Raw genomic sequence first — 144179 nt, 5'->3', positions numbered from 1 at the left:
ATGTATCTACATGAGAGTCATCAACCTATAGGTAGAATACAGACAAAAGAATAATACGCAGCAGTTTAAAGTCAATAAGCATTTTTCTGTTACAAAAATAACATGCCATTGGCATAATCATACTTCACAATGGGAAGTGTGAATGGGCCCGTTATTGCCGAAATTACACTGTGAAAATGCATCGCAAAATCACTAAGCTCCTGTATGCTTTTTTAAATGTTTACATCTATCAAAAGCATATAGCCCTACAAGGTAAAAATTAAATACATGAAATAAAAAGTTCTGAATGTGCTGTATTTGTGTTGTTTCCTTGTACAAAACCCATGTTACGGTGTTAATGAAACCTGTCTCTCATAGCTTCAGTTGTTGAGCTTGTCATTACATCACATGGTTAATTTCTGGCCCACAATTCAGTGCAGTTGGCGAATATGCTCCTCAGACGTAGTTGGCATCCGTCCTTGAAAAGGAACAGAAGAAAAATTACGTCACATGATCACGTCAATATGGTGTACGACGGCCAGATCGCATTCATACTACGAACTTTACCATCCCATGATATCCAGATGATTTCAAGAGCATTGTAATCGAAAAAATGTGATTCTTTCAAAGAGCTACATTAAAAAAATTAAGAACCATGTATATTTCCTTTCCGGTACCTCCCAAAGCCAAGGAAGTACACTATAACATTTTTAATTATATTTAACCTTCCTTAGAATTTCTTAGGAATAGGCTTAATATTGATCATAATCTATGTTTTGTGATTCAGAAATATAAACAACAGCACATTTATTTTTTGGTCTGATTTATATGAGTGGCTAAACAATTTCAATTGATTTGAAAATTATATATTTTTCGAAATAATTACGAAAAGACACATTGGATTTTTGTTAAAAAATAATTTTATTTTGGTGCCTTAAAACAAAACCAGTACGAAATTCCTGCGTGTGTTCATTATTCCACGGTGTCGGGCTGTCATTTTAAATCTTCTTTAAGTTCAGAGGAGCAACTATAGCATTTCCGAGAAGGTGGTGTTTAAAATTTCAATGGTAAAGTCAAGATCTTCCACGTTATTACTCATGCTAGAGATTTGAGACAATTCAGGCAAATTATCACGAAACGCACCTTTTGTAGTCCAAGTTATTGTTCTATGGAAGCAAATAAGAGACATAATGTTTTGAAATTTAACAGCCAATGAATACTTGAGTTTGAATTATTTTACTTTGGAAACCTTGTATCTGAATTTATTTGTTTCGAATTTACCTCTATGAAATTTAAATATGAAAATTCTTGATTTCCATTTTAAAAACTTGAATTTAATGCTCACAAATTCAGATACAAAACAAAATCAACTTACAGAATTTCAGATAAAATACATTCAGGTTGATCAAATTCGATTGCTCTTATTCAGATCTAAAATTTCAAGTTAATATTTTTCAAAGAAAACATATGTCTAATTCGACTGCTCAAATTCAGATCGAAAAATTCAAGTTAAATATTCACATGGTAACATCCGGGCTACCCAGGATAGGAAAAACAGTTGAGCCCAGAGCCCGTCTGCAATTGAACCGAACCATTGAACCGAACCAATGAACCGACGTCGGGCGGCCTATCAGAGCACGTCAACCTGACTGTCTGTCATGATCCAAGAAGAGGCAAAGTCACGTATATTAAACCTGTAAAGAAGATGACTTCTTATGGCAAGCCGTTTTGACATAAAAACCTTGGGTTTGACTATCCATAAAATATATTTTAGATAGTTTTAATTGTATTTCGACGAGTCATAATTGTAATTTCACTAGTCAAATTGATAATTAGAGATATCTGCAATTATAATTGCGCTACTAAGAAATATGATTCGAGATATCTGTAAATATGTTTTGACTAGTCAAAACTCTATTTTAGATATCTGTAATGACCTCATAGATATCTAAAATTATCGCGTCACAAATACGCAAAGTATTTAAAGTTATCTCTAATTCAGTTTCGACTAGTCTCAATTATATTTTAAGATATCTGAATCGTGCCTGCTCCTAGTCGAATCTGCTGTTGTGTGACGTGCTACTTAATCTCCTCAGCTCCCCCCCCCCCACGCCAAAACCAAAAGCGCAACGGCTAATGCTATCACCTTGGCTTCATCGGAACACAGCAAAGGAGACAACAGGCTAGTTTTTTAAACGGATGTCAATGGGTTTTGTTCGCTTTTACGCTTTCTCCAGTTGGATGTCTTAAAGACCCTTCGATCTAACTAAAATAAGGGTTTCTTATCTATGCCAGAGCCCCTCCTTATACCTAGTGCTAACGGCTAACAACAGTAGACAGCGTTTGTAACTTGTCAAGGAGAGAAAAGAACTGAATGAAGTACTTTAGGGATTATTAAATAATATATGGAGGCAGTCATGTATGCATAGCGCTGAGATTTTAATTGCAGTCATGTTACAAAGCAGACCAAACAATGTGTAATGTTCAATAAAGACAAAGATCAGCAAACTGCTCGTTTTGTTGTAATTTATTTTTTATATATTTTTTGAATAGACATGAGTGAAAAACATTTGAATTATATACCAAAACGTGAAAAAGTACAAATAAGCACGTGATGGACAAGAATGTTGCATATATGGCACTTCAATCATGACCTGCTGGCACTGAGATCCGAATCGGCAAATTTCTGATCACAAGTCCAACGCTCTAACCACTAGGCCACAGACACCTATACAGATGTCTCGTTCTCGCTTCTCAGGGAACCGAGGTTACGAAAGTAACCGGAGAAGTTTTCCTGCTGGCTATAACGTGTTGCCTAGCTGACTTACCTACATAGAGAGACGAGTCACACAACAAACCATAGCTAACAGTTATGTGTTCCAAAAAATAATCAGCAACAACATACTTTTGTTCTGTCGAGTCTGATTGTACATAAACAGCAAACTACCGGAGCGCCTTCGTTTTCCCTAGAAGTCATCTTCTTTACAGGTTTAATATACGTGACTTTGCCTCTTCTTGGATCATGACAGACAGTCAGGTTGACGTGCTCTGATAGGCCGCCCGACGTCGGTTCATTGGTTCGGTTCAATGGTTCGGTTCAATTGCAGACGGGCTCTGGGCTCAACTGTTTTTCCTATCCTGGGTAGCCCGGATGTTACCATGTGAATATTTAACTTGAATTTTTCGATCTGAATTTGAGCAGTCGAATTAGACATATGTTTTCTTTGAAAAATATTAACTTGAAATTTTAGATCTGAATAAGAGCAATCGAATTTGATCAACCTGAATGTATTTTATCTGAAATTCTGTAAGTTGATTTTGTTTTGTATCTGAATTTGTGAGCATTAAATTCAAGTTTTTAAAATGGAAATCAAGAATTTTCATATTTAAATTTCATAGAGGTAAATTCGAAACAAATAAATTCAGATACAAGGTTTCCAAAGTAAAATAATTCAAACTCAAGTATTCATTGGCTATTAAATTTCAAAACATTATGTCTCTTTTTTGCTTCCATATTGTTCTACCACATTTATAACTTGGAGTTTGATTTGCCACCATTGGGTAGTGAAGCAAGCATGATACCAGATAATGATCCGAAATGTCTTCCCTCAGCTGAAGGATTTTTACGTCGTCCACATTTATACCGTAAAACAATATTAATGTTAATTAATTAATATTATTAGACATGTTGTCTTACGCCCATGGAGTTAAGAGTGTCTTTAAAAGCCATTCCTAAAGCATCTGTGTCATTATTTACATGGATGTTAAAGTCACCAACAACAACGACTCTGTCTGCAGCCAGTACTAGTTCTGATAAGACCCCACCAAATTCTTTAATAAAATCTGTGTGGTGCCCTGGAGGCCTATATACAATAGCCAGAATAATTTTTTTTATCCTTAGTATCAGGTGTTGATACATGAAGTACCATGACTTCAAAAGAATTGTATTTAGGATTAGGCTTCTGGGAAATGCTAAAAGAGTTACGGTAAAGTGCAGCAACACCTCCCCCTCTGCCTTTTAGGCGAGGCTCGTGTTTATAATAATAATCTTGGGGGACAGACTCATTTAAAGTAATATTATCATCTTGTTTTAGCCATGTTTCTGTCAGAGAGAGCATGTCTATTTTATGATCTGTTATCATATCCATAACAAAAAGTGCTTTATTAGAGAGAGATCTAATATTTCGCGATCCGAGTCGTACCAGTTGATTATCTGTATTATGTTCATGTTTAGTTAGTTTAACGTTAATTAAATTACCTTTGAGAGGTTTACGCATTATTTTATGTTTGCTAATCCGGGGGACAGACACAGTCTCTATTTTATGATGTTTGGGAGAAAGTATTATCGCATGTTGTGTATTTAGTGTGTTCTGCAACGTGAGATGGCAAGCAGACCGTTGGTTATGCCATTCTGTCTGCTCCCTGACCTGGGCCCCAGTGAGTCAAGTTTTAGCATTAAGACTATGTGCCATATTTCTAGACAGAGGTCAGTAAGCATAGCAAGGTGATACTTTAAAAAGAATGTGTTTCTGCAATGTTTTGTGAAAATTTTTATATGTGTAAGATTATTACTTTGTCTAGGTATAAAGCTTTATAGTTGATGAGTCTAGTCGATGGAGCAATCAGAAGAACCGAGCAAGGGACCAAGAATGAAACAGACACAGAAGTATAGTTCACTCAAAGTCAAAGTTTATTACAAATGGTTTCAGTTTATATAAAGGCAAAAGGGAAAGTGAGATTTGGGCTCAAATCCCTCACATTGGTGCACAGCACATATATCACACATTTGTTAGTATTCCTGTCTAAGACAATTTATTAGTTCTTGGTTACACGTCGGTGCCATCTCTTAACACACAATAAGATATATCCTTATAAGGAAACATACATCGTCCTCGTAGGGCGCTTATAGGGAGAGGATACATGGGAACCAGGGGATGCATGGGAACCAGGGGTCTTATCAGCAGCCTAGATTCTAGAATCTCACAATGGCCACTTTTAGACCAACAGTCTTACAACTAACCATGTGTCCCTTTCATAAACAAAACATATATTCAAATGTGTTAGTGATATATCATTTGCAATTAGCGTTTTTTTATTTTGTTTTCCGTGCAAGCTGTTTTACATAGCATCACTTTAAATCACTTCTAATAAAACAAAATAAATTGAAATAGGAAATTAGAAAAGAAATTGAAATAGGAAATCAAAATAAATCATCAAAATAAGAAATCATCCCTTTCTTCCCCTCTTAAAAAGGAATTACTCATCATCCTCATCGCTGTGCGTCCCTATCTCAACTACTGATTTGTCCACTATCATTATTTTGGCGTCTGCTCTATTGTTCTCATCTACTTGAACCTCTCTCTCCCCACCTTCCATCACCTGGTAACGGTCTTCATCTACTTGAACCTCCAGTTCCTCTCCTTCCAGCACCTGGGCTTCCCTTCTTATAATTGGTGCAAGTGCCTCTTCATATAGATGCACATAATCATCATCGTCGTCGTCAGTATCACTATAAAAATCTGTTCCCCATACCCTATGGTTAGTTTTAACAGCAAGACCTTCAGGTGTGGCTCTAGCCATCCTAATTCGGTTAATTTCTGTCAACTCAGCATTACCTGGTAAGCTCCTTGCCTTGTCAAGGGAGCCAAAGATTGCATCACACATTTATGTAGGCCTTGTAAGATACAGGGTCCAAACAGTATGAAAACTACTAAACAAACAATTATTGGTATTACGGTGCTGAAAATCCTGCCACCCCATCCCCCTGCCAACCCGTTCAGCCATTCAAACCACGATGAATCAGCCGTTTCAGGTACTGGGATGGATTGCCTCATATGTGTAACAATGTAGGTGATGTTGTTTGAATAGTCTGGAATTGAAAAACAACAAGAGACTCTAACATTTTGCACACGCCTCCTTTTTCAGCTGTCAATATGTCCAGAGCAAGTCTATTCTGAACAACTGCTTCTCTCATTGTTCTTAACTGAGTGCTAATCAAATTCAATGCTTGTGCTGTGTCATTCTCCAAAGACAGAACCTGCCATGCCAGAACATTTATTTTGTTTAAAGCAATGGCTGTCCCTATGCCTGTAAAGTAACCTGCCACAGACCATCCTACAGTTTCCCACGGGCTGGTCCATGGATTACAAGTTCTATGACCGGCATAATAGAATGGCGGGGGTTTGATATCCCGCTTTGATCGGCTTAATGGTTGTCTTTCCATATCTTTTATTTTCTTCCTTAAAATAGTCGTTTCTGTAGACATACAGGATAACAACAACCTCTCCACTGTCCTTCATCCAAATTATAATACGCAGTTTCACCGCATACCCACACCATCCCAGGTGCACTGTCTAAGTGTGAAAAGTGTGAACTTCTTTCTTCTCCTGAATCAGAGTAATCGTATTTTTACAGTCAGACATTCCTACTATATGTTTTCCTACCTCAGAACATACACACAATACTGGATGAGCATGTACATGGAATGTGGGTCCCTGAAATGGTGTACCTGTATACGAACACACATAATCTCTAATTCCTAAATTTGGAGAATTTCCCTGTCGCACATTGTCTGTCATTTGTACGATCAAGGACATCTGTTTAGACATTTCACATATGCCTTTGCTATTCCAAACCATATCAGTGGTTACCTCCTGCGTTTTCCACATAGACTGAAGTTGCAAACATACCCAACAATCTCCTTCTCCTTCCTCATGCACTACCCTTTTCTGTAATATTGCTAAGGCACATGCATAATTTCCATTCACTCTTATCTCTTTGGTGTCTGGAGTGAGGTCGGAGCCCATAAAGAAATCTATGTCCTGCGATGCATCCTCGGGTGCGTCTGAGCCTTGTTTGACTGTTCCTGTACGTAAATCATTAATTACCTCCTTCACCGCTGAATCATGTTTCGGAGCTTCTACAGTAATCTGGATTTCCTGGTATGCATCTTTATCAGATAGGGTCCATGCACAGTAATAGGTCCCTTCGTCTTCTTGTGTTATGTCTAATATGGTGACATTCATTAACCATGCATTTCTCCCATTCGCCTCTATTCCAAAAGTAGCAGGTACGGTTTTGTCCCTATTACAGTATTTAGCTTTTCCCTTCTCCAGTTACTCTATGTTGTGCTTTGTCAATCGTTATACTAAATCTGGATTCTGGAGTTCCTTTTTCTGGGCCATAGTAGGCCTTTACCTCTGCCCAACTACAAGATCCTTTGCAGATATAAAGACTGTGGCCATATCTGCTTCTTGCTTCTTCTACATTGTTATACGTTCTAATACTCGCAGAAATAGGGTCACAGAGGAAGTTTGCATGTCCTCCTGCCCTTACCATGAACTTCAGGGGGTTTTCATTTGGGTAACTTCTATGTAGTTCTCGTTTTATCAGAGTTTGATTTCCTCCTTTGTTATATTGTATCTCCCAATATAAGCATATGCATATGCTTAGCATTACCATTCAGTGCTAGACTACAAGTTATTACTCTTACCCCCCACATACCTAGGTTTAAATGTGATTCCAGGATATATGTAAATATTCTCAATTTGGTGGAAACTCCTGAGTCTTCTTTTTTACTCTTTGTTCCCCTTTAACCTTTCAAATGAGTATAAGACTAGTTGGTCTGCCAGTTCATATTCCAGTATTATCCGTAAGGGATCTTGAGCTTCGTCTAATGCGTCTACCACTGTCCAAATAATTACTGGACCAAACACAAAAAGAGCATCTATAACGATACACTCGATGAAAGAGTAATTTTCTAAGATATCCATAAGATATGAGAATTAATTTATCAATATGGCCCTTAGTGCACTTCAGGGGAATTATGGGGTCAGCACTGTTGACTCAATGGGCCATCTATCTTCTTGCTTTGGGTGGCCCCCACCTCACGAAAGGTAGTTCTTTCCTTAGCATGGTCAGTGCTTCACCCACCCTAAAATGCAGTAAGGTGAATCCCCTTTTGAGATTCTATTTTGAATTGGAGCTTGCCTGCTCTCCTGAAGAACACGACTTCAATCTAGAAGCGTGTATCCACTGCGGCTGGTAATCTGTCAAAACTCCTGTCCTGGTTACGGCAATCACAGTCGCTGGTCCGTGGTATTTTGGTTCTCTAGCCTTGATAGGCTTCAGACTTTTCACGAACACTCTTTGTCCGGGAACAAAACTATTAGTAGGGTTTTCTGAGGGAAGGGGAAGACAAAGAGAAACATCAGCACATATAGAATTTAGCTTTTCGACAAGGGAAGTCACGTAGTCCTCCTGGATCGACTGCATGTCACCTAAGGAAGAAATGCCTGTGCGGCCTTTTACCCACGGGGTCGGGAAAGGCCTACCCATTAGCACCTCGAAAGGTGATAACTTAGTAGTGGAAGATGGGGTCATCCGTATTTCGGTTAACACGGCGGGTAACAAATCTACCCATTTTTTCCCTGTCTCGAGTGCGGCATTCGTTAGGCGGGTCTTTAGCGTGCGGTTGCATCGTTCTACTACTGCTGAAATCTGCGAATGATACGCAATGTTGAAGTGCCAATCAACAGACAAAGCTTTTGCTAGGAGCTGAGTCACCTTTGACGTGAATGGCATCCCGTTATCGCTTTCGATAGTCGAAATGATTCCATAGCGGGGTATTATCTCTTTCGTTAAGATCTTTACTACCGTCTTAGCATCCTCTTTTGCACACGGAAATGCTTCTGGCCACTTTGAGAATCGATCAATAATGACCAATAGATTTAAATAGATTTAAATGCGCACATGTTCGACATGCGTCCAAAACAAGTTTTACGGTCTTTAGCACATCAGCAATGCAGTACAATTGATTCATTGCCTGAACAGCTTGTGCACAGCTGGCATTGTAGTGCTTTATTAGAATAATTAATCCTAATTTTGGTATTGCGATTCTACCCTTTTCGTCTCTTATCATCCCCCCTTTATCCGGAGCACAACCACTTTTGCTCCAATGCTCCAAATCTGCCTGGGTCGGCTGACTTTGTACAATTTTGATGCCGATATATGGTATATTTGTTATGTGCACGTCATTGTTATCGTTGTTTCGTCTTTTTGCTGAAACAGCGATTTAATCTGACTTTTGGCTGATGCCTTTGCGGCTTCATCAGCCCATTGATTCCCTAACGTTTGTTCATCCTCCCCTGAAGCATGACCTTTGACCTTCACTAGGGCCACTTCAAGCGGGAGCTGAACTGCTTCCGTTAGCTGCCCTATCAGATTTGCATGTGCTATGGGTTTACCATCTGCTGTTTTGAAACTTTTTGCTTCCCACATTTTAGCATAATGGTGAAGAACACTCCACGCGTACTTGGAGTCTGTGTAAATTGTTGCTCGCTTCTCTGTCATCAGCTCACAGGCCCTTATTAATGCTACCAATTCTGCCGCTTGAGCCGAGTTGTAGTCTAAAGCTTCAATTACTTCGGCTGAGTCTGAAACCACAGCATAGCCACAAAGGTAGACACCATCACAGGGCTTTGAACAAGACTCACCAACATAGATGTGTTGTCCCCCATCCAGGGGCGTATCCAACAGATCGACCCTGGAAAAACAAGAGGTTGTCAGTTCAAAGATGCAATCATGATCAACAGTCAAATCTGTCATGTCCATGATACCCAAAAAGTCCCAGCAAAGCAGGATTAATGCTTGCTGTCGTTTGTACACTAGGATTTTTTGTAGCCAGCAGAATAGCCTCATACCCTGATCGTCTTTGCGCTGTCATGTGTTGTGTCTGCATGTTGTGTAAAATTGCGTCGACCTTGTCAATGTCATTGGGTGTGATAGAACAGTTTTCTCCACCATCTTCACAATCAGAGCAGCTGCAGCCACAGCACGAAGACATGCTGGCATACCTGTGACTATGTTATCTAACTTTTTAGACAGATATGCTACTAGTCTATATGTGGAACCATGCAGTTGCAACAGCACACCTACGGCTTCACCTTCTGCCTCCCTAGCATGCAAGTGAAAAGGCTTGGTATAGTCTTGTAAACCCATTGCTGGTGCTTTAATGATGGCTGCTTTTAATGCATCAAAATGTTCATCTGCCTCGGCAGTCCAGTCCAGACGTGTGTTGGGCGGAGTTTTGTGATCAATCAGACCTCTCAGGTGCCTATCATGGATCGCACAGTCAGGAATCCACGATCTGCAATAGTTCATTAGTCCCAGAAAACTTTGGAGCTGCTGTACTGTTCGTGGGGACTTAATGCTTCTTATCAGTTTGATCCTGTCTGTGGATATTGCTCTGAGGCCCTGCATCAGTACATGACCTAAGTAGTTCACCTTAGTCTTGACCCATTGCAGTTTTCCTTTCGAGGCCTTGAAACCTGCATCCGCAGGTACATTGCAAACAATCAAAGATGCTTTTTCACAGTCCTCCGTCTCCCCCGACACCAGTATATTATCTGCAAACTGAAGCATTCTGAAGTCATTCTGGCCAAAGTTTTGTGCACTGCTGCCAAAAAGACATCGGGTGAGTCCGCGTAGCCCTGTGCAAGGTGCTTCCATGAATTTTGTATCCCTCTATATGTAAAAGCTAACAATGGCTGAGTCTCTGGGTGAACTGGCACAGAGAAAAAAGCTGCACACAAATCAATGCCAGTGAAATACTTGTGTGAGTAAGGTACATAATTCATAACAGTCGGAACATCAGGCACAATTGGTGCTAGCGGTATGATTAATTGATTGATAGCTCTCAAATCCTGAGTTAATCGCTAAGTTTTTCCATCGGCTTTCACAACAGGGTTAATTGGTGTGTTGTATGGCGAATGTGTTGGTTGGAGGACACCCTGCTGGACAAAATTTTCAATCAAAGGCTTAATACCTTCCTCTTTATCTTTTGACAAAGGGTATTGTTTAATGTAAACAGGCATTTTTGTTTTAAGCTTTGATTATATGGTTCCATATCAATGAAACCAGCGTCATCCTTGAACTGAGACTATAACAAAGGGTTAATCATGGAGTCCACCCGTGCAGGCATGCTGGCACAGGAAACCGGCGTGTGTGAGCTGCTTGACTGCTCACATGTCGGTAATGGATCAATGGATGCCTGTAAACTGGACAGAAAAGAGAAGACAACTTGTTTTTTAGTGAATTTAATATCCATGCCCAATATATGCATCATATCACAACCTAAAAGATTTAGCGGAGCCCCAGGTATAATGGTAAACTTGTGAAAAAATTGTATAACACCTGAAGCTTTAACCTCCAAGGGAGGTGTCACAAGACATGCAATGTCAGTTCCTGTTATTCCCACAGAGTGAATTATCTGGTTAGTTAGAGGACCCTCATATTCTTTAGATGTCATCGACGAAGCATCTGCTCCTGTATTAAGCAGAAATGTTTGAGGCTGCCCATTCACCATAAGGGTAAAGTAAGGCAAATCCTGTCCACTATTCGAGAATGTTAAGGTCATCATACACAACTCTGAACTTCATTCTGTGGGCACCCCTATGCTTGGTTTGGGTGCTATTGGGTTTGGTATGTGGCCAGGGCCGGCCCTAGGCATAAGCGAACTAAGCAGCTGCTTCATTTATTTATTTTTACAATTAAATAACTTAAACAAGTGATATAAATGAATGTATGAATGCATATGAATATGAATATGAATATGAATGAATAAATGAATAACTCAAGACAAGAAAATTCTGATTTGCCGACAACTGCTGTTGTGTCTGTTAGCGTTTAAGTCATGCACAATAGACATCTCGCATGCATTGACAATTAGTACCGGTGTGCAAGTGCGCGTCACTGTAATAAATGATAAGCCATGTCACAGAAAAGGATGTATCCCTCTGGTGCCGAAAAGAGAAAGAAGAAAAGGACGGAGAAGGAGAAAAAAAGAGCAAGATAAGCGGCAACACACATTTTGCTCACGTCACTTAAGGTAGCACTCAGCCATCACCAGAGCTAACGTTAACGTTCCTGCCATCAACAGTGAAATGTCTTGCATTATTAATATACATTTATCTGGGTGTATTTCATGTATTGATTATAGATATCAGTTTAAGTTGGAGAAAACAGCCGAAGGGGAACTAAGGGGTAGGGATGCCAGCTAGCATTGCTGTATGTGTTGAAGTGAAAGTTAGAAAATATACCAATACCATGTTGAGTGGGGAGACTTCTGTGATGAAAATTCAATTTTATTAATGTGGTGGCGAGTGTTGTAGCAGGGCTATCCTCATATTTATAGGCTGCAGTTATGCGATTTTGAGGTCATTGTTGTACAATTGTCATTGTTGAACACTTGCTGTTCTTATGTTTGCATTCATTATTTAAATCTATTTTTTGTAACATTCTATTTTTTATTATATATCTGTTTGTCTATTTTTGTTTTATTTAAAAGATTGCACATTTAATGCACATTTGCATTTGCAAATTATTTATTTCATGTTTTGTGACAGTTTGTATTCAGAAGTATAAGAGTAAAGTATTTTATTTAAGTATAGATTTTTATTATTTATTTTTTATTAATACATAACCTCACTGTATTCATTTATAATGTAACATTATAGCATGACATTTGTGACAATAATCTTCAAGCACACGGTGACTCCCCGTGGTAGGTGGGGGGCCCCTCAAATCAAATTCTGCTTAGGGCCGCCAAGAGGCGTTGCCTCGCTGTGGTGGGCGTCTCATATCAGCAAGACGTGCTGGGGGCCGGGTATCACCCGAGTTCCACTGAGGTGAGATCTGCCTCTGCAACTGTCTGCAATCACGTTTGAAATGGCCCTTCCTTCCACAGTGAAAACATACCATATCTGACTTCCCCCTTTGGTGAGCCCGCGGTGGATGGGGCTTGGGGTCAGAAGTTTGATTGCGGTTATACTTCCATTTTTTCTGGTGCCCTGTAAACACAGCATTCTCTATTTTCACAGCGAAACCACCCGATGCATCCAGTTCCCTTATACGTTTTGCTAGAGCTTCCACGGTCATTTCGTACAAATTCGATGTGGTGATTCGGATTAGTTGCGCTTGTTTCGCATTCATGTTATTCAACATTGTGTTAATAAACAGAGGCTTTAACTCATTTGTTAATGGCAATTTAGAATCGTCGGTCCACGCTCTCTGAAAACGCACAAAGAATTCAGACACAGATTCTTTCGGTCTTTGCTTAGTGCTGGCAGCAAACGATAAATCTTGTCTGCTACGTAGACGTTCATCAAGAAAAACTTTCAATTCTTTGAAAAATGTGTCAACATTAACAGCTTTTTCCCAAAATAATTCATGTGGGTTTTGAGACGTGCCACCGCCGATAATCTTATCAGTGTCGGATGATAACGTGGGGCACTTTTGAACTATCATTTGTTCAGTAACATCTCCTTCGAGCTTTCTAAATAAAACTGCCATGAAATCACTCCCTGTAAAATGTGCATATTTTGTATGCGTCTTTAAAACAGTCACAAATTTTCCCACTTCTTGTGGGGATGGTAAACTTTTGCAAATCGATTCCATATCAGACATTGTTAGCGGTTTTATATTTACGTTATTACCAACCCGAATCCAAACCGATATCTGAGGTGCGTCACCCGCAGCAATTTCGCCATCTGGCTTCTTTACCGTCTTTTTACCAGATTTTGAGCTTTCAATCCCGTTGGGTCCCATAGGTTGAATGGTCTCGGAACGGATTTTCAGACCATTTTTCAGACAATTTTTCTGCGACACAGGGGGTGACGGCAAAGTTTCGGGCTGGCAAAAAGTGGAGTATGATGGTGGCATTTCAGATACACCCTGCTTTGCAACATAAGCAAGCATTTGTTTTTTCTCAGGACCTTTATCCCACACCTTTTTAAAACATTTCCATACAGCGTAAGCTTTAAGCATGTATGTATTATCCCATTTCGGGTCACCCCACCCTTCTTTCACCATACTTTTTGCCAGCTCGATTCCGCCGTCTGCAAATGACCCATCTCGAGGGTACGGAGGATCAATTTGCGGTCTCATTTTCTCAGACCACCCTGCGAGGTTACTGACATATGGTTCGACATAAAAACCTTGATCATTTCTATACATAAAGGCGTTTGGCATTTCGCCAGGCAACGGTCTCGAGGGCTTATTCCCCATCTTTGACTTCAAAAGCAGTAATAAAACCAACAAGGCAGCTTCAAATAGAAATAGCAGCAATGGAAACTAGAATGAGCTTCCGCTTGTTAGTAGTGTTTAGATTAGTGTTTAGAACTCTGAATGCCCAATCGACCAACTGTTTCAACTATATTGTATGTATCGTATTGTGACCGTGGGTGATTTTGAGTCCCCTTCTTTTGTTTGCTTAGTGTGAGATCTTGCGTAACTCGCGGATCAGAGGACCCTTGAATCTCTATTTTTTCAGTCACGATCTGTCAACATTCGATAATCGTGTTAACAATTTCGTTTCCAGTTTGATTAACTGGATCAAATATGAATTTGTTTCCTCTGATTATTATTTTTGAATAACAACAAAAACTTTTTTTGAATGGCCAAGCTTTGCACTGCGATCAACATCAACAGTTTGATCAGAACTGTATTCCCACTCGTGCGTTAGCTGTCACGGAGCAACAATGGAATTTAGACCATTCCACAAGTATTAAAAACCTATTTCGTCTTTTTCCGAAATATCATCACAAGAATCCTACAGGGTAAGCGTCATATTTACTTCAACCAAACTTTGTCAAAGAAATATCAAAGCATTTCTTCCAATCAAAATTTGTCAAAGAAATATTTTAAAACACTTACCCTTTTAGTTGTAGGTCTGTGCCCGATCGTCGGTGCGCCTGTAGCCTCAGCTCAGCTTTGGTCTCTTGGTTCGAAGAGGTTTTCCCCCTTTCATGGCACGAGCCCCCTAATTGTAAGATTATTACTTTGTCTAGGTATAAAGCTTTATAGTTGAGGAGTCTAGTTGATGGAGCAATCAGAAGAACCGAGCTCGGGGACCAAGAATGAAACAGACACCGAAGTATAGGCATATATATATATATATGTGTAAAAGAGGAAGTAAGATTTGAGCTCAAATCCCTCACATTGGTTCACAGCACATATATCACACATTTGTTAGTATTTCTGTCTAAGACAATTTATTAGTTCTTGGTTACACGTCGGTGCCATCTCTTAACACACGATAAGATATATCCTTATAAGGAAACATACTTCGTCCTCGTAGGTCGCTTATAGCTAGAGGATGCATGGGAACCAGGGGATGCATGGGAACCAGGGGTCTTATCAGCAACCTAGATTCTAGAATCTCACAATATGCTAAATAAATGAAAGGTGATTTGACACAAGTGTTTGAATGTGTTCAATTTATTTCAGTATCAAGTTTTATTTTGAATGTTTGTTTACATTACATCTGAGTTAGTGCTAACATTAGATCCAATGGGTATGTTTTTGTCCCATGAGAAAAACATCTTGTGAATGAAATAAAATTGTTTATTTGAAGGTTTGTAAAAATGCAAAATATTTTTTTAAAGTAAAGAGTGATGGTTAGGTTTAGGGGAAGGGTCAGTATATGGAAAATGCAGTTTTAACAGTATAAAAATCATCATATGTTGGGCATGTCTAAAAGACACAGGCCCAAGTCCGTTGTGCAGATTTCTCCCAAAACCTACGGTGGATCTGGGCCAGATGATTTTTGCTATCTGGGGACCGCAAAAACAATGAAAAGTCTAAAAGTGTACATTTGTAGCATAAGCTGTATTTGTTACTATTAGTATATCATAGTGATGGTATAGTATGAGTACAACATTATACCACGTACACTAGTATTCTAGGATAAGTCTAGATGTCATGAGACTGACAGGAACAAAGCCGAAGTGCAGACAGCTCTTCAAAGACATTTATTTAACGTGGACAAAACCTAACTCAAAATATCTTGAGGGGGAAAAGAACAAAAACTTTAACAAAACAAAACTTGACTTAACAACTTAGAGACCAGTGGCAACAGAACAAGACCGGGATGAAGATAAATAAACCATCACAAGACAGCAAACATTAGGGCATTAAATAGGAGATGAACAAAAGAGGCATAACGAGGGCAAGAGGTGAAGGGTGTAAACTGATAACGGGATAATAAATAAGGAAACAAGGGGCAGGGCTAAGACACAAGACATGGGGCTGATGACAGAACTAGAAAAACAACTACAAAGAAAACAAAATCATGACAGTACCCCTTCTCCAAGGGACACAACCTGGTTGCCCCAAGGAGGAACACGACATGAACAAAAATCAAAACACTGCAAAATGGTAACTAAAACTTCCAAAACATGAGAACACAACGGAGGATGGAACCAGAAACACAATCTGGTGGGCCACAAACTGGAACATACTAGCGGCCCACAGACAGGAACACCCAACGGTGGGCCGCAGACAGGAACATTAGCTAGTAGGGCCGCACCCAGGAACATCTCCTGGGAAGCCTGCAGACAGGAACATTAGCAAGTAATCCTGCACCCACGAACATCTCCTGGGGGCCCGCAGACGAAACACACTTTAGGCCAGTGGCAGGAATACAGGTAGCCGCAGACAGGAAGATACTAGCAGCCCAAAGACAGGAACAACGACAGGTGGCCCACAGACAGGAACATTAGGCGGTAGGCCCGCACCCAGGAACATCTCCTGAGGAGCCCGCAGACATGAAAACAAGAGGGAGGGCCACGGACAGGGGCAGATCCTGGTGTGGATAACGGCAGCATCGACCCTGGAGGGAATACAGCCTCGACCCATGAAGGGGACCCCGATGACCTCGAACACAGGAGGGACCCCCGAGGAGTTGGGTTCTTCGTGGTTGGTTCGTTCTGTCATGAAACTGACAGGAACAGAACCCAAGTGCAGAAAACATAACTCAAAATCCCTCGAGGGGGGAAACACGTGACGTGACGGAAACAAGGGGCGGGGCTAAGACAGAAAACATGGGTCTGTCATGATCCTGTCCGCCTGAATTAGAAAAACAACTACAAAGAGGACATGATCATGGCAGAAGAATTTAAATAGAAAAAAATGGCATTTAAAGAAAAATGCACAATTCATTCTGTGGGGCTTTATTATTGATACATTTGTTGCCTTTATTTAAAGGGGTCAAATGACACGGCTAAAACGAATCTTATCCATTGTTTTAGATGTAATGCAATGTGTACACACGATTTAAGGTTTAAAAAAAGCTGTATTTTCCACACACGTTGCTTGTTTGTATCAGTGCATAGTGATAGGTCGAATACTGCAATACTGATAGAAATATTACGCCTCTTACCATATTTGGAACATCAGGTTCCAAAGCAATTGTACTGACAGGTACACCCACCTTACTTGCGTTTACATTTCGGCAGTCTTAGTCCTATTATACCACAAACTGACATAGATTTGTGGGGGTGTGGTTTCACGCGTTTAAGGCATTAGATAGAATGCTTACATTTTTGCAATTTTACGTGTCTAATACATGCATTGGAAACTTATAACAGACCAAAGACATAAAAACACAGTTTCCGCTTTAATATGACCGCTTTAATTATATATTATGCAATATTTCCTGGACAGGGATTTACACTAGTCCTAGACTAAAATAAAGTGTTCAAAACTGAAAACAACTTTTTTTTGTAAGACATGTTTGTAAAAACCACATACATTTGACAAAGGCCTAGTCCAGGATTAAGAAATCACCCCTAAGATTTAAGAAACATTTAAGAGATCTATTTATTTATTTACATGACTGCATACTTTAAATAGAGAGCGAGAGAGAGCGCAAGCAATAGGTAAAACAACTGAATAGAAAATGCAGTGTGTAATTGTCTTTTCACAATTGAAATGTAGTGGAGTAAACAGTAGTTGAGTAATCAGCGCATACTTTTTCAAAATGTATTAGATTGTAGACGTTGATACCATTGAAAATGTAAACAAGGAGCCAAAAATATACTAATTGTATTTACTCAAATATTTTACAATACTCCATAATAAAACATTCATGTAAAAGAGTTTCTATTTTAGTGCTAACAATAATGACAAGGTTTTTGACTTAGCACCACATGTGTTTGTTTGCTCAACATGTTTTTATACATCACCTGGATCTATTCTACTGTATATATGTACTGTTTCGTATGTAAACAAAACACTTAATTTGTGAATGTATCTTAACAAAATGTAAAATAGTAATAAGCTGACTTATGGCAATTTGATTGTTGTTTGTTTCATCCGTTTATGTTCGTCTCCTTTCATACGCTTACACTGAGTTTACAATAATTTTTATGTTTTTGTAGACTAAAATTTTTTATTTATAGCCATGTTCTCTCTGTTATACTGCAGTAACGTAATATGTAAGTGGCTCATACAGATATTCTAAAAAGTAGACATCTAGCTTGGAATTATTATCTGTGTATCAATCCATAGTAACAGATGATGTGGATACATTGGGAAAATCAAACATTATTTTTGCATAACAGTTCATGTATAGAAACAATCCAACAAACCAAACTTACAGAAAGTCATTTTACATTCCATCCAACTTTAATCCTTTTAAACTTTCAGACAATTTGGAAAGTCTACCTCAGTTTAGAGGTCCATAGTTTTTTTATGAAAAAAATTACATGGGTCTAGTTGAATTGACTGCAAAATCATATTGATGGCATTTATCCCAACTTGTGCTGTGAATTGATTTAAAAAAGAACTTATCACACATTTCTTTGTAAGATTAATCACATGCAACATTACTGTTTTAAAATGTGCTTTTAAATTCAATTATTTCTCGGTTATTCTCCAAATTAATATAGAAACAACACACGGTTTCATTTTATATTTCTTTAATGCCATCTTTTTAAAAAGAAAAACCTGCATTGCTGGTCTCAGTACTACTACTACTAATGATGTATCTATAAAAGTATTTTTTCCTTCATGCCATGTCATGCATTCTGACGTCTTCACACTGTTAAACGTGCTGGCTTCTTATGCTTAACATGGTCAACTTGTTAAAAAACGAGTTTGACGTATAACATAGTATTTCTGTACTTGATACACTCCCCCGGCACTCTTTTATCATTCAGGATACCTGTGTTGTCAAAGGGATCCTATTCCTTTTATTAATCTTAACATTCTTGGTGAATTGCTATAATTAAAGTGTTATTAAGAGCGAACAATTGTAACATTTCTCAGGCTTAAATTGATTTTTTTTTTAAAGTGAACTTTAAATGATGCGCAGAATCCCATCATATCTGGCTAATCATTTATGTGCACTTCAAAAATATATAGAAATGGAAAGTTCACAAACACTTTATAGTCTTTACCGCTAAACTCTACATTGAATACAGAAGAATTCTCATTAAAGCTACAAAGCACATTGATTTCTTATTTTATATTATTTGATTATTAATTAGTGGCAGGAGTCACAGCAGCAAGTCCCTTTAAGAGCTAGTCTATTCATTCATTTAAGACTTTATTGAACTCGTAGAACTCTATGCTTAAGAAGATATTCGACAAATGTGGTTTATGGTAAAATCTTGACACTGGTGCGCTGCCTGACAGAGATTCTGACAGATTCAGCGACAGCTCTCCGTACAACGGAGTGTGCCACACACTGAAACTTTCTATATCGTGCTTAAATGGCTTTATGTATAAATACATAAAGCTAACCAAAGGGTGACAAAATATTTTTAAAGGATTCATCTGAAACAATTAATAGCATGCTTTACCGTGTTTTTTGACAGCCGTATTACGAACGCATTGTTTAACAAATTAGACCTTAATATTCTGAAGTGCTGCTACCGCAGCATGCATTACTAATGTTTGTTATTTAAAGAACAAACTGATTTATAATGACATTTTCTGCAACGATGCAAAATCAGAAGCAGATACAGTTTACATGGAGCATTCAGGTTATTTTAATTGAATATTAGATGGAAGACAAGTACATTAACACAACCATTAAGTTAAAAATAAATACTTTCCCAGAACAACAGTAATTGATACAAATCCCACAGGGATATATCATTCATCTTTTTATCCTACATAAAACTGGAAATGTTAAAAATGTTTCACTTTTTATCTAGGAATATTAGAAATACAAACACAATCATAAATACATCAAAATGTATAGTACAAAACGATTTTAAACACTACTTTTTTGCTATTAACAAGGCATTAAAACTACCGTAATTGTGTGAAAAGTGTAACTTGATGTACCTGTCAGCAGCATGTGATATACAGTATGTGGTCCTGAGTGCATGGCTTCGTAAAAGCAAACATCAGTCTCTAACCAAACCATCAACTGTGTAGCCATTTGTTCAGGATGACTATGGGCTGCATGTCTTGAAGTTGTTTTAGCAGATCAGAACTAGTGGACATATTTTCATATATAACAATTTTAACATTGTTTACAGTTTCAAGTCTTAGGGGATTTCTAAAATTAACAAAACATTGGACTTCATCTCTTTCTTGGGTAACTGGCTTATGTGTATGCCGTGATGTCCAATGACTTGTTTTTTTCTGTTTAGCAGGTCTTCTGGAGTCTTCATTGAACTTAAGGTTGGACGGCTCATATTCGGAAGGTCCATACAGTTTTAGTGCAACTTCATTCCCAACATAGTTGTCTTGGTGATTTGACGGGTTCAGTATGGACCCTGAGACTTTCAGCATACATTTAACACCTTCACCAGAGCAGTTACGAAGGCTTAGCTTTCTGTCAACACAGATTTTCTTTTTACATTCGGATTTTCGTGGACGACCTCTTTTCCGTTTGATTCCGGCTGTGGCTGTTACACAACTTTTACCGACTGTAGCAGAGTTTGTTGAAGTTTGAACTTCTGGTCCTGTTATTTGAGAACTGCCCCTAGAATTGTTCTTTTGATCTTCAGGTACTGTTTCCTCCATCTTAATTTCTTTGCTTATTTTGCAAAATATGAACTGGCTCCTCTGATCGTCAATGTACCGCTCTGTAAGACCATGAACGGTATAATGTTTCAATATATTCTGCTCTGCACTCAACACTGAATCACAACCTTTGAGCATACACGGGTACTGTACAGGAAAGCTTTTATTGCACATTGCAAATGCTTCCTCAGTGGATTTAAGAACAGGCTTTGCAGAGGTCATCAAATGATTTTGGCCCATGTCCTCTTGTTTTTTTAAATTCTTTTTCTTCTTCACCTTAGTGTTATTTGCAATATTCTCTTTTCCGTGGTTAGGATCGGTACTTGCACTTATTTTTTTCGTTTGAACATCACCTGCATTCCCATTATCCAGTTTCTCTTTCATAGTTTCAAAAGTTGCATGATGTTTCTTCATAACATGTCGTAAAAGGTTGGATTTGGTTGTATAAACCCTGTCACAACCTTGAAATTGACATTTGAATGTGAGGTCCACACTCTCAAAGTCCCCATCAGCTGAAACTTTTATTGCCTTGTGATCATTTTTTATGTGATCTATGTATTTCAGATGACATGTAAAGTGAGCTGGACATTTTGACTGGTCACACTGAAATGTACCTACTTCAACACCAGATAACAATGCACTTGTCTTTTCCAATGTGCATTTGTGAAGCAAAAGATAATGCTTCAATAAACTAGTAACTTTCGAGACTACTTTTGAGCATTGTTTGACTTGACATTTGTATTCCTGCACTCGGACGGACTCATCAGCATCATTAGTACTGGCACCTGTTTTTGGTCCATGTTCTGACTGATGCATAGCCCTGTAATGAAGAATCAGATTTTGTTGGATTGAAAAGGCAGCCACACATCCTTCATGCACACAACGGTATGGTCTATACAAAGTGTGTGTTTCAGCAGAATCAATGTTGACCATCAGCATATTACTTTTGTCTTGAAGTTCAAGCACTTCAGTTGTTTCAGTCTTAACTGTACTATTGGACTGTGGAGTAATACCTTCAGTGCCTTTCGATAGAGCATTTGTTGTGCCAAAGGCTAAGGGACTTTCTACACTCAACTTGTGCACTGCAAAAACACCTGGCTCATATGGTTCATGACTTTCTGGAGTCAGCAATGTGCCTTGCAGCTTGTTTACATTTGGAGGTGAGAGCCCATCAAGATTTTCAATATTTGTCTGTGACCATTTCACACTTTTGGAGCTAAAACCTGCAAGGGAGTCTTGCGTAGGGCATTTAGTTTTTTTTTCTCTGGCTACACTGACTGCTTTTGTCTTTACAGTTGAATCTAAAGATTTCGTGGTTAGTTTTGGATTGACGTGGTCTTGAGGTTGCCCTGATAAGTCATTGTCTGCTTTGGTTATGGGGTTGAAATGCACATCTTTGCATTCTTTTTTCTTTTTTGATTGTTTGATCTTCCTCCAATCAAAGCCGATTTTCAATTGTGACATTTCTTCTTTTGAAAAATGATGGACGTTCTTGTAGTGGATTTTAAGGCCTGTTGTTCTGGTAAATGTCTTTGAACATAGATCACAGTTGTAAGGTGCAAATTTGTCTGGGGTTTTCTTCATTTCATTAATTCTTTCCTCACTATAATCATGTACCTTGCAAAGGTGTTTAAATAGGGCTTCCTTTGTCATTGCTCCATACATACAGTCTTCCCTACATCTGAATGGCTTCAATTTGAAGTTCTGCTCATTATCCATCTCCTTTTTAATTGGGTGTTTTAATTCACTTTCTGTGTCTGATTTAGAACTTTGAATATGCGGGTTTGTGCTCTCAGGCACAAATGTGTCAACATTAAGCATATCTACTAAATCAAGACGTTCTAATGCCCTTTCAATTTCTACAATAATGCTATCCTCATCTGCAGTATTTGCAAGAGTGATTTCAGATTCAGGTCTTGTTTCTATCAGTCTTTCCTGTACAGGTTGGGGGCAGAAGTTGGAATTGCCACTTATTTCAGAGGGTTCTTGAGAGGGTGCATTTCTGTTCTGAATGTTGTAATTTTCACCCTCCATGCTTGTTAAACTGTTATCAATAAAGTCATCTGATTCTAACGGTGGATAGACGAAAGATTCATGGCTTTGGGTATGCGTGTTATTTGTAGAAAGTGCCATCTGTACTGTTGAAATATCAGGATCATTGAGAAAATCAAGAAATGATGTTGGCAGATCAGCAGTAAGATCAATTTCATCTACAGGTTTGCACTGGGACCGTTTTGATAAATGACCTCCAAGTGACTTTGTACTTGAGAACTCTCTGTAGCACCTGCAGCAAATGACTTTCCCATCCTGTATTATTGCAGGCCATTTTGTTCTTTTAGAAGATTTGATTTTCTTGGCTTGTTTGGCTTCAACAGAACGTAAATCAATCTGTTCATCTGACTGGGGTCCCTCTGTTCCTTTCTGTGACAATTCATGATTATCCTCTGGATGTTGCTTATCAGCTTGGGACACAGCACTGCCAACTGACAAGGATACATTTTCAGATTGTTCCTTAAAATTAGGGGTAAGTTTTGACAAACATTTGATGTCTGATAATCCATCAGTGCAGATTTCTTTGTCTGAATTACCAAGTGACTGCTCTGAAACGGGTGCAGCAGAAGAAAAGGCTAAACAATTTGGACTGATATTCTGCTCAGGCAAAGATGCAGTTTGCAACAAACTGGCACTGACAGAAATCTCACTAGGATGGTTTTGTCCATTCTGACTGTACCCGAGATCAACACTTGCTGACTCAACCTGTGACAAGTGATCACCATTAAGGGCGTGCAGTACTCTAAGCGAGTTTGACACATATTTCGAGGCTTCGTTCATGACACTTGAGGGTGCTATGACATTCACAGAATGGGGGATTACGCCATCATAAACAGAGGGAGAAGCATAATCTAAAATGGCCTCAGAATGGTATAATGGGTTGGTATGTTGATTATCAGATGAAGTCATAGGAGAGAAGTCATTCTGTACATAAAAACCTGAATCCATGTTATCTATTGCAGGTGTTGCCCAGGTCTCTAATAATGGTAACAGAGTCAGTTCTGATTTTTCTGATGGATTTGTTGATGCAGTATCATGAGTGCCTTTCAGCTTAGAGGACAACTTTAAATTTACGTGAGGCATACTGTCATGAAAAGAGCGAGTAGAGGAAGAATCTGGATGTGTTGAGTCCAAACATGTCTGTTTAATTCCTTCACCATGTTGACAAATTTGTCTGGAATGGCTTTTCCAGACAGTGGTTGTACGCTCAGACAATGCTTTTCTTGCAGCAAGATCAGCAATCCTCTTGTACTTCTTTGACAGCTTCCACTCCTCAAATGCCTCTGAATGAACCTTTTTTACATGTCTTGATAAACTTTTTGAAGTGATGTATTTACGTGTGCAAGTTTCAAATGGACAGATATGAGAAAGACTTTTCTCTGTTTTGGCTTCTTTCACAGCGGAATGTTCAAGCTGACTTGATGGACAACAAAACAACTTCTTATCTTTTAAGAGAGCTTGAGTTAAACCGTCAGAATTGCTTAGAGAATCTCCAAGTATAGGATCATCAACTTTGATAGTAATAGGCTCCAGTTTAACGTAGCAAGATTCAAGACGCAACTGCTCTGTATTCTCAATAACAGACTGCAAACTTCTACATGTATCAGAACCATCAGGCTGAATGGCAGATGCCTGGAAAACAGTTTCACTTTCCGACAGAGCTGGACAAGTTACAAGATGCTCAGTATGTCCTGTAGAATCCTGAGTGGTGTTTACAATTCTGCTAACTGAGAATTCAATTTTTACCAGGCTGGGCTCTTGTGAAACCTCTTTAATGTTCCTTGGAGATGGTAATTTATATTCAGAATCTTGGTCCTCATCAATAGGCAAGTGGTCCTGCTTTGCATGTTCTTGCTGATGCACATCTACCTGCTTTTGATGTTCTTGCTGATGCATATCTAGCTCAGAAAGAGTGTGAAACATCTTGCCACAGCTATGTCTTTTGCAAGAGAAAGTTGTGTAGTGCTGTGCTTCATGATCATACAACAAGTACGTCTCATTGAATTTTCTCTCACAATTTGGATAGGTACATTGGGCCTGAAATCCTGCATGCACTTTTCTGTGAATGAGGAGCTCGGCATGAGAGGAAAAGCTGCAATTACATCCCAACTGAATGCAATAATAAGGCTTCTCTCCACAATGCATCTGTAAGTGATCATTAAGGTGAGTCAAATTGACAAACTGACGGTGACAATATTGGCACATAGCTTTCTGGCTCTTCATTTCAAGGAAACATGTTGCTTCCTGCTCATTTCTGTGGCCCTTAACATGTGCATCCAAATTCTTGAAGTACTTCAAACCTTTTGGACAGCTTGCAACAGGGCTAGAATAATCATTAGTGTTGTTAATATCACCAATAGGGCTGCATTGTCTTGGAGATAATGACCTAATGTTAGCTTGACCGTTTGCACTGGGATTGCTCTCTGAAGCATATAAATTGTTACTGCAAATTGGTGTTTCTTGGCTAACTTGCGCAGCAGTTTTGCTGTAGTCCTTTTGTTTATTCAAGGTACTGCTCACTGGTCCAACCTTGGTGTCTAAACTGGGACATTTCTTTGTTGCATTCATAGCAGCAAGACGTTCCTTGCATGACTGTCTTACATGCAATGATACATGAGGCTCTAGTACTTCCCTAGTTTGAAATGTTTCAGCACATATTGGGCAACGGAAAATCCCATCTTGGACATGCTTCAATGCATGTTTTACAATCCTGTGTCCAAGAAACTCTTTATCACACAACACACAATACTGCATATAGGCTTGCCAGTTGCGGAATCGAGCAGACACAAATCCCCTCTCTTTCAACTTCTTCATTTCCCTTTTCTTCTTTCTTTCGGCTTCTACTTCACTAGGCTCATGAGTTAGACTTTGGCTTAAATCCTTAAAATATTTCTCATCAGGATTTTGGGCTTCATTGTCTTCACTATCAGAAAGTTTGTCAGCGGACAATATTGCTGCTACCTCCTGATCCATCAAAGAAATGCAATGCCGCTTTAGAGTTTTCCAGTCCCAGAACTCCGGATCAAAAGGCCACTTCGTCTTTAAGGCCAACAACAGGTCGCATCGTAGTGAGTTTATAATTGATGGATCCTCCTCTTCGAGCTTTTGGTCTGGTTCATTAAAGACAGTCTCAACCGAATAATAAGAGTCCACCGAAGGCTTGATCAGGAACTCAGTAAGTTGACAAGCGCGTTTGACTTCTATGTCTAAAGGCAGTAAACAAGATATTGTTTTGCAGATTGTAACATTGCAGTCCTCATTGTCATGAACTCCCATTTTTAGAGCTTGAATGCACATTTCAATACACACAGAAAGGCCATCTTTGTCAGCCTAAAGAAAACAAAAAAATTATTAAATGCCAATATCTTATTTTTCACACTGAAAGAAAAACAAAAACATTTCTTACCTCAGCCTGTACCACTTTAATAAGGAGCAGAATATGGTACACACTCCCAGACAGTTGTGCTAGTAGTCTGCATTGCTCCAAGAAGGCCTGTTTTGATTCAAGTCTTATAAGAAGCTTGCTCCAAAACAACGTCAACTCCCTGAAAATACATCAAACAGACACCTAAATTTAACTGTAATTTTATGGTTAGTCTGTGGTGTTATACTGTAGTCATATCAAGTATAAAAACAATAACCTCACTAAACCCTTAGTTTTTAACAATTCAACAGTGATAATTGAAATGTTAACCAGGCATCTTTTAAGGGGTGATCGCATGCTTTTTCTTTGAGATGCACTAATAATGCAAGTTAATTTTTAAGTTAATGCACACTTGACTGAGCTGTGAAAAAATATACAGAGGGGAAAAAACACCTTTAATATTACAAATAATACTCATCAATGCATCTTGCATAAATGTGGAACCTTTAAAACCCTGCATATGCCACATTGTGATAAAGGCTTAGGCACGTAAATATTTTCACCCCCTCCAAAAAAAAAACCAGTTACAGAAATGTCAGTTTACATTTTATTTTGCCTATAATCCAGTAAAATGTTTACATGCATAAAGAGTCTGACAACAGCCGGTGCGCCACACAGAGATCTGGTCTTACCATCATCAAGTCTGACTGAGACACCGTCTGTGGCTGTTATCAGGCTCCTTGTGCATATAAAAATCTCACTAGATTATTATGAATAATGGCAAAAGGGATGTTTTGAAATGTAAACTAAATGTAATTTATGCGTTCATAATTATGTGTTTTATTACACTTAGGCATAAAGAAGTTTTGAACGGTTTTACTAATTCGCTCCCTTTTTGATATATTGTGAGCATTTTAACTTTTACTAATGCTGTTATTTGTTAAAGGTCAATCATGGGCACGTTTTACTAATCCCTGCTCAAAATTGTATACATCCATCATACTGTGTAATAAAAAAAAGACACTGATGGCTCCAGTGTAACTGTACAGACTTTAAAAGCTGCGATCAAGTTTAGTGGGATTTCCCTATTTGCTAGCTGCACAAGATGGTGCAGGTGAGCTTTTGGGACACCAGTGGCGGCAGAAAAGTAAAAGTATTATATCAGCGAAGTGACAGAAAGTCCTATTTACATTGCAGAGTAATTTGGCGGATGTTGTTTTCCACCAGTCAACGCAACTCCTAGTGTTTCTACCCATATCACCATCTTCTTTAAACAAAATAACAACAAACTCCTATTTACTTCGAATCGTGGAGTCAGGTGACTCCGACTGGGATAGCTCCCATGGAGTGAGTGTAGCCGTTTCATGCTTTTCTTAGTCCCCCAACTGTCATCTCTGAACAAAATCATCTCTAGTTTATGTATGAATGAATTGTATATGTGGATTTGTTAACCACATGAGTATGGACTATAGAATCAATGATGAGAGAATTCAAATCTTTTTTTGCCATTATACAGAGTTGTTTTGGCTTAACTAAGAATTTAGCAATGTTAAGAGTTTTTTCTGTCATATTGCTGATATATTACTTTCTTTTTTCTCTAAAATCACCCATATTTGCCAAAAATCTTCCCTTTCCCACATGTTATATAACCGAAAATTTTTCTGCCGACACTGGCATCCCAAAAGCTCACTGGCGCCGTCTTGTGCAACTTGCCTATTATCTGAAGTAAATATAAATTTTAAGAAATAGTCAAACACATACAGGACAGACTCTTAACAGTCTTTAAAGGGGTCATGACATGACAGACCAAATTTCCCTTGATCATGTATTGGTATCATTTAGAACAGCGGTTGCCAACTAGCGGAGTTTAATGCAATCAAATTGATACCATGCCCATTAAGGGCCGCTCAGTAGTAGTTTGGGTCCAACGGCGCCACGCACAGTTATGCGCAATGTTTTTAGGTTCAGACGTCGTGCAGTTAAGAGAGCGGAGAGCGGCGGCAGACTGGTGAAACTGTCAGTGATTAGTCCAAGTAGATGCTGAAAACCATGTTTTCCAAGATGGAATGGGTCGACACATACGCATTTATTCTTCCTGCATCGACATGTAAGAGGCCGGTTTGTCTCATTTGCCCTGAGTCAGAAGTGGAAGCCTCAAACAGCATTATGAAACTAGACATAGATACTTTGAAGAAATTTACCCGGAGCAGTCCGAAGTAAGGGGACGGAAAAATAATTCGCTCAGTATGAGCGATCTACACAGGTCCTCCCTCACTCACTTACCGCCTAACAACGAGCATATGAATGTTAACTAAGAATGGTGAACAGTGGAACTTAGGAAAACATAAGCCCTTTACTGATGGGGAAATAGTAAAAGATTGCATTTTTTGATGGAATAGACAGACATGAACATGAAAATTAAACAAACCCCCCTTTGCAACAGCCACAAGAAGAGCTGAAATGTTATCAGAGCTTGATGCTACTATTTGTAAATCTTGGATCAGCAGAAGAAAACATTTTCGTTTTCTTTAAGGCATTTAATTCCATCATTATATCGTTGTCAGACATTGTTATAAATTATTAAAGATCAACCAGTGACAAAGCAACTTAAAGGAAATTACAGAAGGATTACTAACAGTATGTCATATTATAGATATAAAGAGACATGTTCACCCTTATGAGAACATGATATATTTTGTTCAATAAAAATGTTCTTTATGCTAATTTCTTTGGTCTGCCCAAACCATCAATTCATGTCTTAGGTATTTAATAGTCCAGACCTCGGCTGGAAAGGAGGGTTCATTTACTGGACGTCAAGCAGGTTAAGTTGAAGACCCCTGGTTTAGAACATCCAAGCATCTTCCATATCTTAAAACACCCTTGTCATCGATAAAGAAAGCATATATACGCTTTTCTGGAGAAACATGAAGTAGAAACGGCTGGATAAGTGATGTCACTGAGGAGAATCGTATTTATAAGAAATGCCTATAGCCACAACAACACCTACTACTTTAACATAATCGCATCATTGGCTCTGCCCGCTGGCGTTCAGTCCGACTCTGAGGAGCAAGAGGATATAATGCAGGACTTGTTAATATTCATCAAAAGCGTGTAATACAAGATTGCGATGCCACACAGACGTTGTGCTGTTCCTGGCTGGGAAAAACAAGTATCTGTTTCTTTTAAGCCCACGTCCAAGTCATGTCAGCACTGACTTGAGAATTGTTATGGACTTGTTATAGAGCAGTGGTTCTTAACCTGGGTTCGATCGAACCCCAGGGGTTCGGTGAGTCAGTCTCAGGGGTTCGGTGGAGGTCAAGACACACACCCGACTCATATGATTCGTGATGACACACCCCGATTGGCCCTCATTGGCTGCAGGTGATCACGCAACATCGCTTGGCCTATCTGTGCTGCAGGGAATTTGGTGCGCCCAGTAGTCGACTTGTGACTGTCGTGATGGTATGTCGTGTGATTTCTTTCTTATTATATTTTAATCCTTTCATACTAAATATGTCGAGCAAAAAAAGAATTTGGTCGTACGAATATGTACAATATGCAATACGTATATAATGGAACGTGATGGGAGACAGCCTCCTAACTGCATGATTTGCAATGCCAAATTGAGCAATTCTAGTCTAGCACCGGCAAAACTAAGAGAACACTTCATTAAGCTGCATGAAGATGGAAAAATGTTTTCATGGTTTTGTTCTTTAAAACACAGTGATGTTGATGCACGGTTCATTTTGTGCACCAGTAAAATATATACCTATGTTTTGAATTAGAAAAAAATCATATTTTATTTTTCCAATTAAGAAGGGTTCGGTGAATGCGCATATGAAACTTGTGGGGTTCAGTACCTCCAACAAGGTTAAGAACCACTGTTATAGACTAAACAAGAATCCTGCAAACTGTAAGTAATGTCTTTCATTTTAATACTACTTTGCAACCGGTAATGACCCGTTCATATTTGAGTTTTAATTATATTGCATGAGACGGAAGCGGAACAGCGTGCTGACAGTTCAAATCAGCTAACACTTTATGTACACCACTTTACCACATAACATGACCGGCTGTTTCTGTGCACACAATAGGGGAAAGTGTTTTCTTTAACAGAAATAACTCTAGGATTGTAAACATGTGATTGTTTAAGTGTCTGTGACATGAATACACGCATAAGGTTTGTAAAGCTGAGTGTGAAAGAGAAACTGCAGTTATCCAGCTGCACATCTTTCAGCAGCAGCTGTCAATCATAGGAGTGGGCAGCTACACCGAAGGCAACGGAAGGCTCTTAAACGGGAAACTTTTTCTAAAAGGATTAAAATCCGGCTGGCAAAAAAAAATTCATACGTAACTTACATTTGTATGTTTTTTTGGGGTCAAAACATTTTAGCAATATTATAATTACACTTCAGGATATTCAATAAAATTTAAAGTCATGTCCTCACCCCTTTAAAAAGCATTTTTTTAATTTTAAGCATGTCTAACTTGTCATGTAATGTGTTGCTATGGAAGTGGAGGTCTTGTAGGCCTACTCAAGTACATGTGATGTTACAATGTGGTGTCACTTTTTAAGTTATGTATAAGATTAGGAATTGTGCTATTACATTAACATCTTTAAAATACTCAAAAGTGAAAATTCAGGGTGTAAATAAGAACCTTACCAGGCACAATACACATCTCCACTGAGAAGCTGACGCTTAAAAAATGCTGTACAAAGACTGAGAGCTCCTTTCTCATCTTCCTCAGATTCCAAATTGCAAATCATGTCCAAAGCATCTTTGCAGTCTACATCCTTTATCTGCCCAAAAAAATGAAAAACAAGTCAAATCAAATTAAAAACATGATTAGTATTAATGCAAGTGATAAAACACACATTTAATTATTAACCAAGGCTGGAGAGAAATGCACACAGAAAACTGTGCTATTTTATAGATATAAAGATGTATTTTTGTAGACCATCCTGGAAGTTGGCGTCCCCATAAAAAAAAATATTTTATAATTTTTCCATAGGCTTTTGTATTCTCAAAAAACAGGTACGTTTATTATACTTTCACCTTTTGATCATCAGAACAATGTTCATAAATAAACACAAGTTGTTTTAATGTTGAAGCCTAAATATAAAAATCACCAAAAAAAGTTATTAATAGGCTATAAATAAACTACACTCCACTTTGACTTACCTAACGTACCTAACACTACCCTTCAGCCGTGATTTATTCACCATAAAGCACGGCCTCTCATACCTTATTGCCTACATAACATTATCACATAGAACGGGCTTTTCCTGTTTGAAAACGCAACGCACTGACTTTTTAAAAAGACCAGGGAACAGAAAGGCACTCAGAGTGCGCTGCGAAAAACTTCAGACGCATCAAGAGACCAAAATGTGAAGTGCCCAGCGCGCCCTGCCAACTAGAAACAATTCGTGTCAAACAGCTAAAAACAAGTTGTCTGATCGGCCCCTAAAACACATTATAAACATAACGGTTTTTGTCACAATTATGCAGCACTGGAAACATAAATAAATAATACTTGAATGCAGGGCTCCAGACTGTACCTAAAATGGGTCACATTTACAACCATAAATATTCATTTGTGAGCGATGTTTTTGCGGAGATTTCGACCATCCAAATTGACTAATTTTTAAATAGTTTCCAACGGAAACCCCTCACTATTAAACAATCCAGGAGCTGGCCTTTCTCCCGCACGCTGAGCTCCCCAACGCCCAACTCCCCAAAGTGCCCGTTTTTCCCCGCAGAAAACTCTGTGAAATTCTGCAGATTTTAGGGCTTGTCTTTGACTAGAACACACACAACATGAGCACATTAGTAGAATGCTATTTGCTATGAAGGATTTTAATGAGCCTGAGGACGAATAATGTGATATTTTGATATTATATTTAAAACAAAACAATTTGCAAAGAAGTTCTGGAAATGTAATTTATCTATTACTTGAGGCAGACCAAATATCCTAACCATGACTTCAAACTAAATCGAATCAATGCAAGTGTGAGGAGACAGATTATTTCAAAAGAAACACTCACCTCTTGCAAAAGTTCTTGCTGTGAATTTATTTCACATAGACATACGAGGTAGATTTGTTTGAAGTTCTTTTTTCCTCCAAATTCAGGAAACTCTGCACATGTCTTTGCAAGCCTTGCAGCTTTGTCCACGAGCTTCTGTTTGATGAGGTGCTTTATACGCATATGAAGAAGTTCAGGTCCTTCTCGTGTTAAAAGCTCATGAACTGTTTTAAAAGAAATACACACCCATTCAATATAACAACAACAGCATTGCCATAAGTTAACTGACATTTTTCTAGTATGAGACAAAATTATCAGACAAAACAAATGCTAAACATAGAGGTCTTCCAATTGATCCCAAATCTGTAAACAGCCAAGCGTTGATGTGAAACACTCTTCACTGCCTCTAGCGGCAAATAGATTACCACCAGCATTACACTGTAACGTCCCCCTCTGCCTGACAACTTTTTAACTACATGATAACTGACTTAAATTCTTTTTATCCTTCGTTTTTAATCTAGCCTTGTAAATTTCATTGATTATATATGATACAACTTGAGAATGCGAGTAACTTTTCAACACTCTATTGTTAGCGAGCCTTCAACCACATAGATTAGGCCTACATGTCTGTACGGGTACCAAAACCTGGTGACAAGCCCAGCGGCTAAATAATTACAGCTGTCCACATTGTATAGCTAAATAAACTCTGACTTTATCAATACTGTTTCTGTTTCGGAGAATTATCTCCCTCTGAGGCTTTGAGACGGAGCAACTCACACTCTGCAGCCATGCCTTGTTAAAAGACGAAACTTCTGGCTCAAACGTGCACGTTACTTTCCTACCTTAATGTCTGTGGGTCGGACACTGTTTATACAGTATTTGGTATTAAGATGCGTTTTGGTGGATCTTTCTATCAAATGGACGTAATAAGTGCACACAGTTTACATTTGAACGTGACCAGGCCAGATAAACATGCAGAGAGAAGCGTTTTTTATTTCTGTTCTGACACTGAAAGTGTGTGTTAGAGATCTGAAATGGAGAGAAAACATTCCGCTTGCTTGGTGCGTTTTTCCTGCCTGATTTCGAAATCTCAGCATCAGCCAGAGAAAAACCTGTATCAGTCGACCTCTAGCTAAAAGAAAAATAAACTAAGTAACAATAAAACATTTCACCTTTCTCTACATCAGGCATGTTATTTGACAGAAGGCTACATAGCGTGATGTTAGTCCACACACCGCTCTCCTCCACCAGAGTCAACAGGGCATGAAGCTGTGCGTTCCCATGGTCCTGAAGGAGGCCATGAGCCACCTGTCAAAACAGAAATCATCATGTAAAAAAAAGTGTAAACATGAGTTTGTTTAAGCTGAACCAATAATGATTTCCATGTACCAATAATATGGGTATACAAGTATGTGCACAGGCGCATGTCCACTGTCCTAGCTTGAATAATACAGCATTTTTACTTTTCACAGATCCGTGCAACCACAGATCATTGTGACGTGTCCGTTTTCGTGTGTACGTGAAACTTTTAAAAATGCAAACAATAAACTTTTTGGTTTTTTTACTTCAATGTTATCGTGTAACCATACTGTCAGTCTCTGATGCACAAATTGTTCTCCCCCTCCTGCTGCGTGGCCTTCTTTTGGAATTTGAACAGGGTATGAAGCTTTTTTTGACTGGCATCAGAAAGGGAGGTGGTGATAAGGTCTTGTAATGCATGTTGTTATTACCCTCGTTTACTGTTTGGGGTCAGGATGGCTCCTTGACTTCTTCTTAGTCAAAAGATTTGGGATGCGCAGACATTTCAGCCACCAAACATTTTGGGCCGAAAATGGTGTTATCGGTTTCGGGGCAAAACAAAGGGCTGACACGCCTCGCTTTTCCTTGTGCACTCTTACGAGTAGGGAGCGGAACCAAAACCGGATTATAAACGGGCCCCCGGGACTAAATTATGAAAGACTTCTCCCTTATCAGTTCTGCTTTCGGCCCTGGAAAAGCAAACGGCACACGCAACGTGAATGTCAGTGAATGTGTTGTATACTCGCACGTGGCTCCACACCGCTAGTGCATCTCCTAAACATTCTACAAGTACGAGCTGATAGAACTTGATGCATGCACGCATCATATCTATAAACATCGGAAACATGACCCATTATGAACTTGGGGCTTCAACTGATGTCTTCTGCCCATTCTGTTTTGAAATAAAACTAATCCAGTGTCTTCAGAGGCTCAGATGCTGGGAGTAAATGAAGACTTCTATGTTTGTTTTTACATCCAACAACAGCACACCTTAGTTGTTTCTGTGACATTCTTGTCACTGGCTACATTTGGTCTTGCGTGAAAATGGCAGAGAAGGAAGGTCTCTGACAGAAGGTGGAATCTATGCTCATAAGGTGAAGTCTATGAGCGGACATGGGCCGAGCATTATCAGAGGTACATCACTTTTCTAGGAGATCGCCAACAGCCTGTTGTGGTTCATATGAGATTACGAAAAACAGAATGGATGGATGTGAATAATTACAGGGTGGTTCTGCGCACACACTGGCGACTCATATTTTGCTTATAATAACATATTAAAGTGCATTTCTCTCTCGGCGTCTCTGTTCGTGAGTGGCAGAAGCAGCACATTCCTGACCAAACCGCAGCTTACTTGTAATGGTGTTTTTACTCACTCACTGACAAGCACCTGTCATTGTCACTGACTAGACATGAAAATAAACAAATTTCTGTAATTATTATTTTATGTCTGAAAACATTTAATATTCAATTCAATTTCAATTCAATTTTATTTATATAGCGCTTTTCACAATTTGCATTGTTCCAAAGCAGCTTTACAGGGGAAAAACGAAAAACCCTAGAAAGGGTAAAACACACTACATGGTGTGTTATATAATAAATCCAATTATTCTAGTAAATAATATCTAATGTCGGCATCTCCTGGTGGTTTATTTAGCATATTTGCATTAAGTGAATGCTTGGCTGAAAAGATGCGTCTTTAATCTAGATTTAAATTGGGCGAGTGTGTCTGATCCTCGAATAATATCAGGAAGGCTATTCCAGAGTTTACGTGCTACGTATGAGAAAGCTCGACCCCCTTTGGTGGATTTAGTTATTCTATGTATTATGAAAAGTCGTGCGTTTTGAAATCTTAGAGAGCGTGATGGGTTGGAGAGTGATAGAAGCTCTGTTAGGTAGGTAGGGGCTAAACCCTTTAAGGATTTATAAGTGATTAAAATAACTTTAAAGTCAATACGATACTTAATGGGTAGCCAGTGAAGGGTTGATAAAATTGGGGTTATGTGATGGTATTTTCTGGACCTGGTTAGAACTCTGGCAGCTGCGTTCTGAACTAACTGTAGTTTGTTTATTGATGATGCAGGACAACCACTAAGTAGCGCATTACAGTAGTCAAGTCTTGAGGTCATAAATGCATGAATAAGCTTCTCCGCGTCAGTTACACACAGAATATTTCGTAACTTGGCAACATTTCTTAGGTGGAAAAAGGCTGTTTTTGTGACATTTGAGATGTGATTTCGAAATGACAGGTTGCTGTCTAATATAACGCCTAAATCTCTTACTGTATTTGTTGGAGTAACAGTACATCCTTCAACTTGCAAAACAAATATTTCTGATTATAAACTGCGTGTCTTTGGTCCGATAAGTAATATTTCTGTTTTATTAGAATTTAAAAGAAGGAAATTACAGGTCATCCAATGTTTTATATCTTCAATGCACTCTGCCAATTTGGATAGCTGGGAGGAATCATCTGGTCTTGATGAGATATATAGCTGAGTATCATCTGCATAGCAATATATAAATTAATATAAACAACAACTTCTTTCTTCTGAATTGGACATTCAGTTCACTGTAACATTTACAGCATTATTACTGTAAAATGATAAAATCCTTACTGTAGAACCTGTATACAGCAGGATGGTGTAGATCTGCAAAGCATCGTGGGAAACTTTTGATGGAGGGGAAAATTCTACAGTCAATATGTTTATGCTGTGAATCGCTGTACAGTCATTCTTAACTGAATTTATTTGTCAATACAAATCTGAAGAGACTCGACAGATTCGTCAAAATCTTGACTTCTGCAAAGTATTTTTTCACATTTATCATTATTTGTTGCTATTATTGTTTACTTAGTTAGCGCAGTGTCCTCTTGTCAGGTTATACATGAGTGTGTGCTGGGAGAGATAGCGAAAGAATAACACAGACATGAAATAAACCGGAATTGTGTAACTTACACATAATAAATATATATATATATCCTAAGTTGTTTCCTAAATATTATACACTAAATAAGTCTCTTTGAAAGATAAACGTGAGGCTAAGAAAGATAAAGTTAATAAGTTACATTGTTGTTGTTGCTGTTATTATAATTAAGTTAAACGTGAATCTTATGAATAGTGTTCTTTAGCATTGCTGGTGCCGTGCCATGGACCTTGCCCCAACATCAAACAGAACCTAACTGAGGCTGTAAATCTGTGAACTGAACCGAACTATTGAATTGGTGTATGGTTACTGGATCACAGTGTTCTCTAATGTCTGTTGTTCACAACAAATAAAGGAGGAAAGTACCTTTAAGAAACACGTACTTTGAATATTATCAAGTGTTGAAAGAGAGTTAACATACACAAAAAAATAATTAAATCATAAACAATGATTTGTATTAATTTCTAAGTTATTTATTATCTAATTGAACACATTTCATTGAAGTTTTAGTAATTCTTTTCTCTTACCTCACCCTATGACTGGGGCTACCAAATTATGTGTTAAGTTATGCAAAGCTGAGCTTGTGTGGCATGGAACACATGAAAAAAAAACACATTGGTGTCACGGATGAAGGCGAAACATCACTGCGGACGCGGTAGGCAAAAAACTGTTCTGCTAACTTCGGGACAGTCACAACACATCTGTTTGGTTGCGACTCACTCGGGAGCATCAGGTTACACAATCACCTTGCTCGCAAGTGATGGATGAATGAAATGGCGCTACTTTTAATAGATTAAATTAAAACAATGCGAACAGAGTCAAGAACTAAATCTAAAAGCAGAGAATATTTTAGTCAGTGTTGTGGTTTTCAGCGAATGCATTTGCGCACTGATGTATTTTTTTTTCATTTCTTTTTAATCAAGTCTGTTAGTTTGCTGCGCTTCTCTGTTCTGTTCTTTTTTTATAGCATTTACCACAGTTAATTTTGTATCTGTATACAGATGTCCTTTACTGAGATGTTCATACCTTCACACGCTTGTTTTAAATGTTTCTATATTTCATCATATATTTTCATTTATGCATATATCACTTAATTAACGTGCTAAATTAAATAAATTAAACATTTATACAAATTCAATAAAATGTACATCTTCACAACTGAACAAAATGTCTTTAATTTTTCTATTATATTTAATTATATTTACATTTTTAAGCATGGCTGTCAATTTGCCATCTGCATAGATAATTTAAACAACACAAATATTGATTTACACAAATTGCTTCACCTTGCATACTTAATTGCTCTTGTTGTTGTTTATTTCAGAATGAGACAGCTCAGCATGAGTGAATTTGTTCAAAGGAGAAATCCCCCAATGCACTGGGGGATTTGTTGTGTGTTTGTAACTGAAATGCAGCCAATGTCAATGGTGGAAGATGAAGGATTCAAAAGAATTATTAGCATCCTCAACCCGGGATACATTCTTCCCTTCACAAAATTAATGGAGAGCAAGTACCAGAATGTGTGTACAGAACCACCCTAGAATGATACAAATCCACCCATTCATTTTTTTAAATCTCCCATAAAGAAATAAACAAACAAACAATCAAAATGCTGTTGGCATTCTCTCAGTAACTTGACGTCACATTGATTGAGCCCTCCTAAGACTTTTGATGGACAATGGAGTTGTACACTGTCTGCCATTGTTTGCAGTGAGCTACAAGAATGATTTGTAAACAAACAAGGTGTTTTGTTGTTGGATGCAAGACTGAACATACAGTAAGTCTTCATTTACTCCCGACATCAAGCCTCTTAAGACACTGTGGATTAGTTTTATTTCTCAATGGAATGTGCAGAAGACATCAGGTGAAGTCTCTTTACACCGGGAATGTAAGTAAAATAAAGGATTCATAATGGGTCATGTTTTCAGTTTTTAAACATATGACGCGTTTGGCCCGTGTATTGTCACGTATAAACACAGTGTGCACATTGTAAAGACATAAATGCAAAGTGCATTCACTCAGAAAACAGCGTACTAAGTTTTTAGACAAATAACGCGTTTGTCTCATGTACTCTCACTTACACAAAAAAATGTGTTTGGTTTATAAAGATGGAACAGTGTTTCTCACTCGCTTGATGGCCGTTCTCTTCAGTTTTGTTGTTGGAAGCACTGCGTCACACAGACCCATACCCGAAATGTGACCTCTGCATTTAACCCATCTCATCGTTGCCTCCACTTGTGAAAGGGCTGCTGAAGTCCACTGAAGGAGCCGCTTTGATTCAGCTCAGTGAAGTCCTTCCAAGCCTCTGCAGTTGAGCAGCTTCTAAACGGTTGGAATCAGCTCTTTGAACAGGTAGAGAATCCTGTGATTCTCTCCTCAGCTTTGGACCCAAGGTACAGACGACAGAAGTTTCTGTCACCTGAGCATATTATGACTGTACAGGTAAAAGTGCAAACTGCAGCACTTGCAGCAAGAAAATAGATTCTGCACCAGCAGCAAGCCAAAAGAACAGAAGCAAAACCTCCTTGCTTGACTCACTGCTTGAGTCTGAAGGCAGCAGTGAGGAAGAGAGCAGAAAGGAGAAAGCTGAAGAAGACCTCAACACTCACATAAGAAATGAAATCCTTGCTTCATTTGGTGAGAGGCCCTTAGCCGAGGAAGAAAATCCTTTGGATTGGTGGAGAGATAATAAAGATAAAAACCCCACCTTGGCCAAATAAGCTAAATCCTACTTGTGCATCCAAGCCTACTCAACGCCCTCTGATCGTCTGTTCTCAGCTGTAGGTCACATAGCTTGCAAAAAAACCCAGACCATGTGGACATGCTGTCATTTTGCATTCCAATTCTGAATTTTGGGAAAGTGAATAAGAAACATGTTTGTATGAACATGAACAACTTTGAATAGTGACAGTTTTCCTGTTCTTTTTCTACCTCTGTATCAAACAATACTGGCCATTTTTTCTGCGCACAGACCAATTCATATGTCGCACTGCACAGCCCTGCAGAAAAACTCTTCAGGATAAGTTGTTGTCGGAGTCCTTTATTGGCCATCTAGCAGAAAATCATTAAGCTGTTCAACTTCACGCAGCGCTTCGCAGACCTCGCAGTATGGCAGGAGAGAATCGAAAGAATAGAGAGCTCTCTGCTCTCGCGGTGCTTCAAGGTCATACGCCAATGGTTCTGTGCAGCGCTGAATGTCGTCGAACACACCTCTTGTTTCAGATGACAGACAAGAACATGATCCTCGCGATTCCGTTGAAAAGTGGTTTGTTTAAGGACGCCTTGAAGATCAATCACGATTTAAGATCGTCAGATCGCCCACCCCTACCTGAGGCCGTCCAGAACCCTTAATTAACACATAACGGTACAGTTTCACAGAAACAGCTTAGTTTAAGCCAGGACGAGACCTTAGTTAAATTAGGATATTTAAAGCACTTTTATAAAAATGCCTTAGAAAAAAACTTTAAAGGTTTGCATCTTGAAACAAAACAATGGCACTGACATATTTTAAGATATATCAGGGCAAGGTATTTTATGTTTAGACAGGTCAAACGTTCCTTTTATCTGGTCTTAAGCCTTGTCTGTGAAACGGGGCAATAATGTCTCTGAGGCCCATCATCTTAATTTATCTTAACTGCAAACACTTTAAAGATACAGGTAAAAAGGTTTCCTACCTTGACAGAAGTTTGAAGCTCTTCCCATAAGGCACCTGGGATATGTTCAGTGAATGACAAAAGAAGATTCAGACAACTCCTAACAACAGAACAAGGATAACAAGTAAATTAATGTAGTCTCCAGTGTACACTGCCATTTAGTTTTTATAGGTAAATGTTTAAGTAAAATTGCAAGCTAGTGAAAGCATTTCTCCCAAACTTTAAATACAAATATTTTTTCATATATATTTGTAAATATTTTTTAATATTTGTTTTTGATTAGAATTTACTCGCCAACAATTGAAATGTGTTTGCAAATCTTAAATACTGGGAAAAAAAACAACTTCATATTCATGTTTAAACAACACAGCACAAATGTTTTACATGCATCTTGGGACAGTTCAAAAATGACTTTATGATGGAACCAACCAGATTTTTTCCCACAACTTTAATGCGTCTTTGCATTCTGAGGCATGTTACAGTAGGTGACAACAGACACTGGAGGATAAAAGCATAACTGCAACAGCCTCTTATTTGTAAAAATTTAGGAGCAAATTTTTTTAGAGAAAGTAAACAATAAAGGATTAATTCACCCAAAAAAACAAGGAAAAAAACTGCTTCAAGAAGCTTCTAAGTAGTGATGGGAAGTTTGGTTCTTTTCTGCAAACCGGATCTTTCGGACAAAGAATGATTCAAAAGTTCACCAATTATTTTGCTTCCTAACGTAATGACGTTATTCGCCATGACGTAACGTGTAAAGTCTAACATCCCGGCCAGCTGGGATGACAATACACTCAGCACATTCAATTATCCATAATCATAACTTCTGTCAATTAAAACATCATCGTCATGATCTGACAACTTTCTTAAATGTACGTTTTGCAACTAATGCATGCAAATGCAGAAATTATTTCGAGTCAGAGGGACAGTCAGACAAGCCAGAAAGTGAGTAATTCAAGTCGTTGGTGATTTAGTGCCTTGTAGACACACAAATAGTTTAGAACGATTCAGTCCGATTTGGTGAACCGGTTCAAAAGAACGATTCAATTGCGAACCAGACATCACTACTTGTAAGCTGCTATTAATGTGGTTTTTTAAATGACTATATATGCTATGTTAGTGATAGCCAGCACGACATGATAGCTTTTCCCTCAAAAAAATATAACATTCAATATAATGCTGTAAAGTATATATATTAATATAGTAGCCCATTAATATAGCCTAGCATTTCAATATAGCTTCTTAAAACACTATTACATATATATATTTGCATTTAAATATTTAATCAATTTAGCTCAGTTGGAGATACTGTATAAAATATATGAGCATTTATCAGGCCATTTAATTTATATTTTGATATATGTATGTATAGGCTCTGTGGCTTTAGGGAAATGCCCTCTTAATAGAAGTCTGATAAATAATATTTGTAAATAAAGAAACTACTGACGTGCAAACAGCAAATGTAATGTAACAATTAAAATGCTATATAACAATTAAAATCATACACAGAAAACAGAGTCGGTAACCAATATAGCCTTTCCATGCCATTGAGCAGCCTGATCACAGCGTGTACCCTCAGACAGGAGTGGCGGTATAACTCTTAAGTATAAGTCAAAAGAAAAACGGGCTTCTCCAGAGACATGTAGGTGAGAATGTAAATCTCCACGCATCAAATATACAAAAGCAATGGAACGTGCCCCACTGTTCCTACGCTTGTGACCTGTCGATTAACTGCAAAGTTTATCTGTCATAGAGTAAAAGACAGTTCTAACTCTGATCTACTTCCTTCTGTCTACCTCGGCGGGTTCCGTATGAAACGCATTCTCGCATAGCCTATTTCTTTATTTAAATCACTAAGTAAGACAAAGTGTGAAGTTGAAGTACAAGTGTTGTGTAGCATTAAAGCTGTTAGCCGCTAATACGACATACAAAAGACGCCACAAAGTGTCTGTACAAGATAAAACCTTCACATCCATTTGAAGCAAATAAAGTGTGCGCTGCTGGACAAGAGAGAGCCAGTGCATGCTAGGAAGTGAAGCCTACATCTCTCAATCTAGTCTCACGAGATGTGACTGTCATAAACAGCTTTACTCGACTGCACGTTTGTGTATATATTCATATTTATAGTGTCTGTTTTAATACATATGATGAAGCCTAGAAAATAAATAATAATCCTATCAGGATTTTAGATCATATGCAAAACTGTTTAACAGCTATGATCGGCAATGAACTAAGTAGTTAGGTCGATATTACATTTCAGCAGTTGTCTTTCAGAAACAACAATATAAATTAGTTTGGATTGAATTGTGCTGAGAAACAGTTTAGAATTCACAATTCCCCTGAACAATTTATGTGAACACTATTTATTCCTTTACTATTGTTAGAAAGAAGTCATCATCATAACCATCACATAAACCCATTTTTGATGTTCAGAATTGCTAATCAGATAAAATATCGGAACCAAACTATAATAGGGATAAATAATTAGTAGGAACCTATAATATTCCTAATCCTGACAATGCCACTGCGAAAATGAAGATGTATAGGTTTAGGTTGCCACCCCTCGTGTGCTCTTGTCCCCCTTTGACATCCAATGTATAAAATCCTGGACACGCCCCTGAATCAGTCCCAATCATTCAAGCTTTAACTGATATGTACACTCTTCCACATTTAACCGTAAGAAATATAAATACAAGCGATGTAAGTAATATCGCAAAAGTAATACCAAAGATAAATGCAATAAAGAAAAAAGTCAAACAATTATAATGACTGAAACAAAGCTTCTTTTCATTTACACAGAAGCAGCATGAAAACAGAACTGAACTCAGAGCACCTATCATGTCATAAAACACATGCACCCAATATAGGAGGATGCGAGTTTAGAACGAAAAATGACCGGAAAAACTGTATCACAAAAGAAGAAGAAAAACATACCATGATAACTTGTCCAGCACATCTGTGAAATGTTCACATTGAGGACAGAGGAATGGGCTGGCCTCAGCAAAACACACTACAGATGCTGTGTACATCTTTAACAAAGACAGTGAATCTTCATTTGGTTTCCTCTGATGTACTTGATTCATCAAAACCTGAAAGAAAGAAAAACTGAAGTGAATGAACAAAACTGTCCGGTGTGCTTTAGGCCACACGGTAACTTCTGTCTCGATTCTCCTATTAATGACTTATAATGCAGGAAAATTCGGAAGAATAAAAAAGCATCCCATTCAGTCCAGAGGAAACACAATTTTTGGAGTAGTACAACGGATCAAAAAACGTGGTATTTCAATTCGAACTAAACTTATAACAAGGCAAGTAAGTAGCCTATTGACGTTAATCTCTCCAAATTCGGTGTTTTGTCTCATACCGTTTGCACCGTAGCAACGGTTTCCCCCCCTTCTCAATAAAAGACAATTAAATTGCAAAATTATATCGTGATAAAACTGCCGCTGATGTCTAACGTTTATATATCTGCATTTCAATCGTGTATATAAATATATGTATGTATGTGTGTGTGTGCGTGTGAGTACTATTATTCGGTGTGAAGGACGGCTGCAGCTACAATAAGCTAAATGCGTTAGCCTACAGGAGCTCTAAACGCTATAGTTACACATAACCACAAACAGCATGATTGCAATATTTGCTCACTGTAAAAACACAACCATGCTACATCTCATCCACAAGCAGCTTTGATTCGAGGTGTTCTTATACTACAACATTTGATGGCTGATTTCAATAGTACTGTTGTATTTGTTATCGTCTGTGCGGCGATGCAAACATGCAGCATCGTCCGTGAACAAAGAATTATCGATTAAAACACATAGAGACTCGTACTTTGCAGAAATCCTGACAAAAACTATTGGATGCGTCAAGCGGCGACAGGGAACTCCTTTTTAATTCAGAGATAAGATCCTGAAATCTGTGTGTGAGGGCCACAGCCTCAGCCTCAGCCCTGCTATCCTCCTCCTCCGCCATCTTCACCGCACACACAAGAGCCCGAATTTCCCAGGCTAGTACGGTCAGGGCTCGATTATGAATATTCATAAGCCATGCATTCGCTAGTAACGGCTTGCAGTTAACGTGTTACAAAAGCCACCGTGATAGACTTTACTGAGCAATTTCTCCACAACTCAATTGATGTTAATAAAAATAAACCTTAGCCGTTCGAGTGTAAATTTCTGCCTCGCCTAATGTTACAGTGCTGGTCAAGGTATAGAGGCGGTGGGGGCGTCCCGCTTCAGGACCGTTTTAGTCGCTTATCCTATTGCAAACTCCCCCGCTTTGTCCCTATATTACAACCTTTCGCAAAGGAAAGTTTCGCAACATTGATGTTTAGGTCCAGTTGACATACTCGCTTTAGTTTAAAAGGTTTAGTATAGTTGAGAACATATTTAAGATTTTTAAACAACAGCTGCAGAAAATACTGTTTGATTATTAAACGATGGAATGTATTCCATGTACCTCGCCCCCCGTATTCAACCCCTTTTTCCAGCCCTACATATCAGTATCTGTCAGGTGACGTCACTCGATGGGCATTTTGGGTGTAGCTGCCATTTGTGAAGTATCAAAGCCGAGGTGTTCTGTAGTTGGAGAGTTGTCTATTTAGTTTGCTTTATTTCAATAATGGAATCACTATTCAAAATGTGTTCAAGCTCTTGGTTCTAAAATTGTTTGTTGTAAGGCCCCCTTTTGGTGCATCGCTTTGCGGCCCCCAAATAAAGATTTTAAATCTTGGACTTTTAATATGTTTTTGGATAAATTAAAATGATGTTATACACTCTATAGCATCAATTTCTTTGGTTGGTGGTCAAATTTTTCTTATGTTTGATTGCACAAATTTAAAATCTGACTCGCTGGATCCAGCTTGGGAGCCCCGTGTTTGTGAACCACTGCCCTTAACCAGCACTCAATAAATAAAATAAATAAATCGGCAGAGCTGTCAGTACAAGCATCAATCACATGATAGTTTGTATCACAGTAATTTGACCACATTACATGCAATACATGTCCTAAACATTTTGATAATCGATAAAGAAGATATTAACAAAGGCAGAATAAAATAATATGCAATTCCTTGGAGCGAGAGCAGGAGGGTATGTGTCAAACTCAATGTCAGTTTAAATCTAGATTAAAAACTATCTTTTTAATCTTGCATACACTACACTATCATAACATATACAGTATATTCCGAAGGTTTAGTCTGCACTAGTTAGATCAACCGGAACCAGGAACACTTCCAACAACAACTGATGCATTTGTCGAACAGTACTCTACTCTCAGCCAGTCTTGTCTCATTGTTCCAAGGTTACTATAGCGGGCAGGACGCAGTCCAAGGTTACCAGAGCGGGCAGGACGCAGTCCATGCCCAGACCTAAAATAAAGCTGTGATGATAGAGCCGGACAAAGGACGTGGCGACTCTAAAAATTATAAATGATAATCTTAAATCTAATAATTTTTTTATTTTGACTTGTTGTGCAAGCATTGTCGAGCTTGTGCAGAGGGTGCAGCTTTTGCCAGAGGGGAACTGGAATCCCCTGGTTAGGGCTGGTTTCACTCTGAGGTTTTTTTTTCTCCTCCAATGGAGTTTTGGGTTCCTCGCCACCGTTTGCATACTGTTTTACACTGTTTCCCACCTCAACCCGGAAATAATTTATGGACCGGTGTGCTTTAATGTTAGCATATACTTTTAATGTTTTAATGCTACTAAATGATCAGTTACATTAATGTTACTAAATACTAACGTTACTAATGCTGCCTTCACATGCTTTTGGAAATTTCCCACTTCTGATGTCATGATTCCGAGCTGGATGAGTTCAGGTGAAAGAATGGAGGCCGCCAGATTCATGCTTGCGTGGGTAAATGTTATATGGGAATAGTTTTCAACGCTACATACTGTATAGTTTTACTAGTCAGCTTGCTGACTATTTTGGAATATTGTAGTTATAGGCGCTTTCGAAAACAGGCTTCATGAAGCTTTGAAACCCGTATTCAGTCTTTTGTATCGAATCAGTCCTTCGAAGAACGTATCAAACAGGCTAAGGCTCAGAGCCGGCGTAGCCTAAATTTCAGTTTATGCTCGTGCGTCTGGACCTACGGCGTAGCTATGGGGTTAGAATTGTTGCATTATTCTGAATAAATAAACTATGATCCGCAAATAAATGTATAAAGTTTCACAAACATTTTTTTAAATTCACATATGAACAGAAAGCGAACCATAACTATATGTTAGACATTCCACAAAAATAAATGGCATTCACAAATTAAATCAATGAGATTTGCAAATAAAAAATATTTACTCATTTATTTAAATGGCATTTATTTAAAGATCGCTTTCTGCACATTTGTGGATCGCTTTCTGCACATTTTTGGATCGCTTTCTGGGCATTTGTGAATCGCTGCACGCATTTGTGGATGGCCCTCTGTGCATTTGTAGATGTTGAAACATTTCTAACCTCAAGACGTGCACACAATCCACAAATAGGTGGACTCCGCCCACTATCTAGGCAGGCCAATCAGGTAACTTCGCTTTCGTTGACCAATAGCGCACTAAAAGTTCTAGCTTTTAGGTTTTGCTCTGCACTAAGATTCAGGGCGCAAACATGGCGGTCTTAAATGTCTCGCTTTATCCCATTCTGGAATGAGATTTTATTTTCTAACTCTTTGCCACAACAATGGATGTCGATTATTCAGAATAATGCAACAATTCTGACCCCATACGTAGCCTATGCAGAGCCGCGAATCCTGCGGCGTAACCTGTCGTTCACCTCTCCAAAAATGTAACAACACGTCAACTCAATGCAGACCCTACACAGATCACAAGCGTTGTGATTGGTCTGTTTGAACCCCTCCCTCAGGTAAAAAAAGTCTCCAGTAACAGAAATAACCCAGGAGGGAATGAGACATTGTGTAAAACACTGGGGACTCCCCTTCTCTAAACCTTACTGAAACCTTATTGAATAACGCCAGTAGAAATGAAAATGTAACTTGCCAATGTGATCCAAGACGGCTCTTAGGGGCGTGGTAGTCATCCTTATATACGACCACATTACCTCAGAATCTTACGACTGAACATTAGGCCTACAGTGCGAAGATCTGAGCACGCCAACAAGGCAGTTTACGAAATGTCTCGTTCCCTCCTGTCAGGGAGCCGAGGTTACGACAGTAACGGAAGGTCTCTTAACATTGCGTGAAACGCTAGGGGAACCGTATTAAACAATGACGTGACAGCAGCAAAGAGCGGAACCCAGCTATCTCTCAACATAATCACAAGGCAAGTGTCAGCCAATCTGTCATGAACTGCTCCGAGACACACAGGTTAGATCCAGATACTGTTTTATTTGTGGGCAATCCAAAGGCCTAATCCAAATAACAGGCAAGGGTCATACACAGACAGGCAGTCTAAACAAAGAAACAAACCAACAAAGAAACAAACAAACAGGACTGAGACTAACAGGTTGATGAGACACAGGTGAATGCAATCAGTGATAATGAGTCCGGGCAGTGAGTTATGGGAAATGTAGTTTGTGAGTGAATGATAATAGTCTGATGTGGAGTGCCCTCTGGTGGTTCTCAAGGGCACTCCAGTTGGTGACAGTTACACAATCAGTGTATCCACCAGCATTTAGTCCCATTACATGCCGCGCAAGCGGGAGGCATCAGAAACGGTTCTATGTTCGGGCAAAATGCATAATTTCCGGTGACACAGTGGGCAATGTGTTCAATCATGCCATGAGAACTCGAAAAACAGCTCGACTTTAGCGGAGCTAACACATTAAGTGCACTACATATCCCTTGGCAGTAGCACACAGCACAACTCCCACTGACAGGGCACACCTTACTTAGGCTCAAAAACGATTGGATACCACATTCTGCTACAGGACTCAATCAAAACACCACCCTAGTTTGTAGGAATGATATGCCACTACACTGAGCAGGGTAGCAATACACATAGCCGAATAACAAGTATAAAAATGGCAAGTGCTGGGGCCGAGCAAGGTAGAAACAAACCCTGTATATTAAGCTGTATATTATAGAATAAATAACAACTATAACATAGTGAGGATGGAAACAGGTGCAACCTGGTATGTTTGCACCCCCAAGCAGTATAGACAATGACGGTGAAGGACACGGCCACATACTGTATAAGACACCGGCTCACGCCAGTCATAACCTGAACCGTGAACATGCAGTCATAAAGCACAGACTTGTGCAACTGATAGTTGGGGGGAATGACCGCCTCCTTGACCGCCATTGCGACCAAGCTGACACCCTAGGCATAGTCTGACAGCTAGTACACTGCTATAGAGCACTGCACAAGCCGCCCAAAGCACTGCCTGCAAGTCACACAAGCAAAGTGCTAATAGTCTACGTTGCGTGAAGAGGTCGCGTAACACCGCAAGCTCAAAACATATATACGGTGCAGGGCAAACAACAGTGTAACAAGGTTCAATGGAAGGGAAGGAAGGAGGCAGGAACCGGCGGACATTTAAACAATAAAACTATAATTAAACAAACAATAAACACGGAAGTAAAGCCATAAAACACAAACATTACACGTTCAGGCCTGGTCCTCTCTCATCAACAGTGCTTTTAAGCTCCCGATCTCCTCCGTAAGATATGCGGGACCGGTGCGCACACAGCTGATTGCAACTATCACTCACACCACCGGCCCCGCCTCACGCCTCTCGTCCCGCCTTCCCTACCACATACCCCGATCACCCCTTACAGGTCGGGGGGCACCACTGAGACTGTACCTACTTTCCCCCCTGGGAGCCAGTCTCGGCGTCGGCAGCGCCTGGGGGTATGCACCGGTGTGACGAGAGAACGGAGACAGGAGCCCCAGGAGCGACAGGGACGAGAGAGGGGAGAGAGGAAAAGACAAAAAAATTAGTCCGGTTTCCTGACACGATGTCGCTCGGTCCTCAGCCCAGCCGAGAGGCTCTTGCTCACGGTGCTATGCGGTGGTGCTGGACGTCGGGGGGGCAGCCCGATCCTCCTCCGCCTCCTGGCGGTTGGCGATGACCCCTCCTGTTCGGGCAGCTGGCCGCAAGTCCCCGTTCCCTGCTCCTTCCCTTTAAGGCAGACAGCAGCAGGCTTCGACCTCTGGCCAACGGCGGCGACTTCTCCACTCCCTCGGACGGTGGTTAACCCACCTCGGCCCAGGAGCACGGCAGCGGGCTCTCCCTCCCAATCGATTCATCTTGCTCCAGCACCACTGCCTCGGGCAGCCGCCGGCGGACGTCCCTCGTCTACGCTGCCCGAACTTCTCAGCACCGCGATGCCCCTCGGCAGCGAGGGCTCTTCGACAGCATGCCCCTCCTTCCTCCCGGGTTTCGGCACCACTGTAACAAGGTTCAATAGAAGGGAAGGAAGGAGGCGAGAACTGGTGAACATTTAAACAATAATTCTTTAATTAAATCAACAATAAACACGGAAGTAAAGACTGGCAGCCACCTAACGGTAGACTGGCGGCCATAAAACATAAACACAAACTTAACACATGTTCGTGCCCGGTCCTCTCTCGTCAACAGTCCTGCCGGTCATTCTTTTAAGCTCCCGATCTCCTCCGTAAGATATGCGGGACCGGCTGATTGCAACTATCACTCACGCCACCGGCCCCGCCTCACGGCTCTCGTCCCACCTTCCTCACCACAGACGGCATCCCACAAGACCATCGGCTCAAGCGAAATGCAGAGAGTATACCATTTGCATACGAAATGGCATTTAGAGTCATGGGCACATAATCATCAATGTTGATTATTGTCATTTGAAAGCAAAGACTGGAAGGATGCCTATGCACTGCCAAGAACTGAGTCTCTGAGTCTCTTGGGAAATGTGGTTTTCTACCTCAGTGTCTTGTCATATGCAGATTTCAAAAGCAATTTGATTTGGAGATAGATGCAAGTCCTCAGGGTTTGGGGGCCATTTTGTCCCAGGAGCAGGGTGGTAGACTAAGTCCCGTTGATTTTGCCAGTAGAGGTCTGCGGAGGACAGAGCGGAATATGGAGAATTATAGCTCCATGAAATGTGTTTAGCCCTAAAGGGCCTATATGTGATAAGTTTAGGGAGTATTTGTTGTCTTAACTGACAATAATCCAGCTGCAGACCTCAAAGCTCACAGTAAAACCACAGTAATTACTTTAGTAATACTTTTTTATATCATATTAACTAAATATTTGCATGATTTATGGTATTATGATTTTGGGGATCTCTATGTAATTTACTTTTTACTTATTTTGGTAATTTATTTTTCTATTTAGTAAGCCTCGATTATGTTGGGGCTGTGTTATACTTTCATGGTTGTTGGGTGGTTTATTTATTTGTATTAATAAATCTTTATTTTTGTTAAAGATTAATCTTGCCTTATCGTATATGCAGGTTAGGTGCTGTTACCCTTGCCAAAAGTAAAAGCCTATTGGTTACAGTTAGATAAGGGAGACATGCAAAATGTGCAGATCAGTGGGTCCCCAGGAACAGGTTTGGGGACCACTGTTCTAAAACACCATCATTTGGGGTAAGTCATGTAAATTTCTTGATCTAAGTGCTCACTTATTATATCTGAGGAAAACTGTAAATCGCAGAGATCCGGCAGTCAACTCAGTACACTCAGTCATTGGCTTCTGGAACCAGGCCTGTGCCATAAGTACATTTATTTAAGATTTGTGGCTAATCCAGCAAAGATAGCATTTTATGTAGAGTAAAATAACATCGTTTTTTGACAAGTCTGGCATTTTAAACATCTTCAGGCGTTAAGAATACAGACAACAATTTTCCAAAAATTTCTTACCTAATTTATGGATTTTATCTATATGTGGTTAATAAATATGTAATAAACATATAATACCACTACTGTAAAGAAATAAAAAATACATTTTCAACTGATGAGTTTTCAATTTAAATGTACTACTGCATGATTTACATAAAGAAAACATATATTTGAGCAAAAATCACAGGTAAACAAGACAATATAACTAAAGCTAAACCAGATGTCAATCTGAAATGTCATTGTGTTTCTTTAAGATTTATGATAGTAACAGGTGCTGCAGTGGCAGTCTGTGTGGTTCAATATTGGGACATCATTGACATGTACCTATAGGAAACAAAACAATATTTGTTATACATGTAAAAATAAATGAGATTAATAAAGTAATGTATATTAATATGGCAGTAGCATTATTAAGTTTTATTTTACCCGCTTGACTTCTTTGGCTACACAGCATGTAGCTTCTGATGTGATATTTTTGGGGACAAGCATGGTTTTTTTGGATCTTAATGGTGTCGGGTAAGCCCTAGAAAAGCAGCATCCCATACACTGATAGACAGGAGCCCCAGGCTTTGAGAAAATGTTGTTTTCCTTGAGTTTGCATTCCTCACATCCAACTATGGAAAATAGACGTGCAAGTATAATGTAAAGAAAGACTTGCGCAGCAGCACATTTGTTAAATTCTGTCACTAATTGTAAACTTACAGTTAGTCGTATCACTTCTGGCATATAGCTCTCCAAAATGAATAAGCATTAAAAACAATAAAATGCTGGATCCTGCATGTCTTATGGTCCAAAACATGATGGCTATAATAAAGACAGTGAGAGGAATATCAACACGAAATAGATATATACTGATATACAAACAGTTCAATCACACTTCTCAGAATGTTAAAATAGTGGAATTTACTTTTTATTTTTAAGCTCAAGACAAATAGTATTTCATTTGAAATATTACCTTTGTTCCTGTGTTCCTGTTAGACGGAATCAGTCTGTCTTCTCACAGCCACGCAAAGCGCACAGATAAAGGTTTATATACCTTTTGTACCTTGCTTACGTATCCCCCATTGTGTGTGTGCGTCTGAGTATATAATTGTTCCCTTGCTGACCTTGTTGTCCATTAGGTAAATGAAGGAAAGAAATGAATATGTAGTATAACTGCTGGCCCATAATACCAAAAGAAATATATAAAGTGTGGAAAACCACACATTAATACTGTGCAGAAAATCTTGGCTCTATTTTACTGCTTTTGTAACACATTTTCTGTTAATATTGTTCTTTATCTCTTACACGCATAAACACAGTATCAAGTTTCGAGGATGAATGTTTCTTTGCCGTCACTATCTCTTAATCTTTCCATCTGCAGCAAATCCACACGACCTTGGTTTGATTTGAGCTGTTTCATGCCTGATGCAAAGGTAATTCAATATTTTCCATGCCAGATGGAGAACAGTATGATTATAAACAGATAGGTATTACTGTAGGAGAGACAAGAGGAAACATCTTGTGATACTCTTGTAATGTGTGGTGGAAAATGTGGAAGCAAACAGCCAGGATTCAGTAATGTTTAAGTGGTGAAACACAAGCTTGACATAGGAACATCTTTGTCTTTTTACCCATGTGTTTCATGAGGGCAAAAGTTTCCATTAATGTCAATATTTTGGACAGTGTTGTTGTTACAGCAGAGTAATGAATTAGTTGTCAAGCCCCGAAGAGCGCAACCAACAGTCCAAAGTTTCACATACATTTTTGCCCAGAACTTCTGAATCGTACAACGTAGAAACTAAATTTTTCCTCTGAATCCTGAGCTCACTCTGATTCGAATGCACCCTCACCGTCATTTTCTGTTATTAAAATTTTCGTCCCTGAGCTTTTCACTGATTTGTAAGAAATTTGGTATGGAGCATCTAGAGACAGTGCTGACAAAACGTAATCAAAGCATTTTCGATTGGTCAATCCTGCTAGTACAGCACGTCAAAAAATTTCACGGAGAGCCTGCCAAAATGGATTTGATGCTGTATCTTTGCCAAAATTTCACGTATCAACACAAAACTTGGTAGGTGAGGCAACATGATGTGTGCAGCGCCACCTAGTGGTCTGGCTATTTTTGCTTATAACTTTGAACGTTTTTTCCAAAACTCGAAGGTTTGGATGCCGAAACGAAATCCAGTTTCCCTATGTCCGCCATTTTGTCGGTCGGCCATATTGAATAATGTAGCAAAATGCATCGTTAGGAAATTGTTATGGGTCATCAGCACCATGCCCTGAGGAGCCCATAAAGTTCACCAAGTAGTGAGTATATATTTACGGCCTATAACTTTGTCTACGGTTGTTAGAATTTTGTCCTTGTCTTGTCCTTCGATTTCAGAATCCTTGCCGAGTCCAACTATACCAAACATGCCAGGTTTCGCCTTTGGCACAAACACAAATAACTTTGCAACCTAAAAGTTCTGTCTTTCCGTGTTTTTAAACTTGTTCTAAGCACGGTCTGAAACAGTTACATTAATGTTTCCACGTGAGCCTGGTTCGACACGGCACAATGACAAACTGTGCTCAGCGTTGACTTATCTGCACAGTTGTCTAACCGCCCTGAATCGTGCTAATGAATGCGTGCAGCAGAGGCTTCATAGCTCAATCTCTTGTGTTACCAAAGCATCGTGTGACGCGTTTGTGTTCACATTCTAAAAATGTCCGCTATCAGCCCTGCAGTGGAAAAGGAAACCATTTACGTACCGGCTGGCAATGATCGGCACAGAGTGGAACCATTAAGCAACGAGAAGGATTCAGTGCGATGGTGGAACAGTGCCCTTGGTTTTCAAAATGTGATATGTCCAAAATATTTTCTCGGCCTGCCATTGTGGGCATCGCCCCTTTGGGTTTTGGTTGTAAAATGCAGTATTTTAGAAACGTGAATCATTATGAAACTTGGTATGGTTCATCAAGGTCATGTTCTGAGAGGACCTTTAAAGTTATAGGCAATTGTTCAAGAGATATAATGACATTTTGTAATCTGCTTGTAACATACGAGGAAATCAACAATGTTATTCGACTCACGTTAGTAAATTTGTTGGCTCGAGTTCATTGATATCAAAGTTGTCATGTTTCACCATACTTCCTGTCTGTTATTTTGAAAAAGATACTTTTTTGAACTCCGCTTACAAAAGCTGTCTGATTTGCACTGAATTTTGTATATAGCTTCTAGGGACCCCCGTAATAAAAGCATTTTTAATTCATCAAATGGTTCTCACGAAATCAAGGTGAGCCCACCAAAGGGTCATGTGGCTGTATCTTCGCGACACTTTTGTGTATTGACACGAAACTTGTTATGGGGTCATCACTGAAAAAGACTTGTTCCCCTTAAAATATATTATATTGTGTCATGAGTCAGGTTTCTCTTCCCTTTCTCTTATACACACACCACTTTTTAGCTGTCTAGTATCTAACTTTCTCGCTCTCTTTCTTCATGCACCTGTTCATCATTGCAATCAGCGACTGCGCTGATTTACTTGATCACCTGTTTTCACTTCACCCTTAAGTGCCTTCCCTTTTTCTTGTGTTTGCTCTGCTAGATTCCTTGTCGGATTATTGCTTCGCGTCATACGTAACTACTGCTTCAGCCGTCTTGTCTGTGATATGTTATGTAAGAGACTCACCTAACCCTGCCTTGTCTTGTTTGGAACTGTCTGACGCCAGGTATCCTCTGTCTCTGGCTGTATCTGCTGTTGAACCCCGCGGTTCTCCCTGTCTGTGACGCCTGTGCTGTACCGCTTGACAGCTTTGTTCCATATCCGCCGAGACGGGAGTCGGATCTCCTTTTTGTTTTATTTTTCTCCAGTGCTGTGTGATTCTACGACAGACTGCATTTGTTTGTTCATTCATTAAAGACTGTTAATTATCATCTCTGCCTTTGGATTCCTCTTTATCGTGTGACAATATTGTGCTCTTTAAGCTTTTACATATCTGCTGTGCAGAAACTAATCTTCAAAAATGTCCACATGTATTTTCCTTTGTGCCCTTGTAGGGCTTGACCCTGTAATTGCTGCTTGCAGCTATATTTCAAATGTATATTCATACAAGGAAAGTGTTAATCACTCTAGGTTGTGATTGATACCAAAGTGTCTGTTACTGGTATATATTAAGGTTTGTGATTGGATGTAGACGGACGGACCTCCACTGAGAATAATTAACAGCGTCTGTGACCAGCCAAATCAGCAAATGCATCATTGACGTCAATGACTCCAACATCACCACACACTAAAACCCAAACCAGGACCTGAGACTCCACCAAAACATGGAACACAGAGGCCTTAATACAAACTAGTGACAAAATGTCCTATACCATCAAGGAAGCCAAGCTCGCCACTCAAAGCCACTACCATCGTGCAAGTGCTTTGAGAGGAATATCAAACCATGCTGCCCTCCCGACTGGTTTGTGTACCACACATCATCACCCTTCTTTTAGGGGAAGGTCTCATCATACTTTAGTTCAGCATTATCATAAGTCAAACAAATTTGACAGATTTTGGGAACCTCTTCTTTCGTTTTTTTTCAAAATCTTTGAATGGACACGCACAACCGCATCTTTTGCATATTTGACACCTGCATTACAGCATCACAATACAGCTTGATCATACACTGCTCAAAGAAATTAAGGGAACAACTAAATCACACTGTATTAGATCTCAATGGGCAAAATATCCAGGATAACATTTACATTATTTGTTATAACATATTATTGTGTAAAGTAGTGTATATACTGTATCTGAAAGTGTACTGTTATTTGTAAAATGTACAAATGTGTATAATGTTAAGACAATTAAATTGAAAACTCTTCTCTTACTGCATACTTTGTTGTGAGAACAAAATAATGTGATAAAATGGTCAATGAAACGAAAAATCATAAACACATTCAAGGCCAGAATCACAGAAAAAAAAGATAATACTGGCTATATTTATTTGTTGGCTATGTTAGCGAGTAATGTGAATGGCCCTGCATGCCCCCAGCAATGACTGGGCATATTCCTGATGAAATGGCACATGGTGTCCATGCCATTTGACCCCTTTAATACAATTCAATGATCTGTCTATCTATATTCCTAAAAAAATTTATGTACACCGCTGAATAACTTTAAAAATAGTAATTTGACCTGTGCTTTATTTTTGAAAACAGCAAGTGATTTAAATATTATTAATGATACATTGGAATTGCAGGACAAGATCAACCTATTTGGTTAAGTGTCAACTTAGAAAATGTTATTGCATTAATTCTTATAATTAATATATGTAGTAAAACAGGGAATTGAGACAAACCTGGAATCGACTCCAACAAACACAGTCCTACTCAGTACTTCAACTTCAGTGATCATTTGACACAGAAATAATGATAGCATGTGGTTGAAAAGACTGTTTGTGACTTCGTTTCATACCTAATGATGATAATAATTCTCTGCTTTTGTGGCAGCACCTGCACATAACCATGACATCATATACTTGCTTGTTTGACAGTTTCGGTTAGAAACACACTAACTGATGAAATCTGCAGACTGGCACAGCCTTCTGCAACAAGTTCTGACAAGTTCTGAGCAAGTCTTGTAGTGAATTTAAGTCTTTCATGAGACACACGAGAATCTTTGATTTTCATTAATGAGATTGTGTTTTAATCGAGACTGTGATCTTTTACCTTGGGTATAACACATAAAATCTGCCCTTTTTTAACTTTAAAAGCACTAGTGTAAGTGAGCAATAACATTTGACAATTGAAAACTTGCACATGGGACTGTAGTAAAGACAAACAATCAGTGGGGAAATAATCATATATATTGAACAAAGTAAAAAGAATATTTTAACAGCATAGTAAAAATGTTCTTCCAATTGAATGATTTGTGGCAAAATATTAACGACACTAATCTGCCATATCATAATCTTTATTGAGAAATATTAAAGCTATGTATTTTATAGCAAAAATTATACCGGGGCAAATGTTTTTTGATAATAATATTAACCATCACAACAATAAAAAAAGAACAAAATTTAATCCGTTGTACTACATCCTGGGTGCACCATAATCATCCGGCATTCTCTCAATGTTATACCTGTAAAAAAGAAAGGACAAGATATATTTTATAATATAAAAAGTAAAACAATTTCCATTTGTTAATACATTAACTAACATGTACAGTGCATACAGAAGTATTCACAGCGCTTCATTTTTCCACTTTTTGTCATGTTACAGCCTTATTCCAAAATGGATTCAATTAATTATTTTCCTCAAAATTCTACAAACAATACCACATAATGACAACGTGAAAGAGGTTTGTTTGAAATCTTTGCAAATTTATAAAAAAAAAAAAAAAAGCACATGTACACAAGTATTCAAAGCCTTTGCCATGACACTCAATGAGTTTAGGTGCATTCTGTTTCCACTGATCTTCCTTGAGATGTTTCTACAGCTTGATTGGAGTCCACCTGTGGTAAATTCAGTTGATCGGACACGATTTGGAAAGAACACACCTGTCTATATAAGGTCCCACAGTTAACAGTGCATTTCAGAGCACAAACCAAGCCATGAAGTCCAAGGAATTGTCTGTAGACCTCCGAGACAGGATTGGATTGAGGCACAGATCTGGGGAAGGGTACAGAAACAGTTCGACAGCATTGAATGTCCCAATGAGCACAGTGGCCTCAATCACCCATAAATGGAAGAAGTTTGGAACCATCAGGACTCTTCTTACAGCTGTCCGCCCGGCCAAACAGAGCGATCGGGGGAGAAGGGCCTTATTCAGGGAGGTTACCAAGAACCAGATGGTCACTCTGACAGAGCTCCAGCATGTCTCTGTGGAGAGAGGAGAACCTTCCAGAAGAACAACCATCTCTGGAGCACTCCACCAATCAGGCCTGTATGGCAGAGTGGCCAGACGAAAGCCACTCTTCAGTAAAAGGCACATGACAGACCGCCTGGAGTTTGCCAAAAGCACCTGAAGGACTCTCAGACCATGTGAAACAAAATTCTCTGGTCTGATGAAAAGCAAGCGTCATGTCTGGAGGAAACCAGGCACCGCTCATCACCTGGCCAATACCATCCTTACAGTGAATCATGGTGGTGGTGGCAGCATCATGCTGTGGGGATGTTTTTCAGCGGCAGGAACTGGGAGACTAGTCAGGATCGAGGGAAAGATGAATGCAGCAATATACAGAGACATCATCGATGAAAACCTGCTCCAGAGCGCTCTGGACCTCAGACTGAGGCGAAGGTTCATCTTCCAACAGGACAATGACCCTAAGCCCACAGCCAAGACAACAAAGGAGTGGCTACAGGACAACTCTTGTGAATGTCCTCGAGTGGCCCAGCCAGATCCCAGACTTGAACCCGATTGAACATCTCTGGAGAGATCTGAAAATGGCTGTGCACCGACGCTCCCCATCCAACCTGAGAGCTTGAGAGCAAGGACAAATGGGAGAAACTGCCTAAAAATAGGTGTGACAAGCTTGTAGCATCATACTCAACAAGACTTGAGGCTGTAATTGGTGTCAAAGGTGCTTCAACAAAATATTGAGCAAAGCCTGTGAATACTTATGTACATGTGCTTTTTTGATTTTTAATAAATTTGCAAAGATTTCAAACAAACTTCTTTCACATTGTCATTATGAGGTATTGTTTGTAGAATTGAGGAAAATAATGAATTGAATCCATTTTGGAATAAGGCTGTAACATGACAAAATGTGGAAAAAGTGAAGCGCTGTGAATACTTTCTGGATGCAATGTATATGTCAACACAATTATTTATGTTAGTTCATGGTGCATTTACCAATGTCAAGAGTTATAACATTTAATAAAAAAAGATGTAAAAGTGAAAATAACAAACTAACATCAATAAATACTGTAGAAGTATTCATTGTAGTGTTGTTAGTTAATATTAGCTAATGCATTAACAAATGGTTAACAAATACAACCTTATTGTAAAGTATAACCACTTACAATAGCATGGCAAAAGTAACTATTTTCAAGACAGGTCTCATTGAAGGTTAATTATCTTATTCATGGGGTTTCACGTGAGATCACTCAGCGGTGTGGTCGCCATTTGTAGGACTGTACAGCAACATGCGTCTATCTGTGATAACAGCAAATCTCAAAGATATGGGTTCATGTTTTACAATAGGTACGGACCTGTGAGGTCCTTGTTGGAATAAAAATCATGCCCTGCAAATCTATGGCCAAAGTTTTGTAATTCATTCCCACGGTTAATTTCCAAAATCTGCACCCACAAATAAATTCATAAACTGTGCTCCGCTTTTGATTCCTTACAAATTTAATGACATATTTCAGGACCAGTTTATTTCGGATGTTTATGTAAAAATACAGCATTAATTTACTTTACAGAAAGTCATGAAACATTTCAACAGACTTCGCAGTAAAATCTAATATCAACAATAATATCAAGAACATTTAAATAGGCTTATTGTGATTTTTGCCATAAAGGAAAAATGAATGCGGGCCTTAAAGGAAATTAATGTTTTTTGTGTAACGTTATGTTTTTCTATTCCAATATTAATAAATGGCGAGTCTTGAGATAAAAGATAGACTACTGTAGAAGTGTTTCTTTTTAATATGTGTATTTTCACATGGACTTTGCTGTGTGGAGAATAAGCCTGATCAATGTTACAATAAATAGCAGAAAATCTGAAAGCCAGTGAACAGAAAACAGTTATCACGTATCTGCTAAGTGCTTCAATGTTTCTCACATGGAGCTCACGCACAATCAAAATTTGTACGAGTTTTTATTATTTATTGATTATGAAATTTCATAAAAATAAGGCGAAATGGCCATACCATTAAAAAATGCTTTTTTTATTAATAAAAAGGGAATTAATTAAGGTAAATATTTGTTTCTTTACTGTACACTCACCTAAAGGATTATTAGGAACACCATACTAATACTGTGTTTGACCCCCTTTCGCCTTCAGAACTGCCTTAATTCTACGAGGCATTGATTCAACAAGGTGCTGAAAGCATTCTTTAGAAATGTTGGCCCATATTGATGGGATAGCATCTTGCAGTTGATGGAGATTTGTGGGATGCACATCCAGGGCACGAAGCTCCCGTTCCACCACATCCCAAAGATGCTCTATTGGGTTGAGATCTGGTGACTGTGGGGGCCATTTTAGTACAGTGAACTCATTGTCATGTTCAAGAAACAAATTTGAAATGATTCAAGCTTTGGGACATGGTGCATTATCCTGCTGGAAGTAGCCATCAGAGGATGGGTACATGGTGGTCATAAAGGGATGGACATGGTCAGAAACAATGCTCAGGTAGCCCGTGGCATTTAAACGATGACCAATTGGTGCCAAGTGTGCCAAGAAAACAACATCCCCCACACCATTACACCACCACCACCACCACCAGCCTGCACAGTGGTAACAAGGCATGATGTATCCATGCTCTCATTCTGTTTACGCCAAATACTGACTCTACCATCTGAATGTCTCAACCGAAATCGAGACTCACCAGACCAGGCAACATTTTTCCAGTCTTCAACTGTCCAATTTTGGTGAGCTTGTGCGAATTGTAGCCTCTTTTTCCTATTTGTAGTGGAGATGAGTGATACCCGGTGGGGTCTTCTGCTGTTGTATCCCATCCGCCTCAAGGTTGTGCGTGTTGTGGCTTCACAAATGCTTTGCTGCATACCTCGGTTGTAACGAGTGGATATTTCAGTCAAAGTTGCTCTTCTATCAGCTTGAATCAGTCGGCCCATTCTCCTCTGACCTCTGCATCAACAAGGCATTTTCGCCCACAGGACTGCCGCATACTGGATGTTTTTCCCCTTTTCACAACATTCTTTGTAAACCCTAGAAATGGTTGTGCTTGAAAATCCCAGTAACTGAGCAGATTGTGAAATACTCAGACCGGCCCGTCTGGCACCAACAACCATGCCACGCTCAAAATAGCTTAAATCACCTTTCTTTCCCATTCAGAAATTCAGTTTGGAGTTCAGGAGATTGTCTTGACCAGGACCACACCCCTAAATGCATTGAAGCAACTGCCATGTGATTGGTTGATTAGATAATTGCATTAATGAGAAACTGAAAAGGTGTTCCTAATAATCATTTAGGTGAGTGTATATTGACATTATTAAATATAAACATAATTTAATCTAGTTTCTATAAAATTCTTTCAAAATAAAAACGAGGGTGTAGTATGAAACTGTGGGAATGGAAAGCGTGAGCACGGTTTATGTATTAGTGGTACGGATAAATAAAAATGTATAGTACTTTTTACAAAACTGAGGGCACGGATTGGAATCTCGTGGGTCTGGTTTATTAATCTATGGCCATGATTTGTTAAACTGAGTTAAATTACAAAACTGTGTCCTCGGATCTGAAGTCCTAATAGGCTCTGTAATACGGAGAGGCTGCACTAGGTCCTCAAGATGGCGCCCACGCCAAAAAGGTCACGTGTCTGAAATAGAGCAAACAAACATTGAGTACCTGTGATCCGAAATGTACATGATTGGCACTCCGGGAATCTTTCGAATCCTCCTTTTCAGGTCCCTGTCCACCGTGGCCACAATGTAACATTTGTGCTAGTGGACCAGCAAGAAATCAGTCAGTCAGAATGTAAAGCAAACGATGAATACATGGAATGGGGAATCTGTGTACCTGTGTTACTCTTTGGACTAAGCAGTCATCAGCATATGTTCCTTTGTGTGAGCAAGGCAAGCGCTCAAAGCGAGGATCTTTTGCTATCCTGCACAGAAAATTCAAATGAATACAAAACACGGAGAAAACCAATTGTGTTGTGTAATGTACGTAGTTCATACTGGCTGTATTTCCCTGATATACAATTAAAAAACCAATAAAAGGAAACATTTTAAACTGGATCCACTGGTGCACATATAAAGGATATACCTATAGTAAGAGAATTAGCATCCATTTGCCACAGTAATGCAGAATAAACTTTACAAGTGTGTGTGCCATTACCGCAAAGCCACCCTGTACTTCATGCCTAGTTTCTCAAGCTCAGCCATCACGCAGTCCGTTATACAAGGAACACCTAAATAAAATACATTGAATCATTATATTATAATAAAAAAGGTAACGGCCCCACACAACAGTACGGTTCTTTTGATATTAATAAAACAATAAATTACATTTGGGTCATTCTATGTCAAATCACCCACATTTTGATTATTTGAGCTTATGAAATGTCATACATTTACATGAAACTAATCACAAGGGCTGCTTTAATTACATTTTGTAGGTCGCGATATAGAGCCATTTTACTACACTTTATTTTGATATCTCAGACACGCCTCTGAGGACCTCTAAGGCAGTGCAAGCCATATTTTAATGTTTAACGAGTATATCATTTTTTGTTTCCTTGGAAAATGACTAAATGATTCGCTGAAAACAACACCCTTTTTCAACGGCTGGTGTCTTGTAGAACCTTTTGAAGCTGCTATGAATCTGAAATTTGGACCTTAACCAACATCCCCCCGCTAAGTCCATTATATGGATAAGAACCCAGGAAAGCTTTTCTCAAAAGCCTCAATCTGGTTTCCGGACGGCTCAAGACATTTTCATTTATAGTGAACTACTCCTTTAAGTTATCCAGTTGTTCCCAAAGTACAACTTTAAAATAACAATGCATCTTATATAACCCAAAGTTTCGCATCCCTTTTGGATGTGAATATCTACTGAATGCGTGTATAGTGTTTTGGTTGTGTAGTGCAGACTAGATATGCACGGATCAGCTCAAATGTCACCCGATTCCGCTGCTTCAAACAAATCATCCCCCCGCACCGATCATTTTCTCTGATCTAGATATTCGCACCCAATCATCACATTATTCATTTGAATTCTAATTCTATGTTCTAAGCGTTTAAGCTTTTTTAATTTTCTCTCGGATCTGTTTCGCCTCCATTTCTGCATTAAGAATGGACTCCCATCCTCGTAATGCACGTTTTTTAAACTGCCTGACGATTAAAATGCATTTAAAACATACATATATTTTTGAGAATGTAGTTAATATTTGCATAATTAATGACTGATAGATTAATCAGACGTACTTTTTTATTACCTTACCGACCCACGGATATAACCACACTAGTGCAGACACGTGAATGTGGTGCTATAAATACAAAGATTTTTTTTTAACCACTGAAAATTTATTTTTGTGACTGAATATATGAACGCCACATAACTAAGTACTTACTAAGTAAAAACACAGAACGTTGCCCTAACATGACATTCTGGTTCCTGTTTGGTTCTTTTTTTGAGAACCAGATAATATTTCTTTACATCAAAAAATAACATTCGCTTAACATTGCAAGGATGAATCTATATGTTATTACGATGTTTCCTGGATTGCAGAGTTTGTTTGTTGTTACTAACTTGTGTCCCTAGTTTAATGTTGTTGCATACAAATAAAATAATAAACAGGTATTCATGATTATTTGCAAAAAAGGAAAAGGAAACTCACATTTAGCGTAAAGGCAATCCATCATTGACTGAACAACATCTAATTTGGCCTTAATTGAGAAGTTGATGAAGTTGGTATCAACAAGGATATAATATGGAGGTCCAAGCTGAGTATTGTACTGGAAGAACATGCATGATGGATACTTTGCTCTGGAACACAAAGATGAAAATTAGTGCGTGGAAACATATACTGCCCAACACACAGTGTTATAAAATGTCAACTGTGTGTGACTGGTTGATTTGAGAGTAAACGATAGCTGCGTTTTCATTACCCTTCAAAATGTGCAAATTGAAATTTATGGAAACACGTACATTTTGTTAAAACTTACATATATTGCAAAATTTATTTTGCATGAGGTTGGAACCCTTTATAAACCCTCTGGTCTAACCACTGAGCCATATATATTAAATATTTTATTTAAAATATATAGGGAAATATAGACATTTCTCTTCACTCTTTCATCACAGTAGGTGGAACTATGTGCATCTAAAGTTGGTTCGCAACCTGGCATTAAATCTAAAAAGGACAAGTATGGCAGGAATGACTTATCGCAAGTAAGAGAATAGCCCTTCCGTCACATTACAACATTTAATGGAAATGCCGTCATTCCACAATTTTCATTAATCGACATTTAGAAAATATTGTTTAGGTTTTGCACACATCTGTAATGGAAACACATTGCATATTGACCAGGTTAAGTCATTAAGAAATTAAAGCACAACAAGGTAAAACTATTACTGTTACATACTTTTTTAAATATTTAAATAGTTTTAAATAGAACACCAGAGTTCGTTAAAGCTACAATACATGACTGCCCACAGGGTCATCTGATTTCCTAAACATCGTCACTGCTCAGAAAAACAGATGTGCCTGCCCAAAACCAAACTGGAATGGTGTTTAAAGCTGAAAAAGTATACAATAACAGATGCATTATTAGATTTACTTACACTTCTTGCTCTTTAATGGCAGAGGGATCTTCTATCTTCTTTTTTTGTGTTTTTGCTCTATCCTTTTCCTTTCTAGAGAAAAATGGACAAAACAACTTTCTGTCAGGATATGGGCAGTTTACAAATAAATCGCATGTGTGCCCTTTGGTGTGACAGAACATTTTAAAACGACGACGACAAATCGCTCTTATGCCATTTTATAGTATAAATGTAAAATTATATCAACAGTTTGTTTTCTAAATTGTTGCTGTCAAACCATAGGACACATGTTCTCATTGACTCATTACAATCGTCAAAGACATTTTTGGAAGCTCCAAAAGCACATATACACGTATTTGTCACAAAACTAATCCACACAACTCTGTATATAAGACTTTGAACATGTACACATGACAAAACTCGTCATGTCACTTATTCGTTGTTTCTATTAAATATTAAATAAATGCGTTACTGTATTAGGTGTGAACGTCACATCAAATAAGATTGATCCACACTGTGCTCTTTCTTGATTTAAACAAGTTTTTGACGCAGCTTGCTTAAAGTTTATAACTCTTTTCCCTCTCAACAGCTTTACACGGCGAAGCTTCCCTTATGCAGGCGCAGCTTCATGCATGCGCCTAGATTGAATCCGCTCGACGGATTCTCTCGTGCTGATTATGAATAGAATGAAAGTAAGTCAAAAGCATGATCATTTGTTGCGAAATATAAGTTCTTAACCACTATCAGTCGTAAGTACAGAAGCGTTAAGTTAAGCAAGCCTACTGATTCACATTTCGGGGTATACACGGAATAAAAAAAACTTTTATTTCACTGTAAATGTATATTCCGTCCTATCGCTCAGCCCTAAATGGCGATACGATATGCCGGCTAACTCAACGATGATACACGGTTGCTCCAAAAGTAAAAACAAGAACCAATGAGATTCGTCCTCGAGACAAAGTGCACAAACCATACATAGGATGCTGGTGGTCCAATACATTTTCAAGCACTGCATTTAGAGCCAGCATTCCACTATTACTCTTCTAGTTGTTTTCTGTTCTAGCTGTTCAAAGTCTAGTGCGATCTATCTTTGCTGAATGCGCTACAAATATTATCAGTTTTTACTTATCGTATTGCTTTAAATTATTGTATTAACCCTTGTGGCCTGTACATTGAAGTAGCTTTAGAGTTGAGAAAACCAGACAAACCCAACCTGGTTTAGATCAGGTTCAGCTGTAGCACAACGCTTGGAAGAAACGTCTCTGTAAACTCAGGTTTGATCCTGAGTCTGTGAGGTGTGTGCACCTGAAAGTGTGACACTTGCGGCAAACAGCCAATCACACAGTACATAGGGAGCATCATCAGTTTGATTGCCTTCTCGCGAGTGTCTGTATAGTACTGTATAGGTTTACCAAAAGGTAAAAAGATTATATGTATGCTTCATCATTTAAAAAAAACTTTATATACTGAAGCTTGTATTATACATATATTGTCATATTAATTTAAATGCTATGTCAAATTCATTTTAGTTACCAACTCCTTTAATAGTTATAGGAATTATATATATTATATAGAATTATAAAGGAATGAGATACGAGGGGAGTGGCTTTATTGCCTCAGATGTCACTTTACTCACATCTGATTGGCCCAGTTTTGGTTTGGGATCACCTACCCAGAATAAAACCTGCTCCGGAGCAGCTTAGCCGTGTAGCAGAAGTTACCAGGGCGACAAAACCCGCTCAAAACCTTCTTGAGCCCGAAAGCTCAAGGGTATGCTCACATTAAACGTGAACTCATCTGGGTAAAACTGAATCCGGCTTTGTGATACAGGCCACTGGAGTTGTATGGATTTGTTTTATGACGGATTTATACGCTTTTGGGAGCCTCAGAATAATGGGTTACCCTTCAATGCCATTGCAAAAATACACTTAGAATGGCAAGAGAATGAGCAAACTATCAATTAAAATACATTTTAAGGTGAAGTATTCCTTGAATTCCTTCTTGGAGGTCATTAGAGACTGTCTCTTTGACCTCCTTTAAATAAAAAATGAACGAATATCCAGGAATGACAATGGTTTTGATATCTAAATGTAATTTGTGTTGGTACTGCAATAAAATATTTCATCATTCATATACATCATTTTAGACAACGTAAACATTTCCGGTTTCAGTTTTATATGATTATTTCACGCATATAAGTGAGTCTTAAAAATATTAGTTTAACATTTTAATTCAGTTCTAAATGTTCTTGTGGTTGTATTGTGTTCAAACATGTGTAGAAACTGAAATGGTAAGTTCGTCAGGAGACCTATAATGACAAAGGATATAAAAACACTACTAATCTATGGGCGCTCGAATGAAAAAGCCCTGCAAAACATTATTGTGATAACTGTGCATATTATGTAAATTGTAAAAATGGTAAACTCATGTGTAAATGCGAGGCCTTGTTTATAATGTATATCTTTGAGATTGTATTACTGTACTATACCTTAAGTATACTACAGCGTTGTGATCTGGTTGCTAACGTATGTACTAAGATACATGTACAATATATGTGGTTTTCTCAGATACATTTTTTTTTACATTTGTTTACAATGTGTGAGGCATGCATTTGCGAATTATGATCTGTGAATTATGTATTTGTTTACAATGTGTGAGGCATGTATTTGTGAATTATGTTCTGTGAATTATGTATTTGTTTACAATGTGTGAGGCATGCATTTGTGAATTATGTTCTGTGAATTATGTATTTGTTTACAATGTGTGAGGCATGCATTTGTGAATTATGTTCTGTGAATTATGTATTTGTTTACAATGTGTGAGGCATGCATTTGTGAATTATGTTCTGTGAATTATGTATTTGTTTACAATGTGTGAGGCATGCATTTGTGAATTATGTTCTGTGAATTAAGTATTTGTTTACAATGTGTGAGGCATGCATTTGTGAATTATGTTCTGTGAATTATGTATTTGTTTACAATGTGTGAGGCATGCATTTGTGAATTATGTTCTGTGAATTATGTATTTGTTTACAATGTGTGAGGCATGCATTTGTGAATTATGTTCTGTGAATTAAGTATTTGTTTACAATGTGTGAGGCATGCATTTGTGAATTATTTTCTGTGAATTAAGTATTTGTTTACAATGTGTGAGGCATGCATTTGTGAATTATGTTCTGTGAATTATGTATTTGTTTACAATGTGTGAGGCATGCATTTGTGAATTATGTTCTGTGAATTATGTATTTGTTTACAATGTGTGAGGCATGCATTTGTGAATTATGATCTGTGAATTATGTATTTGTTTACAATGTGTGAGGCATGCATTTGTGAATTATGTTCTGTGAATTATGTATTTGTTTACAATGTGTGAGGCATGCATTTGTGAATTATGTTCTGTGAATTATGTATTTGTTTACAATGTGTGAGGCATGCATTTGTGAATTATGTTCTGTGAATTATGTATTTGTTTACAATGTGTGAGGCATGCATTTGTGAATTATGTTCTGTGAATTATGTATTTGTTTACAATGTGTGAGGCATGCATTTGTGAATTATGTTCTGTGAATTATGTATTTGTTTACAATGTGTGAGGCATGCATTTGTGAATTATGTTCTGTGAATTATGTATTTGTTTACAATGTGTGAGGCATGCATTTGTGAATTATGTTCTGTGAATTAAGTATTTGTTTACAATGTGTGAGGCATGCATTTGTGAATTATGTTCTGTGAATTATGTATTTGTTTACAATGTGTGAGGCATGCATTTGTGAATTATGTTCTGTGAATTATGTATTTGTTTACAATGTGTGAGGCATGCATTTGTGAATTATGTTCTGTGAATTAAGTATTTGTTTACAATGTGTGAGGCATGCATTTGTGAATTATTTTCTGTGAATTAAGTATTTGTTTACAATGTGTGAGGCATGCATTTGTGAATTATGTTCTGTGAATTATGTATTTGTTTACAATGTGTGAGGCATGCATTTGTGAATTATGTTCTGTGAATTATGTATTTGTTTACAATGTGTGAGGCATGCATTTGTGAATTATGATCTGTGAATTATGTATTTGTTTACAATGTGTGAGGCATGCATTTGTGAATTATGTTCTGTGAATTATGTATTTGTTTACAATGTGTGAGGCATGCATTTGTGAATTATGTTCTGTGAATTATGTATTTGTTTAAAATTTGTGAGGCATGCATTTGTGAATTATGTTCTGTGAATTATGTATTTGTTTACAATGTGTGAGGCATGCATTTGTGAATTATGTTCTGTGAATTATGTATTTGTTTACAATGTGTGAGGCATGCATTTGTGAATTATGTTCTGTGAATTATGTATTTGTTTACAATGTGTGAGGCATGCATTTGTGAATTATGTTCTGTGAATTATGTATTTGTTTAAAATTTGTGAGGCATGCATTTGTGAATTATGTTCTGTGAATTAAGTATTTGTTTACAATGTGTGAGGCATGCATTTGTGAATTATGTTCTGTGAATTATGTATTTGTTTAAAATTTGTGAGGCATGCATTTGTGAATTATGTTCTGTGAATTATGTATTTGTTTACAATGTGTGAGGCATGCATTTGTGAATTATGTTCTGTGAATTAAGTATTTGTTTACAATGTGTGAGGCATGCATTTGTGAATTATGTTCTGTGAATTAAGTATTTGTTTACAATGTGTGAGGCATGCATTTGTGAATTATGTTCTGTGAATTATGTATTTGTTTAAAATTTGTGAGGCATGCATTTGTGAATTATGTTCTGTGAATTATGTATTTGTTTACAATGTGTGAGGCATGCATTTGTGAATTATGTTCTGTGAATTAAGTATTTGTTTACAATGTGTGAGGCATGCATTTGTGAATTATGTTCTGTGAATTATGTATTTGTTTACAATGTGTGAGGCATGCATTTGTGAATTATGTTCTGTGAATTATGTATTTGTTTACAATGTGTGAGGCATGCATTTGTGAATTATGTTCTGTGAATTATGTATTTGTTTACAATGTGTGAGGCATGCATTTGTGAATTATGTTCTGTGAATTATGTATTTGTTTACAATGTGTGAGGCATGCATTTGTGAATTATGTTCTGTGAATTATGTATTTGTTTACAATGTGTGAGGCATGCATTTGTGAATTATGTTCTGTGAATTATGTATTTGTTTACAATGTGTGAGGCATGCATTTGTGAATTATGTATATGTTTACAATGTGTGAGGTATGCATTTGTGAATTATGATCTGTGAATTATGTATTTGTTTACAATGTGTGAGGCATGCATTTGTGAATTATGTATTTGTTTACAATGTGTGAGGCATGCATTTGTGAATTATGTTCTGTGATTTGTATTTGTTTACAATGTGTAAACAACTATGTCTGGGTACAAACTCATCTCTCGTACTATTTTGATGTGCTTTTTAGTGCAAAGGATGCGTTTTACAGTTACACATATATTCACTTAGCAGACATGTCGTACAGGAGCGAAAACACAATAAACAAAGTAGTAACTGCACATAAATGTTTGCTTTAAGAGAAAAAGTTAGTGATACTCACATTCTCTGGTCCTTTAGATTTATCATTCTTTTCATCGCCGCATATTTCTGCTTTTTCTGCTTACCCTAAAATACACAAAGAGACAACAGACGAATCGTCGTCATCAAGCAACCAGGCAGAAAATAGATGTACACAGGAACTACATTTTCAACCGCGTCTGAATATTCGGTTTATTTCATAATTTACCATCGCGTTGGAAATCGAGCAGATATTTTCAATCCAACCCTCGTGTGTTTCTCAAAGCGTTTCCGACGTCATCATCATTCGACACGTTACACGCGCTACGTCATTTCCTGTGTTGTTTAACGTATTTGATATTGCGGTCTTTCCGGTCCTCTGTAGATAAAAGCAAGGTAAAAATGGTGAACGGTTGTATTAATGCAGTTTTCGAAATATGAACTATTTAAATCTGTCGTGCAAACGTATTTGTTTCTTTTGAATGCATCGCATGCATGTGCTGTGTGTTGGTACTATGTCTGTTGTTATGTGATCGAATGATCTTTTTGATTCACTTTGAAACATTTTAGCTTTACATTGTCTTTTTATGAGCACATATTAAAAGGGGCTTTCTTTTGTATTTACTATGCCCTAAACAAACAATATTACGTGTTGTCAGAGAATGCATTGTCATCAGTAGACATCGACGACCAAAAGAACAGAACTGATGTCTTGTCACACCCTACAGACGTGTTTTTGGCGGTTTATTTAGGATTTAATATTAGCAGTCTCAGACCATTGTCTCTTTCCTAAAATACTTGGACGTGCATGCCTTTGTGTAGCACCTTTGGCGATTTTACAGTTTTGCAAAAAGCAGTTTCACAGCACATACATTTTTCGAAAGCACAGAAAGTTATGTATAGAGTTTATAGCATCATTTGTTCAAAATGTAAACATGCAGGCAGAGCAAAACTGATTTGTATGCATCTCTTTTATCTTCCCAGTACTGAAGGAGCATGAGCGAGATACTCGGCACCAAATAAGACAGCTTAGAGAGATCACAGTTGGAGGTCTAAGTTTGAGTCTCAAAGATGATCTGATGGACAGCCGCTTTTTGCTGACCTCCATCTTTTGTTCAGTCTTGTGGGCTTTCTTCTGGGAGGTGAGCTGGAAGAAAAGCAAGGAAAGTCAACTTGAAGAATGGCTCCAGGGACACAGCCTCTCCGAACACATGTATTTGTTTGAAGGTCAGTTTTACGGAATTCACTTATTTGAGTCACAACCCTATACAGTAGTCCTGCAAGCAATATGTGTATAATGTGCTTCTTCTTCCTATGTGTATAGATGTTCAGACTCTGGAGGAGCTGAGTTTGAGTGTGCTATCTCGACTTGAGGAGGTGGTAAAGGAGAAGCGTCGCTGGAGGGAGATCACCGAGGCACATGTACAGCTGCTCAGGGACTTTGCCTTCCAGGAGTGGCTTAGTTCCCAGAGTTTGGAGCACTACTACCACACGTTAGTTCAGAAACCTTCAAAAATATGCCGCAGGGTTTTCGAAGTATGCTCTTTTACAGTCTTACACCGTGTCCTAACCAAACGCGAGGCGATGCTGTGACGCACGATAAAAAGTATCTTTTTGTTTTGTGTCGAAATAGCTGAAAACCAAGAAGTTTAAACTCAAACCTGGTCTCTTAATGCTACAGCGAGGATGACATGTTTTTACATATGTAGATGTAAATATGTCAGTAAACTGAGTACACAGAAGCATGGCCGTAGCCGGGGTTTGTGAATTAGTGAGGTCTGTGGTGGGGTGTCAATAATTATACCCAATATTACCAATAAATGCTATAAATAATTCAACTTTAATAAATATAATGAATATTAAAGTTAACAAATGATAAACTTGTATCTATAAACGGGGCTTGATACTGTGGCTAGTGGTTTTCCAAAATGACTTAACTGGTCCTACTCTGCCAGCGTCTGACCAGTATGGGAGGATGCTAAGCGTCTGCCGCTAGAGCAACCCTTGATGTCAGGGAGTCAGGTTTATCTCTCTCTCGCTGGTCTCCAATACACTAGCCACCCAGCATTTTTACTGTCAACAATTTTGTTTTGGGGAAATAATTTTATATGCCTTAAGTTGACAATGGCATGCTGTGAGATCATGTGTCGAAAACCATGCCCAAAATAAAACAAAAAAGTTCCCATACGCACCTCCCCACTATATTAACTTCCTAAAGTGTGTCATTATGTGGAAACGGGTATGCAAGTGTGTCATTACCGGTATGCACAGTGCGGAGGTCGCATACCCACGCATGCAGAAACTTTTAAACTGCTGACTATTCATTCAGAGCTTCACATTTTATTTTTTAATATCAAAACTTACAGAGGACCTCATAGCTGGCTACAGTCATGCACAGAAGTTGAGCAATATACACACAAATGTTACTTTTCTGTTTCTGGAAGAGGCAACAGGTGGCTCTTCAGACAAAGTGTTTTTGACCGTAAAGTGACCTTTGCAAACATGGGGGACTGTCTTAATTTTTCAAGTCCTCACTCTGAATATATTTGGGGAATCATCTGGTATTAAAAGGGGGACATCCACCCATCTTTTCCTATAAACATTTTTGTTTATCTTGGCAGATTAAAGACACTGGGCTGCACCAACCTGGATGATCTAGCACAGTTTGACAGCCAGCTTCAACTCTCTCTGGCAGCTTGGGGCTATTACTACGAAGATTACATCAAACTGTCCACAGGTGTCAGGGTTCTGCAGGCATCCAAGGAAAGCAGAGACCAGGACTACGAGATTCAGCTGGTGCACAGCCTTGCTGAAAGACGACTGAATGAAAAGTGGTCTTTTGGTAAGTGTCATACTAATATATTTTTTTATTATGTTATATTTTAACCTTTACTAAGAGTAAAAGAATACTGTTATTGTATTACACTGGTACTTTGGGGTAATTTTGGAGTAATGTAAATTAACTTTTCAAGTAAATCCTTAGCAATTTTGAATTCGTGGATTTACAGAATTGGGAATTTACAGGCACGGATCTGAGCAAGAACATTTTAACATGCAATTTCCTTTTAATGTGTCACTTGTATATGCAATTTCCTTTTGATGTGTAACTTCTCAGCTGGAGCTCTGATATTTGGCTGTACCGTTGCCCTGTGCTTTCTAATAAGGGACCTCATGTTTTACGTGATTGGTGAGTTCATTATCATTATCTTTCATTTCCAGTATGTCTAACTAACACATTTCTTTTCCATACAACAAAACATACTCGGCTTTGTTCACCAAATACTCCCTCACGGTCGACGGCCGGCCATACAAACATAATAAAACAAAACATAATGTCCAGGCCTGGTCCTCTCCCGCACTTCCCTGTTGTCGCTCCTCTCTTATGCTTCCGGAGCTCCTCTGTGAGAGATGCGAGACCGCTGCACGCACAGCTGACGCTTGTTATCACTCATGTGACCGGCCTCGCGCCTTTCCCTCACGGCTCTCTCTCCCTGCTCACCACATTCATAAATCAGTTTTCAATAATTCAGACCACCTTTTATCTTTGACATGTATTTGTGTTTATCTACTTGCGGTTGGGTTATCAAGAATAATGAATTTCATGCATTTTCAACATTAAGGGATTATCATTTTAACCTTACTTCCCTCTCTAGGTGGAATAACTGTTTCCATCATCGCATTCGTCTTCACTATTAAGTTCCTGTGTGAACTTGCTGCTCGTGTGGTTAGCTTCTTACAAAACGACGATCCTGCCCGACATGGGGACCGCAGTATCTATGACTATGTGCGGGGAAACTATCTGGACCCACGCTCTTGCAAGGTTTCCTGGGATTGGAAGGATCCACAGGAAGTGGGCCAAACCATGAGTTTCCGCGTACAGGTAACCAAGCTTTTATAGCTACATGTGAGAGCATTCTGAGTTCATTACACTCTTTACTGACTATTCGGTAACTGCTTATGTTATCCAATGTCTCAATTCTAATGCCTGCAGTGTGTGTATAGAGATTTATTCATTATTTAAAAATCTCCTTTTAAGCTTTTCTACAAGAATGGCCAGCCGTTTCCAGCGCACAGGCCTGTGGGATTAAGGGTAAACATCACTCACATAGAGCTGGCTTTAGAAGTCCCCGCCACCCATGAGGTTCTTCTAGAGCCCGAGTCCAATATAGTCAAAGTGGCCTTTACGGTGCGTAAGGCTGGACGCTATGAGATAGCTGTCAAACTTGGAGGCCTCAATGTCGCCTACAGTCCGTACTACAAGATATTCCAACCAGGTAAAATGCTCTTCTCTCGATAAATACGCTCACCTGTGGGCTTTTCAATTCAGGCAGTGTGATGTGAAGTATAAAAAATGAGCAAAGACAAAACCGAGGGTTATTTTTTTTGTTTAAATAAAATCTTTATTCCAAATCAAATGTTAGACATTGATCCTTTTGCTACAGCAATGTGAGCCCAGGCACTTTGTACACTGCGTCAGACCGGTGCGGTACATTTCTATCCTAAAGCAATATTTCAGAAGGAAAAAAAATGTCTTTTTCCTGAAGAATAATGCATTAATGCAGCGGTAGAATGGGAGTGAATGGGGGCAATTTTTGGAAGCTCCAAAAGGTGCATCTATCAATCAAAGAACTGCTCAGCACGGCTCTGTGGTCTTAACAAATGTTTTCTGAAACTAATCGATGCGTTTGTTTAAAAGAAATTGATTGTGCTATTAACTTTAATATCTAGCTTCCGTTATCCCTCTGCTGCGCGTGAACCAGAGACTTGTTTTTCCGGCAAATGTCGAAGGGGTGTCGTAAGTCCGTCTCCTCTAGGACTGGAACACTTTTGATGTTAGCCGTCTCAATTGACTTAATAAAATGAGATTGTGTTGTAGAAAGCACTGCCTCTTTGGAGAAAGTTCCAGTGCAACTGTGGTTTTATTGTCAGGGCTTTAAAAAATATGCTGTATGTTAACATTTCACGCATTGCATGTATGTCTTGCAGGTACAGTGGTGCCATCCAAAACAAAAATAGCGTATCATTTCTCCACAATAGTGCTGACCTATGGCCAGCAACACACGCTGCAAATAGAACCACGGGACGAGTATGGCAACCCCACCAGTAACACGGTGTCACTGGTGGATGAAGTCAATTACAGTGTGCATGTCGACTCGGTAAGAGCCCTCTATTGGCACACCCAGAGTTTATAGCTCAGATAAAGCTAGTTTAATTTTCAATTCTGTGCTTCCTTTACATATTCGCTGAATAGACAGAAAAAGTTGGTGTTCTCACAAATTAAGTCATGTAAACGTTTTTTCCTAAAGCAGAGCATGAACATGAATATATGAAGCTATAAAGATGTTTAGATTTGTGTATTAGCGTAAGCTCGAATAAAGTTGCTAGTCCAGTATGTTTCCAGCATTTCCTTTGTGTTTCTTCAGCTGGGCCCAGGAGAGGAGGAGAGCTCAGAGGATTACTACAACACATCTGTATCATTTAATAAGCTACAGTGTCAGGTTCTGATGAAGCTTACATTGAGGAAGAAAGGCTGCTTTAGAGCATGTATTTCCTACAAGGATCAGCCCCTTAGCAATGGCGAGTTTGACATCATTGTTCTCGGGGGTAAGTAAAAATAGTTTTGTTGAGCTCAGATTTTACTCATACTATTTTCTGCATTATTTATGCAACTAAGTAACTTCAACTGTATGGGTTAGATCCCAGAGTATTGCACATACTTCTATACAATGTATAGTATAATGCAATGTAAGTCACTCTGGATAAAAGCGACTGCCAAATACATAAATGTAAATGTTATAAATGGCAGGGGTTAAATCGGACCGGGCACATATAGGCTGACCTTCTCGCTCTGCTCCACACGTGTGCGGCTCTTCAGGTGTTATGGAGTGGCACTACGCAGTGCCCCAGTATAAATTTCATGAAAATAAACTGATCTATCTGCAATGTAGTAACTAGGGATGCTCATTTCGTTTAATTTCCCAAACCGAGAACTGATGATCGTAATCCGAACATTAACCATTAACTGATAAGATTTTAATATTAAATTGGAATTAAATCAAATACTGCGTCTCATTTCAATTGCTGCGTCCTCCGACGGTCGCGTTTGTCAGCTGCCTTTGCATGCGACATCTGGAGGACGCAGACTTTGGAGTGTCGCTATGCAGGCTTGTGTTGCCTTTCTACAGCGCCCAGCCGTGCACCGTCGTTCTAACATTTCAAGTCATAATGAACTGTTTGTAAAGAAAGGCTCAACTTCCAAAGATGTAATTTGAATCATCATTTTCAATCATTTAACGTGGGTTGTTCATTTTTAACCCCTGATAATAGGTACAATTTTAAAGTGGCCGTAACTCAGACAGTTTCTGCATATCTCATGTTAAACATGAGTGCTTACAGAATAGTATTGTGCCCTTCAAATATTCGTAGAGTCTTTAGTTTGATCACATTTATAAAAGACAGATACAGCTTTACGATTATTTCCGAAAACATACGACCTGTGCGGGGGGAGTGCGGAACTAAAGCATGTGCGCACCGCTGCCAACAAAACAGACACAAATGACTCCAACAATCTCCAAATCAAGTGTTTACAGTATATAACATCCATCACTGAAATGCTGTGAACATGCCCGCGGGCTTGCTTTTCCAGGAAAAACTTTCCGAAACCTATACAAATCTTGGGGGAGTGTATCGAGCAAAGAAATACTACGTCATATGTCCAACTAGTAAATCATGTCAAGCATGAGAAGACAATGTAAAGAAGTCAGAATGTATGAAACACTGTTGCACATCGGGGCACTACCCAAGGCTCTGACTTGAAGAATATTCTTAAAAGCATGTAGAAATATTACTGTTGCATTGCTTAAAAGTGGATATGGACTTGTTTTCTTTGCAGTATTTGAGGTCTGAAAAAATATGGAGCATCTCTCATTTGAACCTGTTTCTCTAGTTTTCTTTTTCTGCAAATAAATGGAAAGAGAACAATATTTTTGACTTTTTGTAGTATTATTGTCAGTAGTTCACAGAATGAAACAAAACATAGTATAATATTTTGTGAAGTACGTAATAATACAGCATAAGTATATGCTTTTTTGCTCATTTACGTATAGCTGCAGCAGTGCAGATGAATGAACACACCTAAATCATTAGTAAAATCATCTTTATTATGTTTTAGAAATCGAGAAGAACTGTGTGGAGAAAAACGTGTCTACCCCAGGTATCAGCATCTGCTTTGAGGCTTACCTCTACAACATGGGCAACTACAGTAGTTGTCCCTTGCAGTTCCCAGCATCCTCCCAGCTGGCCCCGCAGAGACGGCCCTCTATGGGTGATGAGGAGGAGGAACAGGACTCCACAGCAGAGGGTCAGTCAGAGAAGATCAAGAAACCAAAAAAGGTTTACTGCTATATTTCACCAAAGGTAAAGAATTTGCATTTAAATTGTTATATGAAAGTGGTTATGTTTGTTAATATTTAGATGCCGACATTTATCCCATATTTATATTCGTTTTAGCAATTCTCTGTAAAGGAGTTTTACCTGAAAATTATTCCCTGGCGCCTTTTCACCTTTCGTGTGTGTCCTGGAACTAAGGTTAGACATTGAGTCTTAACATTGCTTACTACTTACAGTGAGTCTTTGAAGTCAATGTATTCTGTTTTAATTCTCAATTCTTATATTATGTGTGCTCATCCAAATATGTTCTTATTTTTTATGTAATGATTAATTTTAATTGGTCATACCATTGTTATGATTCCTAAAATCATGCCACAAAGATGTGTATTTTAGTGCTTGCACCGTGCAGTCCCTCTTTATTTCTTCTGCTCTTACCTCTACTTTTATTTTATTTTTCCGGAAATAATTCCGCTCAATTTCCGAATTGTTCTCTGCCTTTCTGGGTTATTTAGTCAAAATTATGTTTTTTTTTTCTGCCTTGTAAACACTTTCTTTCTGTTGTCCTCCACAGTTCACATACCATGGGCCCGACCCTGTACACAAGTTTTTGACGCTGGTGGTGGATGATGGGATTCAGCCTCCAGTAGAGCTCAGCTGTAAGGACAGGAATATCATGGCTGCCACCTTTATACGGTTTCTTCATAAGAACATTGGTAAGTATGAGTGCTGCGGTGTGTGGTTTTTCACACGTTCATATGTGGTTGTGTTTATTTGATGTTTTTTCATGTGTTTGCAGGAGGTTCAGAGACTTTTCAGGATAAGGTGAACTTTTTTCAGAGAGAGCTGAGACAAATTCACTCCAAAAGACCCCGTACTAAAACCTGCCTGAAAATCAACCGTCACTCGCTCCTCGAGTCGGTGGGTCGGAAATCTCTTCAAAACTTTGTCATTGCTATAAAACTGTATGTTTCGCATTTACTTGATTCTAAAACGGTTAGTGACAATTTGTTTCTGTTGCAGTCTCTGAAGGCCACACGAAACTTTTCAGTGTCTGACTGGAGTAAGAACTTTGAAGTTGTGTTCCAGGATGAGGAGGGTAAGTTTGCTGAATAACACTAATATTTGACTAATTACCTGGCGCACAGATGCACAAATACATGTTTTAAAATAAGTCTTAAGTCAGTTCAGCTAATATTGGTTGTGATATTCTGTGATTTTCGAGGTTCACTTAAATTTCGGAGTTGTTTGATGTGCGTGTTTAGCTTTGGACTGGGGAGGACCGAGGCGCGAGTGGTTTGAGCTCATCTGTAAAGCTCTGTTTGACACCAGTAACCAGTTCTTTATACGCTTTAGTGACAACAACCAGGGTTTGGTAAGTAGCCAAAAAATGGTGTGGTATTTTCACAGTTAAACACAATTTCCTGCCAAATTCTCATGATTGAAATAACAATAAGATTGAATACATATACACATACTCATACATATACTACCGTTTTCAAGAAAGAGGATCACTTATGTTGATGCTGATGTTTATAGTAAACTGTACTTGTTGTTCTGCCTTGAATGTATAACGGTTCAAGAAGCATTGTGTTACAATCTGAAGCTTATGTTCTCATTGGTTCATCTTAAGGCTAAAATGGTTAAAAGAATTCCCATATAACTTTCAGAATTTTATTAACAAAAAATAATAATTCAAAGATTTTCCTTCACTGTTCATTCAAAGGGTCTTCAGTAGTTTGACTTCTCTAGCTGTGGTATTTTGGCAAATATACTATGTTGAGTTTTTGAAGGTTGAGTAATAGAACCATTACAAATATTTGTATTGATGAATTATTTGATTATGTAACATGACATTACCTGAGCCATTTACTACATTCACTGATTAGGTCCTGTCTCTGGACCTTGTTAAAAAGAGAATGATATCGGCCATAGGATGGTGGTGTTGTTTTTTCTTTCGATCAGGTCCATCCAAATGCTGAACGTTCCCCTCACTTAAGAGGGAAGATGTATGAGTTTGCTGGGCGAGTGGTGGGGAAGTGTCTATATGAGTCAGCTTTAGGTGGGGCTTACAAGCAGCTAGTACGGGCCCGGTTCACCCGCTCCTTCCTGGCCCAGATTATTGGTTTACGGATGAACTACAAGGTGACAAAATGCTATGATTCAAAGTCTGCAAATAAACGTGCAATATAACATACACTAATTCATGCAGGCTTACCACAATTTTTGTATTAATATGCAACTTCCCATACATTTATCATGTATACCCAATGGGGAGAATACGGGGGTCATAAGGGGGGACGCAGTTCCATTCTCAATGCATAGGAATAGACTCTATGCACGCAGGGGGATGACGCACGCCTGCTAAAATCTCAGCTGGCTAAGCCACTTCCGCTCTCATAGGGCTGAGGTCATTTTTCACCAAGTAATAAGGATATGTGTACTGAAAATTCACGTTGCAGTGAACTGACAGCATTACAGCTAACGTTGTTGAGTGCCTCTCTGATCAAGCCTCAAGTAATGGCAAAAGTGTACTTATCGTATTTGTGGATACAGCTTGAAACGGATAGCCTGAAGCCTTTCCCCTTTTTGGTTGTCGATGTATAGTGTAGTGTTTGGATAATTTGACTCGCTAATCCTATGGACATCTTGTGTGAAAACGTCATTGTTCCTTATGGAAACTACGTGCGCCGAATGTGACTGAGCGGACTGAGACCAAATGCAGAAGCGATCGCGCATAGAGTCTATTCCATTTTTATTCCATTAAATAACATATTAACATACCTTAATACACAGAGTTGTTTCTACATATTGTTTAAGTATATGCATGTCTCTATCTAGAGTCTTCCCAGTGAGTCTTTGCCATTTTCAGCACTGTGTGTACCTATAGAGTTAGATCTGAATCCTGCATGTGGTTTGGCTCATTCTTTTGTTCTTTTGGCAGTACTTTGAAACTGATGATGAAGAATTTTACAAAACCAAGGTTTGCTTTATCCTGAACAACGATGTCAGTGAAATGGACTTGGTGTTTGCTGAAGAAAAATACAACAAGTCAGGACAGCTAGAAAAGGTAATGTACATCAATTTGGCCTGGCATAAAAAATGAAATTGTAGATATTGGTAAACCAATACTTAACATTATGTGACATGACTGATCGCCCGCACATAATGTTTTCTGCATGAGGTACAGTACATGCGCTTCTGACATAGTTACAGCCTTTGAGTAAATTTGAGCTGTGCCATGATAATGCTGATGAAGCCTGGTTTCACTTGGAAATATATAGTTAATGCATGACTTGAGGAAGACCAGGACCCAGAACATTCTGTTTTTAAAAGCATTCGATCAGAGATCGAAGAGGAAGAGCGATCTAGCAATGGTCAATTAGCAAAGCACACAAATGACTACTTAAACCAAAGATTGTATGTTATTTGAACTCTGAATCACCGATTTTATTTGATGAACCCAATTTACAGGCTATGAACTGTATTCATAACTTTGGTGAATCGTAAAAATCGGTAAAGACATTAATGCAGTTTGCTACTAGAAAAAGAGAGATCTACACAGGGTCAAGGTTACAGGGTTATAAGAAATGGAATGGTTTGTGTTTTCTTCCGAATCGGGACACATCTGAGTGAAGTGGCTTTTGGAATGACAAACATGTAGGGCAGAGTTTTGATTTCTTCCTTTAGGAGTTGATTGATTGAACTTTAGAAGTTAGAAGTCTGCCCAATCGACAGTCCGTAATATAGTTTCATTCTCATGCCAAGACATATGTCATGCAGAAAAGAGACAGCGTGAGTATAAAGGGCCGTTCATGCTTTTTGATGAACGATTACACAGATAAACAATTTATAATAAACACTGCAATATTCCATAGACAATAAGAATTTAGATTTCATGTCAGTGGAGGAGCGGCTTCGTTACGCTTAGTAAACTGCTTTTGTATATCATTCAATGAATTGACTGTTAATTTTTTGTGTTTTACCCTAGATTATATTGTTGGGACCCAATGCATATATAGAGAGAGAGATCTTACTATGATAAAAATGCCTCTTTTAAAACTACGTATAATCATTAAAAAGTAACTACAGAAATTATTCACTTTTATCATTTAAGTTTCACACCAGCATGTAAAATATAGTTGGCTCTTGGAACATCAATGTTAAACTTTGAGTGCTTGGTATGGACAATTCACTGATGCAAGATGGTCTGAATTGATGACTGGAACACAGTTGTATATTGAATGTATAGCCAAGATTTGAGTTGGATTGCTCCCAAAAATGAGTTTAACTGTTGATAGATGTGACCCGAGTCACTCACTGTTTTTTTCTCCTTGTCACCTTGACCTTACTAATGGCTTTTTTTGGGTAGACTATGGAGGTAACAAGGTAACGTAGATATTGATGTATTTTGGGGGGGAGTTCACATACAAATGTCTACACATGACAATGTGAAGGCAGTAGAAATCAACCAAGCAAACTTGAGCGCCTGGTCTTTTTACTACGTGGGTGTGTTTATTTACACTCACAGTAAAAAGAGTGTCATAACGTTACAGGTGGTGGAATTGATATCTGGTGGTGCTCAGATTGCTGTGACCAATGAGAATAAAATTCACTATTTGAACCTGCTGGCCCAATATAGACTAGCCAGTCAAGTGCGAGATGAAGTAGAGCACTTTCTGAAAGGTAAGAACCCATAATTGAAGTATTCTCTGAGACTATTCTTTCCTGTTCTCTGAGAAGACTATGTCTTGACCAAAATTGAATCTTCTTTCAGGTTTGAATGAACTTGTACCTGAAAACCTTTTGGCTATTTTTGATGAGAATGAACTGGAGGTAATGTTTTTCTTGAAAGTACAACAAATTACATTTTTTACACATTCTCTTAATTCTCTTAATAAACTTTTTATAAAGCATGATATCTGCTTGTTCTCTCTTGTTTTTAGTTGTTAATGTGTGGTACAGGAGACATTAATGTGCAGGACTTCAAAGCTCATGCCATAATTGTTGGAGGTTCATGGCACTTCAGAGAAAAGGTTAGTGACAGGCATTTTAAAATGTTGCGAATCGGTCCCATAAATTAGCTAGAGGCTAGCTCACCGTTCAGGAACCTTTCATCCAAGGGCTAATACAAGCCTCTACCATTCAGGTGATGAAGTGGTTCTGGGCAGTTGTGTCGTCCTTCACACAGGAAGAGTTGGCACGTTTGTTGCAGTTCACTACTGGCTCTTCACAACTCCCACCCGGTGGCTTCAACACACTTTGCCCATCCTTCCAGATCATAGCAGCTCCCACACACAGTACTCTGCCTACCGCACATACCTGGTAAGCACACATGTATGCACCCAAACATTCCCTCCCTTCAGAGAATGATTTAAAGCAGGGATGGGCATTTTTGGTCCTAAATTGTCACTGTTAGCTCAAACTAGCTCCAACACACCTGCCTTGAAGTTTCTAGTAAATGTCGAGTAAAATGATAAATTAAGCGATTTGGGTGTTTTTCATCTATAACTTGGACATAGCCTTAAAAAATGTCATGTGGTGTGATTTATCGTAAAATTAATTAATTTCCTTTGTCATGCTTAACATTTTTATACAAATCTTTAGTAACTCGCTTTGGATAAGACCGTCTTGCGAAATGACCAAATGTAATGTAAATGTAATATTTAAAGTGTTTAGAAATGGGATGTAGATAGAAAAGGTAATGTACATATGTAGATTTTGGCCGATAAAAATAACCAATGATCCTTTAATATTGGAAGCCGATATACAATATATTTGTATCTGAATTTGAATATAAAATTCCCTAAGACTCAAAAGGCAAAAAGTGGACAATTGTTTTTGTTATTTGAAAACATTACAAGGTCCATAAAATCATGTACCAAGCCTACTTTAACCTATGTAACAATTCTTTAACCTTCAAACATTTCTGGTATATTTTTTATTTTATAAACAAATTACAGATGTTCTTCCAGAGCAACCCAGGAAAATGTTGTTAATAGCCAAATGTCTAACAGATCTCAAGACTAACCCTAAACGTTCAGACTGTCACATCAAATCCGATTTTTGTGCATATCTGATTGAAACCAAACTTCATTGATTATCCACACTGTGTTTAGGAACTGTTCAGATCCGATTTGAGTCCCGTGGTGCTCTCTAATTTTTGGCAATATCTGCAAGCCGGATAAAAATCTGGCTTGTCCTGTAGATGGTCTGCTTGCACTCTTTAACCTCTCGCAGAACCAGACGCACTTCCTTTCTGGAGAAGTGTCTGCTCTTCAGAATTCTGCCGTGTAAATAGCGACTTCGCCTATTGGAAGATGACACTCTGATTTGTTTAGGGCACATTACGCCCCAAAAAACACTTATTACTCATTAAGAGAATCGGGACAACCCGTTTAGACCATGCGCCCAGGCACGCCGACCGTTTTCCCGCTGTTAAACTTGCTAAAGTGGATTCAAACACGCCCTGAGTGCACCTGCTCCATGTGCTTTAAACCATGTGCTTAGATGGCCTCCATCCAGTTAACTAATAAACCATCGCTATAGGCCTTTTTAATGCTATTGCAGATATGCCGATAGTGTTAATAATATTTCGATTTTTGTTATATTTTTTGAGATGCATAGTAATTCAAATATAAAGAGAACTTTTTTTATTCACTTTTTAAACGAAGCCGTTTTTCAGCTGCGCCCAGAATTTTTATTTCGGTGCATCAGTTATAGTAAGAAAAGGATTTATTATATCAAACCTTTAAAATATTGCTTTCAAATATTTCATCAAACTATGAGAACTGCCTGTCATCTATTAAGGGATTGCCTTGAAAATCTGTTATAATTACAGGCTGTAATCCAACAAAACAGGAAAAACATCTCAGGGGTTAATTCTATTAATAGTAGCAAGAGGAACAGATGCTTTGTATCGTCACTGTAATTTTTATGAAAAAACAATTGTTCCTGACACAGATTATCAGATGTGATTTAATTGTTAGCTAAATTGTCAGGATAATTCCTTTAAATTAATCTGCAATTTAAAGGAAATTCAGACTTACCATTCTGCTTGTCAGAAATGCTACAAACACGTACAATTACAGCGATGGAGTGTACGGCAGTTTTATTTAGATTTTCGAAAGTCTGTTTGAATTCATGTTTACCTTCTTCTCAATCTCCTGTCCTGTTCAGTTTTAACCAGCTGTGCCTCCCAACATACGACTCCTATGAGGAGCTTCACAAGCTGCTGAAGCTGGCGATTAGTGAGGGGAGCGAAGGCTTTGGGATGCTCTGAACATCTGTCCACACTTGATGGACATCTCACGTCAGTGTATTCTTTAAAGTATGGACTCTGATCATCAAATTCCTCTGGAAGGAAGTTGTGTATATATGTATTTTTAAAAAATGAAGTTTTTCATTTCTGTTGCCTCTCTTGCCATGTTCAGGCATAAATAAATGGCCTAACTAAGAGTCAAGATGCTTGTTTTGCATTCGTCTTAAGCGGCTGGATTTCTTTTATGGAACATATTAGACTGAGATTTTGTGAATGACCCTTTGGCCTTAACTGATCAGGGAAGGTTGTGTATATAACAGAATATATATTTATTGCTTATTTGTTTTGTTTATACATTGTATACATCTTTTCTTTGTAATTGATCATTTTATATATTTGACAAAGGGACCTCAGACACGTTATCACTGCTCATAACTGTTCATCTCAGAGAGGTTGATTCTGTTTTGGGCACTTGCATTCCAGAATCAAATGTTTGTTTTAGCTGACTTGCGTAGGTTGATGTGCCCTGTGCTTTTCCCATTAAGTCTAAAAAGCCTACTTTTCAGATGGACTTTTGTTAGACATTTAATTTATGAAGAACATAATAAAAGAAACAATTATGCAAAAAATTTAATATGCATTAAAAAAAAACGATATTCAAGCATTAATTCAACAATTCCTAAAAAATCTGACAAATTACTTTAACATCTTTCAAGTGTTATTTTGACATCTACAGTATTTACCAAATGTTTAGCCTAAAGCCTGACTAGTAAAAAAGGTCGGTTACTTTTGGTTAATATCCAGTAACAGATAATATTCGTTTTTAACAGAGCCTATGGCAATACTGTAAGTGACGTTAAAATCTGGAGGGTATAGTTTTGTGACCACTACAAACCATTTGCAGAGACGGGAAGTAATGCTGAAGCACCGACCACCCCAAATTTACTCTGTGCTCTTGCTTTTGTCCTGGTCATTCAAATGTTTTTTTGTATATATTGTAACATACTGTATTTGGGTTTGAATTAAAATAGTACATTTTTCTTTTCCATTAAATTAGCCGTTTCCAAACCTACCATTTGTGTGCAGATGACTACACTTTATCAGTTGTTTATGCAACACAAATTAAAAAGCAGAAAAGCTATCCAAGTGGTGTTTTAATCAATTTCATCATGTCAAATTCATTTTTTTATATAATTCCAGGATTTTCTTTTATTGCTTCTTTACCGCACTATAAAAATTCTGGGTTATTTACAAGCCACGGTGGAACGAATCTAATCGTGGGTTAAACTAACCCCCGAAAATGTTCATGTTTGACCCAGTCAGGTTGAAACAACCTAACGTTTTGGGCTAAAAGAAACCGGTTTATTTTAATTTACAACCCAACCACCTCATTTTGACCCAGCCACAGGCTGAAAGTAACCCAGCGAATAGTGTGGTTGTAGTGTGGTGATAGTCAAATTATTGTTGAAGATTTACAGTGTTAAATCACATGCAATGGGAATGAACGAGTGTTTGTACACGTTACTGAAACACAGGGGAATCTAAACTAAAATCTTGGGGTTAAAACTGAAATTCAAAATCGAGAGGGTTGAAACTAACCACTAAAATAGCTTAAGCTTTCCTCGTCATCTGATCCTTCAATTGATTTACAGGTATTTGGAAATTAGAAAATAAATCACAACTGCTCTGCGCAGGAATAAGCAAGACCCTCTGTTATCCGGTGTTTTATTATCAAATTCACTTATCGCTCTCAGGTGATATTTCTATAATCCTGTGTATTAATCATCATAAAATTATGAAGTGCTTGGGTCTATGCCCAATCGCACCTTCGGAATTTCGAAAGAATTCATGAGGCCATCAAAATGTACAGATTAAATGAATATTGAAACAGAGAAGTCTCTTTAGTCTCGTACTCATACAACATATGACAGTTGGGGTATCTTAGAAGGTGTGTCATTAATAGCATGCTTTAGCACTAAGCTAACGGTGTGCCACAATGTTTTGCCAGAATTTTTAAGTTTTCCATGGACATGCCCTTCAACGAAAGCTCAAGATCTTTGCCATTTTTCATGACAAAAGCGTTTAGGTTAACCAGATGTCACAGAAGTGCACTATTGAGAACATTACCACTTTTATAATGTTCTGTAATGTTTCTAATGTGCCTTTATACTATTAGATATCCTTCATATCTGTTTTTCTTTACATGTCATGTTTGATCATGTGATCTATCAAGTCCCACTATCAAGTACACTCTGAGCCTGTGGTTTTGGAAAATCTGTTAAGATTTGAAAATAAACTGTTGTCCCCCAAGCCTAACCTGCATGTCTTTGGGCTGTGTGAGGAAAGCCATGCTGACGCGGAGAACATGGTAAACCCGCACATAAAGGCATCCTGGCACGAACCGGGAATCATCTTGCTGTGAGACAACAAGAAACTATGGAGCCTGGAGATTGATTAAGTATAGCAGTCAATATACTGCTGTTTATAATGAAATGACCATACATATATTTTTGCTAAATGCGCAAAGCTTTGATCTTTTGAATGCTATAGTTATTTGATTTCAAGAGTCTGTAATCAGCATAATGTACTTCGACCCCTTGCTACAAAGAATTCCAAAGATTAAAAATCAACAGAGACAAAGATAAGATAAAGCTTTTGCAAGAAAATCGAAAGAAAAAAGACTGTAAAAACTGCATTAGTGGTACACAAGGTACATACGCATTGAAAAGTGTACAGTTTGAAAAATGTTGTAACAATTTATGTGGCAAAAATGCTGGATTCATGATAACATCTTGTTGAGTTTTACATTAAAAATATAAAACTTAAATGACAATGAAATACATTTCTGTTTGCACAGTAAAATGAAAATAATACATTTCTGAATTATTTATATAGTTTTTATACAATTTGCATTAAGTTGCAAACAGCTTTACAGTAAATGCTTATTATTACAGGCACTGGAGAATAATTGAGATCTATGAAATATAGAATACATATTAGACATTAAAGAATGCATTACTGAAATTGATTGTTGTCATTATTAAATGTTTAATTTCAATGTTTCCCAATCGCACATCCCTGTCAAGCTGGTCTTTATAAGGATGTTTATAAAACAATATTATTTTCCTATATAAAGCTTTTGTGTTGTTGAATGATTTTCTATGAAGTCTGCTCATTAAATTAAAATATCTATCTACCCTCTCAATATATAAATTATGTAAAGAATTGTGGTTGTCCTGTTCATTTTTCCATTTCTTTGTTGTGAATTTGCTTGCAATCATTGATTCTTTTTTGACAAATTACTTTATATTATTCTTACGAGTTCGCACCAAACCGATAACTAACAAGTGTTTTAGTACTCGAGACTTGATCTCGATAGCTGTCTCAAGACCGATTTCTTAGTCCTGTCTCAGTCTTGACTGTCTTTGGCCTCTGCCTTGTCTTGGTCTCAGACTTAGTGGTCTTTCAAGACCGGTCAAGAACACAACTATAGGAACTACACTAAATTGCTGATTCATTTTCAGATTTGTGTGTTAACATCATTCATGTGATTGGACGTAAAAGCTGTCATTGAATTCTTTCTTATTTGATTTCTTTACGAATGGGGGATTGACCTGCAAGGAATCTGTCAATAAAATGAATTCCAAGGCCCACAATATCCAAGATGCGATTGCTCAAAGGATCTTGTTTATTTGTATTATAGCATACGTCATGATCATATGACGCGATATTGATTTTATACTATAATAAAAAAAAACATGAGTTAAAAAGAGGCCGTTTACATGAGACAGTTTTCAACTGAAACGCAAAAAAATGTATGCGTTTTGGAACAGCGTTTTACGGGACTGAAAATAGCCAAAACATTCTTGCTGCTCGACTTGGTATTACCGTTTCCCCAGCAATGTGTATTTGCTGCACCAATAAGACCACTATTTACATTCGCCAGACTTTAAAGCACTTTGGGCTGATAACTGTGCATGTGTGCCAAGGCACGTTGTTTATTTACACAACAACATGTATTTGCATACTGCCGCGTTTTTATCCATTTTCCTGCATCCGTGTAAATGCAGACCGTTTTGATAACGCAGTCATGTGCGCGTGAAGCTTTTCAAAAGTACAAAATAAAACATTTCCGTTTTTCATCTTGTACATGTGGCCTCAGTGACAATCACAAGTTTTTGTTCTATTGACCAATGTAATTATCGTGAAACAAAAACATATTGAAAGTATAAAGCAAATCATATAATCGGATGCTGATTGGTGCAGACAGCTACGGGACGCATTCCAAAGGCCACGTTTGCCTTCTCGAAGGGCGCTTCAGCACGAGGAAACTAAAATTGCGATATTTTTATTAATTTCTTCGCTAAAGTGTTTTTCTAATAGCCGAATTATGAGACAAAATACTTTCCCGTTGTACCCAGTTCAAGAGCTCTGCCTCTCAGAGTACGTAAGGAACAGGGACGCCCTACGATTGGAATTCTCCCATGGGCTGACGTCAACACGCACAGGTTGGTATTCACGAACACTGACGGCGGCACTTACGGCAGGTTTCTTTCGTAACCGCGGGGACAGAGTTCTCTCACGTGTTATCAGCACAAACTGCAGAGCACCAAACGGTCCACAACAACACGTTTTCGAAAACTCGTTCAAGTAAAGTGTGAAGATGCCAGCCCAGGCCATCAGCGGGAAGAATATTTCAGCGTAAGCAACTTTCTGTTTTCGGAAGAAAATATCTGGATGCACACGAGGTTAAGGCAGCTGTGACGCCGCTTTGTAACTTGCTTAAGGATTTCGCGAATCGTGTTTGTATTTGCATTTGCATTTGCATTTGAAGCTGCTCAAGTGTGTTGCATTCTAGGCTTTTCATTTAGGCAACACATTTTGGGCTTTAAAAGCTGATGAATACAGCGCGGCCTCGTACAGTTTGTAAAGTTTACTTTATGTGATTTCACTATATTGTTGCATTTTGAACGAGTGCCAGAACGTCCCACAAGTGTTACTGTTAATGCACGTTTACCGTTAATATTTGCTACACCAGCTGTTTTTTATTCAGGTTTTATATCAAATGTGGGCAACAGGCTTTCTGCGTACAACGAACATCTCCCTGCAGTGCACGCCCACTACCAGCAATCGTATTTGATTCTTTTAAAGGATCCTAGTCGGTCTAAAATGTCATTTTTGCATATTAAGCATACGATGTATGTTGTCTGTTAGTAGTTGTGAGGTGGGTTTGTAATAAAACCGGGACGGCGCAGGCCACGAATGTCTGAAAATGGTTTAATAAAATATTTTCATAAAAATATATATCATCATGATTGCTGGAAACACTACAGAAAATAATAAAGTACGTCTGCGTGGTATTTTGTTTGGTCAATGGCTTGCTTTGGTGGCATTGTGTCATGCTTGTATTTCTCCAGTCAGCTCAGAGAGAGGCTGAAGGATGAGGTGGATGCCATGAGGAAAACACACCCGCATTTTAAACCAGGTCTTGTGGTCTTACAGGTCAGTCAACTTTATTTCAAGTCAATCTTTTAGTTTAACAGTTCTGAAGTGCTGGTAAAGATGTAATATATGTGTGCAAACATTTAAATATTCTTTACAACAACAGATGTTGTTTGTATATTGCTAATATCGTCTTTCCTAATGTCACTTTTTGATTTGGTGTATTACATAAATATAGTTCTAATTGGTTGTGATTTTACAAAGAGCCTTGTGTTTTTCTAGGGATTATTTAGGACAAACGCATGCAAGAGGTCCTAATCATTTCCTTTGGATTTTTTATATGTTCAAATGAACAAATGAGGCATTTATATAGCGCTTTATTGCGTGTGTTACTGTACACCCAAAGCGCTTTACAAACACAGGAGGGAGGACTCTCCTCACCCTCCACCAGTTTGCAACATCCACTTGGATGACAAAATAAAACGCTTAAATCATTACATTGCAGGAATATTCATCCCCTTAAATTTGTTCTTGGTTACAACACCATATTTTGTGATGTGACAAGCTTTACACATCTACACTTGCCATTTTTGCCATTCTCCTCAGATTCTCTCAAACTCTTGCCAGGTTGGTTGGGGACCAAGATGTTCGATTTTTTTGTGTTCTCTCGTTTTCGGCACTTCAAATAAACATGAGGGTAATTGCATTTTGAGGGTGAATTCTGGAGTTGTCTATTTGGCTCTGCATAATCAATAGTAATAACTTCATGCTCTCAATGGTAATGCCAAAACAGGTTTCTACCATTAGATTTAAAGGCACAGCTTGTAACTTTTTTTGCAGTACAATTTCCAGAAACCACTAGCCCTGTGTTGTATATTTTGTTCAGTTAAGTGCTTACTAGGGATGCACCGATATCGACATCGGGCCCGATATCAAGCTCATGTACTCATGTAAAAATTCCCCGATACCAAAGACTGATACCTCACGTGATGTAATTGACAGAACGTTCCAGTGCACACAGAGACACCTGCCCTAGCAGACACAATGTCATAGAGTGTTCACACCTAAATCACGCTATTCGTGTGTAGTTGGATGCTTGAACATTTTGAGTTTACTCACTTCATTCGCGAGTGAACTTCGCGTCATGGGAGGGGCTTCTGGCAGGCGGCTCCAGTCTTGTTGCGAAATGGCAGACATGGATTTTGTTGAGCAGGTAGCTGAGCATTATGTGCTATGGAAGGCTAAGGATAGACGTAGACTCGTTCCTCGGCGTGTCTGGGTCCATCAGATCCTTCAGAGACGCAGTCCTTCATTGATGTTTCAGATTTCTGCCTCCGCTCGCTATGTCATAATCACGTCCCTACTAGAGCAGGCTCCTGATTGGTTAACGCGGCGGAAATTTTCGCCAAAATTCAGATTTTCAACTCGCGTTAATCGGTGCATCCCTAGTACTTACAATATCTCAAATGTTTCCAACTATTTGTAAATCATGAGAAAATTGCAATTTTAACCAGTTACACAGACCGTGGCTGGCAATCGCCTGTCAATGGCGTCATATCCGCCTTACCAAAGACACTAAATGGAAAGCCTGCCACCTTCAGTGGAGCGCAGGAAAGGAGACTAGAGGCTGTTATATGATTGGCTGAGGTGCCTCATGTTATTTGTGTAAGCCGTTTGCTTTCTCCAGACCTTGCATCTCCCTAATAACACAGTCTCTGGCGTTACCCTCGGTTTCTGCTTTTACTGCCGTAGAAACCATGACAACACAGTCTCGTGGACAAATGTGAAGTAAATTCTTAATTTAGCACGAGTGTCATATATATATTTACTGAACAAGCAGTAATCGTTTTTAGAGCATATGACTAAATAGTAATAAATTAATTTGATTAATTGCGTGTAATTCATTATAATGAAATAAAATCATGTCATCGAACATTTATGAAACTTTATAACTTTACATCATCCATAAACGTGATCTCTCATTCACGTCTGATTGATTATTAGTGGTGGAGTTGAAGATGTTGAAGTTATTCATTATTCCACGCTCCTTCACAGCTTCATCAAGCTACGCCGTTGTTTTTGTTTGGAATGTGCGCCCTCTAGCGGCAGATTTTACACACTGTGCCTTATAAGCATAGTACATTATTTGTATTCAGCCACCCTAACATTTATACTGACTTTGAATGAGCATGATTTGGAAAGGCACATATATATTGAATTTGCCTCAGGTATCCACTCGAAGTGTAGTAACATCAGCAAGCAAAACTGGAATGATTATGAGCTCAATTTTGAGTGTACCAGAAAAGGGGATGAATACTTAAGCAATGCAATTATTAGTTTTATTTGTAGGCAAAATGGCCCAGTTGTCATATTTTTGTGCTTTGTCATTGAGTATAAACTGTAGATTAATGTAAAAAAAACTGTTTAGATAAAATTTAACTTTATTGTCACATATACAAGTACAGTGTAACAAAATGTAGTTTAGGTCTAACTAGAAGTGCAATTAGCAAGTGCAGGATATATAGTTTGCATAAATACAGAATATAGTATTAGAATAATACAGCTATACAGTTGGACTAAGAAAATACCTTACAGTTATACAGCCATTGAGGTTACGGTGCAATAGATGAGTTAATGCGGTTATTACAGTTACGGTGCAGTAGATGACTAGATGCAGTTAATAAGGTTACAGTGCAGTAGATGAGTAATTCAGTTATTAAGCTACAGTGCAATAGATAAGTTAGTGCAGTTATTGAAGTTACAGTGCAGTAGATGAGTTAATGCAGTTATGAAAGTAGTCCATTAGTGCAAATGAGCATTCAGTATAATATATCGGGTGTGCAAGTGAGCAGTATAGTGCAAATGATGCTGTGTGTGTATAAACAGTCCGGTAGAGCAGATAAACATGAAGTACTGGTGTGTACAGTTCAGTCATGCATTGCAGCCCTCTAGTGCAATGTAAACAATGTTATAGCAACTATAGTAGAGGCAGAAACATAACAAAATTTGAGTGATACTTTTTTTAGGCACAGTATATAACAATAAGGGTCATAGGAAGATTTTGAACAAGCCATAGCCCTCAAAAGCTAATAAAGGCCTGAGACCTTGGTAAAAGTTGTTTGAGAGCTAAATCTCTAGCTGAACTTTTGTGTGCATAAACCTTTGCATGGTGGTTTCATGTTTACTTTTTTGCCTTTTGCTTACACAATGCCCTACCAGATCTAAAAAGAAATGTGTCCCTTTTCAATCACTGCCAAATAAGAGAACCTGACATCGTGACTTTTGGGTTTAACATGATAAAATGATATTATGCATGATTCAAAAGCACCTTCAGATTGCGTTGTTTATTGTTTGTCTAGCAAGAACTCTCCAATCCCCCTACAATATATCCAGGCATTTTAGTCTTTGCTATAAATTGAGATCCTCTGCCATTTCCAGGTCAAGGGTTGTTTATACCGACCCAACAGTGTCAGCATCGCTTTTGTTCTCTGTGACCCTAAATGAATAAAGTGTACACGCAAAAGACGCATACTAAAGACATGCATGTTGATTGATTTAACCTTTGTTGTAGGTGGGAGACAGAGAGGACTCAAACCTGTACATAAGTATGAAACTGAAAGCCGCTGCGGAGGTAAAGCCACACACTAGACACTGTACACCTGGTGCAGCAGTTCACACATCTCAGTGTGCAGTTAGCTGATGCATCGGGGCAGTCTGTATGTACTGTATATACAGTAGTTTTACGGTTTAAGCCGGAAAAAAGCTGGATATGTGTTCTTATTTAAACAATACTTGGAATTGTGAATGTCACGCTATCATATTTTCACTTCATTTACTTAATTTTATCGTGCCCAAAATAATCTGTGGTAACTGTATTATCGCAAAGTCTACTTGAATGTGTTTTTTAAATGAACAAATAATGCTCTGTCAAAGATTGTATTTTATTCCTCTTAAATTTTGTGGCCCTTAAAGAATATTCATAGAACGAAGCATATTATATCAATAGAAGATAATATCATGTGTCTAGAATTAACACGGTATCAACAACAATGTTTTTTTATATCACAATTATTGGCGATACAATATATTGTGAGACCACACTGTTAATAACAATAACTCTCTTGCTCTTAAGATTGGAATCAATGCTGTACATGTGAAGCTTCCACAGACCGCTACTGAAAATGAGGTATAGCAGATCAGTCAAAGAAGCGATAACGTTACATTGAAAAAGAACTTAACACAGTTTGACTACACAATAAGAAATGCTTATTTCAAACAGCAGTTATTTTATGTCTGTACCGTCTTCATTTTGCTGCTGTTTTTGTTCATTTGAAGATTATGTCCAGGGTTCATGAAATCAATGAGAATTCCAGTGTACATGGACTCATAGTGCAGCTGCCCCTCGACTCCGTCCACACTATTAATACAGAGAGGGTCATCAACGCTGTAGCGCCAGAGAAAGATGTGGATGGGTACAAAGAGATTTAAAGCTTTTATGGAATTGTTTTTCTTTTAATTTGTATTTCAACAAACTATGGCATTTTACTGTTTTCTGGCCCATAAAAAAGCATACCAAATGATAATGACAAATGTTTTGATGTCATTGTATTATTTTGCTTTCTTAAGGTTGACCAGTATAAATGCAGGAAAACTTGCTCGTGGTGATATCGGAGACTGTTTTATACCATGTACTCCCAAAGGATGTATGGAGCTCATCAAACAAACAGGTGGGAAACGCACCTCATAAATCTTTAGAACATTTTACAGCGTTACTTAAGTTAGGGGGGTCTCACACCAGACAAGAACCGTGCTGTTGCTGCCCATTTGTTTTAATTAAAACATATTTTACACCGGCCGTGCCATTTCTCTAACATTGGCACCCCTAAAAACTCTCGAAGGTGCTCAAAATCCAGAGTTTAACATTATATTTCATGATAGTTGACTAAAGGGATAGTTTACCCCAAAATGACAATTCTGTCATTATTTACCCTCAGATTTTTCCAAACCTGTATTGATTTATTTGTTCTGCTAAACACAAAGGAAGATATTTGGAAGAATGTCAGTAACCAAACAGATCTTATCCCTATTGACTCCCTTGGTATGTATTTTCCCTACTATAGCAGTAAATGGGGGATAAGATCTGTTTGGTAACTGACATTCTTCCAAATATCTTCCTTTAGTTTGTTCTGTTGAACACAATGTATACAGGGTTGGAACAAACTAGGAGAGTACATCAAGCAGAAAAAGCTTAGTCAATTCTACAATATACAGTGCATCCGGAAAGTATTACAGCGCTTCACTTTTTCACAAAAAATACTTTCACAATACTAACAGGTACAAGAACATACCTTAAATGGATTTACCATCATGGTATAGAGCAGAGGTTCTCAACGTTTACATTCAAACATTAAAAACAACTTTTCATAAAGAGTTGATTTGTTTTTTAAAGTTATTTAGAGTTCATTTGAAAAACGGATAACTCATTCAACAAATGTTATAATCATGTTTTTAGTGTGTTTTATTGTGTGTATTTTACATTATTTCTTATTCGAAAGAACCCAATTGCAGTTTCATTAATAATAACTTGATTGCACAATTAAACCTTGTTTTTGAACATTTTTGCAAATCAACTCTTCATATGCTTATCATCATATTCATGGTGTTATCTAGTCGTACTTGCGTTAACTGTCTTAACTTACCTCCAGTGCTGTATATTTATACAACAAAATGCAAAAAGTGGTTCTCATTGACATATTTGAGAAGAAAAACCACGCGCTCGCGGGGCTGATACCTGCAACATTTTATCTACACGCTTTAGCTGAAGAAGTCGGTAAACACTGCTAAAGGCGGCAAAAACACGAGACGCCCGGATAGTTATGTTTCCACGTTTTCTACACGGTTGTCTAACCATGCTGAATCGTGCTAATGAATGCGACCAGAGGCGTTATAGCTCCGTCTCTTGTGAGTGATGTGCGTGACTGCATGTGTGTTTGTTTGGCGCTTGGAGTGTCCGGAACAAATTACCTCACGGTCCGGATTCGGACCGGAGTACTGATTTTGAGAAGGGCTGGTATAGAGCCTATTCCTTGATCAATTTTAAAGGCCACGTATTTTTTTATTAAAATCTAAATAAAGTTAAAAAAGGTCTCATCTGTGACTTTGAGTGTAAGCTTTCTCATGCAGAATTTACATATCTGGTGTGCAATACCTGTGAAGGGGTGTTCAAAAGTGGGTTTGTAACCCCCCTTAAACCTTTTTGGGAATTGCTGTTTTATTTTGTTGCGGTTGTGTTTTCTTATTTGGTTTTTACATTTGTAAATGCACATCCAAGTCAACAATATTTAGACAATTTGTTTTTACTTTAATATATTCATTTAGCACATAACTACAGCAAAGAATGTCTGCAAATCTCTACTATAACTTTGGGTTGTATTTTATTGTTAATCTGCTCTTTTCAGTATTACGGTATTGTCTCATCGACTCAAATTTGGGCACTGGCAACACATTCTACTTTACTACTCATTTGGAACGCTGATGACTAAACATCTGTAGACATGACTAAATAGTGGCATAGAACAATATCACTAGTATTTGTTAATAAAAAACTAAACTTTACGTTGAAGTTTCATTACATATACAATCATTATAAAGTGAAATATTATATTTAAATGTTTGCTGGATAGTGTTCATTACCTGACAACATTTCCTACAGGGAAGTAACTGAGCAACAATGCCTCCTGGTTTTTGCAGTGTTATGTTCCTCTGTAAATATGATCATAAGCTTTCATGATTGAAACCAAAAAAAAACAAATGCAGAAGGGCTTCCACAGCCTGTTCCAGAAGCTCTGTGCAGTGGTTTTGTGTTTTACTTTAATCAAAATAAGGGTTACTTGAGTGGTAATATAGCGTGTTCATTAGCGTATATTCACTCTATCTTTGTGTCTCAGGTGTGCCTTTGGCTGGAAAAAAGGCTGTGGTGATTGGCCGCAGTAAGATTGTTGGTGCACCAATGCATGACCTCCTTCTGTGGAATCATGCTACTGTGACAACCTGTCATTCCAAGACTGCTGACCTGCCCTCGGAGGTGACGTAATTGTGGTTTGTGCTTATTACTGTTAGATGTCTGTGCCTAAGATTAGTAACTAAAGTAGGAAATGTGTACAGTTCACAAATGTACATACGTTTGGACAATGAAAAGACCCTAAGTGTTTTAGCACAGTGGTTCTCAACCTGAGCGCGGCACGCATACGGTGCAGTGCGCACATTTTTCTAGGCCCGTCAGCGCTGCATCGAGTTGGAAATAGTTTAACTTTTCAGAGTGCCACGTGGGTCATTTGACTAGAGAAATGTTTTTCCGTGCGGTTTTAGAAGCAAAATGTCAATCGCCCCTTAATGATGCCGCATGGCGGGTATGCTTGAGTCAGAAATGGGCTGAAATTGCGCAATAGACTATATTAAATATGATTTGGTTCACATGAACCTTCCCTGCAAAGTGAGTGAACATAATTTAAGAACACAAGTTACAATTTGGCAATTAATTTGACTGTAATAGCCTATTTTTATCTGCGCCTGGTGGGTGTAAATTTCAGACCCTGAAGACAAGATAAAACATAAACTCAAAACATTTATAAAGGGTTCTACAGACCCCCTGCAATTACGCCACAGACCATTAGGCGTACTGCATACCCTGGTTGAGAAACACCGTTTTAGCACTGCCTACAAGAAGCAGTATAATAAACGCAGCAGGTAAAATAAAGTGCATATCTAAAGGTGCAGTTGATATACAATTCTCACCAGACGTCGGTAACAACCTAAGAAATCCATACATGCATAGAAAGCAGAATAAACAAGTTGTTTATGAATACAATTGATTGGCACAGTGTTTTTGGGTAAGTTGGGTCTTCCAAATGAGGACACAATTAGAAATCGGTGGTTAAGTTTTATTTAGTGCGGGGAAAATTTTATTCTTGCGGATGTGGACGATTTTGAATCGATTCACGAATGTCAAAAACAGATTTTCAAAATTTTTGTGACAATCTGAACAGGAAAGCAAAGAAGTTTAAACAGTTTGTTTCAAATGGAATTGTTATGGACTGTAAGGGTTAATACGCTGAAGTTGTCACTTCAACAAGAGTGTTTTTATTTAATATTTAATTTTCTTATATCATTTAACTTTCATTATTTATTGATGTTTATTTTGAATAAATACATTTATTCCAAATTTAAATGTTTTATATGCTGTAGTGTGCTGTTTCACTGATTCGTTTGAGCATTAAACATGGACGGCTGTTTCATCCTCATTTATTTCAGATATTATATTTCAATTTCAAGTAATTAACTATTTAACAATTACAAATATTAAAAAAAGGTCTATATTTCTCTTCCACTCGTCATTCGGTTGCTCCATCCAAATATATTAATACAAATATTGATAAACTGTTATAAAAATGTATATCTCCCAACCACTACGGTTGATTTGAGCATTACCACCGCAGTGGTAAATAACTGCCACCGTCACAGCCCTATATGCAAGTATATTACTATTTATTCAGAATATGCTGCAGTCCACAAGCATTTTTTTTAAATGAGCTGCTGGTACCGAGTTTATATTTTTTATGAAAGCTGTTAGTGATTTTGGTATAGGAATTTCTTTTTCTGAAGGATTGTTTTGCTCATAGCACATAACAGGATGATGTTGCCTAAAAGTCTGTTATTTTACATTAGCTATTATTACATGCTGAAGTCTGCATTGTTTACTGCTAGGGCTGCAACAAATACAAATAGTTGTCAATGAATTTCATTATCAATTACATGGTCTGGGATGTCACTTGCAAGCGGCGCAGTTATAAATCATGGGCGTCTTCCCTTTTAAAATGACCATTTTCGACGTGTCTCTCCGTGCAGCATGAGCTTCGGAGTTTTAAAGGGGTCATTTGACGCGGCTAAAACAAATAATATTGTTTGCTTTAGATGTAATACACTGTGTATACACAATTTAAGGTTTAAAAACCCTGTATTTTCTACATACCGTGCATGTTTGTATCTCCTCTTTGCTCCAACTCTCTCAAACGCGCTGATATTTTACAAAGCTCATGGCTCTGAAAAGTGAGGTGTGCTATGATTGGCCAGTTCACTAGTGCGTAGTGATTGGTCGAATACTGCAAAGAAATGTAACGCCTCTTACTATATTCTGAACATCAGGTTCCAAAACTACTGACAGGTGATAAAATTGCATCGTTCCTTCCTTATTCGAGCCCGAATCTGATCCGGAAAATTAAGATGAAGCCGATACAAGATAGAAACAAGCTTGTATTACAGCAGGGAATGGTAACATCATAAATGCCTTGAGTGCTTCGGCCCTTCTTGATCAACCAGTGTTACGCCATGTCTCGTCGCGACTCAACAAAGACAATAAACCCCATTATGAACAACATTTGTTGCCTCTAGTTGGAACATAATTGCTGATTATTAGGACTCATATCGATCATAATCGAATCGCATCATGACGTGCCTAGAGATTCCCACCCATATTTACATCACTGTTTCAAAACAGCACAACTCCAAAATCCGAGTGAGTGCAGCACATTAATATCTGGTTGTGCACACAGTGGAGCAAATCCAACTTTGTAAGGACAGTGTGCCGCTTCTCACTTACTAAGTGCGTTTTCATTATTAAAGGGGCCATTTCATGAAAATCTGACTTTTTCCAATTTTACGTGTTTTAATCGGGTCTCTGGTCAATCTTCCAACTCGAAAAATGACAACCTAGTAACTTTTAGGTGAGCCTATTTCTGCAAGCCTGTGAGAAAACAAGGCGTTCAGATTTCGTTCCCTTTCTGAGATAGGTAGCCGTTCTTATTATAATATAACAGTTTTCAAATCTTGAAGGTTCCATGTGCCTTCTGAAACCAACTGAAGGTTTCCTTGGCTGTGTGTTTGGGTAGTGTTGGCCGGTATAGTCATACTTAATACCGGTGTGTGTATTTTGGTTATTATATGAATTTTTTATATGCCGGATTTCTGGTGTATGTCGCTTAAACAACTTTTGGAATGCAGAGCGAAACCGTTTCAGTGGGGTTCCTTTTCACTGTTGCAAAATAACGTAATGTGAACTTGCAATTCGTGCTGTGCTCTTCTAAAACACTTCTGACAGTGCGAACCGCCGTAAAAACACAACAGCTTCGTGAGAGTTGCATGCGAACGTTGAAACCCGTCTGTCTAGCGCGTGTTTACATAGAAAAACAGTGGGAAAGTATCAACACCGGATGGAAAATCACGTTGGCTATAAATGGCCGGGACGGTCACTGTAGCTCAAAGCACGGCTATTAGCGTAACCGTTATTAGCGTGTTCTGTACAGTAATGAAAACGGGTCGCACCTCAACAATGTGTACTTAAAATTTGGGATCATATGTGACCCAAATGGTTGCAATTTCGAACCATGCACTCCATGTCAATTGCGTAAGGAAATTGTTTTTTTTTTCGCGCCACGAGATATCACACTGAATAATAACTGAATACATTTGACTTAATTTTGTAGGTGGCAATGGCAGACATCCTGGTGACTGCGATTGGAAAACCAGAGATGGTTAGAGGAGACTGGCTAAAGAAGGGAGCTGTGGTCATTGACTGTGGTATTAACACCATCCCTGGTGAGTGTAGCCAGATGCCTTTTGTTTATAACCTTCTGTAGATCTTTTGATGCATTACGCATAAGCTTGCATAAATTTTTCATATGCCTTTTATGTGATACTACCACATTTATCATTACCAGAAAATCATGAATGCCGCTGTCAGTATTTTAGATGCAGTGCATCCATTTATATTTTTGCCAATATTTGTTGGTGCATTACATTTTTTTATATTAGTTAGTACAGTTAATTAACTTTGATGTTACTTCTGATAAAATGCTTTTTCCAAGTAATGATGTCTTCTCAGACAGCAGCAGACCTAGCGGAAAGAAAGTCGTTGGGGACGTTCACTATGATTCTGCCAGAGATCAGGCTGCATTTATCACACCTGTACCTGGAGGTGTCGGCCCTATGACCGTAGCCATGCTTATGGAGGTATTGTGGTCTTTGACAACTTTATCAAGTAACAGCTCATTGATTGTAGTAGGACTATATACAGATAGAAAAGTACTCATTGCACCAACAGTGACTTAAATGACAATGCATTGCAAATACACAGACGATAATGTGCAGAGCTTTACCATGTGCCCCTGTGATCTGTGATCATGTTTCATTTTTATATTTTAAGTTATTTGCTTTTGAAACTATGTATTTTATGATAGAATTACAATTGTCTCAAATTTCTCATCAGAACACAGTTTTGAGTGCCAAAAAATTCCTTCAAACAAAAGAACCAGGAAAGTGGAACATAAGTTACACAAAACTCAACCTGCAATGTCCTGTTCCGAGGTTAGATGCATTTGTATATAACTTTTCACTTTGTTTACTAATAGTTTTCTTGACCAACAGAACGATAGCTCTGCAAAATACTAAAATAAATTGTGCCATTTATGCCATTGTAACAGCAATTAATAGGAAACTGTTTGTCATGTGACCAAGTCTTTAGGAAGTGTCCATTAAATGCAGTTTGCTTTTAGGATAATTCGTTTATTATATCATTAATTAGTGGTTACAATTTCCAAATGTTTTGCTTGTCCATACAGCTGTTTTGCTACTCAAAAAACATAGACGTCTCAACTTCCAGACTCTGGATTTTCGGTCTATGCGATATGCTTGACATTGGCCTATTTTTTGTCTCCGTATATAGACATTTTAAGGACTATTTTTGGGGGAGGCTTGGGCGAGGGTGTGTGCAGTCTTTTTATATTTTTTATTTTGGCTAATCACATGACTGATATAAATGTGCTGTTCATAATATCACCAAAATGTTGATTTATTTCACTAATTCCATTCAAATAGTGAAACAAAAGTGAAAATATTATATTCATTCATTACACACAGACTGATATATTTGAAATGTTTATTTCTTTTAATTTTGATGATTATAACTGACAACTAAGGAAAATCCCAAATTCAGTATCTCTGAAAATTAGAATATTACTTCTGACGCTTCTGACGCTGTCTGTTGTTCAAGAGTGGCTTGACACAAGGAATGCGACAGCTGAAACCCATGTCTTGTATACGTCTCTGCATAGTGGTTCTTGAAGCACTGACTCCAGCTGCAGTCCACTCTTTGTGAATCTCCCCCACATTTTTGAATGGGTTTTGTTTCACAATCCTCTCCAGGGTGCGGTTATCCCTATTGCTTGTACACTTTTTTTCTACCACATCTTTTCCTTCCCTTCGCCTTTTTATAAATGTGCTTGGACACAGAGCTCTGTGAACAGCCAGCCTCTTTTGCAATGACCATTTGTGTCTTGCCCTCCTTGTGCAAGGTGTCAATGGTCATCTTTGAACAACTGTCAAGTCAGCAGTCTTCCCCATGATTGTGTAGCCACCAGAACTAGACTGAGAGATCATTTAAAGGCTTTGCAGGTGTTTTGAGTTAAATAGCTGTTTAAAGTGTTGCACCATGTGTCTTCAATATTTAACCTTTTCACAATATTCAAATTTTCTGAGAGACTGAATTTGGGATTTTCCTTAGTTGTCAGTGTGGTGAGGAAGGCGGGACGAGAGCCGTGACTCGTTGATTAGAGAGGACCGTGCTTGGACATTTTGTTAAGTTTGATTGTCTGTTTATTTAATTAAAATTGTTAAATGTTCGCCGGTTCCCGCCTCCTTCCCTTTTATGGACCTTTTTTACAGTCAGTTATAATCATCAAAATTTAAATAAATAAACATTTGAAATATATCAGTCAGTGTGTAATGAATGACTATAATATACAAGTTTCACTTTTGTATGGAATTAGTGAAATAAATCAACGTTTTAATGATATTCTAATTATATGACCAGCACCTGTATGTTGGTAAAGATGCTTTAGGTTAAAGTGCACCAAGGGCTTATACACAATTATTACCCGCCATTTTTAAATTGAATATTTTGTAGATAAGACAATAGCTTTTTTGTTTACATTTTCATTATTGATCACAAATTTGACATTTTTAAATGAAAACGATTGAGGGTTTTTTCCTCAGAGTAATGTACTAAAGAAGGTACACTGGCTTTATGTAGAGGAACAATTCAAATGTATTATAAATATATTTAAATATTTTGTTTACTTTTCAATTATTAATTAACACGTTCTAATATGGAAAACAATGTTACACGGTTTTACAGTTTTTTTTAATATTAAATCTTTTTCTTGGCATTTGTATAAATTCTAAATATATTCATAAATTAGCTATTTTCCTTTGTTCATTTACGGCTTTACTTCTTGACAGCATTTCCATAAAACTCATTCTGTCTTATAATTAAAACCGATATATTAAAGCTATATTTGTTTATTTTCCTCTGCAGCGATATTGTCATCTCTCGCTCCTGTGTACCCAAACCCATTGAGCTTCTTAGTAAGGAAATTGGTATTTTTCCGGATGAGGTTGAACTTTATGGCAAAACCAAGGCCAAAGTCCAGCTGAAAATACTTGATCGGCTGCAGGCACAACCAAATGGCAAATATGTGGTTGTAACTGGGTAAAACTCTTTCATCTCTTTTTTTTCACATGTTAAGTTGAATTCACCTTGTGTAGGGCTGGTGGTCTTGGGGTTATTCTAAGTGAATGAAACCCTTATGCATGTGTGCTATTTTAAATGTAGCATCACACCGACTCCTCTGGGTGAAGGAAAGAGCACAACTACAATAGGCTTGGTTCAGGCACTTGGGGCTCATCTCAAACATTATGCATTTGCGTGTGTACGCCAACCATCCCAAGGCCCAACATTTGGCATCAAAGGCAAGTTAAGCACTCACAGAACTACATGGAAACCTCACACGTCATAAGGTTCTACACATCCCTTCTCTTTTTACAGTATGTTAAAAACCTTGGATCATTTTATACAGCTTTCATCTTCCAATAAGCGTTTAGTACCACAAATTCCATTCAACATTTGTCCACATTTAAAAAAGTTTTGCATTCCACAGTTTTTATGACATTTTAGAGAATTTCTTGCAGGAAATGATGCCTATTGTAATCGTATAATTGCAAAGTTAAAATACAAACAAGTTCTGTGTATTTGCGTAATATTGTAGGTTTGGTGTTATTTCCAGAACATTGTCAATGTAGTTGATTATCTTTGTCATTATGGTTTCCGATTTGTAGTTTGACTTGCCATTTATTGCTTTGTTTTGCTATTGTATATTCTGTTTATTTTTCAATATATTCCGATAGAACATCAAATATCCTACTGTATCTGTAGGTGGTGCTGCTGGAGGTGGCTACTCTCAAGTTATTCCTATGGAAGAGGTATTTTCTTGATTTTATTTTAATACATTGATTAGTTCATATCAGTTTATGAAATTGTGAGGTTATTGTGTGTGTGTTTTCTTTTTTAAAGTTCAATCTTCATTTGACTGGTGACATTCATGCGATAACAGCAGCCAATAACTTGGTTGCTGCTGCAATTGATGCTCGTATCTTCCATGAAGCCACTCAGTCTGATAAGGTAACTTGGTTGTTGGTGATTGTTTTATCTAGTTGTTTATTAAAAGTTACTTCAACGTGTGTTGTGTTTTTTAGCTTGAACCTTTGCATTATTTTATCCTGTATGTGGCAACCTCAACGTTGTGGTTGCATTTCCATGAAATGCACATGTGGTTAAGTGTCTTGGAACAAAAGTGTCTGCAACATGCCTTATTTTTTACGTCCAGCTGCTGAGCCTTTCACTGGAGTGCTTCAATGTGCACAACCAATAATTTTAAAATGCTTTTAAAGTGACTAAAACTTAGGCAGCTTTGAAACTTTTTAGTTTTTAAGTTTGTTTTCTTATAGTGTAGGATGCATACTCTCCAGACATACAGTACCACATAACCTACAGTGTTATGATCAATGTCAAACTCATGTCATGGGTGTATTCCCCCGGCACCAGTGAATATGAATAAGTGATATCTGTTTTTTCTGTAGGCTCTCTTTAATCGCTTGGTACCATTGACCGATGGTCAGAGAAAGTTTGCTCCAGTCCAGATTAACAGACTTAAAGTAAGAATATATCATTATTTTTCTCCTTCCTAACACTGTTTTACCTAAATCATAATCTGAATCTCTTCACGTCATCATGTCTTGAGAAGACATTCATAAATGACAGCGAAAGCCAAAATATCAAATTCAATTGATGAATATTTACAATAAAATGTAGACTCTGTGACAATGTTGACAGTAAACAATTCACGCTTTTATATTTTTGAAAAGTAGGAATTCCTATAGTTAATTCACACGATATTTGTATCCGTTTCAGAAACATTTGGAAAAGGGATTTTGTTAATTATGTCCTGAACACTAATGGTGTTAAAAATAGTGGATTACCTGGTATATATTTTGCCATTCATAACTATTATTTATGTCTATCATAAAAAAGATGTGGTTGATTTGATGTGGAACAACCCAGTAGCATGTGATCTGTCTTAGATTTCCAGATGTTCCTTGTACTTTTTACACACAGAATCTAGGCATAGAGAAAAATGACCCAAGCACATTAACAGAGGAGGAGATCACACGCTTCGTCAGGCTAGACATTGACCCTGAAGCAGTCACCTGGCACCGAGGTGGGGTAAAACCGTGTTAAATCACATTTCAATTTTTCTCATATAAAATATATAAAATTGGAACACTTTTGCATTTGCTTTGGAGATATTGCTAAATATTGTGGCGATGTGTACACATTTACGTTTTTTTTATTGTAAGATTTGTATTTTTTCAGTGCTGGACACAAATGATCGTTTCCTGAGAAAAATCACCATTGGCCAGTCTCCAACTGAGAAGGGTTACACCAGAACTGTAAGCAGTGTCAGATACTTATTCATTAATAAATCGAAGCATCTTTGTGCATAAGATTTTCATACGACAAAATACGAATTGCAAAAATACGTTAACTTTTTTCGTGAAAGCACAAGTTTTGGTTGATTCTTTGTTGCTATAGAGTATATATCGAACACCACATGACCAAACTGCAAAATAAGTCCCGTTACATCCGCTTGTCTGAGAAAGTGTAAACATCCTTATAAAAATTGACAAAAACACAAAACATTTAACATTGCTTCCCTGAAAAACAAATAAAAATGGCTGTTATTTCATATTCATATGTCAGTTACTTCCATTTATGCATCTGCATGTATTATGGACATCAGTTAAGCTTATCTTTGATATATTTTAATGAACGAGTTTTGAGTAAACGGCTCTATTTGAAAGAAGTGCATACAAAAGACCTGAACCGATGCGATGAGACTCGATTTCAGGTTTCTGCATTTGACGTTCGCCATAAATCCTGTTTTTTAAAACATTTCTTAGGACTTTTAAATACTAATTGTCTTGATATTTAAAACATAGACAAAACGTTTGTATAGACTATTACATTGGATTTATTCAAACTCCATTGCTTTGACACTTTTACCTCTGAGAATCTATTACTACTAAAGAACGTACAGCCACTTACATGCTCTTTTAAATAGAGAGTAGCTCTCAAATCAGAAGTAGTTGTCATGTAAGATTAATAACATTGTGGGAATGTTTTGGCCACTGTTTTTAGGTGTGTAGAGCATAATGTTTGATGTGTCATGAAAGCCTTTTCTCTACCGGTTCTAAGAACAGTTGGGGCAAAACGTATTATCTGAGCTTCTTCGTTTAGTTTTTACTAATCCAAGCTTGATACAATAAACTCTGTTTAACTTATGAGTTTCATCTTCTAGGTTATATCTCATAAACGTAAAAGTTTTGGCGGCTGAACGTGACCGAACAAGACGTGCATGCTGCGATATTGTGGCTGTGCATGTATGTGTTGTTGCGTCATCTTGGGTAAAGGAGAGTGGTTGAGATCGTATTCTAAAGTACAAATAACACATCATACAAGTTAATTTAATTTTTAAGGGTGTTTTGTCATTGTCTATGTTAATATCATAATAAAATAATATTATAATTAGAATAAAAACGTATTTTTGGTTGGGGAAGCTTTGTCAGTGTGGATGAACAAAAATGCCTCCGAAACTACATCTGAAATAACCAATAAGCATGCAATGCAGAAATTGATAAAATATAACAAAAAAGCTTTTAACCTCTTAACAGGCGCAGGACTTTTTGAGTCTACACATGAAAACACACCATTGACACTTAAATCGATGTAACTCACGAGTTCTTTGGAATACGGTTGTTCACGTTTGAAAGAAGAGAATTAGCAGATTATTAGCTGAAAAAAGAAATCACAAAAATCACTTTATTTATGTTTATTCAAATAAAAAAGACTCTAAAATGTTTGTTCTCTTTTATTAAAAAAGTACATAAACATATATATGGATCAGCTCCAAAATGTAATAAGTCAAAGTCCCAACCATGTTGATGCACCAAATTTTGAAATGTCAGGAGTTTTTTACCTGCTCTACCACCACAACCCACTAGGGGGACCCATAGGCTTCCATGGGTTTTAAAGGGTAACTGTCAGATTCTGTCATGAATTACTCACCCCTTAGTTGTTCCAGACATGTATACATTTCTTTGTTCGGTTGAACACAAAGAGAGATATTTTGCAATAATGTTAGCAACTAACAGTTCTGAAGCACCATTGACTGCCAGAGTAGGAAACGATTGAGTAAGTTTTTGGTTCTGTTGAACACAAAAGAAAATATTTTGAGGAATGTTGGAAAACAAACAGTTCTGAGACACTTTTGACTACCATTTGAATTGTTCCTACTATGGCAGTCGATGGTTCAACATGTCAAACGTGGAAGTAAATCAGCTGTCCTGTGTACCAGCACATTAAATTTAATTTAAATATTATACAATTGCAGTTTAACCATAATTAATGTTGAGAAATGGTCGTAACGTTGAAACTAATAACAAACAAATACAACATTTGAATATAGACCTGACGTGTTCTACTTATTTTTTTAAATGCTGCTTTGCACAAGGTAACATATCAGGTCTCCTGTTATCTTAGTTTTTCGTACTATAACATGGTAGTTTTGATTACGATTCATCCAATACACATCATTAGAAGTGGGAGGTCCTGGTAGGAGGTACATGCATGCAATGAAAGATCACGATCTAGTGGGAAAGCGGTTCCACAGAACTATACTGTTGGAATGGAACCTTTTATTTCTTTTTTTTCACTTTAACACTGCTGTCTTCTGCAGGCTCAGTTTGACATCACCGTGGCCAGTGAGATTATGGCAGTTTTAGCTCTTACCAATAGTCTGGAGGATATGAGACAGAAGCTTGCGAAAATGGTGGTGGCCACCAGCCGCAGTGGTCAGCCTGTCACTACAGAGGATTTGGTGTGCAGCTCTCTTCTTCACCTTGTATAAAAGAATCTTCCGATGGTTTCTGTGTTTTTAATCGTGTTTGTGTTTTAGGGAGTGTGTGGAGCTTTGACTGTACTCATGCGAGATGCTATCAAACCCAACCTCATGCAGACACTTGAGGTGAGTCTCGTCATCCTGTGTTGGGTGCTTATTCATAGATTTATAATTTTCTTAAGGTTTTATAGATCAGTTGTTTGTTGTTCTGATTGAACAAACTTCACATTAAGCTTGACTAACAGGTCTCTGCAATTGGATCATTCTTCTGCTTAGATCAATACATTTCAGCAAATCATAGGATATGTTTTAAGCCCTTTATTAATATTTTATCAGGGGAACCCTGTGTTTGTTCATGCTGGACCTTTTGCAAACATTGCACATGGAAACTCGTCAATCCTGGCTGATAAAATTGCGCTGAAACTAGTTGGGCCTCAGGGATTTGTGGGTAAGTTACACATATCACAGGCAACATTGTATTATTGTAGTGTAATAATACTGGAATTTCTCCAAGTATAACATTTAAATCAGCTTAGATATGAAATTGCTATTCATTTTATGTAACAGAGGAACATAAATGATGGACAAATGAGCATTGTACTCATATCAAAACTGAAACTAAATGTACCATGAAACAAAAAGCACCGCATGTTTGGGAGACACAAATAATATCATAAATGTTGTTGTGTTCACTTGCAGCGAGTGACAGATTTAGTTTTTATCGTGCAAATTTTCAACAAAAATCTACGAATATGTACAGACAAACTACATTCATGTTGCTATGTGCTAGTGGCTAATAATAAAAAAAATCATTTAATTTCTATTAATGCTCATTTCAATTGTTTATTTTATACAATTATTATACAAAATATTAATTTGTTGAATTGTATTGTATATAAACATTTTAAATGAAGAGTTTGTTGAATGTGTTGTGTATGAGCATATTTAAATATGCTGGGAAAGTTTCCAGTGAGAGGCTTGTTAATTTATGGACTTTAGAGACAAGAGAAGTAATAGAAACCAACGAGAGTGTTCAAGAATAATGGTTGTCACCTTTTAAGTGAATAAGTGCCAGTTTTGAGCAGTCAGAAGGATGGAGGAGGTTTAATGATGAAGTTAAGGGTATGAGGATGAGATCTAATTGGTTTCCTGGAAAGAAAACCTATTTGTGAGGTGACGTCTGTTAAATAGTAAAAACACCTTTAGTTCACATAATGAAAACACTTGAATCTGTTTACCAAGAACATGCAGAGAGCAGTCTCTGTAACCACCTCCGCCACATTCTATCCACACACATTTAGCTTCAAAACCCTCTATAAACCACTTGCCTAAAATATGTGGTATTGCTGAAATTAAACGTAGTAGGAAAAATGGAAAATGCTCATATCAACGAAAAGTTGTCTTAACAGATTTAGAGGGCTTCGCATCTGAAGTCTTTGTGGTAGCGTTTTTAGAAAATCTTTGGAGGCAGAGCCATTTTGCCAACTTTAGTGTGTGGTTATATTATTTTGCAGTCACTGAAGCAGGTTTTGGAGCAGATATTGGGATGGAGAAGTTTTTCAACATCAAGTGTCGTTATTCTGGCCTCAGACCTCATGTTGTGGTTCTGGTGGCGACGGTTCGAGCACTGAAGATGCATGGAGGTGGACCAACGGTATGTTTAATTCTTCTGTCAATTGGAATCAAAGACAACTAAAGAAAATGAAGAACTCCAAATGAACCTTCAGATGATTTATGCATTCGTCAAACAGAAGAAAATGAACAAATTTCGATTAAATGTCTTTGAAATAGTACAGACTGCGACCGCCCACAGTACTGTAAATGGTTGGACCCATTGTTCTCATTTGCATTTTGGCTGTCATTTTTTAACCGTTTCTAATTTCATTTATACAGGAAATCAACAATATAAATTTTTTATGAAATGTTTCCATAGGTCACCGCAGGCATGCCTCTGCCAAAAGAGTATGTTGAGGAGGTAAGATTGTTTGAAATACTCTTTTATAATTATTCTGGTCAGTATTTGGGTTTAGACTTTTTAAATAATTTCTACAAAATATGAAAGTTTATCAAAAGTACCATTAAGAGAATGTTTTAGCACATGTCCTGGAGTGTGGCAACAGTTGAATAACAAACTCGACCATGTGGTGCTGAACTCTTTCAGAATCTGGAACTGCTGGAAGCTGGATGTGGTAACATGAAGAAGCAAGTGCAGAATGCTCAGCTTTTTGGAATTCCAGTAATCGTAGCTGTCAACGTGTTCAAGTAAGACCGCATTTACTACGTCAATATGTAGAGTAAATATATTTGAATCTGCTGTTTGTGCTTATGATAATGTGCAGAGAAAGCTGTAGGGCTTTATCCCGCATATGTTTAGAGATCATTATGATTTGAGAAGACAAGGTTGTTTGTAATTGCATTCTCTATCAGACAATTGATTTATTGTGTCCGACCATGAAGAATGAACGGCTCGATGATATTGAAATATTGTATAATATCATTGGCTGTATGTTTGCAGGACTGACACAGATTCTGAAGTACATCTGGTCTGTAAATTGGCTAAAGAAGCAGGGGCATTTGATGCGGTGCGGTGCTCTCATTGGGCTAGTGGAGGTGCCGGTGCTGTAGATCTGGCCAGAGCAGTGGAAAAAGCTGCAGTCACACCCAGCTCCTTCAAATTGCTTTATGATACTGAGGTAACAAATAACAAGAAAATGGGTTTGTTCAGCATCGTTTGTTTTTTTCACATTACTGTCGTAATCTGTTTGTGCCTGTAACTTGCAGCTACCTATTGTAAATAAGATCAGAATTATTGCGCAAAAGATCTATGGTGCTGATGACATTGAACTCTTGCCAGAGGCCCAACAGAAAGTGGACCTGTACAACAAACAGGTATGATTTTTCACTTATTTTTTGTGCCCTTTTTTTGAGACTACGAAAAGTGATTTAAGTCAATAATCACTTAAAACTCATCCTGATTATCAAAATGAGATAAATGATTTTTTTCCTGCGATAATTTCTTCATGCCTTAAAATGAGTTGAATCAATGCCGCTAAGGTGTCCTCACTCTCTGCCTGCGTTTAAGCTCCCGTTAGGTTATTTCTCTCGTGAAACTACCGGAATGCGATAGCGGAAAAAAGTAATGTAAGCCCCGGATGCCCCCCCGGAGCGGGATTGCAGGTCTCTTACGTACGGATCGGTTTGAAATCCATTTATACCATCCTGTTTAACAAGCTGTTCCGCAATCATCTGCCACACTCTTTAAATTCTAAGTAAGCTTGTAATGCGTTGGGCTGGGGCTTTTCGGCGCAGTAGTGATGCGCGGATGGCGGTTAAATCCGCGGGCGCTGCGGATGATCCGCGGGTCGGGTGGGTCGGGTAATAAAAAATATATTCTGATTAATTGCGGGTGGGTCGCGGGTTGATGAGATCATTCGTTAATAATACAATTATTTATAACAACATTTCTTTAAAATACGAATGTGTTTTAATAGCAGTTTCAACCAGGCAACCGGCAATTTTGCACTCATGTAAAAGAAATACGCGGGTGTCGACAGTGGAGGGGGGGTTCTTTTCTTAATGCCGAAATGGAGGCGAAACAGATCCGGGAGAAACTTTCTGTTAGATGAGTCCTCAGAGGAAAATGAGTTATTCTGGGACAAACAAGATCGCTTATTCCCACGACTGCGGCGCCTTGCTAGGAGAATATTGTGCATTCCTGCAACAAGCTGTGCAAGCGAACGCTCATTTAGTGCGGGTTTTAGAGGCGAGGCGGAATCGTCTGAATCCAGGAAGGCACAGTAGATGCTATTCTGTGTTTGCACAGTGCAAAAGAAAAGGCCAAGTAGCTAATGCTGAATTGGCACCGTTTTGCTATCGGACTTTGTTCTGTTTTCTGGAAAGAAAAAAGTTCTTTATTGTTACTTTGAATATCTGTTTTAGGAATGTTCCAGTATAATATTTCAAATTATTTGAGCAGTGTTTGTGTGGCCGAAGCCAAACTTTTTGTTATACAAATAAAGTTCATTTAAAAGCATTTTACAATTCATTTTAATATTGGATATTGACAGACTAGTTCTAACGTCACTGAATCTGATAACATCATGCTTAAAGAAAATAATTAGATGAATTAAAGTGACGATCGGTTGCGGGTCGGGTGCGGATATCTATATCATAGAAAATTATACGTGCGGGCGGATGGCGGGTGGATAATTGATTTGAAGCAGCGGATGCGGGTGACATTTTAGCTCATCCGCGCATCTCTACGGCGCAGGAATTGCTATACATGTGTTTTAAAACCAGTTTACGAGTCAAGTAATAATCCAGTAATAACAGCGTGCATCAATTTTGTCCAAATCCAGCTTGTCATAGATAAATGCGTGAATTGCTCCGTCCTTCAATACTATCGTAATTCAGCAATCCACAGACTGATGATAGAGCAATCTGACTGTAGTGTTAGCCGATATTCTCTAATGTAAATCATATGATATCGTTGAATTTTTCATATGTTATAAGCAATTTAACAATTATATCTCTTGACCACTAAGGGGCGCTGCCTTACAACTTTACATGTACTCTCAGAATATGGTCATGATTGCCCACATCACGCCATTGCGTGATATGATTTTATACCTCTATATATATATATATATATATATATATATATATATATATATATATATATATATATATATATATATATATATATATATACACATTTATATATATATATATACATTTATATATATATATATATATATACATTTATATATACATTTTTTTAAATGTATTTGCAACACTAGCATAGTTGCATATTTTATGACAAGTAGGTGGCGCTGCGTCAACTCTGTTTCCTTCGGTCATGCTTGTGATGACACGGACCAAGATCTGTTCATCACAGATCTTATTTTTTCAATCTTCCAAAAAGTCTATGGAAAAAAACGAATAGGCTTCTGGTCGTGGGAACGAGTCTGGTTTTAACTTCCGGGTTGGCCTACAAAAATACGTCATCTCTGCACCACTCAATATAGGGGAAGTCACCACACACAAGTCTAGCGAGCCCCGCCCATTGAGTGGCACAAAGACTGAATGCAGCATTGTTTACCGGTATCTGTAATCTATTTAGATCGGGCTAAAGTTATTGTGTGATTGATTTTACAAACAGATTGAGCATCAAATCTGAGATTTCTTTAAACCCTGCCCAAAGACAGAACAAAGCGCTTCAGTTTTCTGAAACAAATGGAAACTGAAACGAGTCTGATATGAAATGCCTTACAAACAATCACAAGTAAGATGTTTTGGTTTGAACCATACTTTAATAGCATTGCCTGCCTTCTTTTCACATAACACGTAACATAAAAAGGTGTTCAGTTCTCCCAGCGTTTTATTTCTTTTAACATTTCAAACAGATGTATTTCATACAAACTTAAAGGTGAACGTTTTGTCTACTCTGTAAACATTAAGAAGAGCAATGTAAATCTTGTCCGATTCAGTTTGTTTAACCACGAAGCGTGTTTTGCTCGAGTAGAAAATTTTTCCTTAAGATAGTAAAAATATCAGGAAAACGCTATTCCGCACAACATTTCAGTGTCACAAGCCCAACACTCAAACCATTAGGCCACAGCTTGACATGAGGTTGTTGGGTTTATAATGTTTTTGTCTCCTTCAAGGGTTTTGGAAATTTACCCATATGCATGGCAAAGACCCATCTGTCTCTCTCACATGATGCTGAAAAGAAAGGCGTCCCCACTGGGTTTATTCTTCCCATCCGTGACATCCGTGCCAGTGTAGGGGCAGGCTTTCTCTACCCACTGGTTGGCACAGTAAGTATTCGAATATGTTTACTTACTATGTAACAAAAATATAATTGTTAAAATGTAGACTATCGAAGTGCTTGGGGTGTTCATAATAATACATTTTTGGTTTATTTACATTTTTGGATTATTTTAATTGTCATGCAAACTACAACTCAAGTAGCTTGATAATCTTATTAGCAATACTGAAAGAAGAATATTGAAATGTATTCTTTATCATTTGCTAAATATATTTGTTTCTCAAGTCACTGTTCAGTTTCCAATTTTTTTTATTGTTATTTTATACACTAAAGTGTTGAGAAAAAGTATCCAGACAGGCCCCGGGGATATCTCTTATCTTATACAGGATTACATTGACAAGTTACAAACTATGGTCACAACCTGAAGTACAAATCAACACCTGTACACATCCTACAGGATTTACACCACATGATTGCAACAAGGCTTTCCTGGACCGACAGCAACAATATCAAGACATTTTCTTGCATACTGTTGTCACTGGCATATTCCAGCACACACACTGTCTCACCTCTACCAATTCAGTTAGGACAACTTGACAAAAGATAAAATCTGGGTGTGGATTCACAAAACTGTTCTTAAGAGAAAATATTAGAACTAATCAATTCTAGGAAGTTCTTAAGTGCAATTCTCAAATATTTAGTTTGTTAGAATAAAAGAGCCAAAGAATAACAGTAAATTTGTCCATTTGTTATTGTTTGTATTAGGTGTAATGCAACGATATAAACGATTTACGGTTAAAAAACATACCGCAAATGTTTGTGTATCATATTAAAGTACCCCAAAATAAGACCATAAGCTCCATATGCTATCTCATGAATATTTTTCTCGTCATATGCCCTTTGGTATTTGCAGCGCCACCTAAAGTCAAAGGAACATAAAGGGCGCTATGACATTTCAGGCCAAATCCTTAATAAATACATAAAGTTGATTTTAACTGCATTATATATGTGCACCATTTCATATAAGGGTTCCAAAAGCTATAAGATTAAATTACTTTATTACCATATGTCATTTCTAACAATGCCCCTTTGCTGTTGTGAATTCACAATAAACCATGAATTCTTGGGCCACATTGCTTAATTAAACAACTATATAAAGCAACAATATATATATATTATTGTTTTCACAAAACTATATATATATATATATATACACTCTCCCTGGCCACTTTATTAGGTACACCTTACTAGTACCGGGTTGGACTCCCTTTTGCCTTCAGAACTGCCTTCATTCAACAAGATTCAACAAGGTACTGGAAACATTCCTCAGAGATTTTGGTCCATATTGACATGATAGCATCACAGAGTTGCTGCAGATTTGTTTGACTGCACATCCATAATGCAGATCTCTCGTTCCACCACATCCCGGTGGCACCCGGTGTGGTCGTCTGCTTCTGTAGCCCATCCGCCTCAAGGTTTAACGTGTTGTGCGTTCAGAGATGCTCTTCTGCATACCTCAGTTGTAACGAGAGGTGATTTCAGTTACTGTTGCCTTTCTATCAGCTCGAACCAGTCTGGCTATCCTCCTCTGGCATCAACAAGGCATTTGCGCCCACTGAACTGCCGCTCACTGGATATTTTCTTTATCAGACCATTCTCTGTAAACCCTAGAGATGGTTGTGCGTGAAAATCCCAGTAGATCAGCAGTTTCTGAAATGCTCAACCAGCCCGTCTGGCACCAACAACCATGCCACGTTCAAAGTCACTTAAATCACCTTTTTTCCCCATTCTGACGCTCGGTTTGAACTGCAGCAGATTGTCTTGACCATGTCTACATGGCTAAATGCATTGAGTTGCTGCAATGTGATTGGCTGATAAGAGATTTGTGTTAACGACCAGTTGGACAGGTGGTTCTAATAAAATGGCCAGTGAGTGTGTATATATGGATATACCATTCCTAAATTGCTGCTCATGCAGATGTATTTGTTTCTGTTTGGGATTGTCTACACGTCTATTTAAAAGGTTATTTAATGGATTCACTTTTTAAAGCCTGTTTATATACAGCTATCATTTCCAAGGTTTTTTGCAAATTCATTGTAATTATATAAATATATAATGAATTTTTCTTTGTGATTTGTTTTTTACAGATGCCAACTATTCCAGGCCTTCCAACTCGTCCTTGTTTCTATGACATTGATCTTGATCCTGAGAGTGGAAATGTAGTCGGTCTGTTCTAAATTACCCTTTTTTAATTGGGGGATGTAATGATCTCTGCAATTTATGGTGGTCTGCACAGCACTACAAAGAATTTAATTTCTCATAGAACATTAACATCTGCTTACTTCACAGAAATGTGATTCTATTAACTACATTTCTAATAATTATTACTCGATTGGACCAGATAATAAAGGATTACATGGTTAGGTCTGGACTCGTTTTTATTCTTGCCGTCAAGAACAAATCATAATTTCTGTTTTGTCAATTGTCCAGTATGTTCTTGGTTTAAAGATCTGTGTTTTTCTATAACATTAGTTTTTCATTAAACCTTCATATTAAAATCTGATGCAACATTTGCAGTTTAACCGAATAGACCATTTTGGATGTCTCTGTAGTAAATAATTATAAAATATTGCCTCAAGTGTGTAAACAAGTTGAATAAAAAAGGCACATGAAAATTTTTGAATATACACAGCTTTGCAGTTGTTATTTGCCACGTTTGATAATGCTGATGACCATTTCATACTTCACGTTGTCCTTCAGAAACCCAAATTAGCTGTTTTTCAGGAATTGAGAAAAACCAGCTACTGAATTGGAGTGTGGGCCAGATATTAGCCATGTGATGTAATGACAAGCGCAACAACTATGAGAAACAGGTTGCATTAACACTGTAACATGGGTTTTGTAACCAACACATAGAAAGTAAACAACACATAGAACAAATCTTTAGATTTTCTTCAAGTACAGCACATTCAGAGCTTTTTACTTTTATGTATTTTAATTTTTACTTTGTAGGGCTATATGGCTTTGATTAAAGTAAACAGTTAAATGGAATGCAGCAGCTTTTTGATTTAGCGATTTGTTTTCTTAGTTTAATTTCGGCAATAACATGCCCAGTCACACTTCCCATTGTGAAGAATTATTATGCCAATGGAAAAATGCTTATTGACTCTAAACTGCTGCTTATTATTCTTTTGTCTGTATTCTGCCTATAGGTTGATGACTCTCATGTAGATACATTGCCCTAATATGCATTCTTTTGTAGTATTAAAAACAACCTGAGAAAATCAGTTCTGTTTTTTTTTATGTGCCAAGTATGTTTAACATCAACGTTATCCAACATCCGACCACATTCTCGTTTAACTTTCACTTCCTCATGTTCTTTTCTTTCCTTGTCCATAAAACTACACAATTTTGAACTGTCTCCATTTTTTTATTTGGATAAATAAGTGATTTAGTTTTTGTAATTAATTGGTTTAGCTAATTGGTTGTAGGCCTTATCTGGCACAATTTGGCCAGTTCACACACCACCACGGACCACTTCCCTTTAATGGCCCTTAAGCTCCTTGCCTAAAGAATACCATGCCTGAAGCAGACCAAAACTCACCCACAACTTAATTCAACTTAATGCTAGAATTTGATAGTCTTATTTAATTAACACTGCATATAGGAATTTATTGTGTGTCTGTTATTTGACCTGTGTTTTGACTTTCATAACCTTTTATGTTTTACTTATAGTCAATGTTTTCTTGTACAGCTGCTTTGTAACAATAAAAATTGTAAAAGCGCTATATAAATAAAGCTGACTTGACACTCACATTTAGACATTTGAAAAATCACATCTCGGAATGTTTTTATCGGGGGCAAAAGCAGCCCAGGCTTGCTCGATTTCATGCAACGCTGCGACTTGAAGGTATGGATATGTGTCGTCACTTTACCATGTGAGCACTCCAGAGCGCACCCCCATGGGTGGCAAACACTCCGCAAAATGGCTGCTTTCAATATCAGGAAACGCAATTCCGTGCAACATTTCAGTGTCGTCGAGTCCAGCTGCTTTTAATTTCAGCAAATAATTGCGTGTTTTAGTCCCTGTTTCTTTGTTTTCTCCTATTACCACTCAGGGGAACGTGTCCTGACACTCAAGGGGGCGTGTCCCGACGTGTTTATGTGGGAAAGTGATGCCAATGAATGCCCTCTATACAGGATCAGTTATTAAAAAGCAGCTTTGCTTTGTTTTCTTTTGTTTTCTTAACAGGAAGTTGAGACGCTACAGTGCTTTATTGGCCATTGCTGCTGTGTTGTTAGTCCAGGAGGGACCCTCAGCGACGTGCACACCTTGGATCCACAGTCGCACCATTGACGGTCAGAGGCGCTTGCTGAGTGTATCATCTCCTGAAGTCAACAACTGAAGTTGTCACTGCACCATCTGGCCAGTTGGCTCGCCTCATTCTTGTAGTTTGTCTCATCTCTGTTGCTAATGAGACCCATCACAGTCGCGTCGTCTGCAAACTTGAAGAGGTTGGAGTCGTGTGATGGTGTGCAGTCGATGGTCACCAGGGTCTAAAGGAGGCGGCTAAGAACTCATCCTTGGGGTAACCGTGTTCATTGTAATGGTGCTGGATGTGTTACTGCTGACCCGTAGTGCCTGAGGTCTCCCAGTCCGGAAATCCAACAACAAGTTGCACAGTGAAGTATTGAGTCCCAGCTGAACAAATTTGTGAGTGAGCTGTGGAGCAATGATTGTGTTGAATGCTGAACTGAAGTCTATGAACAGCTTTTTGACGAACAAGTCTTTTTTGTCCAGATGAGAGAGTGGAGGGAGGTGGCTCGATTGAGTGCTTGCACCGATATGCAAACTGGAAGGGGTCCATGGAAGGGGGAGGACACACTTGATGTTGTGCATAATGACTAGCTGTTCATGACTAGCCGTTCAAAGCACATCATGAGAATAGGAGTAAGTGCAACTGGACGGTAGTCATTGAAGCAGGATGGAGATGACTTATTTGGGACTGGAATGATGTTGGTAGCTTTGAAGCATGTGAGGACAACAGCCTGTCTCAGACATTTTCAACATCGCGCTATGAAGACATAGTTGAGTTCTACTTCACAGTCTCCCAGCACGCGCCCAGGAATGTGGTCAAGACCCAGGGCTTTGCGTTATGTTCCAGGGTTAGTTCATTTTAAGGGAATGTTACTAAGGTTTAGGGGTTGTCTGCACATGTGTGCGCTTTTGATGAGAGTCAAGTAAGCTTGGAAGCCCAGCGTCTGATATTTAAATATATTATAATTTTTCAGCAATATTACAATTACATTTCCAATCTCAGCCATCGCAATTCATTATGAACGTTATTGTTAAACTTTATGTATTGATATTGAATACTGTAAATACTTTGAATTAGGTTTATCAAAACATCTCAGAATATCACTGGATGAATTTACACACCTCACAATTTCTAACAGTTATAAGTATTTTAACTGCAGAGCAATTGCATATCTTTAATCTTATCCAGTTATTAGGCAATATTTGATGCATCGGGTCAAAGATAGTTGTGATCTAATGGTTACTGAGCCGGATTTAAGACTCAAAGGTTGCAAGTTCAACACCCAGACTGGTAGGTTTTTAAGGCTTTATTAGGTCACGTTAAAGCTATTTACAACGTTAAAGCTATTTACATAAAAATACATCAAAAAACGTAGAGGTTAAGGTTTTTCATACTGACTGTTTTCCTTAAAAATTATTTCTGATCCTTAGCGTCCTCTTACAGTTTAGTATTGAAAGGCCTTTCTCCAAATTACAATGAGCCTTTCAGGATTGACCGTTTCCACCTATTTTAACATTGGGAAAGCCACAGCCTTTTAGCTAACAAAGTCAAACCAAAAAAAGAAAATGTATATTTTTTAAAAGCATTCATTTAAAAGGGATATGTAAACATGACAAATTGGACATGTAACTGTGGGCCTAACGTTTCATTCTCTACTTCCGTCACAGCAGACCTTCATCCACTAATGCAAATGAATTATCATGGTTAATAAGTACAGAAGTGTTAAACAAGTTTTTTTTATTATGACAACTCACAACTGTAACAGTTTCTATAATTAAATGAGTTTCCATTAATGTGACCACATCAGCATCTGTTCAAAATGAAGCTGATACATTGCAAAGTAGGTTTTCACAAAACCAAATAAAAAGTATTTTTTATAGGAACAAATTAGAAGTTCTATATACAGTCTACACAATCAGCAATGCAAACCATACACATGGTAAAATAATGGTTACAAATAGAGATAGCATTGAAGAATATATATTTAAAAAATCTTAGTATAAAAATACATATATATATTCCATATACTTTCTATGGAATGCTTCTGACATCTGTTATCAGATAGAGAATGTTAATGATAATAGTTGGTAGTGAACGTTTTTGAAGATTTTTTACTGATAGAGTCTGTCAAAACAGCTACAGAAACCGCCGAAACGTCCTGTGTTATAACCACAAATACACAAAATGTAAATGCCTTTTGAAGACAGTCTATCACAGGTCTGGCTACTGCATTACACACCCCTCAAATACATGACCGTATATGGTTTACTTTATTGTTACATGTGAAGTAGAGAGCAAACAATAGAAATATAGCAAAATATATGCCAAATACAAAAACTTGATAGGAAACTTCAGAGTAAGTGCTAAATTACTATTTCACACTATTTTACTGAGAGCACATCTCTTATTGTAGGTAAAAAAGCATCACAGAATGCACTTTCTCCATCTCCATCTGTGCTGCTGTGACTGCCAGACTGTCTGTTAATATGAAGGTCCGATAAATGAATAATGTATGGTGAAAAAACCTACGTCCTGAGGAAAAACAACATTGTTCTAAAAGCAAAATATTACTCATTAAATATGAAAAGCTCTGCTTATTTTTGGTGCACATTGCTCAACAAGATGCTTTTGTAAAAATGAAGTCGATTTTCTTATTATGACTCGTATACAAATACAAATACATATTGTTACTGCTGACAGTAAGTTTTGGTTGAGCTGTTATTGAATTAATTTAAAGATTTTAGTTGTTTACTCGCAGCGTTAAATGCCACATAACCGCTGTTGTATTAGTTCTACACAGATTTTTTAGTTAATTCATATAGTTGGTTGATTCCTGTATTGCAATTAAAATTCGCTTTTGTCCTATTGCACAAGTTCCTGTCTCTTAAAAGTTGTTTTCGTAACATTTTTCATAAAGACTGAAGTTGTGACACCTTACTCTAGTTTCCTTTTCCTCTTCTTTCTCTTTTAAAAAGCCCACACCCTTTTAAGGTGGACGTTATTTTCATGTGAGACGTTTTCTTATTCACAATCAGATAATATTTCTTTGTTTCCTACAGTTCAATCTTTAAGGATGGTTGTCTTAAATTTTGCTCATGTTATTTTGTTGTTTCTCACAACTTCTGTAACTGGTAAGTTTGGGAATTTTGACAAATTTACATTTTGTGTTAGCAGCTAGACTAAAACGGTCAGATGTGCAACATAAATTTAGAAGTATTGTTTATCTATAATATGTTGTAGTTATATATATTTATTGAAAACAGATGCTTCTGAAGTATATATAAATAAAGCTGTTGAAAAAATTAAGAAACCATTTCAGAGACGTATTTCTGATTTAAAATGTACTATTCATAGGTGTGCGTCAAGGTAAAATGATCCTTTTTGTTTCATTCTGTGAAATACTAACAATATTTCTGCCAAGTATAAAAATGTTGTTTCTTTTTGCATTTATCTGCAGAAATGTTTTACTTGGGAAACATAATAACAGCCCTCAAATACTGCAAAGAAAACAAGTTCATATTTACTTTTAAATGATACAAAAGTAATATGTGTACATGTATTTAAAAACAGTAAAAGAAACAATCTAGGTTTTCATATGTCTTATCATGTCGTCAGTCTTTCACATTTGCTGTTGGTTGACAGGACGGAAATGGCCACAATACATCTGGAATTGCTGATTTGAAACGATATATTGCAGCGGTCTCTTAATTTTTAAGCAGTTTTTTTTTGTAAAACATGTGCACAAAATGTGACTAACGTTGAAGTTTTTCCCCTCAGCACATGAGGATTGTCTTTATTTCCACCGGAGAAGAAATTCATCTGTTGACATTTCCTGTGAATCTGCACAGAAAGAGGAAAAGCTGTTTGCATTTTCACTGAAACGCAGGCTTGTGCAGCCTAGAGGAGTGTTGTATCTTAATAAAGGTAATAAACCATCCTTTAATATAATTGAGGACGAGGATCGGATCACTGTCCACGATAAATTGGATAACCACACCGTTCATCTGAGAATCTCAAACCTGCACGGACCGGACACAGATGTGTACTACTGTGAATTCTACTATGGTGATCTTCCATATCACAGGAACGTTCCTGGCAAGATGGAGTACTTTATCTATGTTGAAGACATCTGTAGGTGACCTTCACAATTGTAGTTATGTAACAAATTGAATGAAACACTGTAGATGTATGTCCTGGGTAATGCCTCAAACAAGCAGCCAATTCATTAGTGATTGTGTTAATGAGCTTGTATCTGTTGTTCTACAAATTTCTGTCAAAATCTTGGGGAGAGTGGGTGGTAGCCACAGAACTGTTTCCCCACAAACTTAACTGATAGCCTATAGACGGTTTCAAAGTGTCAACATAAACAAACGTTACTGCGCATGTTCGTGGACAGACCGTAACTTCGGTACACATTTGCCAAACAATAGAGCAACGAGTATAGATACCTAGAGGGCAAATTCAATAGAACGTTTCATTGCAACACCAGCTGCATTGTTAAAAAAAATAAAAACATTAAAGCTGAAATTCAACCTGACTGATGATAACACTTGATGACAAAAGCCTTGGCTCGCTAGAGACCATGTCAGTTATCAAGCATTTTTGTCCCAAAATGCCGGTTTCCCAAAAAGCACCAGTTTCGCCTTTTGGTATCTACACTCTTTGAATAGAGTTCCTGTAGATTATTTCTGATATCCAGCAAATGAAACTGAGAAGAACCATTACTTTGCTAAACTTGTCTCTCCATTATTTTGAATTTAGACTCCAAGCTCAACCGCTAGATGACAATGTACAATACGGTTTCTTTAAATACAACCAAACAACAGGACCAATTGTTTATTTAATAAAATGAACATACAACAAAATACTTTATTTAATACAAATGTTTACTTTTTTGAATGTGTACTACCAGGTCCCTCGATTGTCTGCTAGAATATGTCAAACATGTTTCATTTCGACTCTTTCACTTCCACAAATCCCTACTGGAGTAAAATCTGACTGTGACCATTCAAGTTCACCAAATTTTGAACCCAACATCTGTACGTTTAATGAAAATAGAGACAATCAATAGTCCCAATTTTGGTGAGCCCGAGCTCAGTTTTTCCTGTAGTATCGATACATAACGTAGGGCTTCAGCTGCTTTAGCTCATCTGCTTCAAGTTGGTCATAATCTGTGGTCATTTTACATCTTACATTTAGCCAGAATGTATGTCAGTTAAAGCTAAATTTCAGCGATATTATAATTCATAATAGTTTGGAGGGACTCCAAATACGGTGTTTGAAACTAGCGTAGAAACTATTCATAGAGAAAACGCTTGTGTATACATTTCTACAATTTGACATTTGTCACAGTTTTCCAGTGTGACAACAAACAAAGAAAAAGTTTCATTCGATTTTACATTTAGTGCATAACTGGGATGTTAAAACTAACACATTAAAATGAAAAATCTTTGAAGTACAATGTCTTTATGTGATAATATTTGTTGCGACTCTTTCAGCTCACGAACCCTGTACTTGTTTAAGTTACCTGCCACTGCTGTATGTGATCTCTGCAGCTGTATGTCTTTTGGGTGTCGTGGTGATCACATTCGCGTCAGTTTACCATGTACGTATCACTATCTATTTCATATTTGCAACAGTGTTTTCTGAACAGATAACACTTAGCTTAAAGTAGACTGCTCTTGTACAACAGTTTTGAAACAGTAATTTTCTAATTTCTATATATATATTCTGTATGTACTCCACTATACATATGAACTGTTTCTGGTTACCTCACCCTTTATCTGATTTCCTTTTACATGCAGTGTAAATGGGCAAAAAAAAAGCCACAGCCTGTAGTTCCTGTTTATGAGGAGATGACTGGGGTGCGACCTGAAAAAGAAAAAAACACCGGGTTTCACATGGATATCACAAAACAGCAAGACACAAATGGCTCTGTGTCTGCATTGCTCGGTAAAGAAAACCTCTATGTAAGGCCTGAATGTGAATGAGGGCTTATCCTTTTGGTGGTCACTTATGATGTTACTTGCATTGACCCACGGGATGTTTCTTCGTTTAAATATAAGTTAAATCAGTGTTGTGTTACCTACGTATGTATGATAAACATGCATTTGCAAAAAATATAAATTCAGCAGTATATAGCCGTACATTGTCATACTGTGTCATATATAAGTCTAGATCATTCAATGAGAAATGTTAGAAGAAATAAAAACCAAGATGAAGACCAAGCAAGTGTTGTATTTTGTAAGATGAATGTCTGTTTTCAAACATAAATTTATTTTACGGTTTATGATATAATTTTATTTATTAATGTTTCATTTTTACTTAGATTTGTACTTCCTTAAATTCGTTTAACGGCATCACTGATGTGCATCCTAAGATAAAACAATGGCACTGAAATATAAATAAATATATATATTTGTTTGACAAGATAATGTGAGAACAAGTTGTTTTTAGTTAAGATGGCTCAGAAATGCTTTTTAGAATGACTAGGCTTAAACATTGTCTTTGAAACCGGGCCAAAAGGTTTAGGTCTTAGTTTTAGTCACTTATTTATTTACTAAAAGTAAGTCAAAAACGTTATATTCCTTCATTTTATAAGTGGCCAGACACCCTTTGCCTAGAAAAATAATATATATAATATCATCTTAAAGTCAAGATAGCCTCACAGTTGTCCTAAATATCAAAAGGTAAGATGTTATATATTTCGTTTCACACGTGACATGTTTTTATTGAGCCAGAATTGTAATCTTGACTGTTTACTTGCCATTGAGGATTTTGGATATTGATATTATTTAAATCTTATTTTAATAGCACTTTTGCTGTACAAGAAAACCAAGAAAAACAACAAAAGTTGAAAACACAGAGAGTAAGATAAACTTTAGAACTAAAATGAAATACAGAAGGTAAAGGACAAAAGCTAATGCACACACAGACACAATCACGTATTAACAAACATACATAGGCATTGTATACAATTTTTAACCATCATGGTTTCAGATGAGCTGAACATACTTTAGATATATTATCAAAGAGAATTGCAATACTGTCACGGGCTGCAGTTCTTTCACGTAACTTCTTTACAAATTTAGTCTGACTAATGTAATAAAAGCAATGGTAAAGTATAGAGTTCCTAAGCCTGATTTCAGCAAGCACACAGCTGCAGATAGTGGCAAGGAACCAAAATTCTAATAATGTGTGTAAATGGAGAAAACAGGCTAGACCGCTGGGGACTTGAAGGACTGTAATGGGACAGGAGCTCAGTCAGGTACTGAGGAGCTAAACCAGGGGTATTCAATTAAGGTTCCAAGAGGTCCCAAATACGTGTTTTCTTTGTCTTTGCTGTGATATAAGTTGCTAATGCATGTATTAGACATGTACAATTTAAAAAATGTAAGTGTCGGAACAAAATATGTATTTAATCTATACGCGAATGCTCACACAGACCTGCCTGAAACGCCTCGTGTAACCACACCCCGGTGAATCTACGTCCGTTCGTAACACGATTTGACTAAGACCGCCAAAATCTAATGACAAGTAAGGTAGCGCGGCTCAAATTAAACAACCAAAAAAGTCAAACGTTTTAAATGGTTTCATAGGCTATGTCTGGCACCTATTGAGGAAGACTGAGCTAAACCATTCAGATCCTTATATGTAATTAACAAGATTTGGAAGTTTATGCAATGGTTTAATTTACAGCCAGTGCAGTGTTGACAGAACTGGACTGATATGATCGTACATTTTGTTCCTCTAAGAACTCTGGCTGCTGAATTTTGAACCAACTGAAGTTTTTGTATCAGGCCACCAGGGCAACCACCCAGTAAGACATTGCAATAGTGTAATGTAGAGTTTAATAGTAGGAAGTTGCTAACCATCAGGTTTTTATATCTGTTTTACATTGCATCATATTGGTGAATTGATGTGTTTCGTGGGGTCTTGAAGAGATATAGAGCTGAGTGTCATTAGCATAACAGTGAAAACTTACTCCATGTCTCTTAATTATATATCCTAGGAGTGTCCTGTATAACAGTTAACAGATCAGAGCAGAGGAGCTAGCACTGAGCCCTGTGGCACTCCATACTGGACTCGGGATCGGCAAGATACCTCTTTGTTTACGGCTACACGCGGACAATTGTCAGATAAATATGATTGAAACCATGCCAGAGCAGTGCCACTAATGCCAACATGAGTTTGTGGGAAACCAACTGTGTCAATAGTTTCAAAGGCGGCAATAAGGTAGATTAAAACTAGCAGAGAGATGCAGCCACGATCATAAGACAAAAGCAGAATGTTTGTGACTTTTAAGGGAGCAGTCCTTGCTGTGATATTGTCTCAAACTTGACTGGATTTTTTTGCAGATACTATTTCTTTCCTAGAAGGATATATCTGCGAGTAGACTAGCGCTTTAGTAAGTATTATTAAAAAGTAAAGGACGGTTGATGTTTTATTTAATTTATTTTTTATGAACTAATTTTCTAGGATGAAGTTGTGGCTTTTTTTTAACCTAATAACAGTCAGTTTTAACAGTGATGAATTCAAGATATTAAGAATAGAATCTTTGGTTTCCGGAAGCATTTATTTTAGTAAGCTAGTCGATATACTGAAGGATATATCATACATGTTGTCAGTTTAGATGATTTAATTATTTTGCACAATTCCTGTCATGATTCCTCTATCATGTCATGTTTATTCTTGGTCTTGCAGCGAAGTGATGGCATAGCCTTAGGTTTTGTGTGAGAAAGACATGGCTTTGTTTTGATTCTGACTTGCCATGTGCTTTCTCGTGTCTCGTCAGTGTTTCCCGCCCTTATGTCTCGTTAACCTTCCCTGAGTGTTTCAGTACCCGCACCTGACCCTTGTTAATTATCCTTTGTTAGTCTCCCTATTTAATGCCCTCTTGTCTACTGTCTTGTGCATGTTCGTTGTACATGTTTCCTGACTTGTACCTGTTTCCATGTCGTGTTCTTGAAGTTTACCTCGCTCCTTGTTTTGATGCATGTTTATTTAGTCTGAGTTATTATAGCCTTAAGTATTTGTCTTTTGTTTTTTGCCCCCTTGTGGGAAGTCTTTGTTTTCTGTTTTTGATTCGTGCCTCAGTTCAGTTTTCCCCCCATCGTGGGTGTATTATTTGTAATTTGTCTTTTATTAAAGTCTTTGTTAAACCTCATCGTCGCTGCCTGCAATTGGGTTCTTCCACTAAACAAACCGTGATAATTCCTTCTCACTGTACTGAATGATTGTAGCTGCTCTTTAAGCGGACTATAAGATGCTACTTACTCAGGTGGAACATGCTCAGGTTTAAATTTTCTCTCTGATATTGTTGATTTTTGTAGTTCATAAATTCATAACTACTGTGTTGCTCATGGTGATATTTTGGTTAATTCAGACACTGTATCAAAAAGAAACCTGGGGTTGTGTTGGTTTTCTTTTATTAAAGATGAAAAGTAAGCAGATCTAGATGTTCTAAATGGTTTTCTGTAGGTCGAAACACTACAGCATCACTTCCATGCCATCAGAGGGGCAGCTGTATCTAATGTCTAATGTGTAAACTTAGTTATCAGTTTTTGTTGAAATATCCAGTTATCTGATAGGCTAGGGAGATGAGACTAGATTAGGTGACTTTAAGTGGCTTTAGTTGGTTCTACCATTTATAACAAGGGGTTGACTTCGTAGTCATAGGTAGGTGTACAAATAACGATAACGAACTTTCATTATTTAAAATGAAAGTGTTTTTCTAGAAAATATTAGAGAAATTCTTAAGATGTGATTGAGAATTGTCCTTATGAACCTTTTTACGAACTTCCTATGATTTATCTTTAAAAACAATCTTATATTTTGTCTTAAGAACAGTATCGAGAATCCCCGTCCCCAGCATCCAAGGATGCTTTTTAAAAAGTATTCGAGTTCAATCTATGTTGGGTTTTTATTGGCTGCTTTTCCATATTTATATCAATATAAAAACGTTTTTGTTTGAATATAATTGTTATTATATAAAATACTACTTTAATACGTACAATAGGCCGCTAAATGTTTGTCTTCAAAAGTAATTTCATTTAAGCATACTTCTGATCACAAAACTTAACCGTATTGTTCACAGTACTGAGAATCAAGTCTAAAATTTTGAATGTTACATTGTTGTTGTGTGTTAAAGATGAAACAATGTCAAGAAGAAAAATGACCGATGATGAAAAGAAAAACTGGAAGGAAATGATGGTGACTGCTAGATCACTGTGTTGCAAAAGAAAACCTAAATTGCTACATGTCACAAGTTTCACATCAAATGAGGCATGACAATGTAACAAGTAAACATAACAACAAAATATAGCTGCTAGCAATGTTTATGAAAGTTCAAGTATGAACTGCATAAGCATAAATGCAAGATATATTTTTGGACATCATTTGTAATTTAAAAAAAAGGTGTTGAAAAGAACAAATAAGCATATAGTAGCATTTACACTTAAAATGAACCAAACTAACACAGCAATCGTGCAGAGCCCTGGAAATGCTATACCAGAAAAAAATATTTACTGTATGTCGTGGCCACAAATTAAGAACTTGTTTCAACGATTCACTAATATGTGTAGACGTTTCGCTTATTCGTTTCCATGTTTTCAATCGTGCTCACGTTTTATTAATTTGTTCCCACAACTTAAAGGGCCCTTAATGTACATTTAAAGAAAATGCATTTTTAAATGTTGTTTGAACAACTGTGTGTCAAGAGTGTGTGTACAAAACCACCCTAGAATGATACAAATCCACTTATTCATTTTTCTTAACTCTCTCTGAAAACTATGTCACAGTTTCATTCCCAGGGCTGTGGATAGGTTGCAGAAGCTTAAGTAACCTCAGACACAAACATGCACAAACTGCACTTTATGCATTTAATGTAATTGGACTGCGTCCAAAAATTGTAATTCTGTCATCATTTACTCACCTTAGAGTTGTTCCAAATCTGTTTACATTTATTTGTTCTGATGAACACAGAGAAGGATATTTGGAAGAATGCTTATACCCAGACAGATTTTGCCCCTCATTGACTTCCACAGTAGGAAAAATTATAATGGTAGTCAAGAACTGAAGTGTTTGCTGTCCTACATTATTCAAAATGTCTTCTTTTGTGTCCAACAGTTTTTTCATACTATGGGAGTCAATGGGGGACAAGATATGTTTGGTTATAAGCATTCAACTAAATATCTTTATCTGTGTTCATCAGATAATGATAATTCTATAAATCCTTTAATTTGATTGGCTACCTCACTCATTTTGATATTGCAATGTTGTCAGTAATTTCACATATTTTGACACACACCAAATAAAATATAATTTGTACGGTCCTACTTGAGAAAATGGATGTGTGTTGTGAATATATCACAAAAAACAAATGTTAGGGCCCTAAGCAGCCGCTGAGTTTGCTTATAGGGAGGGCTGGCTCTGAAAGCAATGTGCATGTTTAAACAGACATGATGTGTTTGTAAACTCACTGAGACAGAGCATGTTTTTGTTTTTATGGATATGACACGTTTTGTCCTGTAAACTTTCACCTATAAAAACAATGTACACGTTGTAAAGACAATGCATTTGTGCATGCACTCAAAGAGAGCATGTTTCAGTTTTAAGAGACATGAATGATTTGTCTTGTAACCTTTCACATATAAATGATGTTTAATAAACAAAGTTCGGGAGAAGCCCTGGTAAATTACTGCACACCGAGCACATAATTGCCAATCAGACCAATTATCCAACCAGCGTCAGCAGGACACGTATAAATATAGAGAAGCTCCTCACCTCAATCCTCTCTTTTGATTTTCGCAAAACCCGCCACCACCCCTACTCCTCTCCTTTTTCCGCGCCGGGGGGATGGGTGCTCAGGGCTCGGTCCGGGCTCTGGTCTCCCTTCCCGGTAAAAGGGGGAGCGCTCCGGGCTCGGACGGGAGCTCAGAGCCCGGAGCCCTCTCCTCGGACAGTACGCCAAATACCCATAAATCCTAATTATCCGCAGCCAGAATTTGCGGGGGCGAACTCGTGAAAAGCAATGTGCATTATTTAAAAAGACATGACACGTTTTTACATTCACTAAGAGAGAGCATGTTTTTAGTTTTTATAGATATGACTGACAAGATACGCGCCCAGCCGGACTCCCCGAACTATGGCTTTTAACGGACACTGCTGTACCTGGTGCTCTGCTCATTTGTGATCACGGTTGTGATTTCCCGACAAAAGTCACATAATGTAATTATGAGATTTAAGTCAAATTTATAGCCATAAAAATGACAAAAATATGTTTACTGCTGTAAATGACAGACCCAATTTAAATTGTATTTAACACGTGATAAACATTGAAATTGTCAGTGGCCGGCCATACCGAGGGAATTTCCAGCAGAAAACCTCTGAAAATGTTTGAGCCATTATTTACTCCAAACGAGCAGTGGCTCCGCAGCCCACCAAATATTAGTTTTCTAAATGACTGCTGTGCAAGAGGTCATCTCCCACCAGCCACTGGATGTACCATAAGAGAGAATAAAGAGTCTAACGCTCTACATGTGTCCTATACACCATCTTCAGTGCATAAATAGAGCACTGATCGGCAGTAAGAAAATACGCTTTTTTAATTATTTCTGTTATTTCATTCATTTAATTTTCATTCACAGACTCCCCCATTTCTCACGTCACCCCAAGCATAAGTCTCCTGCTTTCTGGTAACCACCACTAGAACATTGTGATGTACATTCTCTAACCAAGTTGTGTTGGGGCATCCTTGGCTTGTACAATACAACCCTCACGTGGACTGGCTATCTAGCTCTTTCCTATCCTGGAGCCCCTTGTGTCATGTAACTTGTCTTGGTCTTGCTTCCTCTCCTGTTTCTGTGTCTTGTCCTTCACAGGTGCAACCCACTGATCGGACCGGCGTCCCGGTGGAGTACCATGATCTTAGTACGGTCTTTAGTACATTTACATTTAAATTTATTCATTTGGCAGACGCTTTTATCCAAAGCGACTTACAAGTAGTTTTTTTTTTTTACAGTGAGACATTACTGCAGAGCAATCAGGGGTAAGGTGCCTTGCTCAAGGGCACTTCAGTCATGACCTGCTGGCACTGAGATTTGAACCTGCAACCTGTAAGACCCGGACCACCTCTCTTCCTCTGCATTATCCCTACAACTGTGCCATTGACCTTCTTCCTGGCACTTCTCCACCTTAGGGTCACTTGTACTCGCTATCTGGTCCTGAAAGAGAGGCCATGGACAAGTACATCCAGGAGTCCCTATTGGCTGGTCTTATTCAACACTCATCTTTCCCTGCGGGCACTGGGTTCTTCTTTGTTGGGAAGAAAGACGGCTCCCTTTTCTCTTGTGTTGATTATCGAGGTTTGAATGCATCACTGTTAAGAATAGGTATCCCCTACCTCTCATGTCTTTGAACTCTTACAGGGATCCCAGGTCTTTACTAAACTCGATCTACGCAATGCCTACCACCTCGTCTGCATTCGGGAGGGTGATGAGTGGAAGACAGCTTTCAACACTCGTTCGGGACATTACGTAATTTGGTTCTCCCGTTTGGACTTTCCAATGTCTTCCAGTGCCTCGTCAATTGCATTCTGGGTGACATGATAAATAATTTTGTCTTCGTGTACCTGGATGACATCTAAATATTTTCCCCCTCTCTCCATGTACACACCCGGCAGGTTAGGCGGGTTTAGCGTCTACTTGAAAACCAGCTTTATGTCAAGTCGGTTACGTTCCTTGGTCACATCATTTCATCCAGCGGTATCCAGGCGAATCCGGCTAAGATAAGGGCTGTGGTCGATTGGCCCACCCCCGACTTTCGCAAGGCCCTCCAGCGCTTCCTGGGTTTCGCCAACTTTCATCACGAACTTTGGCCTCATTGCCACATTGACCTCCACTTATGTGCCAATCAGGTGTGATAAGGACGCTGAGGTTGCCTTTTATTCATTAAAGTCCCGTTTTGTCTCTGCACGTGTTTTGTCTGTTCCAGATCCTGCATCACAATTCATTGTTGAGGTCGATGCATTGGATGTCGGGGTCGGCGCAATCTTATCTCAGCGATCCCCTGCAAATGGGAAGGTGCACCGATGCGCTTTGTACTCTCTGCTGAACGTGACTACGACATCGGCAACCGAGAGTTTTTAGTGGGTAGATTGGCCCTGGGTGAGTGGCGTCATTGGCTGGAGGGAGCCGAGCAGCCCTTTTTTGGTCTGGACGGACCATAAGAATTTAGAATACATCCCTACGGCCAAAAGTTTGTGCCCACGGCAAGTCCGCTGAGCACTCTTATTTGGCAGATTTAACTTCACCCTCTCGTACCAGCCGGGGTCCAAGAACCTCAAGCCTGACGCCCTCTCGAGTCAGTTCGAGGTCCCAGATAGAGAGCGCTCGGACGGAGCTATTCTCCCTAGGAGAATGGTGATCAGGGCTCTCTCCTGTGGTATCTAATGGCGAGTGGCCGAGGCCAGTCGAGGGATGCAAGTGCCAACAGAGTGCCCAGAGGGTCTCTGTCGGTGCCGGCTGCAATGCACCCAGAGGTCCTACAGTGGGGTCACTCGTCCAGACTGGTCTGCCATCCAGGAATTCAGGGAATTTTGGCTGCCATCCGTTAGGGTTTTTGGTGGCTGTCCCTTACCACCGATGTCAGACAGTTCGTGTTGGCCTGCCCGACGTGCGCTCAATGCAAGACGCCCAATCGCCCTCCTGCTGGTCTGCTCCGCCCACAATTCCCTTCCGCAGGCTGCGTCAGGTATGTCCAGTTTCTCTGCTTGTTGGGTTGTAAACCACCTCTGTTTCCATCACAGCAACCCGATGCTGCGACCCCGTCTGCTCTGGCTTTCGTCTGTCGTTGCCGCCGCACCTGGGACAAGGCCAGAGAGGTTCTGGTCCGAACTTTAAGGCTGACCAAAGCAGCGGCCAACAGTCACTGGTCCACTCCCCCAACCTATGTGTATGGTCAGCGGGTATGGCTCTCGACCAAGGAATTGCCTCTCCGAACACCTTCTCGGAAGCTGGCGCCCAAATTCATTGGTCTATACCGCATCACCAAGGTGGTTAATCTGGTGGTGGTCAGGCTCAAACTCCCTCCTCCGCTTGGTCGGGTCCACCCTGTTTATCATGTTTCAAGGGTCAAACCTGTGTTCTCCTCCCCTCTCCATCCAGCCAGCAATCGGCCTACCCCTCCTCCCCTTCGTCTAGTGGATGGCTCTCCTACCTATACGGTCAGGAGATTACTGGACGTCCGTCGCGTACAGTATCTTGTGAACTGGGAGGGTTGTGGCGCAGAGGAGAGAAGTTGGGTGCCATCACAGGATGTCCTGACCCTACTCGGATCATGGACTTCTAGGTAACGAGGGAAGCCCCCTCCTAGGACTCCCGAGGGCGCCACTAGGGGGGGCTACTGTTGGGTCTCGGGTCTAGCACTCTCTTTATTATCTGTCTTGTCCTCTGTCTTTGTGTCGGGCACGTGGTGCTGTTTTGACAGCTTGCTGCATGCTCGGAAACTGTATAACAAAGTGAAGTAAGCCAAAAGATGTCAAAAGCAACACATCATACCACAATGTTAAGAAATCGAAGAACAAATGAAAACAAATAATTTGCCATGTGTAATGGTTACAAAGCCATTTCAAAAGCTTTTGGACTTCAGCGAACCAATGAGAGAGCCATTATTCACAAAAAGAGTAAACTTGGGACACTGGTTAACCTTTCCAGGAGTGGCCGGCCTACCAAATTACTTCAAGAGTGCATCAACGACTCATCCAGGAGGTGATAAAAGAAACCTAGAACAACACCTAAAGAACTGCAGGACTCAGTTATGGTCAGTGTTCATGATTCAACAATAAAAAACAGACTGAGCAACAATGGCATCCATGGTAGAGTTCCATGGTGAGATACACTGCTGACCAGAAAGAAAACAATGAACCCCAACCCCTCTGGGCAAATATTCTGTGGACTGATGAGACCGAAGTTGAACTTTTTGGAAGGTTCGTGTCTGATTACATCTGGCAAAAAAAAGAACATCATACCAATAAACATCGCTGTCAAACATGGTGATCGTAGAGTGATATTCTGCAGGGGCGGGTTTGCAGCTCCAGGAAATGGACAACTTGTCATAATTATTGCTTTATCATATGGGGCCAGATAGGTTTGGATTGCTTTTTCCTTTAATAAATGAAATCATAATTTAAGAACTGCATTTTGTATTTACCTATATTATCTTTGTCTAATATAAAAATCTGTAAGATGATCTAATTCGTGTAAATTTGCCGAATATGCAATAAAAGAAAGAAATAGCAAATACTTTTTTCATAGCACTATCAATGTATGCAAATTTTTCCAGAAGGCATTGGAAATCTACAGTAACAGAATACACAGCTTATGCAGTAAGAAACAGTTAAGTAATAATACTGTGAAAACAACAAAATGTACAGTACAACACTGTACACAGCTTATAGAGCAAGAAACTGTTGAAAAAAGTAATACTGTGAAAACAACCAAAATAATTTACAGTGTAGATTTTCCAAATTCAGTATTTTAAAATGCATAAATAATTCAAATGTAATTCCACACATATTTTTGAGCGATTGGGTGCTATTTTGTTTGTTTTTAAAATGTTACAGTCAGTGTAATATGCCAGATCACAGGGTGACCACAGTTGAACTGGATTATGAAATCAATATGAACTACTGCTATTCCACCACTAGATGGGAGTAAATACTTTAAATATGTGGACAGTCACTATCTAGAACCCACATCACTTTGTTTCTGTAAGGTTAATAAGCAGCTTCTTCTTAACCTCAAAGTAAAATTAGCGTTAAGTAAACATTTGTAACACGTTTTTATCTTCTGCTCTATAACATTATATAAATTATATTATATTCTGTTCTTCACTGTATCACAATGTGTGATAAGATTTCTTTGCTTCTAACAACGTACAAATTCATACGAATAAGCCACCTTGTAAAATAGTTATGAATATGAGATCAGGTTAGATAATCATAAGTTCTGTAGAAAGGTAAATATCTAAAATATATTTTTAAACAATTTCAATTTCAAACACTAATAGATTAAAAATGTATAAGCATTGTTTGACGGGTAAAATCTTTCTGCATGAACCTAAGCTTCACTTAATGTGCCAGTTTAAAAATATGCACAGTATTGCACGACAAAAGTTGCTTTTTTGTTAAACAAAAGATTTGAATCCAGTGTTCTAATATAGGGAGACATCTAAAACTTTTGGTAGAGGGGCACTAGGACCAAGGTTGGGAACCGCTGCTTTAAAGTATACTTTATTTAATAGTAGTAAACTTTAAGTACAAAACTAGGTTAGAACGATGTTTTTCGGTTGTACTGCAACCATACTACAAGTGGATAAACTGAGTTATCTTGTAGCACATTATTTTATATGAAAGTACAATTTAAAGTACTTTTAGAAAGCTACTAGTGAAAAGCGTTTGAAATACTGTTCAACAACAAGCCAAGTATACTTGGAACATTTAGTGTTTTGATGGAAATATACTTACAGTACGTATACTTGTACTCAAGTATACAATTAAAAATGTCATATTTTCAGTTTTTAGGAAGTATACTTATAGCACACACTTTTGCAAGGGTAGTTATAAACACTGTAACTGTATAGAGTTTTTTTATTTAAAGCAGTAGTTCACCTTCAAAATGAATATTCATCATTTACTCATCATTTCAAGCATGTATGACTTTTCTTCTTCTGCAGAACACAAAAGAATATATTTTGAAGAACGTTGTTAGCCCTCCATTCACTTACGCTGGTTACAATCGAAGTGAACCGGGGGCTGTGCTGTTCTGTTCCCAACATTTTTCTAAATATCTTCTTTTGTGTTCTGCAGAAGAAAGTCATACACGTTTGAAACGACAAGAGTACAAGAAAAGAACGTGTAAAGATGATAGAATTTTTATTTTGAAGGTGCACTACTGCATTTTAGTAGTATCCTTTATTACGATCATCCCATGGCTGGGACCTTATGCTTACCTCCCGGTTTAATACTATCCCAATAATAGTGTGCCAATTCAATATATATATATTGCGATAATTGAGAATTGTGATTACATAACTATTGTGATTCGATATTACAATTTATTGTGATTTTTGTTTGCCACACTCAGGACTTAAACCAGTAAAACTGGCCCTGTGGTTCAAGTACTGGCCCTGCCACAATTAAAAGGAAGAAATTAATAAATAAAAATGAATAAATAGAGACAGTCAGTCATAAATAAAAACAAGAAATTAATGTAATGTAATAAAGCAAACATACAATAAACAGTGCTTCAGGTGACTCAGTTTGATATAATGAGAAATGCATTAAACCCATTTATACTGTAAATCCAGAAATTGGATAAAGTAATCTAATGTAAAAAAACACTTCATATTATTCACAAATAAAATATAGATAAGAGGTTAGTCAGGATCAGTGAGTGTTTTTTCTTGATGAACATTAAAACAGAGTTTTTAACATATTTATTATGCTGCTGCGCGGATGTAATATACTGTAACACGTGCATGTAGTTTCCCAACTATGTTCATATAACAGTCTACTTTCACAAGTACACATTGCTATGGGCATTTGGACATCATTTTGCGTAGATCTGTCTTTTTAAGGGTAAGAATACGTGAAAGAGAACTCAGTACAGTATTTTGCACTGTCTGAGATGCGGAATACGTGGCTTGTGCAATACACATGTGCAACATTTCTGCTCATTAAAGTTGAAATATATTGTCAGTTTTGCAGTCGCACTGCTGCAACCATTAAGAAACAATGGGTGAAAAAGTAGGTTGCGATCTCGATTTAAAACATAAAGGTATAGAAAGAATTCTGGAAGAGGGTTGATCGTCTGCTTCAAACGTATACAATGTCATCTAACACATTTCGCTCGCTGGAATAAACTTCTCTCCAGCCCCTCTTAGGAAAAGTGAAATAATAAAATATAAATCGATTCTAGGATAAAACAATTGATTCTAAAATTTCTGCCCCGGCCCTAATTTTCGTAGTGTTTGCTGGGGACCGGGGAAAAGCTAAGCTGAGAGCAATGCAGTTTACACAATTCATGAACAAAATGTCATAAGTGTTAATAGATGGAGTGTACCAACAGCTCACTGTAGAAACACAAGAGTCAGTCAAAGGTCCTTGTAATGATAGGATTAACAACATGTGTGTGTGTTTGTAATGAATCTGTCCAGCTCACATTAGGAGCCTGTCACACACACATCAAACCACATCAATATTATTCCTGCACTGGCATCCAGCACACGTTTTACTTGCTTATGGGCATGTTAGGAGTCAAATAAACCCCTGGAGGTCAGAGGTCACTCACTGCTGACTCAAAGCTTTTTGTGAGTGTGTGTAGACAGGAGGGGCTGAGGAAATGGCTCTCAGCATGAGGGGTAAAAATAGGAAAGCTTGTATACAAATGATAAAGCGAAGGATTACATCAAATTGACTGCAGTGAAAATCTTTAAAGCGATAGTGCATCCAAAAAAGGAATCGTCTTCATTTATTTACCCTCAGGTGGTTCAAAACCTGTTTATGACTCTTTCATCTGTGGAACACAAAAGAAAATAGTGGTTTTGTGATCATTCAATGGAAGTCAAAGGAGGCCGGTGTTGTTTTTTTACAAACATTTATCAAATATATTATTTTGTGTACTACAGAATTAAGAAAGTCACACAGGTTTGATGAAAGAAAGTTTGGCTGACCCTTTAAAAGTTGGGTCAAATTTCATCTATATTTTTATAATCATAATATCATTAGAAGAATATAAATACATAAGAATATAAAATTCAACTTCTCTTCAGTACACTTCTCAACTTGAAAAGGAGAGTTTAATAAGACTATTTATTTGTTTTGGTTAGTTGGGAGGGTGCTGTTAGTCTGGCTATGTTGTTCCATAAGGCTGCTAGTTTGTTGCTAGGTGGTGCATTGGTATGTGGTTCATACAGTAGGATGTTCTTTTAGGCTCTTGAACTTTTGTTAGGCAGTTGCTAAGGTACACATTGGTAGGTGGTTCCTGAAGTGTTCTTTTTGGTTCCTGATGTGTTGGTAAGCAGTTGCTAAAACAATTTCAATTGAGGTAAAGTCTCTAATGAAAGGTTTGTGTGGTGTTCTAAATGGATGCTAAGGTGTGGTTATGTTGTTCTGCATGGCTGCTATAGTGTCCCTGAGTGGTTGCATTGGTATGTGGTTCATACAGTAGGATGTTCTTTTAGGCTCCTTAGATTTTGTTAGCCTGTTGCTAAGGTATCCATTGGTAGGTGGTTCTTGTAGTGTTGCCATGTGGTGTCGCTGAGGTGTTCTTGCTTGTAGCACTGATGAGTGGTTTATTGGGGGTTTCGTGTGGTTGCTTGGAGGATAATATTATACAATTATTAAGTTATAAATCATGTTCCTGATAGTCCCGATAGATGAACAGATCTTTTGATGTCAGTACTCTCTTATTCCACTCGAGCAGCTATAGTGGAAACAATTTTGAAACTACTTATGCATTTATGGTTGATATGAGTTATTATCTGGTTTAGCAACAAACAGCGCATAATATCATACATACATGGACTTACAATGCCGAATACTAGTGTATTATCTTCATCCGTCCTAGTCTCATGGCAGTTCATTGCTTAGCCACGAAATTTGGAATCTATTAATTTGTGTTCATGGACACGAATTTCTCCTTCTTTGTGTCAGTCAGCACAACCTTTTTCATGTCACACGACTTTCAATACAAAGACCGCGTGAGTATTTACACTTATATATTTGCAACCTCATATCAAAGGCAGTGATAAATATTTAAGGAGGTGGCTAACCAACAGTTACCCCACCCCAAACCCTAAAATTACAGCCACAAAGACTCATGTTGCTATAACGCAAACATTTTACGTGCGGGCAAAGCAATGGTAAAGGGCCACCCTAACCCCGCCCCTAAAGTCACAGGGGCAAATCATACCAAAACATACAAATTTATATCTATGAACGCGAATCAATAGATTACATTTAGTTACAATTCCACGAATACCTGTGAGACTGTGTTGCTTCATCATATGATACTTCTTTATTCAGGGATGCCTTTGGGTTCAACAATGTAAAGTCTATGTCTGAGGCGTGCATATTTGATTTAGCATGGATGCTTCGGTTTGACACGCCTCTGATTGAATCACATCTAATGAAATTTACTCCTGCGCTAGCTTTGACCCTTCTTTTTCCACCCTGTTTCTATCTCTCTAACTTTCTGTCTTTCTCATCAGCCTGAACGTTCTTTTCTCTCCATATTTCTCTTGTGGAAGTTCCAGAAATTAGGAGCATGATCGCTTACATCATTATCATTTATTTACCTCATGTTGTTCAAAACCTGTACGTGACTCTTCTGTAGAACACAAAAGAAGATCTTTTGAGAAATGTAACAGTGGTTTTGTGTCCAGACATCGGAAGTCAAAAGGGGTCAATGTGTTTTTTTTAGCAATTCTAAATATCTTTTTTTGTGTTTTGCAGAAGAAAGTCATGTAGGTTTGGGAATGACATGAGAGGGAGTTAATGATAAAATGCGTTTTTTAGGGAGAGCTATCCCTTTAAGAATGTAAATAGGGTTACTTAGATTTTTGCTGAGTATAAAAAGTTTCCGAACATTGTTGGATGTAATTCTGGTTTTACAAAAAGCTCTTGTATTTTTATATGTATACCCATGTCCTGCAGTAGAAGTTGATGTACCTGTTTCCAGCTGCAGTTAATCCTGATGGAAGGGCATAAAGTTACAAAAACAGGAAACAGTTCCCTGCATAGTCTTCGTGCTGCACCTGGCCTTCAAATACAAGAGTCCTAAAAAAAGGCTGGCCCACACGCTGCGTTCAAAACAACTCTGACATTCAACATGTTTGAGTAAAACAATCACTTCTCTAGAGCCGCCAGGACAGGATGAGTGTCTTCTTTCCCCTGCTTTTAACTGGCATGAGTTGGACTGTTCTGTGCCGATGAGAGAATAACATCAGAAGTGAAGGGTCTGTTTCTTAAGACGACAGATTTTGTCCATGTTAACAGAGAGAAAACTGGACTCGAAAAACCTGGATGTACTTTTGTAGTTTTTGGACGTGATCAATTCTGTTGGAGATGACGCTATGGTGACTTCTCTATCACTGCCAGTGGTAAACCCTTAACCCCCCCTTCATGTCCTCTTATGTTTTTAAGTTTTATGTTAAGTGTGGTGATGAACAGAATGCATCAGATCGCACTTTCTACACACAGACATTCAGACTGCATATGCAGTTTGGCTCGAACACTTTTTTGGAACCTGTAAACACCTGTTTGGCTTTGTCTCCTTGTGATTGTATTACCCAACACAGATTGTGAAACCTACGTTGGCTTCTCAATCTGTCTCTGGTCAGTACGTATGTATTTGACATCGATAGTTCTTCCACTGTCCCCCCCCACACACACACGTGTGGAGGTGCATTTCCCACGTTTATCAAATCAAGTGGAATTCTAATCTCCCGCAACTCCAAAAGAGCCACACTTGAGCTGTGACCTCATTTGGATTGCAAACAATTATCCTATTAGTGTGGAGAGGTGTGCCTCCACATCTAAGGCTAGGCCGGGTGCAGTAGGTGGGCTGCAAAGATCAATGGTCCCTTCTTGGTTGACAGCACCCAGACAAAACCCTCTCTAAGGCAGAACACCCCCTCCCCACACCTGGAAAGAGGATTCGTTGCACAAAGCAATCACAGAGAAGCAGCCAGCACTTCAAAGCAGAGCCGAGCACCTGCGCCAAGAGCATGCCCTACACGCCGTTGTGTGCCTGTCATTGTGATAACACGAAAAACAAAAAAGATAGATACTTATGAAGCCCTTCACTTATAACATAGATAACACAGATAACATAACACATTTTTTTTTTATAATTTTCATCATAACTAAAGCTTGTTTAAATTGTTTTATGCAATTCAATATTAACTGCAAGTCTTTAAAATTATAAAAATGTGACCCTGGACCAAAAAAACTTCTTAACTAGCATGGGAACATTTGTAGTAATAGACAAAAATACATTCTATGTGTCAAAATTGGCGATTTTTTTATGCCAAAAATTGTAAGGATATTAAGTAAATATGAACTAAAAAAGTACATTTCCTACCGTTACAGCTACTGTTTGTAAAAACTGCCGCTAAAGGGCACAGGATCGAAAAAAAACAACAGGAAGGAGTGTGGAATGATGGGACCTGTTGTCTTCAACTCCACCGCTGATGGCCATCAATCAGACGGGAACAAGAAATCATGTTAGCGGACGAGGTAAAGTAGGCCTAATACATTTTTATAAATGTTGTGTATAATTGTGGTCCGTAAATAACTGACTGCTCGAAACAAGCTAGTGGCTTGCTGTCCACGACACTCTTGTCATATGATTTCTACTTCAGTAAAGGCGACTGCACAGCCCTGTGTCACTGTTTAGAATGGCGGCGGTTTTCTCATGATTTACAAGTAGTTGGAAACATTTGAGATATTGTTAGTACTCATCTGAGCAAAATATAGAACACTGTCCTAGTGGTTTTGGAATATTTTACAAACTGCACCTTTAATACATCACAATTTTAGTTTTGTGAGTGGATGGAGCAAAATTGCAGACAAATAAATCCCAGAAACACAAGATCAAAATTTCAGTTTTCGGGTTAATCTATTCTCCACAAGGTCATTACAGTGGTAAAACAATAGAGAGGATTAAAACAAACCTGTTTCTTCTTAGCAACGGCCTGCTACAGTGCCTCAGATTAACAACTTTAAAGACAATTTTCTAAATATAAAAAAAATGAACCTTCAGATTCTAGATTTTCAAATAGTTATGTCTCAGCCAAATATTGTCAGATCCTAATGAACCATATGTCAATGGAAATCTTATTTATTCAGCTTTCAGATGATGTATAAATCTCGATTTCGAAAAATTTGCCCTTTCGAAAAAGGGTATTTCAATTTTAAGTTCAAAATAAATAGACGTTCAGTATACAAAGTACTTGTTTATATTTCCTTTAGTTTAAAGGGATATTTCATTCAAGAAACCAAATATCCCCATGTTTCACTCACCCTCAAGGCATCCTAACTGAATATGGCCTCCTTCTTGAAGAATAATGCAATCGAAGTTATAATACCGCGTATCATTTTACTTTCAAGCTGTAGAATGGGAGTGAATGGGTTTTGACTTTTTCAAGCTCTAAAAAGTGCATTCATCAATCAAAGAAAGGCTCGACACGGCTCCATGGTCTTTACAAAGGTCATCTGAAGCGAATCGATGCATTTGTGCATAACAGAGTCATGTGATAACGGAGGCTGGACGTAAACATTAAAAGCACTGTCAATATGGATGTTTCTCTTAAACAAAGGCATATATTCGCTTCTGAAGACCTTTGTTACGTGGCCGTCTCTTCAAGGGAGGTAGGACCGGCTATGGCTCTGTGGTCTTAACAAAGCACCTCCTTGCAGCGGTTGTCCTGGCTGTGTCCAGCATCCTCACAGTGACCACCTCCTCACTTCCACCATCCCTGGCTCCACCATAACGGCTACGCCGGCCGTCATTCCGGGCTCCCCCAGCTTCATGGTCCCTCAGCCAGAACCCCCTTGACCACAGTGCTGCCAGCACCCTGTGGCCACCCGAGTTACCGGCCCCTCTAATCCCGTGAGTACCATCCTGGAGGCTTCCTGTGCTGTCTTTTTCCCTCTTTATTAAACTTTTTTTCACGGACTAGATTGATTTAATATTTAATATGAATATTTGCATATTTGTGTAATAAGTTAAATGTTAACCTATTATGTTGTTCAGACACCGTATTTAAGGCAGGTAAGAAAATGGGTGGGGCGAGTAGAGGCAAGCGGAAACTGTTCCATGTGCTAGGTGGCTATGGCTCATCTGTTTGGTTTTATCTTCTTTGTTTGGCAAACATAAATTATATAACTCAAACTATGCTCGCGCATCAATTGTTCACCTCTACGAGGATAGCAGCTCATCGGAAGTATACCACTACACACATGACACATCCTATCGCAACAAAATTCTTGTTCGCCTACCATGTTCATCCACAAATATCTTACTTTGAAAACACCTAACATCTTTACGTGGACCATCACTCAGACGCACCTCTCAGATACACACGCTGGGCCTGGGAACCTCGCTGTATGACTGCAAAAGGAGCTGTTTGAAGCCAGCTGTCACAACCTGACAGGCTGTTGTTTTAGGGGCCTTTGGTATGGCCGAGGGGCCGAGGGAAGAAAAAAAGCACCAGGAATGTGTGCAAGTCAGGACCCAACAGTAAATCTTTCCTCCTCTGCCTCTCTGGAAGATCGCAGGAAAAGCCAGAGAAGTGGTTCATCTTGTATGCCGCACTACATGATCTTGAGTGTCGATACTCTAAACGTCTCCAAATATCTCACGTATTTCTCCAAGACGTCAATGAGATTTAATGGAATGTTGATGAACTGAATGAAAGCTATGATGAACAAAAACAATTCTACAAAAGGCCGTATACCTTCCAGTGTGCACACATAGGTGATATGAACAAACCAATAAAACTAAATGTTAAGCTGTAGTAAATAACCTGTCAGACATAACACATTAAACATACATCATACTAATAAACAATCAGACAGCGGAACACTAAAGATAACAACATACTACAGTTGGTCTCCACCAGCCTGAGGGCAGTCATTTCTGAGCACACCCAAGGTCCTCACAAGAGAGACATGTAACCATGTGCGATTACCCGGGTCAGAGGTCAGAGAGAGGATGCCGAAGCCATGTGTGATAAG

The 144179-nt window shown here is 38.1% G+C and overlaps 5 protein-coding genes and 1 long non-coding RNA gene across 6 annotated transcripts; 3 read left to right on the top strand and 3 right to left on the bottom strand.

Moving 5' to 3' along the window:
• Positions 1-4647: 4647 nt before the first annotated feature.
• Positions 4648-14879, bottom strand: LOC306895704. Its single transcript, XR_013786836.1, has 3 exons — positions 9474-14879; positions 4973-8159; positions 4648-4732 (listed from the first exon to the last, which is right to left on the bottom strand). It is a non-coding gene; the product is annotated as an uncharacterized lncRNA (long non-coding RNA).
• A 4917-nt stretch (positions 14880-19796) lies between these two features.
• znf292a (zinc finger protein 292a) lies at positions 19797-44371 on the bottom strand. Its single transcript, XM_079457894.1, has 8 exons — positions 43943-44371; positions 43046-43200; positions 40133-40211; positions 33413-33548; positions 32262-32464; positions 30880-31016; positions 26258-26396; positions 19797-26181 (listed from the first exon to the last, which is right to left on the bottom strand). Exons 1-8 carry the CDS (start codon positions 44150-44152, stop codon positions 20194-20196), a joined length of 7047 nt encoding a protein of 2348 aa, XP_079314020.1. The 5' UTR covers positions 44153-44371; the 3' UTR covers positions 19797-20193.
• Positions 44372-55995: 11624 nt separating this feature from the next.
• Positions 55996-70157, bottom strand: fcf1 (FCF1 rRNA-processing protein). Its single transcript, XM_079458714.1, has 8 exons — positions 70026-70157; positions 69840-69904; positions 64297-64368; positions 63350-63498; positions 61849-61921; positions 61528-61615; positions 61357-61451; positions 55996-56963 (listed from the first exon to the last, which is right to left on the bottom strand). The coding sequence occupies exons 1-8, from the start codon at positions 70026-70028 to the stop codon at positions 56915-56917; spliced, it is 594 nt and encodes a 197-aa protein (XP_079314840.1). The 5' UTR covers positions 70029-70157; the 3' UTR covers positions 55996-56914.
• arel1 (apoptosis resistant E3 ubiquitin protein ligase 1) lies at positions 70114-85603 on the top strand. Its single transcript, XM_079458713.1, has 22 exons — positions 70114-70192; positions 70781-71023; positions 71121-71289; positions 72418-72638; positions 72912-72983; positions 73450-73676; positions 73833-74070; positions 74783-74952; positions 75220-75400; positions 76968-77212; positions 77306-77383; positions 77757-77898; positions 77982-78103; positions 78206-78281; positions 78448-78557; positions 79148-79327; positions 80127-80252; positions 81739-81868; positions 81960-82018; positions 82129-82218; positions 82332-82507; positions 84362-85603. The coding sequence occupies exons 2-22, from the start codon at positions 70876-70878 to the stop codon at positions 84462-84464; spliced, it is 3063 nt and encodes a 1020-aa protein (XP_079314839.1). The 5' UTR covers positions 70114-70192; positions 70781-70875; the 3' UTR covers positions 84465-85603.
• Positions 85604-88714: 3111 nt separating this feature from the next.
• On the top strand, positions 88715-117874 carry mthfd1b (methylenetetrahydrofolate dehydrogenase (NADP+ dependent) 1b). The gene is made up of 27 exons (XM_079457856.1): positions 88715-89144; positions 89861-89945; positions 93457-93516; positions 94018-94071; positions 94221-94357; positions 94512-94612; positions 96833-96969; positions 100424-100535; positions 100822-100949; positions 101206-101303; positions 103312-103485; positions 103609-103745; positions 104209-104255; positions 104347-104454; positions 104913-104987; positions 105448-105550; positions 105706-105782; positions 108128-108268; positions 108347-108415; positions 108626-108737; positions 109804-109943; positions 110223-110264; positions 110451-110551; positions 110805-110982; positions 111071-111178; positions 113956-114108; positions 116207-117874. The coding sequence occupies exons 1-27, from the start codon at positions 89107-89109 to the stop codon at positions 116294-116296; spliced, it is 2805 nt and encodes a 934-aa protein (XP_079313982.1). The 5' UTR covers positions 88715-89106; the 3' UTR covers positions 116297-117874.
• A 3417-nt stretch (positions 117875-121291) lies between these two features.
• Positions 121292-124805, top strand: cd7al (cd7 antigen-like). The gene is made up of 4 exons (XM_079458154.1): positions 121292-121509; positions 122156-122509; positions 123877-123983; positions 124183-124805. The coding sequence occupies exons 1-4, from the start codon at positions 121452-121454 to the stop codon at positions 124366-124368; spliced, it is 705 nt and encodes a 234-aa protein (XP_079314280.1). The 5' UTR covers positions 121292-121451; the 3' UTR covers positions 124369-124805.
• Positions 124806-144179: the final 19374 nt, after the last annotated feature.

This window comes from Barbatula barbatula (genome assembly GCF_947034865.1).
Source record: "Barbatula barbatula genome assembly, chromosome: 6".
Lineage (NCBI taxonomy): Eukaryota > Metazoa > Chordata > Actinopteri > Cypriniformes > Nemacheilidae > Barbatula > Barbatula barbatula.
Note: the sequence above shows the minus strand (reverse complement) of the source record. Positions and strands in the feature narration are given on the sequence as shown.

Bases quoted from the DNA above. Each gene is read 5' to 3' on its own strand.
- fcf1 (XM_079458714.1), bottom strand. The intron at 63,499-64,296 runs GTAAGTAAATCT...TTTGTGTTCCAG, and splicing joins GCCATTAAAGAGCAAGAAGT to AGCAAAGTATCCATCATGCA. The intron at 56,964-61,356 runs GTACTCAATGTT...TCTTTTTTACAG, and splicing joins ATGTACATTTCGGATCACAG to GTATAACATTGAGAGAATGC.
- znf292a (XM_079457894.1), bottom strand. From the start codon at position 44,152: ATGAATATTCATAATCGAGCCCTGACCGTACTAGCCTGGGAAATTCGG. The intron at 43,201-43,942 runs GTACGAGTCTCT...TCTTTCTTTCAG, and splicing joins TTTGTCAGGATTTCTGCAAA to GTTTTGATGAATCAAGTACA. The intron at 33,549-40,132 runs GTAGGAAACCTT...CTGTTTTGACAG, and splicing joins AGCTTCAAACTTCTGTCAAG to GTGGCTCATGGCCTCCTTCA.
- arel1 (XM_079458713.1), top strand. From the start codon at position 70,876: ATGGACAGCCGCTTTTTGCTGACCTCCATCTTTTGTTCAGTCTTGTGG. The intron at 77,213-77,305 runs GTAAAGAATTTG...TATTCGTTTTAG, and splicing joins ACTGCTATATTTCACCAAAG to CAATTCTCTGTAAAGGAGTT. The intron at 77,899-77,981 runs GTAAGTATGAGT...ATGTGTTTGCAG, and splicing joins GTTTCTTCATAAGAACATTG to GAGGTTCAGAGACTTTTCAG.
- cd7al (XM_079458154.1), top strand. From the start codon at position 121,452: ATGGTTGTCTTAAATTTTGCTCATGTTATTTTGTTGTTTCTCACAACT. The intron at 121,510-122,155 runs GTAAGTTTGGGA...TTTTCCCCTCAG, and splicing joins TCTCACAACTTCTGTAACTG to CACATGAGGATTGTCTTTAT. The intron at 122,510-123,876 runs GTAGGTGACCTT...CGACTCTTTCAG, and splicing joins TATCTATGTTGAAGACATCT to CTCACGAACCCTGTACTTGT.
- mthfd1b (XM_079457856.1), top strand. From the start codon at position 89,107: ATGCCAGCCCAGGCCATCAGCGGGAAGAATATTTCAGC. The intron at 93,517-94,017 runs GTAAAGCCACAC...CTTGCTCTTAAG, and splicing joins AACTGAAAGCCGCTGCGGAG to ATTGGAATCAATGCTGTACA. The intron at 94,613-96,832 runs GTGGGAAACGCA...TTTGTGTCTCAG, and splicing joins GGAGCTCATCAAACAAACAG to GTGTGCCTTTGGCTGGAAAA.